Source organism: Erythrolamprus reginae, chromosome 2, assembly GCF_031021105.1.
Source record: "Erythrolamprus reginae isolate rEryReg1 chromosome 2, rEryReg1.hap1, whole genome shotgun sequence".
Classification (NCBI taxonomy): domain Eukaryota; kingdom Metazoa; phylum Chordata; class Lepidosauria; order Squamata; family Dipsadidae; genus Erythrolamprus; species Erythrolamprus reginae.
The window spans coordinates 189,738,631-189,882,809 of NC_091951.1; the positions used below are offsets into that span (position 1 = coordinate 189,738,631).

General features: G+C 42.9%; 1 protein-coding gene across 1 annotated transcript; it reads right to left on the reverse strand.

The window, feature by feature from the left end:
• Positions 1-67,088: 67,088 nt before the first annotated feature.
• LOC139161573 (nuclear receptor subfamily 1 group D member 1-like) lies at positions 67,089-113,945 on the reverse strand. Its single transcript, XM_070740883.1, has 8 exons — positions 113,636-113,945; positions 80,983-81,273; positions 79,760-79,848; positions 78,189-78,333; positions 76,309-76,829; positions 73,970-74,155; positions 72,997-73,207; positions 67,089-70,273 (listed from the first exon to the last, which is right to left on the reverse strand). The coding sequence occupies exons 1-8, from the start codon at positions 113,649-113,651 to the stop codon at positions 70,077-70,079; spliced, it is 1,656 nt and encodes a 551-aa protein (XP_070596984.1). The 5' UTR covers positions 113,652-113,945; the 3' UTR covers positions 67,089-70,076.
• Positions 113,946-144,179: the final 30,234 nt, after the last annotated feature.

Sequence of the window (144,179 nt, forward strand, 5' to 3'; positions counted from 1 at the left end):
GGTTTGTTTGGCTTTGTTTTAGTGTCCAATTCCTTCAATAAGTTAAACAAGTCACAGGGGCCACAATGTCTCAGCGGTTAAATTTCCTGAGCTTGTCAACTGCAAAGCTGACTCCCTGGGTTTAAGATCCAACACTGAGCTCTCATTACTGGGCCAACCTAGCTCCTGCCACCTAGTAGTTCAAAAGCATGCAAATGCAAGTAGGCAGTGATGGACTCCTACGGGTACGGTCAGGTACGCAGAACCAGTAGGAAAAAAATGATTTTTTTTTCTTTTTTTTCCCTTCTGGGCTCTGGGTGTTTTTCCTATTGCAACAAATGAGATTGAATGTGTATAATTTTAGAAGAGCTGCGCATGTGTGTGTGTACATACACATACAGTTTATATAGTAGATAATGTTTATTTTTGTGTGCCTGTGTGTAATATGTATGTACACATATGGCATATATACATAGAATTAAATAATGTATTTTGGATGTTCAGAAAAAGACCATTTTCTGCTATGGCTCGACCTCAAGCCTCCAATCCTTCCCCGCAGGAAGGCGGAACCGATTAGGTGGTTCCGCCCCAGACGCCTGATGGACCCAGAGGGCTTTCAGAGGGCACTTGGGTTTTACCAGATTCGGCAGAGTCCCTCACTGTGGCCTGGAATATGGCTGCAACGGAAGCTCTTGACCGGATTGCGCCGTTGCAACCTCTCTGTGGCACTAGACCCCGGAGAGCTCCTTGGTTTACGGAGGAACTCCGGGGGTTTAAACGCCAGAAGAGATGTCTATGGAAGCGCTGGAAAAAAAGTAAATCTGAGTCTGATTAGATACTTTTAAGAACTCATATTAAGACTTATAAAGTGGCGCTCAAGGGGGCAAGATGCACGTATCATGCCGCTTGATTGCATCAGCGGAATCCTGCCCGGTCACCCTGTTTAGGGTGACCCGCTCCCCTCTTAATCGAGGGGGTTGGGGTATCCTTGCAAGGTAGTGCCAAGGATTTTAATAAGTTTTTCACTGATAAAATCGCTTAGATTTGGACGGACCTTGACTCCAATTGGAATGCAGTGTCAGCTGACAACGAGTCAGTCGTGGTGACAGGGGCCTGTCTTACTCCATCTGTCCTGGAGGAGTTTGACATGGTGACACCTGATGAAGTGGACAAGGCCATTGGAGCTGTGAGTTCCACCACCAGGTTGCTGGACCCATGTCCCTCATGGCTGGTTTCGACCAGCAGGGAGGTGACACGGAGCTGGATCCAGGAGATTGTCAATGCTTCTCTGAGGGGGAGGTCCTTTTCGGCTCCCTACAAGGAGGCATTTGTGTGCCCCCTCCTGAAGAAGCCTTCCCTGGCCCCAGCCGTAATCAATAACTACCATACAGTCTCCAATCTTCCCTTTATGGGGAAGGTTTTTGAGAAGGTGATGTCACTCCAGCTCTTGGTGTCACTCCAGCTCTTGGAAGAAGCTGATTAGCTAGGCCCTCAACAGTCAGGATTCAGGCCCGGCTACAGCATGAAACTGCTTTGGTCACGCTGATGGATGATCTCTGGCGGGCCCAGGATAGGGGTTTATCCTCTATCCTGGTTCTCCTTGACCTCTCAGTGGCTTTCGATACCATTGACCATGGTATCCTTCTGCACCGACTGGAGGGGTTGGGAGTGGAGGCACTGGTCTACGGTGGTTCTCCTCCTACCTCTCCAGTCGGTCACAGCCGGTGTTAGTGGGGGGTCAGAGATCGACCCCTAGGTTCCTCCCTTGTGGAGTTCCTCAGTGGTCGGTCCTCTCCCTCCTGCTATTTAATATCTACATGAAACTGTTGAGTGAGATCATCCAAGGACATGGGGTGAGTTGTCATCAGTACGCTGTTGACACCCAGTTGTACATCTTCTCCCCATGTCCACTTGGCGAAGCAGTGGAAATGATGTGCCGGTGCCTGGAGGCCCTAACAGGTCTGGATGGTTGCCAATAGGCTCAAACTCAACCCTGACAAGATGGAGTGGCTGTGGGTTTTGCCTCCCAAGGACAATTCCATCTGTCCATTCCCCTGGGGGGGGGCAATCACTGACCCCATCAGAGAGGGTCCGCAACTTGGGCATCTTCAATCCACAGCTGACTTTAGAACACCATCTTACAGCTGTGGTGAGGGGGGCATTTGCCCAGGTTCGCCTGGTGCATCAGTTGCGGCCCTATCTGGACAGGGAGTCCCTGCTCACAGTCACTCATGCCCTTATCACCTTGAGGTTTGACTACTGCAATGCTCTGTACATGGGGCTATCTCTGAAGAGTGTTCAGAAATTTCAAATCGTGCACAATGCGGCCGCATGAGTGGCCATGGGTCTCGCTAGATATACCCATATTTCCCCAACACTCTGTGGACTGCATTGGCTGCTGATTGGTTTCCGGACACAATTCAAAGTGTTGGTCATGACCTATAAAGCCCTACATGGCATCGGACCAGATTACTTACGGGACCGCTTTCTGCCGCACAGATCCCACAGAGTTGGCCTTCTCCAGGTCCCGTTGACCAGACAATATCGTCTGGCAGGGCTTAGGGGAAGAGCCTTCTCTGTGGAGGCCCTGGCCCTCTGGAATCAGCTCCCTCCAGAGATTCACACTGCCTCCACCCTTTTTGCCTTTTGCAAGAGTCTTAAGACTCACTTATGTCGCTAGGCATGTGGCAGCTAGATCATGCCCCCCTCCAACTATTAAATGTGATGTGTGGTTGTGACTGAGTTGATTGACTGTTTTTAACATAGTGGGATCTTAGTTTATAGTTTTAATTAATTAGATTTGTATACACATTGTTTTTGTATTGTACCCTGTGAGCCGCCCCGAGTCTTCGGAGAAGAGCGGCATACAAGTCTAATAAATAATAATAACAGGAAATAGATAGGGAAATTGTATGTCTTTGAGGTGAGGAGAGGCCAGGCACCCTTACCCTAACCCAAACCCTTGACATGAGTGATGTCAAGTTGGCCACCTTTAAACCAGTCACATGATCTTTAAGCCACCCCCTGGTCACATGACCATCAAGCCACTCCCACCTGGTCACATGGAAGGCAAGCCACACCCATAAAATAAACCTACCACAGTGTGGTAGTAAAAAGTTTTGCAGCCCTTCACTGCAAGTAGGTACCACTTCAGTGGAAGGCAACAATGTTCTGTGTGCCCCCTAGAGTCAGACACAACCGGACAAGCCACTGTTTTCCTCAGTGTGTGAATGCAATCAGAGACAAAGATGGCTGTAGGTGTGAGTGGATTAGGTGTGTACATAAGAGAGAGAGTGATTGTGTGCCACAGTTTTGTCAGCGTTGGCTCTAGCACTTTTGTCTGCGATGGGAGAAGTTTCTTTCATTTACTTTTGCAACTTAAACAAGATCTAAGTATTGCCCACAAGATCATATGCTGCAACGTCCTGTCTGTCGGCGACTACTTCAGCTTCAACCACAACACAAGAGCACACAACAGATTTAAACTTAATATTAACCGCTCCAAACTTGACTGTAAAAAAGTATGACTTCAGTAACCGAGTTGTCGAAGCGTGGAACTCATTACCGGACTCCATAGTGTCATCCCCAAACCTCCAACACTTTACCCTTAGATTATCTACGGTTGACCTATCCAGATTCCTAAGAGGTCAGTAAGGGGCGAGTAGAAGTGCACTAGAGTACCTTCCGTCCCCTGTCCTATTGCTCTCCTATATCTCCTATACCTTTCTTCTATTCCTATATCTCTTCTTCTATTCTTTCATTGATATGTTCTATTCCTATAACTTCTCTTCTATTCTTTCATAGATATACTTTACTATGATTAGCTCCTCTATAACCTTCATCATGTATTTTACTGTGTATATTGGGATTGGATACTGTAGCCTAAAGGGATTGGATACTGTAGCCTAAAGGATAATTCTCTGCCTTACAAGGCAAAGGTTGCAGGTTCAGGTCCCAGTGGGTATGGCTAGCTGATGAGGCCAAAATAAGGCCGAAATAGATCTATCCTAGTCTCCCTTAATTTTCAAATTCAGCAAAAAAAACATGTGACACATATAGATAGAATTGTCGGCTATCAATAAAATTAACTGCCTTGGAAATGGCCCTGGGTTGGGCTGAGAGGCAAATAAGGAGCTGTGATGTTCCTTCAATACACCAGGGTGATTCGACACAAAAATATGTAACCCTTCCCTGGTGCAGAGCTGAAGGGATTGGATACTGTAGCCTAAAGGATAATTCTCTGCCTTACAAGGCAAAGGTTGCAGGTTCAAGTCCCAGTGGATATGGCTAGCTGATGAGGCCAAAATAAGGCCGAAATAGATCTATCCTAGTCTCCCTTAATTTTCAAATTCAGCAAAAAAACATGTGACATATATATATATATATATATATATATATATATATATATATATATATATACACATACATACATACATACATACATACATACATACATACATACATACCCACTAAAACTCTCATTGTGTATTAGACTAAATAAATAAAAAATAAAAACTTTCTGACAAGCAAAGTCAATGGGGAAACCAGATTCCCCTAACAACGGTGTTACTCACTTAACAGTTGCAGAGATTCACCTAACAAATGTGGCAAGAAAAGTAGAAAATGGAGCAAAAATCACTTAACAAATGTCTCACTCAACAACATAAATTTTGGGTTCAATTATGGGCGTAAATTAAGGACTACCTGTATAGTGTAGCTTGCCAACACACAATATAGAAAGGATTAAAGGCTGCTGACAGCTTACATCACTGAATAAGAAAGAATTGACACAGCTATGACAGGGTGTGTCTCTGTGATGTGTTCTTCACTTCACCCCTTCAGGCTAGCCAACAGCTAAGTCTGCCTAACCCCAATGTTAGTTTTTATTTTATTTTATTTTTTCAATTTGTGAAGACTGTTTTAACATATTCAGAAATGGGATTCTTCCAGCTGCATTCTGTTCCAGGATAGATTGTACTATCCTGTAATATTGGAACGGAATTGTGCGACACTAGCAGACAAAAGTGACCATCTTGAACTGACTACCATTAAAACTGGCCACCATTAAAAGTTGCTGAATGTATCAACGTTGTTAGGCTACAAACCAATAGACCAATTTTTGGATTGCAACATCTCCAGATGTGAAGGCATTTCCTACTAGGCTTTCTCAGAAAAGGAGACAGCTGAGAAGGTTCCTCAAAATATCTAACAGTGAGAGTAGTCATCTTTTTGCCGAATCATTACTACATATGTGCCTATAAATACTTGCATTTCTATAGCTAAGAAATTGAAAAAAGACCGAGGCGGTGGTTTACACTGTGGCAAGCAAATCAACATGTTGTTGTTACTACTGTATTTGGAAACTGAAGCTATTGCACAACAGGTGAAAAAAATTAAAATGACACATGTAGAGGTTTTGGAAAACGTTAGATATACTTTAGGTGTAGTCCCATCATTTCTGACAAGGTCCCATCATTTCTGACCAGCACCCATGTTATGCATCCTCAGGACAGCCATTTCATTCATCTTTTTTGGTGCTAAGGACAATACACCTTGTAGAACCACACTGATAAAGCATATTTTAACTATGGCCACAGAGCATGCAATTTTAATTATTCTGAATCCTTTCTTCCTAACGGAATCCTTTCTTCCTAACAATACTTCCTTCCATGCCAATGGAAGTTAAGATATTACATTTGCTTTTCTTTTTTTTGCCTAAACATCAATTGTGGAGAAGTGTCCAATTTTATAAAAGTAATGTGCTTTGCAGTACATCCTCAAAACTCTTAATTCCCCAGTGGAAAGCCACTTGAAATATCAGTATAATATTTCATTATTGAAAGTCAATTAGGATCTGGCACATTTTAACTATCAAGGTGTTCTGCCGGGCTCTCTGGTAGAAGCCTCCCGAAAATTCACGGGTACAAATTTCAGACACACAGACATTTGAAAATTCAAAACAATGTCCTTTATCACAAAATTCAAAAGAAACAAAGCACCCTTTTTGTATTGCAAAGAGCACTCTTCCCCAAAACAACCTTGTCGGCTGTACAAGTCCCTTAATCAGTCCTTAAGTACTTAGCTAGTAGCTGTGAAGAAACGTCACAGCTCTCCTTCTTCCCATGAAGTGAAACACACACAAACTTTACTCTGCTTTGGAGTCAAAGGCGTGAAAAATCCACAAACAAAGTTCAGAAACAGCGAGGCACGATCCTGAAGAACTGCAATCAGATAATCTTCCACAAGGGCCAAACTAGCACGCTGCTATTTATAGCAGCAGCTCTAATTACTGGAGCCCCACCCAAACACAGGTGGCCTCTCTTATCTCCTGTAATATTTCCTCAATTGGTCTCTTCGATGCATAAGTCTGCGCCTGCATGGGTCTAACACTTCGTCATCCGAATCGACCGAAGATAATGGTGATTGGCTTCCTGGGCTGTGTGCCAAGCCCCCCTCTTCCAAGACACCCCCACCTTTTTTGTCCAAGGAAACTGCACTCCCTGACTCTGACAGCAACAAAACAGGCCTAGGACATGTTGATGTTTTCCCTGCCTCCACCTTCACATTCCCTGGGGCAGGAGCTGGGCCAGAGCCAACCACAACACAAGATAAAAATTATTAATGAAAGAATTAGTTAAAAGTAATCTTTCCTTCTAACAAGGAATCTTTATTTATTACACTGTAAATGATCTCCACTATCTTAATGACAACAGTTATAACTTTTAGTAATCTGAACATTTAATCTACACATCTATTAAATCTAGTCTATAATCTATGTCCAAAATCCTATAATGTATCAATTTCTTTGGGAAAAGGAAACTAATCACTTAGTTTTCTGCTTTTACAAATCATATAAAGGCACTTATTTTTGCTTGGCGGACTTATAATAATCTATGGACACCTCAAGTAATAAAATATCTTCAAATGTCCCATCTGTATACTTCTGACCACTGAAACTGGGCATGCTCTTTATTCTTATATTTAAAATGATATTGATATATTTTCTTGTAAAGCTCTCAAAATAATGGCAAGAGATCTTTCCTTTCTTCTAACAGGAAGATAGCCCGGTTAATATTGCCTCCTGGTGGTTCAGATTTCCTTCCAACTAATTAATCTGAAATTAGATCATGCAAACTACAGGGATACTTGTGATCTTTAGCATTCCAACTGTACTCAGAGGACTCTTTCTTATGTAATATTACCCGCAGCATGAATGAGACCCAAAGACCGTCCAACATCCAGCGCAAAGCTGGGGCCATCTATAAAACCGTCTTTAGCTATCTCAGTTTGTGTTTTATTCTTCCACTGACATAATTCTAGCCATGGGCACTAGTGTAGGAAATTCTGGGAATTGAAATCCACACATCTTAAAAGTAACCAAGATTGAGAAACACCGATCTACAACATAGCTGACATGATCAGGGATTTGATCTTTGGATCACTTGAGGCTACTGTAGGCATACACAGAAACAAACACATACATCCCTGGTTACTGAGAATTGCTCTAAATTACCATTTTATTGTTTCTGCCAAGTAAGTTGGATCCTTGGCTTCCTCAGGGGCATCTGCCTGCATAATGCCTTTTGTAGTGTTTTTTGAATGCTTGCTAGGTTTTATGTGGGATCATTTTAACCAGGGATTTAACTTTTTCAAAGCAGCACTAGATTATGTTAATGGAGTGGAATGGAGTGGGGTGCAGTACTGTCGGGGAAATTTCTCCTTCGTTCTAGGTTGCTTCTCTCCTTGATTAGTTTCCATCTATTGCTTCTTGTGCTGCCTTCAGGTGCTTTGGAAAATATCTCAACTCCCTCTTCTTTTTGGCAGCCCCTGAGAACACTGCTATCATGTCATCCCTAGCCTTTCTTTTCACTAAACTAAATATACCCAATTTTCAAAAGCTGTACAGAACTTTGACATAAACAGGAAACTTAGCTGGGATTTGCCAGGTGTAGATTGCTGGTTCTGTCAACAATTTCAGGGTTGTTTTTTGTCTGCGACAAAAGATTTTTTGTGGCCATAAAATTTTATTTTTTACAACCTGGATTGGATAAGGTCACTTTCCACATCTCTATGGCATTTTGCTATTCTCCAAATTATTTCCAGGACAGAAATGGTATAGAGTCTCCTGCAAGGGAGTTGGATTAAATGACCTACAACGTCCCTTCCAACTCTGTTATTCTAAGTCTAAGAAGTTCTAAGTCTAAGGTTCTGATGCCACAATCACTTGCTGTTACCACTATCATTCCCTTACAGAATTAATTAAACATTCTTTACCTTTCATCCCTTACAATTTATCCTGAAATCTTCCTGTATCCCTGAGTCTAAGCCAAGTTATTTATTTTATTTATTTATTTATTTATTAGATTTGTATGCCGCCCCTCTCCTAAGACTCGAAGCGGCTCACAACAGGAACACAAAATACAGATCCAATGATTAAAAAAGCAGAACAGTTTAAAAAGCCCTTGATTAAAAACATTCAAGGAGATTATAAGACTGTATTTATGTATTAAATGTATAACAATTGTAAAAAGGAAGATTTTCCTTTGTAAGTTAGACGTAAGCTGCACATAAATCACACTACTCTTCGAGTAGTGCCAATTGTAAATAATGATACCAAATATGTTATATATAAAGCAGAATGCTTTATTTCTTTTCTTTTTCTCATCTTCTTTTCCCTTTCTCTTTTTTCTTCTTTTTTTTTCATATTTGTCTTATGTGTACATATCGTCACTATGTTGTCTTTTGTTGTGTAATTTTAATGTAAATATTTAATAAAACTTTTTTCCAAAAAAAAAACCCCATTCATCTTGTTGTGAGCCGCCCCGAGTCTTCGGAGAGGGGCGGCATACAAATCTAAATAATAAATAAAATAAATAATAAATTCATGCAACCTAAATCATACATAAAACGGAGCTGCCAAGGGGAATCAATTTCCCCATGCCTGGCGGCAAAGGTGGGTTTTTAGGAGTTTGCGAAAGGCAAGGAGGGTGGGGGCGGTCCTGATCTCCGAGGGGAGTTGATTCCAGAGGGTCGGGGCCGCCACAGAGAAGGCTCTTCCCCTAGGTCCTGCCAGATGGCATTGTTTTGTCGATGGGACCCGGAGAAGGCCAACTCTGTGGGACCTAATCAGTCACTGGGATTCGTGGGGCAGAAGGCAGTCCCGAAGTTATATGACATAGGTTCAGTACTCTTTCAAAAGATCTCCAGATCCATGTTCAGAAATAGTCCAAATGATAGGTAGCAGAGAGCAAGTCTGAGTCTGTAGCTTATTAACCATATTCGGATTAGCAGGTAGTTAAACCAGCTGTTCTTAAGTACACACCTATATTCCCCCATCTTTGCCCCACCACATAATAAGGTCAGCAATTGGCCGTGGTTTCTCCTGGTAATAGGTGGTGGAAGAAAAATCAAACCAGGAATGCTTGTCATATACCATAAGGGCAGTGAATTTTTTTACTACCACACTGTGGGCATGGCTTATGTAGGACGCCCTGCATTTGCAGAAGAGACGGAGTAACGACTCGGACACCAGAGCTGGATTTAAACTTGGGTCATTTTTATTATAATAAATTTGCATAATTTATTAATTAAATTAGCATGAATTAGCATAAATTTGCATAAATCAACATACTCAACTATGACCCGGAAACAGTGGACCTGCAGGGTCAAACAAACACTTCCGGGGCGGAAATGACGTAAAAGGTCAACATTCCTGGGCAACTAAGGGCGTAGTCGATGCTGGTCCAGGTGAGGGACCTCTCCCTCACCTGAGACCCTGCCATGCACTCGCATGAGGGGGGTCCCGCCGGCTCACCCCTACCCTGGGACTTCAATAGCGGGACCCAAAGACAGGTTCCCCCCAAGTGCGCAGGTAGCACCCACCATGGGCTTGGAGAGAACCTGTCAATCATCCCCAAAGATGCCCAAGGGAGAACGCGCAGTTGCTGAACCACCACCCAGATTTCCGCCCCTAACCTGCCTACCCAATGACCAGAGGTAAGCCAATTAACCTAATTAAATGCAAGCACCCCCTAACCGCACATCCATCTCCCCATTGTGGAATGGGCGAAAAAACAGCCTGGCCTAATGGGCGAGGCTGCAAAAAATTCCCATTCGGCCCCCGAAGGCGACCCACTAGGCACACTGCAAAATAGGGAAGGGCGGGTGGGTGTCTGCTCTTCAGCTAGGTCCGGGGCGAAAAGGCTTTCTTCCCGGCCTGCTGCCCTTAAATAGGGCCAGCAGGCCCCGCCCGGACCCAACGTCATGCCCAGCCACGTGGGCAAAGCATTCTCGGCCGAAATCTCGCCTCGCGAGATTTCGGCCGAAAACAAGATGGCGGCCGCCATCGGAAGGGTCCGAGTCTGCCCGGCCCTTCAGCAAAAGCGCCGTGGGGCCGGTAAGTCAGCCGGCGATATTTCTTTCAACGTCTTTCAGTGCAAATTGGGTGCTCTGGGGTGAATCTCCATTTTCCCTACCCCACTGCGTTCCCCCCCCCCCATCCGGGCAATAGCCCACCCCTGCACAAGGGCAACATCATTGTCTGGCCTTCTGATGACGTATATTGAGGCTTGGCAGTGCAATTTACATGGCATAATTTTACGTCTCCTGAAGACCAAAAGAAACCTCTTCAACACAGCTGTAAAAATGTGAAATTTTTTTGTGTGAATTATATAGACATGGACTGAAAATATCAAACCTCACACAGTTCCGTAGAATCAGCTAGTGTTGTTTACTCTGAATTACTTCTCAAGAATCACATCGCAATCTTTAGGGAGATCTAGTTCAGACATGTGTCACTGTCCTTTGAAATACTGTACTCTGGGCTGGATCCAGTATTATTTATATTCAGATTGCATTCATTGCAACACAGACACACACGCAAGAAACCTCACTTCTACATATGACTATGTCTCTAGAGCCATCCTCTGGTTCCTTCCTTTACTAACAATTAGTAATGGCAAAGGGAGGTAAAGGGGCGTGGGTTCTTACCTGATCCTCGGAAAAATGTCCGATATTTTTAGAACATTGTGTCCTTATGTATAGGCCCTAACACACACCAAAGACCTAACGTTGGAAGCCAAAAAAAACCCCGGCTAATGCAATTGTACGGGTCCAAAGACGGGCTACAAGAATGGTGGAAGGTCTTAAGCATAAAATGTATCAGGAAAGACTTAATGAACTCAATCTGTATAGTCTGGAGGACAGAAGGAAAAGGGGGGACATGATCGAAACATTTAAATATGTTAAAGGGTTAAATAAGGGCCAGGAGGGAAGTGTTTTTAATAGTAAAGTTCACACAAGAACAAGGGGACACAATCTGAGGTTAGTTGGGGGAAAGATCAAAAGCAACGTGAGAAAATATTATTTTACTGAAAGAGTAGTAGATCCTTGGAACAAACTTCCAGCAGACGTGGTAGATAAATCCACAGTAACTGAATTTAAACATGCCTGGGATAAACATAGCTCCATCCTAAGATAAAATACAGAAAATAGTATAAGGGCAGGCTAGATGGACCATGAGGTCTTTTTCTGCCGTCAGTCTTCTATGTTTCTATGTTTCTAACCTAAGCTATCATGGAGTAGACACCAATTCATCAAATGAAAATAGACTTTGTGTAGTCTTGTGTAGTCTTATGTTTTCATATCAACCATCTTCAGGATGCAAGTTGGCTAAGCTAGCAGTTATCCATTTCCATTATCTACTGGGGTTCCCAAAACTTTTGGTTGATGAACATGTTTAGAATTTTGAAAGTTACGTTTTCTGCACAGAAATGGCCATTGCAAATTACAAAATGGCTACAACAAAAGGCAGAAAGTCCTGTTTGATCACAAAGGGACTGCCGGGGGGAATAAATCCAGTCTCCGCTTATCCTATTTTACTTTATTGGATTTCTCTCTCTCTCTCCCTTGGCCAGCTTCCAAGGAAAGCTCTGGGACTGCAGCCACCTTACTACAGTGAGTTTCTAAGAATATGTATAAAACTGATGCTGAAAGCCATTCTTAGAAATAGAAATAAGGGTAAAACGGGAGAAAGGTGTTCATTTTGCTGCGTGTAAATTTTTAATTATTTTTCGCAAAGTGTGTGTTTGTGTATAGGTGCAGGACTGTTTGAGTGTAGGTACAGATCTTTCTGTCTGTCTATCATCTATTTGTCTGTCTGTACATCTGTCTGTCTGTCTAACTGTGTCTGGACAGACATCCAACTATCTATCTATCTATCTATCTTCTCCATCTATCTATCTATCTATCTATCTATCTATCTATCTATCTTCTCCATCTATCTATCTATCTATCTTCTCCATCTATCTATCTATCTATCTATCTATCTTCTCCATCTATCTATCTATCTATCTATCTATCTCCATCTATCTATCTATCTATCTATCTTCTCCATCTATCTATCTATCTATCTATCTATCTATCTATCTTCTCTATCTATCTATCTATCTATCTATCTATCTATCTATCTATCTATCTATCTATCTATCTATCTATCTATCTATCTATCTATCTAGTTAATAGACAGTGCTTTTAATGAACACCAGGCTTTGGTGTCAAGGATATTCCATTGAGGATCTCAGGATTTGATCAAATCTTCTGAACTTCAGCAAATCTTTTGTATCATATGCTGTCAGGAGGCAGGTTTTATGAAACCTTAAACCATATTGGACACGCCGAAGTGTCCCTACGTCTAAACAAATCCTTTGAAATGCTGTGGGTGCTGTTCTATTCTTCCAGCCCAAGCAGGAGACCCCTCTGCTGTATATCTCTGCCTAGATACACAGGCGGCAATACTTCCTCCCATGAGGAGGTTAAAGGGGGCAGCCTGTGTTTGTCTTTGCATGAGGTGTAACCGTGTGCCTGTGACACCAGCAGGATTTATGAGACCCCATTAAAGCCATGAAGACCGTGCTCCCTGACAGAGAAAAACAGTTGGTTAGGAAGCCCTGGGGCTCCTCCTGGGGCATACCTGGTTCCTAGCTTCTGCTTCCAACTTTTCCAGGCCTTTCGGGGCCATTTCTCAAGTTAGTTTTGAACAGGGTGATTAATGCTTCTCTGCTGAGAGCCAAAGGCTGTGTTTCCTTGGCAGGAGTATTCCCCAGCTGAACTGTTTGCAAAGATTGAGCTTCCTTCCTCTCCCTAGGAACGAAGTTGTCTTAGCTCGATCCTCTCCCTTACTGCCCCACTCCTACAAAGGATGCTACAGACTGGGGGAGAACGGAAACGATGCCCCGAGTTAAGATGAAATGAGGTATTGTAAGCTGACATGGCACCTTATAAAACTCCACACGTGACTTGGAATATCTAGGCATCAGAAAATCTCCACATAGCCCCTATGACAATCATTAGAATAGAATAGAATAGAATAGAATAGAATAGAATTTTTATTGGCCAAGTGTGATTGGACAAGATACATTTGTCAAGAATCATGGGGTACAACACTTAATGATTGTCATAGGGGTCAAATAAGCAATGGAGAAGCAATATTAATAAAAATCTTAGGATATAAGTGTTGCACCTCATGATTCTTGACAAATGTATCTTTTCTTTTATGTACACTGAGAGCATATGCACCAAAGACAAATTCTTTGTGTGTCCAATCACACTTGGCCAATAAAGAATTGTATTCTATTCTATTCTATTCCATTCCATTCCATTCTATTCCATTCCATTCCATTCTATTCTACAAACTCTTCTCTAAAGACAAAAAAAAGGAGATGATAATTAAAAATAATTGTTTCCATTTCATCCTAAGTGAGCTGCCTGAGGTAACTACCTCCATCTGCCTAATGATAGAACTGACTCTGCTTTTCTGGCAGGCTTTTTCTAGTTACAAAAATATTCAGAAATTGCTTTGGGTCTAAAACAGGCACACAAGGTTATTATATGAACTTCATTCAGTTCAGGGGGTGGGGGGGAGAGAAGAGTTGTATGTCCACTTGTTAAGTTTGGCACATTTGCAGTCACAGAATGGGCTCATTTTTAGTTTGTGTCGGACAGGCTGCAACTTGAATACTGTGTCCAGTTCGGATCATTGCATTTTAAAAGAATCCTGACAAAATGGAGTGTGAACAGGGAAGGGAAGTTAAGATATAACGGCCTTGGGAGGAAGAGCATATAAGGAAGAGTTGGAGGCGTGGAGAGGACAATGGCGGAAATTGTCTCTAAGTATCTGGAAAGCATCTAATGGAAAATTTGGAGCAGAATAATTCAGAGTTGTTCCAGAGCATAGAACGAAAAGCAATGGGTTTAAGTTAGATTTTACTTGGACATCAGGAAACAATAAGTAATGTCTGTTCGACAGTGGGACACAATTGCTTGGGAGGTGTTCATTGGTATAGTTATTTGTTTGAATCCTGCTTTATTATTTTTACAAATAACTCAAGGTGGTGAACATATCCAACACATCTTCTCCTCCTATTCTCCGCTCAACAAGTGAGTTGGGCTGAGAGAGAGAGTGATATGTTGGGACACCCAGTTACTGGAAGTACTTAAACAGAAGTTGAATGCCAAGGACGCTTTTAGTAGTGAATTTCCTCATTCGGTAGAGGGTTGAACTAGATGGTCTCTAATTTTACTTGCAATTTTCTCATTCTATGAGCATCTGCCGCACGAATCCCAGCGACCGATTAGGTCCCGTCAACTAAACAATGTCGGTTGGCAGGCCCCAGGGGAAGAGCCTTCTCTGTGGCGGCCCCAGCCCTCTGGAACCAACTCCCCCCGGAGATTAGAACTGCCCCTACTCTCCTTGCTTTTCGTAAGCTCCTTAAAACCCACCTTTGTCGTCAGGCATGGGGGAACTGAGACATCTCCCCCGGGCATATACAATTTATGAATGGTATGTTTGTATGTATGTTTGTTTAGTAAATGGGGTTTTTAAATATTTTAAACTATAATTTAGATTTGTTATAAATTGTTTTATTTTGTTATGAGCCGCCCCGAGTCTGCGGAGAGGGGCGGCATACAAATCTAAATAATTAATTAATTAATTGATTGATTGATTGATAGATAGATAGATAGATAGATAGATAGATAAATAAATAAATAAATAAATAAATAAATAAATTTAGATATATAAGTGCTATCCTCCCCAAAGAACTTCTTAAGTTGGCTGCCTTTTCACAATTTGCCAGCCAGTTGCAGCTAGAGAGGTTTCTGCTGTTGTAAAAATAGAACAGCTCAGCCAATAATGCCAACAATAGGTTGCTAAGTACCACCATTATTACAAAATTGCCTAGCGTTCAGATTTTCAGCCCACACTAATGGCAGTCGGCAAATTCTATGGAAATTTATGAGGTCATTCAAAAATAGCACATAAACTGGCTTTTTATTACCAACCATACAGAGGAGTAATTGCATTTGCACAACATGCTTACTCATAGTTTACTTATGTTTACCCGTAGCTAATTCAATCATGGCTTATTCAATTTTCCCAACTTCTTACGCTTGCATCAAACACTGAATCATAACTTATCGTGGGCAAGCTAGCACAAGCTAGCCCTGTAATTTGCTAATAGAGACAAGTGAGATGAGTTAACTAAAGAAGACTGTCCGCTTTGCGGCTTACTCTGTGACATAAATACAATCTCCATTTTTATTTTTAGGGTAAGGCTTATCATACTCATTAATTGGGTCAACCTTACTACAGTATTAGGTTTTATACTGTCTGAGAGCAATTCTCCAGCCGATCTTAGCATTGCTACTTTCCTAATTAGACTAGTTCAGAACTACTCAGTAGTTCTACTTGGGGCTACCCTTGAAGAACATTCGGAGACCACAACTAGTCCAGCATGCAGCCATGAGAGCCGTGTTGGGCGTACCCCGATACTCCTACATTGGTCCAGCATTCCGTGGGCTGCACTGGTTGCCGATTGGTCTCCGAACAAGCAATGCAAGGTGTTGGTTATCACTTATAAAGCCCTACATGGCATTGGACCATATTATTTATGGGACCGTCTTCTGCCTCACACCTCCCAGTGACTGGTTAGGTCGCACAGTCAGCCTCCTCCAATCTGCTCGGTTTTCTATCCGAGCCAAAGTCAGCTAGTGCTGCTATCTATCTAGGTTTCTTTGATACAAATTTGCAGCACAATTCTAACCATACTTGCTTAGAAACAAATATAATGAGTGTTCTGCCGGGCTCTCTGGTAGGAGCCTCCCAAAAATTCAAGGGTACAAATTGCAGACACACACATGTTTGAAAATTCAAAACAATGTTCTTTATCACAAAATTCAAAATAAACTAAGCACTCTTTTTGTATTGCAAAGAGCTCTTGTCCCAGAACAATCGGGTAATCTGTACAATTTCCCTTAAATCAGTGTTTTTCAACCAGTGTGCCGTGGCACACTAGTGTGCCGTGAGACATGGTCAGGTGTGCCGTGGGGAAATTAAACATGGGTCCCCAAACTACGGCCCGCGAGCCAGATACGGCCTGCGGAGGTCATTTACCTGGCCTGCCGCCAGCCACCTTCATCTGAACATCAACATTCCCCTCACAATCCCTCCAGCTATCAGCGACAGAAAGAGTGGAGGCACAGGGAACGCTCACTGACCAATCACCTTCTAAGATTCCTCCCGACCACTAGCGATGAACCAATAGCAGTCCGCCTCTCATCCACACCCAGGAAGGTCCCCACTTGGGCTGCCGCGCACTTGTCATTTTGTGGCTGTGGCGAGTAGTTGAAGCTGCTACTCTTTCCAATGGTGTCGATTTCTAATCCTGGTCAGGATTGGAGGTAAATGTTGCCACCACTAGATGAAGCCTCAGCCTCATTTGGTTTTGTCTATGTATATTATGTATTGTGTTAGAGTGTCGTTTTGTGTCATTTTGGTTGGTGGTGTGCCCCAGGATTTTGTAAATGTAAAAAATGTGCCGCAGCTCAAAAAAGGTTGAAAATCACTGCCTTAAATAGTCATTAAGTACTTAGCTAGCAGCTGTGAAGAAACTTCACACCCCTTCTTCTTCCAACGAAGTGAGAGACACACACACACGTTGCTCTGCTTTGGTTTCAAAGGCGTGAAAAATCAACAAACAAAGTCCAGAAAACAGCAACACGTGATTCCTGAAGAACTGCGATCAGATACTCTTTCACAACAGCCAAACCCACACGCTGCTATTTATAGCAGCAGCCCTAATTACTGGAGCCCCTCCTAACCACAGGTGGCCTCATTTTCTATTGTAATAATCCTTCAGTTGTTGTCTCCTATGCATCACTCTACGCATGTGTGGATGTGTCATTAATTCTTGTTCAGAAACCAAGGATGATACAGATGATTGATCTCCTCCTGGGCTGTCTGCCAAACTCCCCTCTTCCCTGTCACTCATGCTGCCTTGGTCAGAGGAGGCTTCATCGGCAGATTCCATCGGGAGCAAAACAGGCCTGCGGCATGTGGATGTCTCCCCCACACCCACCTGCACATTCCTTGGGGCAGGAGCTGGGCCAGAGCTAACCACAACACTGAGCATGTTTTTAGAAGTGTGGTTTTGTTATGGGGGGGACACACACAGCGATGGGCTATGAGCCGGAATGCTAAATTGCGCTCACTGCCACGGCTCGTAAGTGCTTACGGGGCCAGCATGATTTTGCTTCTGCATCTGTGGAGGTAGCAAAATCACACATGGAGCCGCAGGTGCACCCGTATTTTGGCGAGGGTTTCTTTGCTTCCGTGCATGCCAAAACACAGGCACATCTGTGGTTCCGTGCGTGATTTTTCTACCTCCACAGCAAAATTGCGCTGGCCCCACAAGCACTTACAAGCCATGGCGACGAGCGCAATTTAGCATTCCGGTTCATACCCCACCGCTAGACACACAGCTGATATTAAACAAAAATCAAAAATCCTTTTGTGAGTCTGCTAAAAACCAACTGTTAGTATGGCCTGACCCATTTCTCTGCCTAACGTTGTTTTAGGGGAAGATCTCTAAAATCACCTATATTAACCCTCAAGGGTCAATGGAATATCTATTATTGATGATTGTTGTTCATAGTACCAATAATTAAGGTAGCATTTATTAAATTATTTTCATATAATAAATGTTTGAAAGTAACAAACAATCTGAAATTTCACGAAGGAGTTGATGAACTGCGCCCAGGAAAAAAGAGATTCTTTAAGATGCTATATAGCAGTGATGACGAACTTATGGCACACATGCCACAAGTGGTACATGGAGCCATATCAGTGGGCACACAAGCTCAGGTCCAATGTGCCTGCAGGTGCTGGCCAGCTGTTTTTCTGGCCTTCTGGGTCTACTAGCCGGAGGGGATGGAGAAGGCCCATTTTTTGCTCTCTCCAAGCTCCAGAATCTTTCTAGGAGCCTGGGGAGGGTAAAAACAGGCTTCCCCATGCCCCTGGAGGGCCTCCAGAGTTCCGGAAGTTGGGAAATGGACCATTTCTGGCCTTTGGGGGGGGGTTCTCCTCCTCAGACTCCTAGAAAGGTTCTGAAGCCTGGGGAGAGTGACAAACGGGCATGCCCTGGTGTGCTAGGGGGGTGTTAATGTATGCGTGCATGGGGGTACCGCATGAGAGTCGGCACGCACACATGCAACATCCCTCCGCGCACTTCCCACCTTTTGAGACGCAAACCAAAAAAGATTTGCCGTAACTACTATATAGGTTAGAATTTAAAAATGCCTCTTGCAATAACAAGCGTTTTTCTTTCTAACCATTTCAGCAAATCTTTCATCAATTGGAACATCATAGTGATCTAGTTCACATAAAATCATATAAAGACAGTTTATAATCTTGCCGTGAAACAGAGATTTGGCATAAGCAAGGAGATATTAGTTCTTAAATCTTTGTAATTTTTTCTTGTGGCTGATAGACTTTTCAAACAATCATGCCCTAATCCCATGTTTCCAAACATTTCATTTATTTATTTTTATTTATTTTTGCGATTTCTAAGCCACCCAACTCCTTACGGACTCTGGTTGGCCCAGGAGATATCTTTAAGTGGAAGACATGTTTATTGTTTGCTTCTTTTCACTTCAGTAGGAACATCCTTCACAGCAGTCAGCAGAAGGAAGTTGTAAATTCATTTGTAGCACAAATAGAGGATGGGAGGAAACAGAAAGGAAGGTATTTCTCCATTGTTATGCCTGCCACCTGATAAAATATATGCTTTCTAAAGAATCCAAAAAAGTCTCCTCTAATCTGGAATACAACACGCAGAATCCCAGGACTGCATGCCAAATTACTATGGGAGAGATATATAGTCCTAGCACTGATGATGTTACCTACTTTGGTAATGAAATGTTTGCAAGAAAACCATCAGGCTCAAAGAGCATCAAGGACCCTACAGTTCAATCCTGAGTTATACATATTCTATTTATTTATTTATTTATTTATTTATTTGTTTGTTTGTTTGTTTGTTTGTTTGTTTATTTCAATACAGAATGAGGCTTTTAGTGGGTATACAGTGAACCCTCGATCATCGCGAGGGTTCCGTTCCAGGACCCCACGCGATGATCGATTTTTAGCGAAGTAGCGGTGCGGAAGTAAAAACACCATCTGCGCGTGCGCAGATGGTGTTTTTGCTTCCACTGCCGCCCGCCCTTCGCCCGCCCACCCCGTTGCTCGCGCCCGCCCACCCCGTTGCTCACGCTGTTGCTGGGGCCGCTTCCCAGCTGGGGAGCCGAGCTAGGGAGTCCCCACCGCGCGCGCGTTGCTGGGGAAAGCGCGCGCGCTTGGGGACATCGCAGCTCCGCTCCCCAGCTGGGAAGCGGAGCTAGGGAGTCCCCAAGCGCGCGCGCTTTCCCCAGCAACGCGCGCGCGGTGGGGACTCCCTAGCTCGGCTCCCCAGCTGGGGAGCGGAGCTGCGATGTCCCCAAGCGCGCGCGCTTTCCCCAGCAATGCGCGCGCGGTGGGGACTCCCTAGCTCGGCTCCCCAGCTGGGGAGCGGAGCTGCGATGTCCCCAAGCGCGCGGGCACCGCCCGCCCGCCCACGCTGTTGCTGGGGCCGCTTCCCAGCTGGGGAGCCGAGCTGGGGTGTCCCCGCGCGTGCCGCCCGCCCGCCCACGCCGTTGCTCGCGCCGCCGCTGGGGTCTTACGGGGGCAAGAGGGGGAAGACCCAGGGAAGCCTCTGCCCGGCGGGGAAACTCCACCATCTACGCATGCGTGGAAGGGCACGCATGCGCAGATGGTGGAGTTTACTTCCGGGTTGAAAACTCGCGAAATAGCCCTTTCGCGATCCTTGAGGACGCGAAACTCGAGGGTTCACTGTATATCTATATACACATAGTAAAATACAAGATGAAGGTTATAGAGGAGATACTCATAGTAAAATATATCTAAGAAATAATAGAAAAGAAGATAAAGTAATAGAACATATCAATGAAAGAATAGAAGAAGAGATATAGGAATAGAAGAAAGGTATAGGAGATATAGGAAAGCAATACCAGTACAAGTAGTCCTCAACTTACAACCATTAGCTTAGAAACCTAGAAAGAGTGATCCCAGCACTTGAGAATGTTGTAACTTTCCCGTGATCCTGTGATCAAAATTTGGGCACTTGGCAACCAACAAAAGTATTTACTATTGTTGCAGCATCCTGGGATCAAATTATAGCATTTACGACTTTCCCAGCCAGCTTTGACAAGCCAAAGTCAATTGGAGAAGCTAGGTTTGCTTAATAACCTTGTTTGATGTTACTATCTTATTCTACTGCATCAAAGGAAGTTCAAATCTTTTCTTTCTTCCCCCCACCCCCTTCTTATCTACATTTCCCCTTCCTTTTTTCCTTTCTTACTTTTCCTATTACAGTGGTACCTCTACCTACAAACGCCTCAACTTACGAACTTTTCTAGATAAGAACCAGGTGTTCAAGATTTTTTTTGCCTCTTCTCAAGAACCATTTTCCACTTACAAACCAGAGTCTCCGAAACTGTAACCGGAAAAGGCGGGGAGAAGCCTCTGTGGGGCCTCTCTAGGAATCTCCTGGGAAGAAACAGGGCTGGAAAAGGTGGGGAGAAGCCTCTGTGGGGCCTCTCTGGGAATCTCCAGGGAGGAACCAGGGCTGGAAAAGGTGGGGAGAAGCCTCCATGGGGCCTCTCTAGGAATCTCCTGGGAGGAAATAGGGCCTCCACCCTCCCTGTGGTTTTCCTAATCGCACGCATTATTTGCTTTTACATTGATTCCTTTGTTGCTTCTTCTTACAAACTTTTCTACTTAAGAACCTGGTCACGAAATGAATTAAGTTTCTAAATAGAGGTACTACTGTATTTGTTTTGTATTTTTGTATTTTATATCATAAACCAATTAAAAAAAAAACCTCAATTGAAAAAATAACCTTGTGATTCATTTAACAACTGCAGAGATTTGCTTAACAACCACAGCAAAAAAAGATCTGAACTTAGAAGCAGCTCACTTAACAGTCACCTTATTTAGCACTTAGCTCCTAGTGGAAGTCGGTGGCTTTCGACTCTCCTTGAATGGTCAGTTCCAGCAACTTCATCCAAGAGAGTTCATGGTGAATACTGGGAATTATAGTTTGTCACAGTTGGGAGGATGATATTAATGGGTTCTGTCTCGCAGAAGTAAGTCGCAAGTCTCTACTCATTTATATCTCTTACTTCTATTTTCCTTGGATGTATAAAACATTAACGGGCCATTTCTCTAGAAGCTCCTTGCCTAACATTGAACAAAGTAAGTTTTCATAAGAGACTTCCTCATATCTTCAAATTTTAAAGAGACCAAAATAGAAGGGAGATTCCTATTGAAATGCGTCTTCTATAGAACAATTTGGCAACTCTTGTGCCCTTCAAAGAAGCATGCTACATTCTCTGGAACATGGGTTGCCAACATGGGCTGGACCCCAGGGACCACTAAATTCATACTTTTAAATCCTGCGGACCACTAATATGAGTGTTTAAAAAGATAAATAATATTTAGTGCAATATAAAAATGCAAATATTTTTTCTGCGGACCATCAAAATTTTCTCCCTGACTACCAGTTGGTGACCGCTGCTCTGGAAGATTATCTATTCAAGGCTACTGGGCTTAGAGACTATAGTAAAATCTGTGTATGTTTTATATTACTGATTGATTCTCCTTACTGTCTTTTCCCTGCACTTAATGAAGCTTCTCAATTTAAAAGCAAGCCAGACCTTGAACATGGTATGGTTTCTGATAAAGATTTTGCTGTGATCTGCTACAAACTTCAACAAAAAGGGTGGCAATTAAAAAAAAAACAAGCTGAACTAAATGACTGGGTGACTGACTAGTAGTTAATATCTCTCAAATTAAAAACCTGTCAAGTCTCTCGGGAACTTGGGTTGAATCAGGGGGTAACATGAAAAAAATAACAATAAACCGTTGCAAGCAGGCAGCTGGATGATTTTTCAGTCATTATCTTCAAAGACATGTACATCAAAGTCATATTTTCTTTTTTTGCTTTGACAAAGATGGTCATGGATACACATATCTGCATGCGTAAAAAATGCATTCTGCCATACCATATAAAGAAAACCTACACAAGATGTTTTACCGATGGCATTATGCCCCAGCACGCTTAGCTAAAATCCACCCGCGCATAAGCAATAAATACTGGAAATGCAAAATGACTATAGGAACATACTATCACATTTAGTGGTTATGCCCGGAAGGAAAAAAAATTTGGATCAGAACTCAAAACTGGCTGGAAGAAATATTAAAATATAAACTAGAAACAAAACCAGAAATGTACCTATTAGGAATAATCAGAGGACAACAAAGCAAAGAAGATTATTATTTAATAACTCACATACTCACATCAGCAAGATTGGTGTTCGCACAAACTTGGAAACATGAAAAGATACCAGATGAAGAGATGGTGATTAGGAAAATGTTAGATTGCGCTAAATTAAGTAAATTAACTTATGAATTACAGAATAAACAAAACAAGAACTACTATAGAGTGTGGGGAAAACTGTATAATTGGATAGAGAGAAAAAAGAAGAAAGTGAATTAATATTAAAGGGAAAAAATAAAGTAATAAAAACAGAATTGTAAAGTATTAATCATTAAGTAAACTAATATGTATGTATATAGGTATGTATAAATGTTTTATGTTGGTTGTTGGTTGGTATTATAATCAAAATTAAAAAAAATATTAAAAAACATGCATTCTGCTCAGATGTCCAGTGCTAAAGCAACGCCTTTATTTTCATCTCTATATAGAGTAAGCCTGCTGAAAATGATTCATATGCAAGGAAACAAACATTGACACTTAAGGCCTTTTTTAAAAAAAACCTGCCCTAACTTTCAGCTTTGAATGATTCCACATGATTATGAATAGGCAGTGTGGATAAGCTATAATATTTCTTTAGCTGAATTTTTAAACATCATGTTGAGCCTATTTTACTAGCTTTCCTTTATGTCCCATCTCAAAATAGCACAGAATGGGATCCTGAGATAAACCTCCAAGTGACCTCAACGTCTCTGAAAAACAAGGCTGACCACCACATAACTGCAAGGAATATAAATTATTCCATTCTCCACCATACAGTCAGAACTGAGGAAACTTCTTGGATGGGAAGTGAAATGCCTTCACCTTTGGGACAACCATAATAATAATTAAAAATATTAATTTATTCGATTTGTATGCCGCCCCTCTCCGAAGACTCGGAGCGGCTCACAACAATTATAACAATGTGACAAATCCAATATTTAAAATACATCTAAAACCCATCATTAAATACATGCAACACAATCAAACCGTACATAAACTATATGAGCCCGGGGGTGTCTCAGTTACCCCACGCCCAGCAACAAAGGTGGGTCTTCAATAACAAAAGGAAAGGAAGGTGGGGGCGGTTCTAATCTCCAGGGGGAGTTGATTCCAGAGGGCCGGGACCGCCACAGAGAAGGCTCTTCCCCTGGGGCCCACTAGATGACATTGTTTAGTCGACGGGACCCGGAGTAGGCCAACTCTGTGGGACCTAATCGGTCGCTGGAATTCGTGCAACAGAAGGATCTGGACGACTGAGAATATCCACAGACAGAAAACCAAATTTTGGCAGTCTCGGGTGGGGAGAGGCTATGAGGATGGGGAAGGCTTAAGGACACGTATTGCTGCTCACCCATCCCTGCAATATAATATACGAGTGGGAAATGTATGGATATAAATGAATAAATGATATTGATAAATATTATTTAAGGAAAAAAAACTTCTTAAGAAAAGAGCTGTCCTGATACTATTGCACAGTTTTATAACGGACCATGATTAATTACTGTTGCTAAAATTATTATCCAAACACACTGGGAACGCTTTGTCCTTGTATCCCTGTTGTAAATTTGAAATGCACATTTTAACATGGGGGTGGAATGTGCAAAATACTTCTATGGTTCCAACCATGGAACAAAAAGCAGAAGGGCGAGTTTGTTGCACATCTTTCTCTTGTTTCCTGGAATGTATGAAATCTGGTACAAGGGAGGTGCTCATCTCTCTGACTTCCTTTTTCATTTGGCTATACCATCGGAACATTGTCCCCAGCATCAGCCTACCATGCTTGCCAATTCAGAAGAGAGAGAGAGAGATTGTGATTGGTTGTTTTTATTTTAGCCATTATGATTGGAAACTTTAGCCTACCAGAATACATGAATCTAGCAAAATTCTGAACTTGTCCAACACTAACCTTTAAACAATCCATGGACATGTGAAGCTGGCAAAGAGACTATGTTCTTTCTCAAAGCCCTTTGAAGCCAACTCTGGAATGAGTTCAGGGGGAGAGACTGGTCTGGGGCCAAAATTTTTCTTCCAGTGACTGAAATGTTAAATCCTGAGGATTCTTTGTGGATCATATTAACCTTGCAAAATGATGCCACCACCCTATCATACCAATATACCTTCTGATGAGAGGTGCCCTCCATACATACTGTATTTAACCTATATACTGTAATATTGTAAACATAATCAATCAACAAAGCAGTGGAAGTGATGTGCCTGTGCCTGGAGGCTGTTGGGGCCTGGATGGGTGTCAACAGACTCAAGCTCAACCTGGATAAGATGGAGTGGCTGTGGGTTTTGCCTCCTAAGGACAATTCCATCTGTCCGTCCATCACCCTGGGGGGGGAATTATTGACCCCCTCAGAGAGGGTCCGCAACTTGGGCGTCCTCCTCAATCGATAGCTCACATTAGAGAACCATCTTTCAGCTGTGGCGAGGGGGACATTTGCCCAGGTTCGCCTGTTGCAACAGTTGCGGCCCTATTTCGACCGGGACTCACTGCTCACAGTCACTCATGCCCTCATCACCTCGAGGTTCGACTACTGTAACGCTCTCTACATGATTGTGCAGAATGCAGCTGCGAGAGCAATCATGGGCTTCCCTAGGTATGCCCATGTTACACCAACACTCCGCAGTCTGCATTGGTTGCCGATCAGTTTCCGGTCACAATTCAAAGTGTTGGTTATGACCTATAAAGCCCTTCATGGCATCGGACCAGAATATCTCCGAGACCGCCTTCTGCTGCACGAATCCCAGCAACCGATTAGGTCCCACAGAGTGGGCCTTCTCCGGGTCCCGTCAACTAAACAATGTCGGTTGGCGGGCCCCAGGGGAAGAGCCTTCTCTGTGGCGGCCCCGACTCTCTGGAACCAGCTCCCCCCAGAGATTAGAACTGCCCCTACCCTCCTTGCCTTTCGCAAACTCCTTAAAACCCACCTTTGTCGTCAGGCATGGGGGAACTGAGATATCTCCCCCGGGCCTATATAATTTATGTATGGTATGTTTGTAGGTATGTCTGCTTAAAAATGGGTTTTTTTAACTATTTTAAATTTTAAATTGTATATTATTAGATTTGTCAGGAACTGTTTTTATTGTATTGTGAGCCGCCCCGAGTCTACGGAGAGGGGCGGCATACAAATCTGATAGATAGATAGATAGATAGATAGATAGATAGATAGATAGATAGATAGATAGATAGATAGATAGATAGATAGATGATAGATAGATAGATAGATAGATAGATAGATAGATAGATAGATAGATAGATAGATAGATAGATAATCTGTTTAAGGAAAACAGTTAAGTGTTTCCCATAACTTCCTCCCAAATCAAGTAGTTTTCAGAAAAGGACATCCATAAAACTGTGGAGCGCGATTCTGAATTGTGGGGATTCTGCTTATGGGGATTGCTACTAAGCCAGTAGAGGCTTTATCCCAGCAGCTTTCAAACTGGAATCAAGTATCCTAATAGGAGCTGTCAAGCCCTATGCAACTAGCATGGACAACAAGCTAAGCTGTTGATTCTCCATCAAATCGCGTGCCGTAGGTTTGCCATCATGACCCTACCCCATTTCTGACAAATGTCAATCCAATATGTTCTTGAAAGCCTCCAGTGATGAAGCTCCCACAACGTCTGAAGGCAAGCTGTTCCATTGGTTGATTGTTCTCACTGTCAGAAAATTTCTCCTATTTCTAGGTTGAATTTCACCTTAATCAATTTCTGGTGCTTTGGAAAATAGGTTGACTCCCTCCTCTGATCATCACTGTGTTAACAAACCCTTTTTAAAGATTGTATATTTTTTAAAAAAAAATTACTAAGATGCTTTATGAATCAAAAAATACTGTAGATCAGATTCTTTTTAAAAATCATTCTGCAATTGCTTAAACTATTTCTCATAAATATTTGCACCAGGGGCTTCTTCAGGAGAGGCACAGATAGTGAAAGTTTTCCCTGAAGGTAAAATTTTAAAACATCTGAAGATCACTCAATCCTCCCATCCTAATACAGTAAAAATTACAACGTCTTAAGAAGGCTAAGAGGTTCAAATCTGGTGTAAGGCAGTATTTTTAAACTAGGTGCCCTGCAGCAATTCTGGACTTACAGTATGAAGAATGGGAACTGTAGCACAAACACATCTAGATAGATCAAATGAGAAAAGTTAGCCAAAAGGCATAAAATTGTTCAGAATACTTCAGATAAGATTTGAACTAGAGATTTTCTTCAAGTTGGAGTTGCTCTGTCTAGCATAATACAAATTCAACATGCAATCTCAGTATTTCTGTGCAGTTGTAAATCCCACTAAGTTCAATGCCCTTTCAATATATAGACATTGGCCTGAAAATCTTAATGGGATTAGAACTGAATACTTTTACTTTCAATCAGAAGCGTACACTGAATAAATTTCTTAGTGCTCAAAATAGAATGAGTAACATGTTAATTTAAAAGCCATATTGTCATTAGACAATATGTTATTTCAGTGACTTCAGTAAGAGTGGTCAATGCCTGGAATGCACTACCTGACTCTGTTGTTACATCCCCATAACTTTAACCTTAGACTATCTATGGTTGACCTCACTCCATTCCTAAGAGGTCTATAAGGGGCGTGCATAAACTCACCACTGTGCCTACCGTCCCTGTCCTACGGTCTGCATTTTTTTCGTACCCATTTACTATGTTCATATTTGTTTATACTATACCTGTTGTCTTGTACATGTTTCACAAACTAACTAATTAACTAAATATAAATAAATAGATAGATAATTCAGCTGTAATGTAGTCATCAATCATCACCCAGAGACTTCCAGTCCCCATCAAGGCTTTGATTCTATGCTACTGTATTCTACTTTTCAATTACAGGTCAGAAATTTTCAAATTTTGCCAGTAGCCCAGAATAAATGCTAAGAAGTCCCATGTATGTATGTATGTATGTGTGTGTGTGTGTGTGTGTGTATGTATGTATGTATGTATGTATGTATTCATTCATTCATTCATTCGTTTGATTTATATGCCGCCCCTCTCTGTTGTGTTTGGGCCTGGGCCCCCACAGATGGGGGAGATGCGGCACACAGTGACTGTGAAAGCCTGGCTGACAGCCAGGATGATGCAGCTGACAGTCAGGAAGATGTAGCCAGCAGTCAGGAAGATGGGGCAGAGAGCCAGGACGAATTGGCAGACAGTTCAGGGGAAGGGGCTGGCAATTCGTCAGACAGTCTATCTTCTCTCAGCTCGTCTGCAGGACAATACATCAATTTACGCAGCCGTAGGGCCTTACAAAGAAGGGGTCGCTTTAAGAAGTAGGAGAAACACACCTGGGCTGGGTGTGGTTCCCTTAATGAGGGCTAAACAGCATAAAAAGGGAACGAGGCCAAGGCAAACTGTGGCTGATTATCTGGGTGGTTTGTGGTTTGTTCCTGCTCTGAAGTTCCTGCTCTGAAGTTCCTGCTCTGAAGTTCCTGCTCGTGGATTGTACTTCAGCGTTGGGGGAGTTGAACGCTCTGGGACAAGCTGCTGCTTTTGTGCTGTGAATATTCAGAGACTCTTGGACTATTTCTGCTCTGTGACTTTTGTATGGGTTGGCTTTTGACTGAACTTTGTAGCTGATTGAATTTTGCAACGAATCCTCTTGGTTTCTCCTGAAAGTAAGGACCATTTGCTTTAGTCTTTTTTCTTTACTGTTTAAATACAAGTTTGCTGATTAACTATCCACCTGTGTGTTTGACCTTCTTTTCTGGACCATTAATCATTGCTTGAGGCCGGTCAGGCAGAACACTCTCCGAAGACTCGGGGCGGCTCACAACATATCAAAAACAATATACAGTATACATATCTAAAAATCCAATTAGTATAGCTAAAGTTTCTTTTAAAACCCTAATATTTAAAATCACTCATTCCCATTTGAACAGCAAAACATACCATGCTGTTAGTTATGACCTATAAAGCCCTTCATGGCATCGGACCAGAATATCTCCGGGACCGCCTTCTGCCGCACGAATCCCAGCGACCAATTAGGTCCCACAGAGTTGGCCTTCTCCGGGTCCCGTTGACTAAACAATGTCGTTTGGCGGGCCCCATGGGAAGAGCCTTCTTTGTGGTGGCCCTGGCCCTCTGGAACCAGCTCCCCCCGGAGATGAGAACTGCCCCCACCCTCCTTGCCTTTCGTAAAGTTCTTAAGACCCATCTTTGCCGTCAGGCATGGGGGGACTGAGACATCTCCCCTGGGTCTATACAATTTATACATGGTATGTTTGTGTGTATGCTTGCTTTTAATAATTGGGGTTTTAGTATTTTTTAAATTATTAGATTTGTTCTTACATTGTCTTTGTTATTGTTGTGAGCCGCCCCGAGTCTACGGAGAGGGGCGGCATACAAATCTAATAAATAATAATAATAATACCTACACTCGTCGGCCAGGGGGCTAGAATCTAATAGCCCCAAGCTTGGTGGCATAAATGAATCTTTAGACTCTTAAGGAAGGCGAGGAGGGTGGGGACAGTATGAATCTCTTGGGGGAGCTGATTCCAGAGGGTCAGGGCCCCTACAGAAAATGCTCTTCCCTTAGGCCCCGCCAAGTGATATTGTCTAGTTGACGGGACCTGGAGAAGGCCGACTCTGTGGGACATGACCAGTCACTGGGACTCATGCTTTTTATTCTTTTTATCCTTCACGGCAGGGTCTCCAACCTTGGCCACTTTAAGATTTGCGAACTTCAATTCTGGGAGTTGAAATCCACAAGTCTTAAAGTGGTCAAGGTTGGAGACCCCTGCTTCACAGGATAAAACTCTAAAGTCTGCCAATGTTCCGAAGATGCATCTCTGATCAATTGGCACAGTTGTTCTACCTCCCACAAGGAGGCATCAAACATTGCCTGGAGGGCAGTTCAGGACAGAGAAATTCACAGCATCTGCTTGGCTGTGTTGTCTTTTGCAATGGGCCTTGGAGGGCTCCACAAATACTTGTGATGTTGAAACTTGACCACAGTTTCCCCTTTGGCCAAGTGGGTGTTGCCCAGAGACCACAGAACCTGCCATTAGGGGGAAAAATAACTCCTTCTTTGCTTCACTGGAAAAAAGATGATACCAGAAGCTGGTTACAGTCTGTCTTGAATAGGGTTCTCTTCCTGATCTCAATTCAGACTAGAGCCTTCAGGGGATAGGTCTAGAAATTAAAGGGGAAAAGATGTTCTCTCTTCGCTACTGGAATTTTTTTAAAGCCAGGATGTCATAATATTTCGCATATCTTGGAGGCTGGGCGGAAAAAGTCAAGTCTCCAGCAGAATTTCAATTTGGATGAAAGAATAATCTTGAGTGCAGATCACTTTGGGGTTCCTTGGTTGGTAAAAGAAAAAGTGAGCCAGAATGGTTTACCCTTCTGTTTGTCTCATCATTGCTGCTTAATCGTGCAATAGGAATATCCCAGAAAAAGACAGTGTAGCACATCAATTGGAAACTACCCAAAATTCCCTGCTATGGATCTCAGCCATGAACTCACTAAACTAGGTTGTCTTAAACAAACCATTTTTTAATCATGAACAATGCTCACTGTTATGTCCTAAAGAAGTTGGGAAGTTTTCACTCCAGTCCGACAGGGAAGTAAACTAGGAAAATTCTGATTGGTTCCCTGCCAGATTGACTCCCTATTTAAACCCCCTACCTTTTGTATACTGCTGCTGGAAGTTATTCCTTGTAACCTAATAAAGAGCTGAAGTCACTCCACCAGTCTCCTGTCTCTTCAGTATCAGAACTCAACAGTTACTGAATAATAATGACTGATTGTTATGAATGAACATTATTTCTCAGCCTCAATATGAAAGAAAATGTGTAAATGGTGAACCCATTATTTAAATCTACGGGTGGTTAACCATGACTGCAGCTCAGGTTTAAAGGCCATGCTTTGTATATATGATTCCCAGCATCAATTTTACTTATGTTCAGCCAAAAGAAAACTCACGAAAGGAATAATGTGAAAACCTGCCATGTCCGAAATTCCAGCAAGCTACTGCCATTAGGCACGTAGACCAGTGGTGGGAAATATGGTTCTCCAGATGTTGATAAACTATTGCTCCCAGAAGTCCCATTCAACCTGATCATTGGTGAAAGATGTTTGGGAGCTGAAATATAGCAACATTTGAAATTTTTTTGGCTTTGCATTACTGGCCTTGATCAATAATTAATTTGTCAAGGTGTGGAGTTATTTGGCTATGTTCCTTTAAAAATGGCACATAAAATTGGTGATAGAGATGCAGTTTTAAAACATTGTTGAATTATTCTACTAATTATGTTGCCTACAATCTGCTGTTGGCATTTCAAGTTAAAGGGAGAGGCATGTAATCTGCAACATTGGGATTATAGATTAATCATATACCTGTTTATCTACTCATAGTCTTTCTAAAGATATTGGTTGGATTCACATATTGCCCTAAGCCATGATTGTTTAATCATGGTTTACTGATTAAGACACAATTGGCTGGGTTCATACATGACTGATATCAGAGACAAAAACAGGTGACTGACCCCCTATTGTTCTCTTCTCTGATCTCTGGCCAACCTCATCTGCTGCCATCTAATTTATAAAGGCCTTGGAACAGTGGGGCAGTAATAGTGATCTATTGTAAGTTTTACAATATCATAACACTAGACTGCTCAGCCAGCAGTGCTGTAAGACATAGCACAAAAGATTAATGGGGGGAAATGTTAAATGTTGAGATCAAATCCCATTCCTAATGGGAAAAGGAAAGAAAGGAAAGGAGAAAGGTGGGAGAAAGGAGGGAGAAAGAGAAGGAAAATTACAAAGGAACCTACGGCTAGTGATTCAAGGCTCTTTGGGAGCCATTATTTCCTTTTTATGTTCTATTCAGCTCAATTTACTACATAATATGGCACGGGAGGAACCTTAAGGAGGATGGATAGGGAGATACAAATCCTGTAACTGGTGGATACTTTTCCTGCTATTAAGTGATATAGAAGGGGGGGGGTGGAATAGAGCAGTAAAACTAGGGTAATCAGCCAATCGCTTTGCTAATCTCATATTTACCCATGCAAAATGAGGACAGGGTCACTCAGCAGTGAACCAACAGAAAGGCACATGAGTCCAGGTAGAAACCTTCAATGAGGGCAGCAAACAGCAATACCCAAGCAGCCAGAGCAGCACAACAAAAGCCTCAGCTCTCTTGGCAAGCAACAAAAAGAGGTGATGAGGCTTCCGTCGCATTGGTGGGACCACCCTTTTGCCTGCTTTGACCCCAAGAATGGCCCTGGCAGCAACTTTCTCTCAGCGGCTACCGTTCTGCTCTTACATTCCCAAAAGAGTTGGGAACGGTATGTGTTAGTTCGTTGTGCAATAGCATTAGACAGACTCCTTGGACTTAGTGCTTTTACTCTATATGGCTTTTCTTGGATAAACCTAAGGCTGAAAGGCAGTGGAAGGATGGGGACCACCTCTTGCTCTCTCTTGCCTCCTAAACAGAGCATGGAGGAATCTGGAACTCAACATTTGGGGGTCTACATAAAGAAAGGAAAGGAATGGGAAATGAGCCGGGGTGGCGCAGCAGGTAGAGTGCTGTACTGCAGGCCACTGAAGCTGACTTGTAGATCTGAAGGTCAGCGGTTCAAATCTCATCACCGGCTCAAGGTTGACTCAGCCTTCCATCCTTCTGAGGTGGGTAAAACGAGGACCCGGATTGTAGGGGCAATAGCCTAGCTCTGTTTAAAAAGTGCTATTGCTAACATGTTGTAAGCCACCTGAGTCTAAGGAGAAGGGCGGTATAAAAATCAAATCAAATAAATAAATAAATAAATAAATAAATGGATGGATGGATGGATGGATGAATGAATGAATGAATGAATGAATGAATGAATAAATAAATAAATAAAGTGACAGAAATTCTAAATAAAAGCGACTCTGCTCATGTGATTTAGTAGAAAACATTATTTCACTTGGCTCACGTTGATTTAGGATGAATTGTAATACTTCCCATAACTCGTCCCTAGTTCTTCCATCATCATCATTTACTGGAGTTTAACCTGAGGCAATCACTAACTTATGGGTTCTTATTTACATACACCTTCACACAACTTTGAAGACATCAATTCATACTTTCCAGCAGTTTCGCCCTGTCATAATTATATCTTTACTTCTCTGCGTGTATTGATCAGCTCTGCTCCACCTTCATTCAGATCTATTACATCCTTCCTCTTTCTCTTAGTTTCAGGGATACCTACAGTATGAGTCTACTTTTTAAATTTTCTTTAATTAATTCATGCTCTTTGCCACTTATTCATATTGTGTTTCTAAGTCACAATCCTCCATATGGCATGATCATCACCTTAGAGCAGCGTTTCCCAACCGGTGTGCCGCGGCACACTGGTGTGCCGCGAGACACCGCCAGGTGTGCCGCCTGGGCGGGGCGCTGCGGTGCCTCTGACCTCTCCGCTCCTGCCCGATGCCGCGGTTTCTGGCGCTCTCCTGCTGGGCCCCAAAGAAGGAAGGCAGGAAGGAGAGCTCCATTCTTCGCGCCTTTTTCCCGCCTTCCTTCTTTGGGGCCCAGCAGGAGAGCGCCAGAAACCGCGGCATCGAGCAGGAACCGGGAGGTCGGAGGCACCGGCACGGCAGCGCCCGCCCAGCTGAAGCTTCCCTGTCGTCATCGGTAAGTGTCCTTTGGGGCCCGGCGGGAGGGCACTGGCGGTGGGAGCGGGGGGGCACGGCTGCAGTGGCGCAGGCAGTCGCGGGGAGATGGCGGGGGGAGCGGGGGGGTGGCTAAAGCGGCCCCGGGCACCGTTCCCTGTAGGCTTTTCCAGGGGCGCGCAGGGAGCCGCAGCCACCCGCCCGCCTACCGGATTTCCCTCCGCGCGGCTGGGGAGGTGGATTCGCCGCCCCCGCCAGCCCGATCTCCCTCCAGTGGCTGGTGACGTAGATCTACCGCCCTCGCCAGCCTGATCTCCCTCCGTGGGGGGGGGTGGGGGCGACGAACCGACGACCGGGGGCTGTCCGTCCGTGTTGGGTGGTGCAGGGCAGGCACAGGCAGCCCCAGGGGAGAACAAGGGAGGGAGAGAAAGGAAAGAGAGAGTACGGGAGGGAGAGAAAATTGAATGAAGGAGGGAGAGAAAGAAAGAGTAAGAAGTAGAAAGGATAGAGATAAAGGAAGAGAAAGAGGGGGAGAAAGGAAAGAGGGAGGAAGGTGGGAGAGAAAATTGAATGAAGGAGGGAGAGAAAGAAAGAGTAAGAAGTAGAAAGGATAGAGAAAAAGGAAGAGAAAGGGAGGGAGAGAAAGGAAAGAGGGAGGAAGGGGGGGAGAGGAAATTGAATGAAGGAGGGAGAGAAAGAAAGAGTAAGAAGCAGAAAGGATAGAGAAAAAGGAAGAGAAAGGGAGGGGGAGAAAGGAAAGAGGGAGGAAGGGGGGGAGAGAAAATTGAATGAAGGAGGGAGAGAAAGAAAGAGTAAGAAGTAGAAAGGATAGAGAAAAAGGAAGAGAGGGAGGGAGAGAAAGGAAAGAGAGAGAAAGGGAGGGAGAGAAAATTGAATGAAGGAGGGAGAGAAAGAAAGAGTAAGAAGTAGAAAGGATAGAGAAAAAGGAAGAGAAATGGAGGGAGAGAAAGGAAAGAGAGAGAAAGGGAGAGAAAGGGAGGGAGAGAAAATTGAATGAAGGAGGGAGAGAAAGAAAGAGTAAGAAGTAGAAAGGATAGAGAAAAAGGAAGAGAAAGGGAGGGGGAAAAGGGAAAGAGGGAGGAAGGGGGAGAGAAAGAAGATATGAAGGAGGGAGAAAAAGAAAGAGAGATAGGAAGGAAAGAGGGAGAGAAAGGAATGAGAGAGAAAGGGAGGGAGAGAAAGGGAATGAAAGAGGGAGAAGGGGTGAGAGATAGAAAGGATAGACAGAAAGGGAGAGAAAGGAAAGAGAGAAAGGGAGGGAGAGGAAGGAAAGAGATGAGAGAGGAAGGAGGAGACAGAAAGAGAGGAAGGAAGGGAGAAAGAAAGAGGGATGGAGAGAGAAAGGAAGGAAGAGAGAGAAAGAGGGAGGGAGAGAGAAATAGAGCGAAAGGGAGGAAGAGAGATTTTTTTTGTCCAAACTTTTTTTAGCGCCCCCCCCCCCTCCATGTTCCCCAGGATTTTGAAAATATGAAAAATGTGCCGCGGCTCCAAAAAGGTTGGGGAACACTGCCTTAGAGCAGTGGTCCTCAACCTGGGGGTCGGGATCCCTTTGGGGATCGAATGACCGTTTCACCAGGGTTGCCTAAGACCATGGGAAAAGACAAATTTCCCATGGTGTTAGAAACTACAGCTTCTATTTTTGGCTCCTTGGAATATTTTTACAATCCGACCAATCAAGTATTTATAGAGGGAGTGTCCCTCTCACCTTCCTGCCAATCAACTTAAAGCTCTGTTGGGAGAATTGGTGCTAGGCTTATAGTTGGGGATCACTACACCATGAGGAACCGTATTAAGGGGTCGCGCCATTAGAAAGGTTGAGAACCATTCCCTTAGAGCTAATAGATATTGTATGCTGCAGCCTATCATGGTCAAGCATAATACTTGTTAGTAACATTAAGTAACATTAAGAAGATGTAGTTGAGGTTACTAGCTTTAGTTGTAACTGCCAAACACAGCATTCCGTGCTAATGGTAAGGCCAGTTTTACCCCAGGCACACTCCCTCTGTGCTACACAAGAACATAAGAACACAAGGCCCTGAACAGTCGGGTTTCAGGCCCGGTTACACCAACTGCTTTGGTCGCGTTGATGGATGCTCTCTGGTGGGCCCAGGACAGGGGTTTATCCTCTGTCCTGGTACTTCTTGACCTCTATGCAGCTTTCGATACCATCGACCATGGTATCCTTCTGCGCCAGCTGGAAGGATTGGGAGCGGGAGGCACTGTCCTTCAGTGGTTCTCCTCCTACCTCTCCGGTCGGTCGCAGTCGGTGTTAGTGGGGGGTCAGAGGTCGACCTCTAGGTTTCTCCCTTGTGGGGTGCCTCAGTGGTCGGTCCTCTCCCCCCTGCTATTCAATATCTACATGAAACCACTGGGTGAGATCATCCAAGGGCATGGGGTGAGGTATCATCAGTATGCTGGTGATATCCAGCAGTACATCTCCACCCCATGTCCAATCAACGAAGCAGTGGAAGTGATGTGCCGGTGCCTTGAGGCTGTTAGGGTCTGGATGGGTGTCAACAGACTCAAACTCAACCCAGATAAGATGGACTGGCTGTAGGTTTTGCCTCCCAAGGACAATTCCACCTGTCCGTCCATTACCCTGGGTGGGGGAATTATTGACCCCCTTAGATAGGGTCCACCACTTGGGCATCCTCCTCGACCCACAGCTCACATTAGAGAACCATCTTTCAGCTGTGGCAATGCGGGCGGTTGCCCAGGTTCACCTGGTGCACCAGTTGTGGCCCTATCTCGACCGGGAGTCACTGCTCACAGTCACGCATGCCCTCATCACTCAAGGCTCGACTACTGTAATGCTCTCTACATGGAGCTACCTTTGAAGAGTGTTCGGAAACTTCAGATCATGCAGAATGCAGCTGCGAGAGCAGTCATGGGCTTCCCTAGGTATGCCCATGTAATACCAACACTCCGCAGTCTGCATTGGTTGCCGATCGGTTTCCGGTCACAATTCAAAGTGTTGGTCATCATCTATAAAGCCCTTCATGGCACCGGACCAGGGTATCTACGAGACCGCCTTCTGCCGCACGAATCCCAGCAACCGGTTAGGTCCCACAGAGTGGGCCTTCTCCGGGTCCCGTCAACAAAACAATGTCGTTTGGCGGGGCCCAGGGGAAAAGCCTTCTCTGTAGCGGCCCTGGCCCTCTGGAACCAACTCCCCCCGGAGATTAGAATTGCTCCCACCCTCCTCACCTTTCGTAAGCTCCTTAAAACCCACCTCTGCCATCAGGCATGGGGGAACTGAGATATTCCTCCCCCCTAGGCCTTTACAATTCATGCATGGTATGTTTGTTTGTTTGTATGTATGGATGTTTGGTTTTACAATAAGGGTTTTTTAGTTGTTTTAGTATTGGATTTACATGCTATTATTTTATTACTGTTGTTAGCCGCCCCGAGTCTATGGAGAGGGGCGGCATACAAATCCAATAATTAAATAAATAAATAAAGCGCTGGGGGGCAGTTGTGTAAGCATGAATGGGGGAAAGACATTGAATTAGGGGTGCTGGCGCACGCATGCACGATATCGTGGGCATGCATACCCTTTTGGCACCTGAGTAAAAAAATGGTTCACCATCACTAACCTAAGGGCTAGAAGGCATCCACGGGCTGTAAAATTCCCAGGTCTGTTCTAGAGGTATTCAATTTATCAGCAGAGCATACGACATGTTCTGCTTTTTTTTTTTTTTAAAGCAAGTCCGTTTCTGTGGGGGCAGAGAGAAGTAGAACTCCCCTAGCAGATTATTCCAACTTTTCTCTGCCACGTATTTCCCCACCCCATGGTCGAGTGCACAGTACCGGTAGCAAAATTTTCTTTTTTTTTTCTTTTTTTTCCCCTCTGGGCTCTGGGTATATTCTTTCCTATCGCAGTCAATGAGGTTGAATGTATATAATTTTAGAAGAGCTGTGCGTGCGTGTGTGTACATACACTTTATATAGTAGATAATCGGGTGGGCTACTGCCTGGACAGGGGGGAACGCAGTGTGGTAGTGAAAATGGAGCTCCACCCCAGAGCACCCAATTTGCACTGAGAGATGTTGAAAGAAAATGCATAACCCACGCCCACATTGTGGTAGTAAAAATTTTGGTAGCCCTTCACTGCCACCCCACCCCAAATCTCTGGTTAGACAGAAAAGGGAAGACTGTTGTTGTTTTTTAAAATTGTGACAGCAAATAGAGCTGCCTGATGGGTCCACTGCTCTGTGTGTCTTCCAAACAACAAATGGCTAACAGGGTTACCTGAAGATCCCAAGGGACGCTGGCACATGCGGAAGCTTCGTCTGTTTATATTTGGCAGTCAGGGTCATCAGAGAGCCCTGACATAATCAACAATTGATATATGGAGGGAAGAGCTTCATCTCGTGGACCTGGCCTGAGGCATTGGACTCCCCCTTTGCATCCAAGTGGTATGTGTGTGTGTGTTAGGGACAGAAAAATAGATTAACCCAGCCTGCCCAAAGCGTATAATCTTCCCATTAAGACTAGTGGGGCATTATTGACTTGAGCCATTTGTAGGAGAAAGGTGTCTATGAATTTTTGGGTGAAGAGGAAGATGGCTTGTCAGAGCATATTTCCTCTGGTCATTTGGAAGAGTAGCATTTCATGGGAAAACACAGGAGCTAAGGTGGAAAGGATGCTCAGCAAGTGAAAAAGCCTAAGAAACCAACTAAGTTACATTGCATTACAAGAGGAATAGCGCTTTTTTTTTTAACACCTTAAGATTTTTCCATCCTGGCGTCCTATAAAGGCATTGTTAACTTGTTGAATTTTCAGGCTACATGATTTTCATACTGAAGCACACTTGTACCTGTTTAATTATTATTATTTTTACACTACCTCAAAAGAATTGTTTGGAAATCATTCCTGCAAGATGGTCTCAGCTGCCAACTGAGGGCAGTTTGGACATTTCTGCAGATGTCTTCTTTCCATTTTCAATCAGCCTTTCAACTTTTAATGCAGTTGGAAAATCTGTCTGCTGCCTTTGATCCTGCCATCTTTGGCACACTGAAAACATGCGGACATCACAACGGTTGTCGATCAATTTCCAGTCACAATTCAAAGTGTTGGTTTTGACCTATAAAGCCCTTCATGGCATCGGACCAGAATATCTCCGGGACCGCCTTCTGCCCCACGAATCCCAGCGACCGGTTAGGTCCCACAGAGTTGGCCTTCCCCGGGTCCCGTCGACGAAACAATGTCGTCTGGCAAGACGCAGCGGAAGAGCCTTCTCTGTGGCGGTCCCGACCCTCTGGAATCAACTCCCCCCAGAGATTAGAACTGCCCCTACCCTCCTTGCCTTTCGCAAACTCCTCAAAACCCACCTCTGCCGTCAGGCATGGGGAAACTGAAATAACTTCCCCCGGCCTATGTTGTTTATGTATGGTGTGTTGTGTGAATGTTTTTAAATTATGAGTTTTTAGTTTAAATTATTAGATTTGTATTACATATTGTTTTGTTACAATTGTTGTGAGCCGCCCCGAGTCCACGGAGAGGGACGGCATACAAATTTAATAAATAAATTATTATTATTATTTAACAAAACTTTCCTCAAATCAAATTCAGCTCCTGGTGACTGCACTGAAATATCCACGTTATTTTCTTGATAATGATATTGATTTCTTTCAACAGAAGCTTCTAGAAAACAGATTCAAATTAGTGTCTCATTCAAACTACTATCTGTCCTGGAGAAAGAAAGGGGGAAAAAACCCACCTTCTTTTTCCATTCCACAGGGGGGGAAATGAAATTGCTGGTGACATTTATTCCATTGCCATCTTTGCCAATTCTGTGCAGTTCTCTCCCGTTCTCAGATGTTGCCTGGATAAGTCCCTGTAGTTTTCTTGGCTTTTCAGAAGTAGTTTGCCCTTGTTGTCTTTCTAGGGCTGAGAGAAAATGACTGGCCGAAGGTCACTCATTGACCTAAGGTAGGATTAGAACTGACAACTTCCCCATTTCTAGTCTGATAACGTTAACTCCTAGATCAGGCTGGCTCTCTGTTCCTATCATATTTTGTGTTTGCAAGAGATACCTGAATATTTGCAATGAAGTGAAGCTATGGAAGAAAATCTCCTGTAGAGTAATAAAAATCCCTTTAAAAGTTGTGAAACGTTTGCAAACAGATGCTTTCTGAAATGGTTATATCCAGTAATGGGCTGTTGCCCGGGGGGGGGATGCAGTGGGGGTAGTAAATGTATGCACTATTTATTGAATACTGAATAGTTCTTCCTTCTCTAGTACCTTACTATGATACCTAATTACTTTTAAAATGGGAAATAATTAAATAATATGTTTTTAACCCATAAACTTTTTAATCATTTTAATCATTATCTAAGAACTGAACTTTTATAGCAATTAATGAAAATTGAGCTACTTGTCTAATCTGTTATCATGCTGAACCTTGTGGGTTCAGTACAAAACCTTAAAATGTTACTGTGCTCCTCAACAAATAAGGCTGTCTATCATTTGTCCTTTTTGTGGCTATTCAAATGAAAAAGAAACTAAAGAAGAGTCCAAGCACCTATTTGAAAACTTACCTTGGTCGATAAGCCACTCCCACCCAGTCACATGACCTTTAAGCCCCCATCACATGATTTTCAAGCCATTCCTAACTGATCACATGGCTGGCAAGCCACTCCTACCAAATCACATGACATCAAGCCACGCTTGCAAAATAAGCCACACCCACAGTGTGGCAGTAAAATTTTTGGCAGTTCATCATTGCCTATATCTATAATTTTGGAGTGCTGAACTGGCAGAGAGTGAGTAGTAAGTTCTAAACAATGGGTATGCTATTCAGGCTGCAGGAATTGGAATTTTGCAGGGGCATACAGTATTTACGCAGGTAAGTGAGATTATGCATACTTGATTCAAGGGTGAGTCTATTCTTCAATGGGGCTCAAGTCAGTGGTAGGTTGCCATCAGGGAGAACCAGTAATGGTGGCAGCAGGAGGCTCCACCCACCCACCCGGATGTCTCTGCGCAGAAGCGCCCCGCATGCTCCCAATAGTAAACCGTTAGCAACGGAATTTGAAACTCACTACTGGCTCGAATGGAAGGTCAAGGCCTATGATGTAATTTGTGCAACACTTCAGTCCTCTTGAAGCAGCAGGAGACAAAGTCTGAAACAAAACGCATCACAGAGTAAGGCTTAAAAACACATCATTCACATCATTCTCGCTGCCACATGAGATCTCCCATCATTATAATTTGGTCTATACATCTTATGACTGATGCACATACCCAAAAAGTCATATGGTAAAAGCTGTCAGGTGCTTTGCCACTTGAGTTTCTGTTTGAGTTTCTGTGAATACAATAAACACGGGACTGGTTTTGAATATGACATCCATATTGTGGGAAAAAAACAACTGCAGGGAGAATTATTGGAGGAAAAAGACATTATCTTTTTACAAGGGTACAAGACAAGGATGTCCACTGTCCCCTTTATTATTTATCTTAACCCTTGAAGTACTAATGAGAATTATTAGAGACAAGGAAGATATAAGGGGATTAAATTGTAAGAAAGAAGAAGCTAAGTCTTCTTTAGCGGTCCCCGATTTAAAATAGGATGTCTCCCTTCTCCTGATACTATTCTTGTCACAGACATGAACTAGGATCCTTTACTGATGATGTGGTTGACAAGGCATGATGAGGGGTTGGGATCTGTTAGCCTCCACTGGACACTTTAGGCTGTTCCTGGAAAGTCCAATTCCTGCCCTCTGTTGTCTGTGGACCTTATGGCTGGGGTGCAGGAGAAACCATATGTTGGCCTGGCTGTCCACAGAAGCCTCTGCCCATATAATGGGGCTTCCTGAACTGCCTGTATCAGATCTTACGTAGTTCCACGTATATCCAGACTTGGTAGTGTTTTGACAAAGTGCTAGACTTGTGTTTCAAAATCACTCTCTTCTGTGCTGCACAGATTTATTTAAACTGAGGTCCTCCCTCCCCCCCCCTCTCTCTCTCACACACACACACACACACACCACTGATGGGAGTGTTGTGTTCTCATCAATTAAGGGGATTATAAATTTTTCAAACCATGAGTTGTGCTCAGATCCATATTGTTATAGGGGTGTGGTGCCTCTTACACCATTTTGCTCCCCGCGTGAGTTACTTACACAGCCTCTTGCACTGAGCATACCATTCCCTTGCAGCACCAGGTTAAGAAAAGGATTTGCTTATCAATTGCTTCCTCCTGTTTCATAAGATTGAAAGAGGAGCATGGGGTAAAATTAGTGGGAGAGTGCCTCCTCACAAGCCTTCCTGGGTGCCAGGGCTAATTTTGGACCCTGGTTTAGCACTATACAAAGACCATGGGCCACGTTCTTCTCCTACATTTACGTCAAATTTATATGTAAGTTGCCATTTGTACTTACAAATGGGCTGCGTATTACTAAAAATGGTGGATGGTGTTCTACTTCCTCAAATTGCTGAAGCCATGAAATGTTTTCATGGACCACTAAAAAACAGTTGAATAATAAAAAACACATAGTTTCAGCAGTTCAGGAAAACATTGTGTGGCTTTAGCAGGTTGATGGTTTGAGAAAGGAAAATACCATGCACTATTTTAAGCAAAAGACAGCCCATTTGTAAGTATTAATTTTCCATAAGTCAAATGTTCTCAGTCCAGAGGCTGCCTATTCTTAACATGTAAAGAACAGCTCAAGTGCCCAGGTACAGAAATGGCTAGTCACCTGAGTAACAGGAAAGGTAGTTAACACCTCCATCTCAGGCAACACACTTACACACCCCAGCCTACTTCTCCGGGCATTAAGAAGGGTAAGGGATGGTTAGCTTTTCCAGAGCCCACATTACATTGAGTGCAGGGAAGGCTAAGCCAGAGCAATCCACCCATCAGTGTTCTTGGCTTATTCCACATGAAGCCTATATGAACAACACTTCTTGTTGATCTTTTTGCTGAATTAGAATAGGCTCAGTTGTCAGAGCAGAACAGTGCATGGCTTGTTCTTTTCTGCAGACTCAAGGACTGAAGGGTGTAGCCATCTGGTTGTGCCTCTGGTTTAAGCACAAAAGAATCAGGCTGTTGCTAGGGTAGGTATTTAGGAGAAAACCTTTAGAAAGAACTATTATTGTTGTTGTTGTTGTTGTTGTTGTTCTTGTTCTTGTTCTTGTTCTTGTTGGTGTTGGTGTTTATTAGATTTGTATGCCGCCCTTCTCCACAGACTCAGAGAGGGGTGGTATGAACTTTCCTTCTAGAAACTTGGCTTAAAATAAAAAAGAGAACTACCCAAAAATTCCCAAATGGCTATCGATGATAGAGGCAGTCATTTATCCAAAATCTATTGAATTACAAAAAAATAATAACCTGCAAGCAACTCCTAGATGCTCAAGATAATCTCAAATCTAAACAAGAACTTAAATCTGAGGCAATAGAACTAGATTGGTGGCATTATTTACAAATTCAATCGTGATTCAAGAAAAATATACCATTATTTTCTGGAGTATTAGACACACCGGAGTATAAGACGCACTTCAATTTTTGGGGAGGAAAATAGGGGGTGGGGGGAATTTGCTCACCAGATATTTATATGGCTAGCATTCTTAGTCTGGTCAGCTTCAGCACACTATTTTATCTCCTAGTTAGGGATGAAAAAAACCTTATTCGGAGCAAATAACAATGAAAGAGCTTGCAAGACAGTAAGAGCTGGGACCATTGTTAGCACGCAAAGAGTAACAATGTAAGAGCCTGCAAGGTAAGAGCTGGGAAGATCATTAGCACCTAGATAGGGCTGGAAAAAAAGCTTTGAGAAAAGCTACATTGAGAGTATAAGACACACCCAAATTTTCAGTCACTTAAGGGAGGGAAAAGGTGCGTGTTATATTCTGAAAAATATGGTAATACAATTTTGTTTCCCAAATAATCAATTATTAGACAAAATCTTATTCGGCCCAGAAGACAAAATGATCTCAAAATTATATAATCTCCAATTACAAATTAAAGAATTCTCTATTAAATGCACATTGTACATAAGGTTAACATGATAACCTCTTTCGTTGAGCCAGAGTCACTTGGAGCCAAGCAAAGGAATTGGAAGCAGAAAAGTCATATGCTATTTGAATGATCCAGTTTGTGAAATTGGGTGGAATACAAATTGTGTAAATCAGTAACATGGGAGCAGGGTAATCCTACTATTATTAATTTCAGATTTCATTTACAAGCATCTAAAAAATATGAAATTTCTTTTTCAGAGCCAGGAGGAAACCTTCCTTCGCACGAGATATCTCTCTCATTCTCTCTACATATTCAGGGGCCACTAAACCAATATTTTTTTCTCTGCAGTGAAGATGCTCATATTTGGCTGGCATGGAATAATCTTGCTAAAGAAATAGATGCACAGAGAGAAAGCAAACAGGAAGTGGCCATCTCCAGAACCTGCCCTAGATTGTACCGATAGCCAAACAGCATTTAACTATCACATCGTGCAAATTCAATCCTGTCAAGACATGTCGAGAAATGCTGCATTGGGAAACCAAAGTTCTGGGAACAGGCCAACGTATCAGAGAATTGCAGATCCCCCTGTTCCTTCTGTGGTCCTGTTTTATAAGTAACATTTGGGGATTTTAGCACAGTTTTTTGCTCCGATCTTCCATTGTTTGGAAAGCAATGTTAGTTCAGCCCCCGTTATCAGACAGTTGCTATTGACAGTCGAAGGAACTCTGGGGCAGTCCAATTTTAGATCAAACAGAAAAGCCAATAATAATAATTCTGAAATGAGGCCTGTACCCACGGGCTGAATTTACCTGGCCATCAACCTCCCAGATGTGGCTGGCTGCCAAGAAGTCCATCCTCCTCCTCAAACACATCAAAGCCACCTCCGCAGCCCTAACTGGATTAGATCCTTCCCAGAAGCCAGCCTATTTTGCTCAGTCTCATTCTATAAACAGCTCACTTCAGACTAGCTTCATTCTTACAAATTGAATTTATTTCAGGCACATTTGAAGCCAGTGGACCAGCTCGTGATTTCATTAGCTGGGTCCATGGCCCACAGGGTGGGAAGGCCTGTCGGCCTGATGAAGATCTATAGTCCAATATCGGCCCAACAAGCGATAAAGGCAGGCTCCCAGCAGAGAGATTACATAGGGGACAATCTACTCTTGGCTTCTATGCTCTGTGTGATGGATTAACATATAAATCCTCACACCATCGCATATCACGAACGGAGCTGGGCAGGGGAAGTAAAAATGTGTTATTTGGTTTAAGCCAACTTTTAAAGCCTGGAGCAACCAGTCAAGTCAAAGGAAAAGACTATGGTTTTCCCCGAGATTGACCTTCAAGGGAGGCATCATTATACTTCTTTCTGATCCTGTCTTGTTTTGGGAGGCTGGGAGAGCATTCTCATTTCTTCTCTGTAGAACTGAACAGTCGCTATCAGGTCAACCTCATCCATCTCTAGTTTTCATAAACAGCCCCGAAGCTTCCTTAAGAAAGGAGGGACTCATTTACACGGTACTCTAATCATGGATGCTCAGGCGGTTGGTGTCCATGTGGAGCAGCCTAAAGCATGAAAGTATGATATTCCGTGTGGGATTTCAGTGAGCATTTAAGGTTGGACTGCAAATAAATCAGTATTATTTTCTAATGGTTTTAGAGGATCATGGAAATGACCTTGGAAAAGGAAGTCAGCCACCACTGAGTAAAAATCAGTCTAGCCCAGATAGACAGGAAGAGGAGGGGATTCAAATATGCACCCTCTTGGCTTTTACTATAAGAGATGAGAGGGAGAATCTCCGTGTCATCTTTATGTATTTCTACTAAGTTGTGGACAAGTCCCTGCAGGTTCTTTTGACAATATTTCCCAAAGTTGTTTGTTATTGTTTGCTTCTCAGGGCTGAGAGAAAGTGGCAGGCCCAAGGTCACTCACTTAGTTTTGGGCCTCTGAACTCAAAGCCTCCTGGTTTTTAGCCTGATACCTTCATCACTACATACGCCAAATGGACTCTCATAATGCTTTTAGATAGTGTTATTACACCCTATAATAAAATGGAGTTCCAGTCATTCATGTGGCATCCAAATATCTAAATGGATTTTGGCTGATTAGGATTCAAATAACAAAGTTGTAATTATTTGTTCAAATTTGTTGTATTTCAAAAGAAAGTGATAAATTGTTTAAACTTGCGATGAAGGGAAAGTAATTTCTTTATGTATTTCTTTTCTTTTTCTTTGTTATATATTTTTTTCTTTTTTGTTTTTCCCCTCTTCTTTCTGTGCCTTCTGATTTTAATTTGTTTAAATTTGGGTTAAATTTAATCATTGTTCTAATTGCAATATTTAATAAAAGTATTATTAAAGAAGAAAAAAATAAAAATAACTTTTTGAAATCTAGCCAGATTTTAATTTTTTACCACTTAGAAGCAGCTCAATTGCTTCTTTTTTAAAAAAATATATTTTTATTGGTTTTGCACATAACATAAACATAACATAACATAACAAATTAACATAAACAAACATAAAACGGTGCACAGTGCATGTGCCCATCACCCGACTGACAATTCCACCACCACCACCACCAATTGCGGGGGGTTCAAATATTTACTAGTTTATATTCTTTTATTTCCTGAGCTCTACTTTGCATTTGTTTATTATTGAAAGAGTGAGTGGAGTTTATTTTTCACATTTTCAGCTCACTTGCTTCTGGAAGTTGAGCTGGTGCTATTCTTGCAGCTGTTCTTTCTGTGTATTCAGAAAAGAAGCTTCTTGACTATATAAAGTATCGGGGGACACTCTTTTTAATGTAACCTTCCTATATGTCTATATATTACATATGTTAGTGCAAGTGATTAAATCTAGTTTTACAACAATGACCCTTCCAACTAATGTAAGGCTTGTAGCCTTCTGGCCCCACTGAGGACACAGTAACAATACTTGTTTCCACTAGTTTCTTTTTAAAATAAATTGTCCACAAAGAGGAAGTGGAAGATCAATGCAGCAGACAAACAGCCTGCAGAAAATGCCCTTGTTTTGCCTTTTAGGATAAGCCATGGCTTGTGTTTATACTGTCTTTGACTAAGCCACAATTGACCAGATTTAAAATAGCTAAACAATGAACTGCAATTTTCAAATCACGACATAACGTGCTAAATTGAAATTTAAGAAAAAACTCATTTGTTTAATAATAAGCTATGAATTAGGAATTATGACCTGTAATTGCTAGATCACTATTTACAATGTAAATAGAATAAATTTATTCTATGTACTAAAATTTATTTTAGTAAATTTATTCTATTTATTATTTACTCTGAACCACAAACAAATCAAGAACATTTTAGCTTCTTATGGTACGAAAAATGTTTCTGCTTGTTTCCAACATTTAACTGTTCTTACTTTTCAGAAAATCATTTTCTATGTTCCCACTTTAATATTGAAACAGAAAAGCAGAAACTTTTGAGATACTATTAACCATATATAGAAACATAGAAACATAGAAGACTGACGGCAGAAAAAGACCTCCTGGTCCATCTAGTCTGCCCTTATACTATTTCCTGTATTTTATCTTAGGATGGATATATGTTTATCCCAGGCATGTTTAAATTCAGTTACTGTGGATTTACCAACCACGTCTACTGGAAGTTTGTTCCAAGGATCTACTACTCTTTCAGTAATATAATATTTTCTCATGTTGCCTTTGATCTTTCCCCCAACTAACTTCAGATTGTGTCCCCTTGTTCTTGTGTTCACTTTCCTATTAAAAACACTTCCCTCCTGAACCTTAGTTAACCCTTTAACATATTTAAATGTTTCGATCATGTCCCCCCTTTTCTTTCTGTCCTCCAGACTATAGAGATTGAGTTCATTAAGTCTTTCCTGATATGTTTTATGCTTAAGACCTTCCACCATTCTTCATATATTCTGAAAATGCTTCTGAGCCTAATTAAATTTTTACTCAAAACTGAAAAGCGCTAACACAGTATGATGTGTGGGAAAACATTATCAAATGCACATTCTGTATAAGTTAGACATTCAAATGATAAGCATGCCAAGTGGCTTGTGGAAACAGCTTTAAATACATTTGGCCTGGTGACAGGAACTGCTTTTAATCAAGCTGAAATTGATTTGAAAGTTGTTTTATTTCTGACAACGTGGGCCCATTCATTTCTGTTTGTCTCTTTATTAGCAAACAGATTGGAAAAAAAGTTTTTGAAACAAAACCCTACCAAACCTGGTTTTTAGACTTGAAAATGTAGTCTAAATTATTAGTCTTCCCTCTCATAAGCCCCCTTTTCCACTTCTTACAGACAAGGGCGGGAAAAATTAACCACTAGTCTCTGATCTTGAGACTGAATTAAGAAAACCATGCTTTATCCTCTCCCTACCCAATGTGGTGAAAGTAGCTTGCAGATTACTGACTTAGATTTCACATCCTGATGATGAGTGAAAAATGGCTTCTTATCATACACACCAAGCCAGATATTCTCTCTGCTAGGAAAAAAAGGTCTTTATCTTTTTAAAACAGAGAGTGAAGGCCATGGAAAGAGACTAGATAAGGAATACAGTTTCCATCTCCCAACAGTATCTGATCATAGGGACAAATTGTAGAGGCCCAGCAACCTTGAAACAGAGGATTATTTGCTTCAGTAATATATAGTAGGAACAATTGGAATAGGAATAGGAATAGGAATAGGAATAGGAATAGGAAGAGAAGAGAAGAGAACAGAACAGAACAGAACAGAAGAGAGAGAACAGAAGAGAACAGAAGAGAGAGAAGAGAAGAGAAAAGAAGAGAAGACTGGGTAGGGTAGGGTAGGGTAGGGTAGAGTAGACTGGATTGGACTAGAATACAATAGAATAGAATAGAATAGAATAGAATAGAATAGAATAGACTATAGAATAGACTAGACTAACCTAGACTAGACTAGACTGGAATAGAATAGAATAGAATAGAATAGAATAGAATAGGTCGGCGGCTTCATTCAATATTAGAGAGACTACATCACACTACATCACAACAAAAAGAGCAAAACACAAATAAACAAACCAGGTCTTTCCACACCAGAGACCTAGTGTTTGCAAAGAACTTTGCAGAGTGGCCTCTATGGTTACCTGGGGAAGTTATCGAAATCACAGGTCCAAGGTCCTATGTAGTCCAACTAACTGATGGGCAAAGATGGTGGCGGCTGTGCAGCCGCCAGCAATCAAACTCAGATAACCAAACAAGCCCAAATAATAACTTCCAATCTGATATCCCTACAGGTAACTCAAGCCCAAGGGATGAAGAGCACTTATTTATCTTTATCTTTCTTTATCTTTATCTTTATTTAGATTTGTATGCTGCCCCTCTCCGCAGACTCGGGGCGGCTCACAACAAAGTGGAAACAACAGTTTATAACAAATCTAAATTTCTACTAAAAACATTTTTAAAACCCCATTTTCTAAACACGCATACATACACACATACCATTCATAAATTGTATATGCCCGGGGGAGATGTCTCAGTTCCCCCATGCCTGACGACACAGGTGGGTCTTAAGAAGTTTACGAAAGGTAAGGAGAGTAGGGGCAGTTCTAATCTCCGGGGGGAGCTGGTTCCAGAGAGTCGGGGCCGCCACAGAGAAGGCTCTTCCCCTGGGGCCCGTCAACCGACATTGTTTAGTTGACGGGACCCGGAGAAGGCCCACTCTGTGGGACCTAATCGGTCGATGGGATTCGTGCGGCAGCAAGCGGTCTCGGAGATATTCTGGTCCAGTGCCATGAAGGGCTTTAAAGGTCATAACCAACACTTTGAATTGTGACCGGAAGTTGATCGGCAACCAATGCAGACTGCGGAGTGTTGGTGAAACATGGGCATACCTAGGTAGGCCCATGACTGCTCTCGCAGCTGCATTCTGCACGATCTGAAGTTTCCGAACACTTTTCAAAGGTAGCCCCATGTAGAGAGCATTACAGTAGTCGAACCTCGAGGTGATGAGGGCATGAGTGACTGTGAGCAGTGAGTCCCGATCCAGATAGGGCCGCAATTGGTGCACCAGGCGAACCTGGGCAAACGCCCCCCTCGCCACAGCTGAAAGATGGTTCTCTAATGTGAGCTGTGGATCGAGGAGGACGCCCAAGTTGCGGACCCTCTCTGAGGGGGTCAATAATTCCCCCCCCCAGGGTGATGGACGGACAGATGGGATTGTCCTTGGGAGGCAGAACCCACAGCCACTCCGTCTTATCCGGGTTGAGTTTGAGTCTGTTGACACCCATCCAGGCCCCAACAGCCTCCAGGCACCGGCACATCATTTCCACCGCTAGGCCCTCAACAGTCAGCTAGGCCCTCAACAGTCAGGATTCAGGCCCGGCTACAGCATGAAACTGCTTTGGTCACGCTGATGGATGATCTCTGGCGGGCCCAGGATAGGGGTTTATCCTCTATCCTGGTTCTCCTTGACCTCTCAGCGGCTTTCGATACCATTGACCATGGTATCCTTCTGCACCGACTTGCGGACCCTCTCCGAGGGGGTCAATAATTCCCCCCCCAGGGTAATGGAAGGACAGATGGAATTGTCCTTGGGAGGCAAAACCCACAGCCACTCCGTCTTATCTGGGTTGAGTTTGAGTCTGTTGACACCCATCCAGGCCCCAACAGCCTCCAGACACCGGCACATCACTTCCACTGCTTCGTTGACTGGACATGGGGTGGAGATGTAAAGCTGGGTATCATCAGCGTACTGATGATACCTCACCCCATGCCCTTGGATGATCTCACCCAGCGGTTTCATGTAGATATTGAATAGCAGGGGGGAGAGGACCGACCCCTGAGGCACCCCACAAGGGAGAGACCTCGGAGTCAACCTCTGACCCCCACTAACACCGACTGTGACGGACCGGAGAGGTAGGAGGAGAACCACTGGAGAACAGTGCCTCCCACCCCCAACCCCTCCAGCCGGTGCAGAAGGATACCATGGTCGATGGTATCGAAAGCCGCTGAGAGGTCAAGAAGCACCAGGACAGAGGATAAACCCCTGTCCCGGGCCCGCCAGAGATCATCCATCAACGCGACCAAAGCAGTTTCCGTGCTGTAACCGGGCGTGAAACCTGACTGCTGGGGACCTAGATAATTGGCTTCTTCCAAGGATCGCTGGAGCTGGAGTGCCACCACCTTCTCGACAACCTTCCCCATAAAGGGAAGGTTGGAGACTGGCTGGTAGTTATTAAGTACGGCTGGGTCCAGGAAAGGCTTCTTGAGGAGGGGGTGCACGAGCGCTTCTTTATAGAGTGTTGGAAAAACTCCCCTCCCCAAGGAAGCGTTGGTAATCTCCTGGACCCAGCTCCGTGTCACCTCCCTGCTGGCCGAGACCAGCCAGGAGGGACACGGATCCAGTAAACAGGTGGCGGAACTCACAGCTCCAATGGCCTTGTCCACTTCATCAGGTGTCACCAGATCAAACTCTTCCCAGACAGGTGGACAAGTACGGGCCCCAGTCACCTCAACTGACTCGTTGTCAGCCGACTCTGTTTTCCAATTGGAGTCGAGGTCCGCCCGGATCTGAGCGATTTTATCAGCGAAAAACTTGTTAAAGTCCTCGGCACTACTCTGTAAGGGCTCCCCAACTCCCCTCTGATTAAGAAGGGAGCGGGTCACCCTAAACAGAGCGGCCGGGCGGGATTCCGCTGATGCAATCAAGGCAGCATGATACGCGCATCTTGCCGCCTTGAGCGCCACTTTGTAAGTCTTAATAAAAGCTCTTACAAGTGTTCGATCGGATTCAGACTTACTCTTCCTCCATCGCTTCTCTAGACGTCTCGTCTGGCGTTTCAACTCCTGGAGCTCCTCGTTGAACCATGGAGCTCTACCGGGTCTAGCACCACGGAGAGGTCGCAAATGCGCAATCCGATCAAGAGCCTCCGCTGCAGCCTTGTTCCAGGCTTCCGCAAGAGACTCCGCCGAACTGTGGACGAGTGCATCTGGAATAACCCCAAGCGCCGTCTGAAAGCCCTCTGGGTCCATCAGGCATCTGGGGCGGAACATCTTAATTGGTTCCGCCTCCCTGCGGGAAAGGATTGGAGCCAGGAAGTCAAGCTGTAGTAGAAAATGGTCTGACCATGACAAAGGCAGTGCTTCTAAGCCCCTTAGTCTCAGACCATTACTCAGTTGCTCGGAGAGGAATACCATGTCAGGTGCATGTCCTCCCTCGTGAGTCGGACCCTGAACTACTTGAGTCAGGTCCATGGCTGTCATGGTGGCCATGAACTCCTGTGCCAACCCAGAGGTTTCGCCGAGTGACGGCAGGTTGAAGTCCCCCAAGACAATAAGTCTGGGGAACTCCACCGCCAGCCCGGCTACCTCCTCGAGTAGCACAGGCAGGGCTTTTGACACGCAGCTGGGAGGCAGGTACATGAGAAATAAGCCCACCTGAACCCCTAAGTCCAACTTCATCAAGAGAGACTCGCAACCCGCAATCTCTGGAGCAATGAGTCTACATAGACAAAAACTCTCCCTGGCTACAATAGCCACTCCTCCCCCCCTTCCCTGGGGTCGAGGTTGATGCCATATCTGAAATCCGGCTGGGCAGATTTCAGAGAGAGGAACTCCTCCCTCCGGGCCCAGCCAGGTTTCAGTAATACATGCCAGGTCGGCCTCCTCATCCAGGATCAAATCCCGGATGAGGAGAGCTTTATTTACCACCGACCTGGCATTGAGCAGCAGCAACCTGAGCCCAGGGCCAGAATTACAACCATCACCAGTGTCCAAGGTTGGGCTCACGGAGCCAGAACAAGGGATCGTTATTAAGCAACGGTCCCTCGTTCCCCTGGAACGGCTAACTCCGTGGCCCCTGCCATATCTGCCTCTCCCCATTTGGGGACCCAGAATTCCAGCGACGACATGACCACGAACTGGTCCCAGTGGAAGCCGAGGCCCTGCCAGAAAGCTTCGAGAAGGTTCCACAGATGGAACAAGAGATGGCAGCAGACTCAACCTTTCTAGCAGCTGCCACCACATCTACTGAGCTGCATAGATCCAAAAGTGTTTCTGAACGCCACGCCTATTTATGGGATTACGTATGCTCAAGTAGACAGTTCCATCTAAGAGGGGAAGTGTAATAAATGCTGAAGGGTGTTACATATTGAGAGTACCTGGTTACAACCAGGTCCTCCATTTGAGCGGAAGAATGGGAAGCACTGATTGGGCACGCCATTTGACAGCTCCCTATAAAAAGGCTAGCTGTCAGACTGGCTCTCTGCTGGAGTCTGTACATAGTTGAATAAAGAGCTTGTTGTTTGAAGCCTGTCTCCAATCTCTTCTCTCACCCAATTTAACACTGCCTCAGGTGCTTTGGAGAATAGTTCAACTCCCTCTTCTTTGTGGCAGCTCCTGAGATATTGGAACGCTGCTATCATGTCACTGGTAAAATCCAGAAGCAGTAATTTCTGTTAGGTTTTTGTTTTCATCTTTTCATTCATATTCTAGAATTGGGTCTTTAGCCATAACTTTTTTTCATATTTTAGATTGTACAGATAGTCCTCTACTTATGACCACAATCGAGTCCAAAATTTTAGTTGCTAAGTGAGACATTTGTTACATGAGTTTTGCCCCATTTTACAACCTTTCAAGCCACAGTTGTTAAGCAAATCGCTGCCATTATTATGTTAGTAACATGTTTATTAAGTGGGATCTGGCTTCCACATGGACTTTGCTTTCCCCATTGAAGGTTGCGAAAGTTGTCATATGACCCCAGGGCACTGCAACCATCTGAATTTTGAACGTATGACCATAGAGATGCTGCAATAGTCATGTGAAAAACGGTCATAAGTTACTTTTTTCAGTACTGTTGCAACTTTAAACAGTCACTAACCAAACTCTTGTAAGTTAAGGACTATCTGTATTCTCAAAGCTTTTTTTTTCTTGACCAACTTTCTGTGACCTGTAATTGTTTGAACATTGCCTGTAATATTTAGAGTACAAAATTCTTAATTTATAACAGATTAGCACTGTCTTGTAGTTTTCCAGAGTATCGTACTTACTCTGTCTCCAGTTCTTCCTAATTTACAATTTACATCTACAAAATTATTTCATTTGGGATGATCATGTACAAAAGGATACCCCACATGATTCATGTTACTTTTAGGGTTGTTGCTGTTGCTTTTCTGGAAAATAGTCTGGTTCTTTTAGACTTTCCTCTCAACAGGGTTGGTAACTATGCCTATCCACATATATTCTTATTCATATTCATCCACACAGCCATTCAAGATTAGTTATGCTTTGAATGTGACAGTGTTGCAAAGATTAAAAAAGAGCAGGCAACTTTGTGTTTCCTGCCCCACAAACCTACTTTGCTTGAAATAAAATCTGTTCATTTCCCAGGAAGATATAAATGCTTTATAAATGATTAAATAATATCTATAAAGTGCCTTTCAACAAGCATCACCAAAGCAGTATATAATCAATTAGGTTAAAAGGAACAGTAAAAGCTAACCTTTCGTCATCTTTATACTCCAGTGAATCGTCTTGTTTTCTAAAAATGGGGAGATAAGAATAATTTAAAAGGTAAAGAGATACAGACAAATGCTACAACAATGGTGGCTTCGATCCTTATGCCAAAAGAGGCTTTATTCATTTGTCAGGACTGGGAGAGGTATTCATTTTTCATGGGTCCCCACTGCAATTCCACTACTGCTGAGTTATCCTGCAGCTGCTGTTTACATTTCAAAACCCTGCATGTTAAGGTCATTTGCACATTTGACATGTCTGCTTTGGTTTTTCAGCCAGACAGGTTATAAATTTGTATACTTTTAAATAGTTCAGAATTTTTTTTCTTTCATAAATTACATGACCACAGCATCTCCCTCTGCTATTTATTAAAGGAGTGTAGGAATTTAGCATCAGGCAGGGGTTCCACTTATCGGCCCCTACCGGTACGCTCTCTGGGCTCATCGCGGGTGCACCCGGTGGGCGCGAGATTTGGCTTCTGCACGTGCGCAGCAAGCAAAAACTCATGCGAAAATACTTGTGTGCGTGAGATTTTGACAATTTTTGCATGCGCAGAAGCAAAAAAATGCCAAAAATCAGCAAAATCTCACGCACAAGTGCATCCTCATATGAGATTTCACTTGCTGCGCATGCACAGAAGCCAACCACTACCCTGGTCCTTCCTCTTGACTTGGCTGCCCTGGGTTGACCTACTAATATGGTATTGCAGCCTGTTTTCAGAAAAGGCCCTGTTACTAAAAGGAGGCCTAGGAACAAACAAGGCCTCCATTTCTGGATGGCAAAAAGCCTTGTAAAAGAACAAGACGTGAGGCAGAATTAGCCTCCTCCCTCAAGCCTTAATGACTACAGTTGTCAGAAGGGAAGGCTTGGAGGTTTATCTGAAAGAACTAGACTAGAGATTAAACAATAGATATGTAGCTTGGAATGAGAAGAACCTTACAAACGGAGAAAGCTAAACGTGAAACTGTCTTTTGGGTGGTGGTTGGTTTTCCTGTCAGGGCCTTTCCCCCCTGCCTAGTTCAAGTACTCTCCACCCACCCTCAAGTCAGCAGAAAATTAACTCTGCAAACGATTTTATTGTCCCCATTTTATTGTGCTAATTATTGCCTGTCTCTTCCCAAGCCCATGGACCATAGCATGCCAGGTCCTTTACTGTCTGCCAGTTTATGTTTATTGGGTCAATGAGACTATCTAGCCCAGGGGTAGGTGGGCTCTTCTATGACATGTGGACTGCAACTCCCAGAATCCTTGAGCTAGCACAGTGGGCTCAGGAATTCTGGGAGTTGAAGTCCACAAGTCATAGAAGAGCCAAGTTTGCCTACCCCTGATCTAGCCAATTACCAAGCCCAACTCAGTGCACTCTGGCTTATGGCAGGGATTCAGTGTATATGGATTTTGAACCTAATAAGTGAAGCATCTGGTGCAGGGGTGGGTTCCAAATTTTTTTGCTATCATTCATGAGTGTGGTATAATAATAATAATAATAATAATAATAATAATAATAATAATAATAATTTATTAGATTTGTATGCCACCCCTCTCCGAGAACTTGGGGAAGCTCACAACAATAATAAACATGTACAAATCCAATATTTTAAAACACAATTTAAAAACCCTTATAATAAAATAATCATACAACCCAATCAAACCATACATAAACCAAGTAGTTAGGGGAAGTGTCAATTTCCCCATGCCTGGCGGCAAAGGTGAGTTTTCAACAACTTACGAAAGGCAAGGAGGGCGGAGGCAGTTCTGATGTCCAGGGGGAGTTGGTTCCAGAAGGCCTGGGCCACCAAATAGAAGGCTCTTCCCCTGGGCCCCGCCAGACGACATTGCTTAGTCGACGAGACCTGGAGAAGGCCCACTCTGTGGGACCTAATCGGCCGCTGGGATTCATGCGGCAGAAGATGGTCCCGGAGGTACCGTTTAATTTTGGTTTAATTTTGTAAGTGTGGCTTAACTTTGTGGGCATAGCTCGACAGTCATGTGTTTAGGTAGGAATGGCTTTGTGGTCACGTGACTGGGTGAGAGTAGCTTTGTGGGCATGTGACTGGTGGGTGTGGGCAACTTGAGATCACTGACGCCAAGGGTTAGAGATAGGGTGAATGTGCCTGACCTCTCCTCGCCTCACTCAATAAGATACAATTTCCCTATTTACTACTACTGAACATCTAAAATATACAATTTAATCCTACATATATATGCTATGTGTGTATATAACATATTACACAGGCACACAATAATATACATTATCTACCATATATGACACACACACACACACACACAAACACGTTACTATTTTTTTACTCTCCCTCCCCTGCCCATCGGCTGGCCTCTGCCCTTCTGCTTTACCTTTGCCAGCAGCAGTGAGGCAGCTAGATTCTGCAAGTAGGGGCTGAGTGGGGTGAGCAAGCATTGGGTGGGTGGGGCATGTGAAGTGAAGAAATAACTGAATTAATTAAAAAAAAGAAAACAAAGTGAAAACAAGATGATGTCATATGCGCAGTGCCTGAAACTCAGCTTCTGCACATGCACAGAAAAAGAAAAACACAGAAAAATTCAAAATTGGCACCGACTGACCCAGTTTGATGACATCATCATGACATCACCAGCTGGTCGCTACCAGTGCACACAAACCAATCCAAACTGAAGGAACCTACCCCTGATTTGGTAGATTCCCCCAATATTGCTCTCCCCTCAGCAGGAGGGAAATCCTCATCTAGTCACAGCAGGGCTGTAAGAAAGAGAGAGCAGGGGGGATTTTAAGGCCTAAAAAAGAGTTTGACCTTGCCTAAGGTTACAAAGCTTAATGTCAACCTGAGCAGACAAATCTTCATGGATGCTATCCAGTGAAGGGCTACCAAAATTTTTACTACCACATTGTGGCCGTGGCTTATGCATTTTATTTTATTTATTTTATTTTATTTATTTATTTTGTCCAATACACAATACATATAGAAGAGAATAAACATGAGGTAATATATATAAAGAAAAATATAAAATAGAGAAGATATATGAAAGGAAGAAAATATATATGATATATGAGATAAAGGAAAGACAATTGGACAGGGGACGAAAGGCACACTGGTGCACTTATGTACGCCCCTTACTGGCCTCTTAGGAACCTGGAGAGGTCAATTATGGATAGTCTAAGGGAGAAATGTTGGGGGTTAGGGGTTGACACTATTGAGTCTGGTAATGAGTTCCACGCTTCGACAACTCTATTGTTAAAGTCATATTTTTTACAGTCAAGTTTGTAGCGGTTAATATTAAGTTTGAATCTGTTGTGTGCTCTTGTGTTGTTGCGGTTGAAGCTGAAGTAGTCATTGACAGGTAGGACGTTGCAGCACATGATCTTGTGGGCAAAGTTAAATCATGTTTTGTTTCAACATCTTTCAGTGCAAATTGGGTGCCCATTGCTATCCCTCCAAAGGTTCAAAAGACAAACTGAATACAGGTAGTCCTTGTTTAGAGTCCCAAATTGGGAGTGGCTACTCAGTCACTAATTGAGGCAGCTGAGAAGTAAAATCATGTCTGTGTTTATGATCTCACTTCAGCTTTGCTTTAAAGGCCCACAGACTTAAAATTATTTCTTATGACTACTGTAAAAGCGGTCATTGCATGAGGCAGTCACTAAGTAAGGACTATCTATAGATCTTGTTGGAAGAAATATCCTTTTGGGTTCAGTTCCTAGCGGAGAGAAAGACACTGGAAATATGGTGACTGATTGGAAATATAGTTTAATGATGAACAGGATCACATGAATGTGCACAACACACCCACACCCACACTGCCCTTTTCACACATGCGCACAGGCCTCACTGTTTTTCGTTCTCCCCAGAGTTCAGGAAAGCCTCCTGAAGCTTGGGGAGAGCGAAAGTAGCCTAAAAGAAAGCTGAAAATCAGTTTGCGCGCTGTAGCTTTGCATGCCACCTGTGGCACGCATGCCATAGGTTTGCCATCATTGCTGTAGGCCAGAGGTAGGCAAAGTTGGCTCTTCTACGACATGTGGACTTCAACTCCCAGAATTCCTAAACTAGCATGATTGGTTCAAGAATTCTGGGAGTTGAAGTCCACAAATCATAGAAGAGCCAAGTTTGCCTACCTCTGCTGTACCAGACTGTCCTGAATCCCAGGCTTGGTTAAGCCTTGCTGGGTGATGTAATGAAAGGGCTTTGGTCAATTTCTACTACGACTCTGTCTGAAGGAGGTAGATCTTTGCTATGTAGAATAGACTGGCCCGGGCCTTAATGGGCCATTGACAAAGATAACGGGGGGGGGGGGGTGAGTTTCTGCCTCCATTTTAGGGGAAGTATTCTGCCTTTTTAATATTTCCTAAAATATCTTATTTTCCTAGGAGAGGGGTGGGTGCTAACTTTCTACACTCTCTTTGACTCCGTGGCCATTTGAGCATTGTGGCATCATTCTTGCATAAATAATAGCTGCTTTGTGCAAGCCCAGTTTTGCAGGCTGTTCTCGTTCACCCCTCCTGTGGCCCCAGGTTATGATCAACCACAGTCAATCTGAGGCCATCCTGGTCTTTGGGGCTTTCCAACTGGCTGGGTGGTTGTGAGGCTGGCATTCTTTACATGCTTCCTGCTTCTGTAACATGGCTTAGGATATTCCAGTCATGTTTCTGGGTGCATACAGTATTTGTTATGCCAGGCACCCTGGAAACAATGCTTGTGCCCTTGGGTGTTACTTCCAGCATGGCTCATATAACTAATGATCCAGCTTACTTTGCTGTGTTATAATAGAACTGGAAACTTCAGATCGTGCAGAATGCGGCCGCGAGAGCTATCATGGGTCTCCCTAGGTATGCCTATGTTTCATCAACACTCCGCAGCTTGCACTGGCTGCCGATCAGTTTCCGGTCACAATTCAAAGTGTTGGTAATGACCTATAAAGCCCTACATGGCATCAGACCAGAATATCTCTGGGACCGCCTTCTGCCGCACGAATCCCAGCAGCCGATTAGGTCTCACAGAGTTGGCCTTCTCTGGGTCCCGTTGACTAAACAATGCCGTCTGGCAGGACCCAGGGGAAGAGCCTTCTCTGTGGCGGCCCGGGCCCTCTGGAATCAACTCTCCCCAGAGATTAGGACTGCCCCCACCCTCCCTGTCTTCCGCAAGATGTTAAAGACCCACTTTTGTCGCCAGGCATGGGGGGACTGATTCCCCCCCACCTTTTTGGTGATTATAGCACTTAAGAATGGTATGATTATGTAGTACTGATTGTTTTTTAATATTAAGGGATTTAAACTTCAGTTTTATTAATATTAGATTTCTATCACTGTTTATTGTATTTTATTATTGTTGTGAGCCGCCCCAAGTCCCTAGAGAGGGGTGGCATAGAACTCTAATAAATTATTATTATTATTATTATTATTATTATTATTATTATTATTATTATTATAAAAGATTCAAAAAAGGGCAACTGGTATGATCAAGGAAATGGAGCATCTCCCTTATGAAACCAGGTTGCAATGCCTTGGTCCCTTCAGCCTTGAAAGTCAGCGTTTAAGAGGTGACGATCGAAGTGTATAAAATCATGCATGGGATAGAAAAGGAGGATAGAGAAAAATTCTTTATCACACAATACTAGGATGAGGAGGCACTCCCTAAAGCTCATAGGAAAGAAAGTGAGGACAAATAAAGGGAAATGTTTCTTCACCCAGAGAGTTGTTGGTTTATGGAATTCCCTTCCAGAAGAGGTCGTGACAGCTGTCAGCCTGGATAGCTTCAAGGCAGGATTAGACAGATTCATGGATGCCAAGTGTATCCCTGATAATTGAAACGGATGTCCAAGTGCCACCTCTATGTTGATTGAGGCAGGCAGGATTCCATTGGGTACCATTTGTTGGGGGTCAAGGCAAAGGGAGGGTTTTGTCTTCTCTTTCTGCTCAAGATCCCCATGGACAATTGGTGGGCCACTGTGTGACACAGAATGCTGGACCCGATGGGCTTTGGCCCGATGGCTCTTCTTATGTTCTTATGTGTTGAAGTCTCAGAGAATTCTGGGAGATGACCATGGGATTTTAGTGGGTGCAAACAAAGTTATATTACAAATCATGATCAAAAACTGGTGGTACAGTAGATTTACCAGGCAGGAATAAATCGGTAAGGTGACCTGCAAGTGTATAGCTAGGTTCATTTCCATAATTTATGTTAAGTAGTTACTTGCTTATCCAGCTGTAATAGGAAACAGTGGGAAGAGCCATATGGGAATTTACAAGAGGCAGATGAGCCTCAGGGTCCCTAGTTTCTTGGGCCACCAAGATGAAAGGAAGAAAGGTAAGTTCAGATTTGCAATATTCTATTGCTATAACTTTACAATAAAGTATATTTAGTTCATCTGGGCACAATTCCTGTCTGAACGTACCTGCTGTAAGGCTAACTCTCAATATTTTGCTTAGACCTAATAATTTACCAAGAATGGGAAGTTCTGGGCTTTCAATTCAACCCACAACGACTTCTAATGTAGCTCAGTTCTCCGTGCTCCCCACTGACCAGTTCTGACTTATTCAACAAATCACTTAGCATTTAGCATTTCAACTTATATACCACTTCACAGTGCTTTACAGCCATCTCTAAGCAGTTTATATAGAGTAAGCATATTGCCTCCGACAATCTGGAAGGATGGAAGAATGAGTCAACCTTGAGCCTACTGAGATTCGATCTGCCAAACTGCTGGCAGCCGGTGATCAGCAGAAGTAGCTTGCAGTACTGCACTCTAACCATTGCTCCACCAGGGCTCTAACTAACTGACAATCATAACTGACTGAAATGTGCAAATCCATCCCTTAGGTGGAGTCTACACTTGTCTTAAGCCGCTGGTTGAGTTCAATCTAAGCTTTCCTTATTGGTTTGGCTTTGACTTAGTGTAATCTAGAAACTGTGGTTTGTAAATCAGTTTATGGTTTAGCACAAAGTGGAGAACCCATGCAAATTTGCTAGCAGTAGTTTAAAAAATCCAATCACTTAGCTCACTCTAACCAAAGTGACTATGAGTATAAAGTGAGTATAGGATGCTGCCTTAACATCAGCAGTGGGTTGCTTCCAATTCAGCCTGGTTCTGCGAATCAGTAGCACCGGTGGAGGGAGGCTCCGCCCACCCACCCAAATTGCTTCTGTGCATGTGCAGAAGTAGGCAGAAGTAGTATGCGCACAAACCAGGAGCAATGAGTTTTAGAACCCACTACTGTTTAATATGTATTAGCAGCAGCAGCTCAACACTGAAACTAGTTAACTTTAGTGATGAAATCCACAAAGTGATTCTGCTTATATTCTTATTTTTAATTGCAAAAGACTATTTTGTACTGTGTATGTTTATAGTGATTGATAGACTTTCCAGCTTCATTCAACTTTAGGAATTTGTGCCATATGTTTTGCAGTGAGAAAAAGAAATTAATATACTGCTAGAGTGGAAGTTTCGTGGAAACTGTTGGCTTATTTAACTTTTTTCAAGTGTTCAAGGATTTGGAGTAGTATTAGCACTTTGAGGAGACAGGTATGATGTATGTTTAATGGTGATTTCAAGGGGATCCTATTAAAATGTCAAAAATATCAGTGAAAATATATGGTTAGCATCGGTAATTGCTAATACATCACTATCAGTGGTGGGTTCCTACCCAGTGCGGTAGTGGAGGTAGTAGCCGACAGATTGCGCAATTTGCGCATGGCCACTCTGATGCCATCTTCACCAGTCTGCCATCTTTTTAAAAAACAATTACAGCATTTTTTGCTTCCTGCACATGCGCAGAAGCAAAATCTCGTGAAAGGTGAGAGATTTTGGTTATTTTTTACTTCCACGCATGCTGTAATCCCCTCATGAAATTTCCCCTCATGAAATCCCCTCATGAAATTTCAGTGTGTTTTTGTTTCCTGTGCACGCACAGAAGCAAAATCTCGTGAGGGAAAGCTCACATGTGAGATATTTTGGTTATTTTTTGCTTCCACGCATGCTGTAATCCCCTCATGAAATTTCTCCTCACGAAATCCCCTCATGAAATTTCTCCTCACGAAATCCCCTCATGAAATTTCTCCTCATGAAATCCCCTCATGAAATTTCAGCATGATTTTGTTTCCTGTGTATGAGCAGAACCAAAATCACACGAGGGACGTGCGTGAAGGCATGTGTGCGGGTGCACCTAAATCAGGAGGATGTGCATGCAGTGCACCGGTATGCAGGTAACTGCAACCCACCGCTGATCACTGTGCAGAAAGATACAAATGCGATGTGATGTTTTCCGATAGATTGCATATAAAACTCACAAAAGGAACCTTGTAGATCTGGCTTTTATTCAGAGGTTCCGTTTGGAAGACTCTCAGAAAATAGAATCCTTGTAGTAAGCTTTACCTCAGGCACACGTCTAGTCTGTTCTATCCTTCCCTATAGTGTGCTATGAGGCCTAGAAGAGGGAAGAGAAGGTGAGCTCTGGTAATGGGATCGCAAATCAGAGGAACTTCGCTCTCGCTCTCTTCTCCAACCACCTCCAAATCTCTTAACAGTTCTTGCCTTGTCCAGACCTCTTGGCTAAGTCTCAAGTCAAATAAAGTAGATGGCTGGTTACCGCAAGCTGAGGTGATGCTGGGGGCTGCAGGACCAAGCTAAGCAGCCGAAGAACAAGGGGCCTATTGAGGAAAGAGGCTTTATGTCCTCAGCTGGGCAAACACACAAGCTTCGTGTCTGGCCAGATTGGACTTCTGGGGTTTGATGGGCAACGCGTGTGTGCAGAAATAGGAACCCAGGTCATACCTTAAGAGCGTGTGCTGCAATAACAGAAGGAAGAAAAACTCTTTTCTTTTACGGTAACTGTAAAAGGCATGGGCTCGGTTTCCAGGATGCCAATATTTAGTCCGCTCTTTGCAAGGTTTCGAGACAGCCTCTCCCAACTTGGAAATTCTCTGTAGGTTTTTGTCTGTATGGCAGATCACCTCAGTAATACGTCCAGTGAAGATGGAAGCTGTAAGGCAACACATCTGGAAGAAGAAAAAAGAAACTAGTCCTCAGATAAAAGCAAATTAGGGGTGGATTAGCATCTACCAAACAGAATGTGACTTCTGTGCAACTGCACGGAAAGTCAATTTAAACCAGGAAAGAAAATCAAGTTCTGGGTGTTTCTATAATTCTATCCTCAACCTGAATTACAAGTAGTCCCTGTTGATTTTGCACGCCTATACTTTTGGTGGGGTCCTTGATGCTTTCTGACCTTGGTTGTTTGCTTCCAGACATTTCATGACCAAGCTAACTAATTTCATCAGTGCTGCAAGAAAAACTCAAGAGAGCCCCACGGATCCCACGATTCAACCCTGAACGACAAATCGGCCATATTTATTCCTTGTTATTATTTTAGGGGGTAACACTGTTTTGTCTTTTCCACCAGCATTTTGTGTGCTACCATTTCCGGGTCCTACCAAACACAGTCACTTGTTCCCTTATATCCTTTTAAAATTTTGTAATATGTAGGAGCTGGAATGAAATGGATAAGGGCTTTGTCTGACTCTCCTTGTAGCTCAAGTGGATAAGGACAGAACAGAAGAACAGAGTTGGAAGGAACCTTGGGGAACTTCTAGCCCCATGATGGTGAAACACAGGTGGCACATGGAGCCATACCTGCAGGCACGCGAGCCGTTACCCTAGCTCAGTTCCAGCGCACATGAGCTTGCTGGCCAAATTTTCAGCTGGCCCTGCTTACGCCGTCCCTCCCCTCCCAGGAGTCTTCATGCGGCCTGTTTTGGATGCAAGGTCAGTACAGGGCTCATGTGTAGGCTCTGAGAAGGCATTTATGGTCTCCAGAGAGCCTCCAGGGGGTGGGGGAGATTTTTTATGCCCTTCCCAGGCTCCAAGAAAGCATCTGAAGCCTGGGGAGGGCAGGGCCTCATCGTTTTGTGATTGTCCTTTAGGACTCCAAGATCTCTCTTGCAGTTATTAGTGAGCCAGGTAACACTCACAGCAACAGCAAAGAGCCACGATGGTGCAGTGGTTAGAGTGGAGAACTGCAGGCTACTTCTGAAGATCACCGGCTGCCAACAGCTTGGCAGATTGAATCTCATCACCGGCTCAAGGTTGACTCAGCCTTCCATCCTTCCGAGGTGGACAAAACGAGGACCCAGATTGTTGGGGACAATAGGCTGACTCTGTAAACCAATTAGAGAGGGCTATAAAAGCACTATGAAGCTGTATGTAAGTCTAAATGCTATTGCTATTGCTAAAGAAACACATGGCAAAACAGGATGATGGTTGTTCCTCCTCATACGCCTCTGCTGCCCAGTGACTTACCACTGAGAACCTACACGTATGAAGAACCCACTTTTTTCTGACCAGGCGTGATCATGCATGATTGATTGATTGATTGATGTTTGTTTGTTTGTTTGTTTGTTTGATTGATTTATTTATTTATTTATTTATTTATTTATTTGTATGCCGCCCCTCTCCATAGACTGATGTAGGAGGCAATGTCCAGGGAGGCAGATAATCCAATCTCTCCAGCAGCCCAATCCAGACTGGCCATGGAGAGCAATGTCCAGAAAATGGAGGGGATTCTCTTTGCACTTTGACACCATCAGTAGTTGCCAGGCAGATTCCAGCCTAACCTTATTTTCACTAATGTCAATGAGACATTGTAGATCACGTGTCTGGCAAAACTTGTGCTGGGAGAAGTCTATGGAGTTCCTCAATCATCCAGGTGATGGTTATCTCAAAGGTGCTTTTTCAAGAAGACAACTGGACTTTGTTTCTTTTTTTCTTTCAAGACTCCATAGACTTTTAGCATCCCCAACAACCTGCGCCTGTCTTCAACAGTGAAGGGACACAGGGCAGAAAGCAAGAAGGCAACTAGAAGGCTCCACACATATTTGCACTACTCAGGTGACCCTGAGAAGACAGATAAACCTCATCGACTCTCTAAAAACAAGGCAAATGACCAGCTGTCTGCAAGGAATAGAAACCCTTCCATTGCCCACCACCCAATCAGAGTTGAAGAAGCTTCTTGCATGAGAAGCGAAATGACTTCAAAGAAAAAACAAGGAAGTCCAGTTGTCTCACGAAAAAAGCACCTATGATTGACGGGAGAAGAGGGACTTTAGTGCTTTCAATCTGAAGATCTGAAGACAAATATACGTTGGGCTGGGCTTTAGGCTGGAGATGAGATAAAATGGTCAGACCACAGTAGAAGTGGAGGCACACAGATAAAGCTAGCAGTCAGTTAACAACAGACAAGTGCCTGGGATCCATGGAAGTAATCGGTGAATTTAGAGTACAGTGGAACCCCGACATAAGAGCTGCTCTACTTAAGAGCAACTCGAGATAAGAGCTGGGAGGGGAGAGATATTTTTGTTCCACTTACAAGCCCAAATTCGAGATACAAGCGCCAAGGAGCTGTCTCCTGAAGCCAAACGCTAACTTCCGCGTTCAGCTTCAGGAGACAGCTGCGAAGCGGCGCGCGTGTTTTAAAAGGTTGCAGCCGGCCTGGGGGGCTCGGGGGGGGGGGCTTGCAGCTTTCTTTCTTGCTCTTTTTCTTTCTCTCTTTTACCTTCCCTTCCTCTATTTCTTCTTTTCTTTCTCCTTCCCACCTTCTTCCCTCCCTCCCTCCCTTCACTCATTCCTCTCTTACTCTCCCCTTTCATAAGTTTCCTTGCTTCCTTCCTCTGTTCCTGTCCCTTCCCCCTTTCTTTCTCTTTCTTTCTTTCTTTCTTGCTTGCTTTCTTTCTTGCTCTTTTTCTTTCTCTCTTTTACCTTCCCTTCCTCTATTTCTTCTTTTCTTTCTCCTTCCCACCTTCTTCCCTCCCTCCCTCCCTTCACTCATTCCTCTCTTACTCTCCCCTTTCATAAGTTTCCTTGCTTCCTTCCTCTGTTCCTGTCCCTTCCCTCTTTCCTTCCTTCCTTCCCACCCTCCGTCCATTCATTCACCCATTCCTCTCTTGATCGCTTAAAGCCGGTCCCTGGTGCAAAAAGGGTTGGGGACCTCTGTCCTACAGGATTGGGTGGCAGAGAAGTTGAACATATGTAAATTTAAAAGTTTAAGAAAGTTTACAAGTTAAGTGAAAGAAACTTCATTATTCATTTATATGTACATGTACATTTCTTCATTAAAAACATGTCTTTCTGCATAATTTAGACTAACTTTGTGAGTTTTTTGAGGGCTGGAACCAATTAAAATTATTTACATTAATTCCTATGGGGAAAAGTCGTTCGAGATAAGAGCTGCTCGACTTAAGAGCCCAGGTCCGGAACGAATTAAACTCGTATCTCGAGGTACCACTGTACAGTATTCTATTTGTGTATATATTATTTACAAAAGCCCTTTGAAAGGAAAAGGAATATTATTGTGGCCTTCACTGGCGCCTAGTGGTGAACAGAGGCCATTACAGTTGCAAAAAAACGCTAACTGCAAACCATAAGCCACTTGCCTAAAATAAATGCAATATAAATACCGCTTTGGGGCATTTTTAGAAATGAAAAAAAAGGGATAGAAAGCTAATAAATACAGTGTTTCTATCATCTCAAAACAATAGGGGAAGATCTTCAGAGAAGTAAAACAGAGGAGCATAGATTGAAATAGATCAGCCTAATTCATTGCACTGGTCAACACAAAAAAATCATCAGCAAAGGCAATATGTCTTTTTTATGGCGTTTGTTGTGCTGATTCCAAAAATATGCGTAGTAGAAGCATATGCTTATAGAAGCATTTTTGTATTACCTTAATTCTACATTTTTAATGTATGCGGTCATTATTGTTTTGTTAATGTTACCAGTATGTTTCCTATACCTTATAATAATGAAGCTGCTCCATGGAAACTACACCTGCTATGGAAAAACTATATACATTTTTGAAATCAGAACCAAAAAATGATTCAGGAAAGTACAAGGTCAACTGCAATGATTACAAAAAAAATATTTTTTTTTGTACACCTGTTAATAACAATGTTAATACAAGCAGTTCCTTTTGCTTAGCTCAGGAAAACAGCAGGCATTGCATTTTTAGAATGGCCAGGAATACTTCTAATGCAAATCTTCTCAATACATGTTACAAATAAAACATTCCAGAATGCTGGACAAAGGAACTGCTTTTGAAAGACAAGACAGTCATTACTTTTGCTTCAAGCATCAGAATTTGTTTTGCCCTCTGCTGAAGCGGGAGATTCTTATGCGATTGGCTGTCCAGTCTTTCCTTAAAAACCTCCAGTGATGAAACACCCACAACTTCTGTCCCACTGATTGTCTTCACCGTTAGGACATTTCTCCTTAATTCCAGGCCTCTTCTTTTTCTTTCCTTTTTTTTAATACAACCCTAATCACTGGACGGCAAGGAGGACAGAAAGCTTGTACTGTTAGCAAATATTTATTTTATTTATCTTTTTCATGTATTTATTGCACTTCAATTTTAGACCAAAAATAAATTCTCTCTTTTCTCTGCCTTGCCAGCATCTTTAACGAGTCTTTTGGACTCCCAGCAGTAGCAGTAGCAGCAGCAGCAGCAGCAGCAAATAAACCCCTCCACATTTTTCCCATTGCAGCAAATATACTTCAATTTAGGGAGGGGACTCTTTGTTCCTACATACATCTCTAAGAAAAAGTGCAACGTTTGGTTTCATTTCAAAGCAGTGTTGAACAGCAGCAGCAAGTGTCCCTCCCACCCTGCAAAGAACACCAAATATTCCCCACATCATGCAACAGGAGGGTGATTCAAACATGCTATGAGAACTCCTGTAAATGGGATGGAAAACCTGTCATATATCAATGTAGAGAACCAGGCAGGGCTGACCACAATCAGACAGGGACACTGGGAGATCCTACTGGAGAGAAAGAAAAGGGAGTCCAGGATCCCTTTGTTTGTTTTTTGGTCATCTCCAAGTGTTTTAAAAAATATCTCAACAGGTCGGCTTCTTCTTTTACATTTGTGATTTTGATATGGGGAAAAAAGAGTTTCGAGGTTCTTTAAGGACTAGAGCACTCAAGTCTATTAAATCCGTGTCTCTGCAGTTCCATCTTGTTCTGAGCACAGAATTTGGGGTTACAGAAGTTAGCATCCTGAATATCTCCACTTTCATTCTGTTTCTACTTGTTGTGGGAAAAATATGCTTTTTTCTACTCTTTCAAAGTTGGGCTTCAGCAAAATCCAAAGCCCCAAATACACATCAGAGCCATTTCTCCAAAGGTGTGTCACAATCAGGCAAAAGTAATAATAAAAACCAACCAACCCAGAGAGTGCAATTGAACCTACACACCCATGTGACCCTTTGGTGCTCCACACCATACATATTGCACGAGACACTGATGTGCCATTTGTGATGTACAGTCTCAAAAATCCAAAGAAACCGTAGAATTTTTAGAGCTCAGAGGATGAAACTTCAGTATTCGACATAGCTTCCAGTGCCATCTTCACCTACACTGTCCCATGGCTAGTGGAAGCAGAATAAATTGTGCAAAATAAACAAATATAGCATTTGTTTAAGTTGAATAATTTACTCAGATCATAATTTACACATTCCTTGGCACAGAATCTGGTTGCTTAAAATAAAAGTAATATAAAGTGCAAAGAACACACCACTCCCCAAGGAAGGCAGTCTACTGATGAGTGGGTGAATTAGTCAAAAAACTCTGGGATTATGGGGAATCTGGAAAGAAGACGGTGCTGAATAGAATAAGAAAGGCAGCTTGGAGAGGGCTTGGGACTCTTTGCCCCATCCTTAAAAAAGGAATGGGATTTGGAATTAAAATGAGAGGTCAGGGGTTTCTAGGATAAAATATCTCAAACTTCCAGCACGGCTCGTATAACTAATGACCCAGGAACAGATAGAAAAGCACCAAAGCCCAGAAGTAATCAAAAAAGCTGAGCAGAAAAGTCTTGGGAGTGTGTGCTCTGCTTAGCCCTTTCTTCCTTGTGGATGAACTTTACAGAGATAGAAGGAAGACTGGCTTATCCAAATCGCTCTTCTCCAATAGAGGTAGTCCTCGTCTTACGACCAGGATTGGGCCCCACATTTCTGCTGTTAAGTGAGACATTTTTTTAAAAAGTGAGTTTTGGCCCATTTTATGACCTTTCTTGTTATGGTTATAAATTAGCCGCGTTTGTGAAGGGAATCTGGCTTCCCTATTGACTTTGTCAAAAGGTCACAAAAGGACCAGAGAACACTGCAACCAACATAAATATAAATCAGCTGCCAAGCATCTGAATTTTGATCATGTGACCATGGGGATGTTGCAACGTCATGTCAAAAACGGTCATAAGTCACTTTTTTTTCCAGTGCTGTTCTAACTTCGGTCACTAAAAGTACTATTGTTAAGTCAAGGACTTTACCTGTGGATTTTTCAAATCAACCAACTACAATCAAGTTTCCTATCACTCGCTGAGGAACTAGACTTCCGATCAACTGACAGCATCTCCATAGTTTTCCTCCTCTTGCGTCCTCTCTCTCGTTTGCTGCAGACGCAACAGAGAACGGGGAGCAAATCTCCCACAAATTGGTGGAAGACCTTTTGTATTTTCGTTTTGAGATCTTTATGAAATACGTACTACCTAGGCACTCATACCTGACAAGATGGAAGAGAATTGGGGCTTTTACTTCCTCGGTTGCCAAGGTGAGATGGGGCGGAGGTGGAAAACTTGAGTAGTTCTAGTTCCTATTTGATGAGACTATCTACTTAGCAAAATCTCTTTCGTTTGTGTGTATGTACACACTTTCTGAGAACAGCAGCAAGGGGACAGAGGCTAACAAAGGAAAATGGGGGGGGGGGAGAGTTTTGAGATTGGGGCTACACTAGCATGCAGATTAAGGAAGCCAGGTTTGGGATTAACTGCCTTACCAGGTGGTCCTACGTTTGCCCCACCCTCAAGAGCTACCAAGGATTACTGTTATGTACAATGTAGCTGGTGCTTTTTTATATACAGGGTAGAGCCTCAAAACAATACTGTATGGAAATATATGTGTGAATATATGCATGCGTGTGTATACACACCCGCACCTGTTTGGAAACACACAGATGCGTCCAGTTTGTTTGCCTGATCTCTCTTGGCACGTAAATGATCTTCGGTCTGCATTGTGCTGTGGAGAGTGCTATCTGGGAAATGCGTCCTTCCTCCTTTAACCCATATCTCTCTCCTCACTGGATCTACTCCAACAAGCTGCCAGGGGCATTGGGGCTTCCTGCCTTTGTCATGTCCCTTTCTACACCTCTTGTTTCATCATTACGGTCATTTCCCAAAGAGCAACATTTAATCCGCTGCAGTAAAATTGACTTGATGGTGGATTGGGTTTTTTTTTCTTTTTTCTTCCCAAAGTCTTAGGGAGTCTTTATAAGATCGATGTGCTGGAATTAAGGGTTGATCCAGAAGGCAAGGGGTTTCTCTGAGTGCTGCTTGTTGAGAGTTCTCAAGTCGGGGAGACGGAGAAGCAGCTTGGGGAAGAGCGTGGAGTCGTCCGGATGCTTCTTGGTTACTAGAGTTCTCAAGGCCCGGATTAACGTCTCCTGGAGGCTTTCCACAGCATCCACATCGGAGATCCCAGAACGATCTTGGAAAAGCATAAAACAGATGTGTTAAAAAATAAGACAAGGAAAGAAGATATGGAAAAATTGGGGGGGAGGTATTTAGCCATCTTGGAAAAATAACAACATAGATATACTAAGATAAAATATAGAAAATAGTATAAGGGCAGACTAGATGGATCAGGAGGTCTTTTTCTGCTGTCAGTCTTCTATGTTTCTATATAATCCTTGACTTACGACCACTATTGAGCCCAAAATTGCTAAGCATGACAGTTGCTGCTCCAGATGTTAGTATGAAGTTAGTACCACCATAGTTAAATGAATCTGGCTTCCCCATTGACTTTGCTTGTCAAAAAGTTGCAAAAAGTGATCAGTCATAAATATGAGCCAGTTGCCAAGTGTCCGAATTTTGATCATGTGACCATGAGCAATGGTTGTAAATGTGAAAAAATGGTCATAAGTCACTTTTTTCCAGTGGTGTTGTAACTCTGAACGGTCACTAAATGAACTGTTGTAAGTTGAGGACTATATGTATTAGAAAGAATTAAACAATTTAAAGATAGTCCTCGACTTACGAACAAAATGGAATCTGGCAGTCATCATTGCAGTTTTGTTGAAAACCAGCAAAAGCCATAAATCACAGTCACTTGACCATGGGCCCAACTGCAACCAATTGCAAATTACTTGTGTGTCCAATCACACTTGGCCAATAAAGAATTCTATTCTATTCTATTTGGCCAAGCACCAAAAATCTGATCACTTAAACTGAGGAGGAGGGGAAGATGACAACTGTAGCTTTAAGAACAGATTGTAAATAATTTTTTTGAACTCTGTCACAGCTTTGAATAGTTATTAATTGATCAGTCATAAGTCAAGTACTACTTGTACTATTTCACTAGATTGTCAATATCAAATGCAGTTATTGGAAGCATCTTGCTATTGACAAATTTGTTTATTTATGTTTTGTTTGTCAATATGTTCAATATAACAGGTATGGTATAAACATAAACAAAAGCAAAAGCAAAGTATGTATAGATAAATTTGGACAATAGGACAGTAGGGCACGGACAGTAGGTGTGCTTATGCATACCCCTTATAGATCTCTTAGAAATGGGGGAAGGTTGACAGTAAATAGTCTAAGGTTAAAGTTTTGGGGGTTTGGGGAAGAAACCAGAGTCAGGTAGTGCATTCCAGGCATTGATCACTCTGTTGCTGAAGTTGTATTTTCTACAGTCGAGTTTCAAGTGGCTTACATTGAGTTTGAATCTATTGTGTGCGCGTGTGTTGTTGCGGTTGAAGCTGAAGTATTTATTGACAGGTAGGACATTGTGGTAGATGATTTTATGAAGTACATTTACATCAGATTGAAGGCGGCGTAGCTCTAAGTTATCTAAGCCCAAAATTTCAAGTGTGGTGGAATAAGGTATTCTATTTCGAGCAGAGGAGTGGAGGATTGTGAAATATTTCTAGACTCTCTCAACTGTATTAATGTCCGGTATACAATGCAGGTTTCAGACAGGTGAGCTGTATTTGAGGATTGGTCTGGCAAATGTTTTGTATGCTCTGGTTAGCAGTGGAATATTGCCAGAGAAGAAGCTACGCAAGATTAGGTTAATCTTAGTGCCTTTTTGGCAATGTTTAAAATGTGAAAGTGACAGGTGTTCTACATAAGATGATGTGCAATGCAGGATATATGCATGCATGGAACGTAAGTAGAATCACATAATATATCTATTTATATTATGTTGCATTGTAGTGTTTTTGATCCTTCATAATGTGTTTCTTCTAGGTGCATAAAAAGGACAGAATAGACTCTTCTGATAATACTGGACTTCTGAAATTTAAATAGGAATTTCTCACACACTTTCATGCGCACTGGATAGAGGAATTTTAGTGGAATTCTAAGAAATTCTACCTTGTACCCATTACCATAGCTTTAGCATAATCGCAATTGCATCCACATTTCTAAATGGCGACGCCATTAGAACCTGCCTGTAAGTCCCTACTTTAGGAAAACTTTTCTTTGTACAATTGACTTAAATATCTTCCTTCTCATCAGAAAATGTCAAAAAAGCAGCTCAATTGCCTGTTCCACCGTGAGGCACTGAGAGACTGTTTTTTCCTCCCCAGCTGGATTTATTTCTTAATTCATCCTTCCTTTTGCAAGCTTCTTCCAATATACCAAATTGGGTTCCATCCTGTTTTGCTTATAGAAATGAACTTACTGGCAGACAGACTCCAACTATGAGATTCTCCATAAGTCAGATAGTCCTCGACTTACAACCGCTACTGAGCCCAAAACTTCCATTACTAAGCAAGGACAGTTGTTAAGAAAGAATCGCCCCATTTTATAATCACATTTGCCACAGTTGTGAACTGAATCACTGCAATTGCTAAATTAGTAACACGGTTGTCAAGTGAATCTGGCATCTTCCCCATTGGCTTTGCTTTTGCAGAAGATGATTATATGACCCTGGGATACTATATGCATCCAAAATTTGATCATGTGACCCCGCAACTGTCGTTAAGTGTGACAAATTTTCACAAGTCACTATTTTCAATGCTGTTGCAACTTCGATCATTCAATGAACTGTTGTTAAATCGAGGACTGCCTATAGAGGCTCCATCACAAGATTACAGTAGAGAAGGCAGGCCTTTAGCAAAAGCTACCAGAGCTCTTGCAGAAGGTCTGTCTCACTGCCCAAAGCCTTAGTCTGGCCGTTATCACTACAACAAAGCTCACACCCACCTGCTGAAACCAGGACCACAGCCATGAAGAGGGCCATCTCCTGTGCATCTAAGCCCAAGGAACTGAGCTTCTCGCTGAACTCAAACATAGCATCCAGCAGCGAGCCCATGCCCATGGAGCGCAGACTGCCGAGCGAGTATGTTTCCCCACTCAGAAATGTTACTTTCTTCTCCTTGGGACTGAAGAGGGTGGAGAAGCGAACCATCAGCACCTAGGGAAGGACGGATGGATGGAACAGCGTCACTTTAAGCAGACACATAATTTTGGCAAGCACATTCTCAACTGAGTGGAGAAGAAACAAGGAGCAACTCATAATTTCCCAGAGCAAACCTTGTTATCATCTGCATCTGAAGAACCACAAAAAAAAATGTGTGGGGGGGGGAGAGGGGGAGGAGGAAGGTGCCCAGCCTGTAAAAGTGAGGCGGTATCTAACATGAGTGCTGCTTACATCTTGGGAGAAAGCCAAACGCCTAACCAGTAATTTAGTCCAAGTGTAAAATTGATAAAGATCTGTAGATAGAACTTTCTTGTCCCGACTTGTGTTTTCTACAATTGGGCAATTCCTGGGACACGAGAATGCTATTTGGAAAGAGTCCCAAATTCTGAGAAGAGAGTGTTTTCTTAACGGTAAGACAAATTCCCTGTTCCAATATTAAAAATAACAAGGATGCAGTCTGCAGGGTGGTCCCAGCTTCAGTTCCCGTGAAACCTTGCCAACAAGTTAATTTGACAATTAAAAAGCAATTCCATAACACTTGAGATGGTGGAAAACAAACCCATCCCAAAAAGAGCCACATCTCTGTGCTTCCTCATTCTTTCTCTGTGCCCTCATAGCTTCTATCCAAAATAAAAAAATCATTTTTCACTGTTGCAATGCAGAAAAGAAATTAAGGTTGCGCAGACTTGGGGGGGGGGGCTGTTTTTGCACAGACTTGGCGGGGAGGGGGGCTGTAAGAATGCACCCACCACTGACCTGGAAAGTGCCCGCTTTGAGGAGCATGACTTGATCCTGCTGGCAGAGCGACTGGAAGCCCGGGATGCTCTTGGCAAACTCGACCACCTCCTTGACAGCTGGTGTGAAGCACTGTAAGAACTCTTCCCACACTTGTTGACTGCTCTTGCCACTGCCACAAAAAGGAGTGGCATTCAGAGGACAGGCCTACATGCCACAAAGAGATTGACAGAGAGAGGTTACGTTTGGTCAGTGCAAACAATCCATTTGAATACTGAAATGGTAATTATTTCATACATTTAAAAATGGCTTGTTCTCGCAACAAATACACAAAGGGGGTGGCTTTGTTGCTAGAATACACAGTAAACTAGTTTAATACAAAGGCACATCCAGATGTAATGAAAGGACAGAATTGGTAAAGGAAGGGCAGGAGAGGGGGAGACAAGAATGATAAAAGGGTAATTTGCCTTTGGTAATTTGGAAAAAAAATAGCACAGTACCTCTACTTAAGAACGCCTCTACTTAAGAACTTTTCTAGATAAGAACTGGGTGTTCAAGATTTTTTTGCCTCTTCTTAAGAGACATTTTCTACTTAAGAACAGAAAAATTTCCCAGGAAATTTGAGAATGGCACGAAGGCCCGGCCAGTTTCCTGCCATTCCCCCTTTAATCCCAGCCATCTGGGGTGCCAGAGGAGCCTTTTGGTGACGCTTAAGGAGGCTTTGGCAGTCCAGAGCGAACAAAGTATTTTCCTTTCTCTGGGCACTTGGACAGGGAATAAACCTCTTCCAGCGTCCAGAGAAAAGAAACGCTCCCTTCACTCTGGGCAGCCAAGGAGTCACCACAGCGAATGAAAGGCGCCCGACTACAAAGCAAGCAAGCAAGAAGAGAGGGGAGCCCTTCAGCATGGGAAGGAAGAGGCAGCAGTGTTTTGGAGGCATGTGCTCCTGCTTGCCGCCTCAGAGTCCCTCTTTTTTTTTTAAGCCTTAAAAATTTGGATTTATTTTTTATTCCCCTCACCGTACCTTCTTCCTATAGCAGTGACTGTCCCCCTCCTCTTCTTTCTTCTCCTCCTCCTCCCACCCAAATTCTGAGTTTTTATTTCTTTCCTAATGGGTTTGCACGCATGATTTGCTTTTACATTGATTCCTATGGGAAAAATTGCTTCTACTTAAGAAAGTTTCTACTTAAGAACCTGGTCACAGAACGAATTAAGTGCTTAAGTAGAGGTTCCACTGTACTTGTAACTTTTTTTTCCTTCCAGTCAAGGTTATTTCCAAAACTGACCACTCCCTCCCCCTCGGTGAGATAAAAACATTTTTTAAAAGCATTCTGGATTACTAGAAAGCATTGCTGGAAAGTAATTTGCCATTTTTCACTTGAAAGCCCTTTCCATATGACACCATTTCAAACGGTTATAGCAGTAAACTCAATACCTTGTCAATGTGGATTTGCCATAAACAACTAATTGTCATATTTAAATTGTATTTGAGAAGTGGCCCAAATGCTTTTATTAAAACAATGGATTGGCTCAAAACATAGTTCAAAAAAAGAAAACAGTAGAATTTTTGATGAACTCACATAGATGATTGAAGAGAAAATACTTGTGATTTCATTTTTTACTTTCCTTGGTAAAATAAAGAGCCACAAACAATTGCTTGATTTGCCAACACCAGGAGCTATTTTACATCTGTAGTGGCAACACAGCTCTTTACCATTTAAAGTTGGGCATAGCCATTCCATCTGGAGGGCACCCCTTTTACTATTCCATCCTGTGGTTCACGATTTTAAAAATTAGAACAAGAGCCATTCTTGACTTAAAACAGAGGCAAGGATAGAATTGGCAATGGGAACCATAGATGTCATGCCAGCTTGTTCTGTCAATCCAAAGATACAAGGGGGAGCAAAGCCTGCTTAGTTTGCTTTCTTATTTCCACTGCACTACCAATAATTTACAGCAGAGGGATGTCAAGGATCTGGATGTCAGTTTTCTATTGGCAAAGCTGATCTCTTTTTAATCAGAGAACTAAGGCAGCAGACCCAAATCCTTTGCTCTGCAGGCTTTCCTCAATAACATCTAAGATTTTAAGAAATGCAATGAAACACAATGCGGCTCAAGCGTAACCAGCAGAGACAACATAGTGTCTTACAACTACAGCTACTTTTGGGCTGAGTTCTGGTTGACCAGAAATTCTCTGGGACAAGATGCCATCAGTCATCCTGTACTATTTCCAACAATCGTTTGCAGGAATTAGTCCCAAAGGGCGCGTGCAGAGCAATTATTTAAGAAAGCTGCCTACATGGGGTGGATATTTCCATAACCCCAGCCACCGCTCCCCAGTATAAGTCTGGCCTACTTACAATGCCTCTTCTGGTTGTTCCCCGCCATGGACAGCTCCTCTGGGCATTTCCCTCGGAATAGCCAAAATCAAAGGATGGGTAGCATCCATCATTCTGCAGATAATTGGACTGCTGAGTCTGGAAGATCTCGTTGCCATAGCACGAGGGACTGTTGTCAACGTAACAGGAAGGTTCTTGAGGGTTGTAGCTGGAGAGGCGAAGAGTGGCTGATTCATACTGCCCATAACCCAGGGAATGATTCAGCTGTGGCTGTTCGTTGTAGTTGGTCAAAGGGGCAGCCTCGGCCCCTGGGGAGCTACTACGCCTGCCCAGACGGTCCTGCCCGCTGAGGAAGATGTCGTGGTAAGCCCTGGAGATGGCATTGATTGCCTCCTCTTCCTGGGTGTTCGGGCTGGGTGGAGCATCCGCCTCAGAGCTCAGGCCCACATCCATGGGGACCTCATTCAGGCTGTTCATATAGCTTTGCATCTCATCCAGAAGCCGCTGCTTCTCTCGCTTAGGGATGCGCCCAAAACGGACAGCTGTGGAAGGGAAGAAGGAGCGTGACAATCTGAGGGTCGAGGAGACATTAAGTTGTAACAAGCAGCAGCGAAGTAACTGAAGAGGTAGAACTTTCTTCTGTGCCTTAGCCCAAGGGTAGGCAAAGTTGGCTCTTCTATGACATGTGGACTTCAGCTCCCAGAATTCCTGAGCTAGCATGATTGGCTAAGGAATTCTGGGTGTTGAAGTCCACAAGTCATAGAAGAGCCAACTTTGCCTACCCTTAGAGAAGCTACACCCTAACACGATTGTACCAACGGTGGCATCTCTAGCTGGGGAAATAAGGAAAACTGAATGATTCGCAAACGTCACTTAATACGAACATGATGATGCTCAGGGAAGCCCACACAAACTCTCAGGCACACGCATGTACAATACGGTTGTCTTCTCCAATTTAGGAGGTGGTGGCAAAGAGAGGGAGGACCAGATCCAATCCTCCTCCTCAAGCCAGGAGCGCCGCCATAAAGCCAAAATTATAAGCAGATTCGCAGGCCTCTGGGTGATGTACTTGGGAGAGCCACCGTGCCATTAATCAAAGGACACTGCTTGGCCTCTGCGCACAAGTGGCCCTTCCCCATCCTTCTCTCCAGCTCTGCAAATTCTGACACAAAAGCATTAATCAGCCCAGGGTATCATTTATCAAGCAAGCCTTTGCTGACATTGTACCCTTGTGGGAGAATGACTGCAGAGGCAGCACTACAGGCCAAGAGTTGGAACTAAGCTTTTATCCCTCTAAATGCATTAACACCAAACTGTGCCTTGGTTACCAGCCCAGCCTTTGCTCGTTTCCCTACCGTGGTCTGCCATTTCCCAATCATTTTGAGCAATGGCAACCACCAAGTTACTGTTCCTTCAAAAAGGGGTGAACAGCCTTCCCCAGAGCTGGGGACCGCTGTGGCTTATAACCCTGGGGAAGGGGAGGGGTTAAGTATACGGGAGGCAAAACTTCTCATTTCCATCATTGAAGAGCTTCAAAACAAATCGTTCTGCCAAAATTCAGTAGCTAAATTTGGGCAATGCAATTTGGGGACATGGGAGGAGGGAGCCAAGCTGGTTTTCCATTCCAAGGATGGAAATGGGAGCACGCTGCCTTCCAGAGGTTTTCCTGCTTTGTGTCGTCTGTCTTGGAGCTGTTCAAGAAAAGAGAATCCACTTGAATGGCTCTCACTGTTAGCCAGTGAATTCTAATGTGCTTGAAAAATTGCCCAAAGGCTGATCATGAAGCAAACATTCATGACTATAGACTGTCTTTCAAATGAATTCACCGTCGTTGCCTTCAAGCCTTTAGTTACAGACCCACACGGCCGCAAAAGAGGGACCAACCCTACCCAGATGCTTACCATCTCTTGACATCCCCACCGCCAGACATTTCTTGAAGCGGCAGTGTTGGCAGCGGTTGCGATTCATACGCATGATCATGCAGTTTTCATTCTTCACGCACATCTTGTAGTTGATGTTCTGCTGAATGCTCCGCCGGAAAAAACCCTGAGGGCCCCAGGAAAGAAGAGTGAGGGGAGGGGGACCAACAAACCGACACATGTAACATTAGTCTACTGGTTTTCAGGTTTCTGCTCTGTCTGGTGTAAGTTTTGGAGTATCCCTCGTGCCTTTTTTCTGAATGTTGGCTGACGGTATTTAAGAAGACAAAAGCTGGTTTATCCTCTCTTGGATTCCACAGCTGAACCACTAGCAAGTGAATAGGCTCCAGCTTACTTGGAAGAAATTACATGCATGACTGTAACATGTTGCTTGTATCTTTACAATTTATATTAACATTGATTGTTCCCTGATTGCTTATTTGTACCCTATGACAATCATTATGTGTTGCACCTGATGGTTCTTGACAAATGTATATTTTTTTAATGTACCCTGAGAGCATATGCACCAATGAGAAATTCCTTGTGTGTCCAGTCACACTTGGCCAATAAAGAATTCTATTCTATTCTATTCTATTCTATTCTATGCTATTCTAATTCTATTCTATTCTATTCTATCCTATCCTATCCTATTCTAATTCTATCCTATCCTAATTCTATCCTATCCTATCTTATCCTATTCTAGCCTATCCTATTCTATTCTATTTGGCTGAAACATTCCTTCTTTTGTCAATTGAATTGCTGGAAGACTGGAGGATACTGGACAGTGCCACTGCTTTACCAATGGAAATTCTGATCCCAGTTGTGGCCGTAAATCAATAATTATTGGTACTGCAGTTCTTGTTTTAGAGAAATCAAACAGCCAATGGAGAATCCAACTTGTGGATTAACAAATTAATTTAATTTGCGTATGAATGGAGAATCCATTAATTAAAGTAATTTCTCTTTAGCCCGGGATTGAAACCAAGTCTCAGCTTCAGTTCAAGTTGCACATGCCACCAATAGGCCTGCCAGTGTAGGATTTTTATATTAAGTATCCTAAATATTTTGGCCTTTGAAAAAAAACAGGGATAATTGACTCTTTTGAACCCTGACACTGGAAAAGCTCCTGAGAAGATCAATGGACAGCTGATAAAACAAGCTAGTGGATTGTCAAATAAAAAAACCCAGAGTTTTCAATGGAGACCGAAGTGACCAGATTCAAATTGTCATACTTTGGAAACTTATTTGCTGGGAAAGATAGCAAGAAAGATTAGTAAAGGATGAGCAGCATCAAGGTTGATGGACTCAAATTATAGTGGTAATGGATACATTGGAAGACCAGAAGGGCCACATTAAGGAAAGATCATCCTAGAGAAAATCCATCTATATGGCCACTAAAAATTGACACCACTGCCTTCAGGGTGCATAATCAACCCATCTATCTTGAGCATTTCAAGTTGAACTCTCTATAAACAAAGATGTTGTTAAGTCTTCTACAGTCTTGTCATAATAGAAACAAACAAAAGAGGAAGAAAGCAAGAGAATGGACCTACCTTACATCCTTCACAAGCATGAACCCCGTAGTGGAAGCCTGAAGCAATGTCTCCACAAACTTTGCAAAGCAATACCATCCCACCAGTCTCTGCAAAGGAAGAGAGGGACTGGTTTTAATTCCCTGCCAGGCCCTGGTTTCTGACCCAGTCTCCCTCTACTCTGTCTCTGACCCAGCCCACTGAAGTAACTTTCCCTAACTTATCTGTGGAGATTCTCCATCATCTAGGACAGGGGTCCCCAACCTTGGCAGCTTTAAGACTTGTAGACTTCAATTCCCAGAATTCCTCAGCCAGCTTTGCTGCTGAGGAATTCTGGGAGTTGAGGTTCATAAGTCTTAAAGTTGTCATGGTTGGAGACCCCTGATCTAGGTCACAGTTGCCCCAAAGGTGCTTTTTCCAAAAGGCAGATGAACTTTCTTCTTTTTTCTTTGAAAACATTTTGCATCTCACCCCAGAAGCTTCTTCTTTTCAAAGAAAAAAAACCCCATGAAAGTCCATCTGCCTTTTGAAAAAGGCACCTTTGGGTTTCTCCAATTTGCTGTCCTCCAGAAATAATAAAGGTCAACTCCTATCATTCCAATCAGCATGCCTTTATTACCATAGGATTATGGAAATGGAAATTCAGCATACTTGGAGGGTAACAGGTGAGAAAGGCTGACAGTGCCAGACTAGCTCCAACAGAATGGAAACCATCTGAACTTTTATTTAAAATGGAAATTACACTAGTCACATGCACACCTGTACAGAGAGATTTTGCACGTTGGACTACCACACATTTTAAAATGTTTTACTGACTCACCATTGACTAAATGCACCTCTCATTCAGTAGAACCCAAAATTCAAAAGCCATGATTCACTATTGTAACTATTGTAAGGGACCAAATCACACTACAGCTTAATACTGCATAGGAACCTTGTCGATTTACTTGCAAAAACTACTGTAAATAAAACAATAAGGAGGATTTCGAAATATATGCCTTCTCTAATGGTTCACTTTTTTGCTTGAAGCAAAAAGATTTTGAACATTGGGTGATTTTCAACATTTTATTAAGTCAGAAAATGAGTGCACCCAAAAAAGCAGTAACAGGAATTACCTTCAAGGAGAATTAACAATTGTTGGTCTTTCTATCTGGATCCAGATCCATACAGACAATGGAATGATTATTACGTCACTCCACCTATACTAAACAGGGAAGAGGAGGTGTATGTGGAAAGTCACTTACTTGTGAAAGTGCTGGTAGCTCCATTCTGCTTGACGGCAGGCACCTTATTTGGTGTTGGGGGGAGCTGGCCCTTGCTGGGGTAGCAGATCCCTTCAGGAAACTGGAAGGCTACCTTGGGTGAAGAGGGGGAGCTGGCCTGCTGCGGCTTGATGGCTCCAATCTCGGTGAGGGTCAGCTCTTCTAACGAGGATGGCAGCGAGTGTTGGGGTGAAGACACCAGATATCCACTGGGAGGGCTGCCTGGAGTGGGACTGGAGCCAGCTGTTGAACCCACATAGAGGATCACGCCACCTGGTGTAAGAGAAGAGAGAGGGAAATTGAACCCAGTGCAGACTAAGAAAGATGACTTTGGTGGAGATATGCAGGAAATATTTACCTAGGCAACAGGGACTGAAACGTGTTTAAAGCCTAGAACAATGAAATAACATTTGGAAGCAGGTCAGGCAGAAAGATTGATTGATTTGATTTAATTTATTGGATTTGTATGCCGCCCCTCTCCGGAGACTCGGGGCGGCTAACAACAATAATAGAACAATATACACAATAATCCAATAGTACAGACAATTAAAAACCCATTAAAGTAAAAAACCAAACATACATTCAGAAAGCTCCCTAATTTACTGAAGTACAGTGGTATCTATACTTATGAACTTAATTCATTCCGTGACCAGGGTTCTTAAGTAGAAAAGTTTGTAAGAAGAAGCAATTTTTCCCATAGGAATCAATGTAAAAGCAAATAATGTGTGCGATTGGGGAAACCACAGGGAGGGTGGAGGCCCTGTTTCCTCCCAGGAGATTCCTAGAGGCGCCACAGAGGCTTCTCCCAGCCTTTTCCAGCCCTGTTTCCTCCCAGGAGATTCCTAGAGTGGCCCCACAGAGGCTTCTCCCCATCTTTTCCATCCCTGTTTCCTCCCAGGAGATTCCTAGAGAGGCGCCACAGAGGTTTCTCCCAGCCTTTTCTGGCCTTGTTTCCTCCCAGGAGATTCCTAGAGAGGCCCCACAGAGGCTTCTCCCCATCTTTTCCATCCCTGTTTCCTCCCAGGAGATTCCTAGAGAGGCCCCACGGAGGCTTCTCCCTGCCTTTTCCGGTTACAGTTTCGGAGGCTTGGGTTTGTAAGTGGAAAATGGTTCTTGAGAAGAGGCAAAAAAATCTTGAACACCCAATTCTTATCTAGAAACGTTCATAAGTAAAGGCATTCTTAGGTAGAGGTACAACTGTATAAGGAAGAGGAGGTACAGCACAAATCAGATGCAAAATTCTAGTTATTATAGCCAATCTCAGTAAAAGTAGTTTTATCCTTCCTGAAGAGTTGATTCCTGGTCTGGTCTAGCTGACAACCAGGAACTATGGATAGCACTGCAGAGGGAGTAAGAATCTGCAAAAAAAAAAAAAAAAACCCAACGACAAAATGGCCGCCTTCCAAGTCAGTGTTCTAGCTGAAAGTCTCTGCAAGAACACACATTTTGGAAAGATGAAGAGGCACTAAAACCATATCCTGTTCAAGCATGATACTACCCATACCCCACTGGTTTAATGCACAATTCCAATTATGGTTTGCCTCAAGCATGTCACGTTCTTTGAACAAAATAAAGATAACCTCTTTATAGAAGGAGACGCCGCTACCATCAATCCAATCATCCCACTGGGTCATGGCCTGTACAATTTACGAATACCTGTGAGGCACATACTATAGCTGGCCTGCCAAAGGCCTCTCTCCTTCACTGCAATTCCGGGCAAGCAGGCAGGCATGTTGTTTCTGAAACAAGGCTAGTAGGTTGCATTTGGCTGCATGGGTCAAGCTATCTAAGCTTCCAGTAGTCTGTTGTAAGAAATAAGACCTACATTTCGAGGTCACTCATTCAACAAATACAAGATCCTACATGTGAAAGAGCCAAGGATATTTCCAAGCAGCAACAAAACTACACCGTGTTTTCCTAGCTTTGCATACTGCATTTTCTTCTTCTTAATGGCCGCAGAAAAGGCAGAATCCAGGCAATTAGAAGCTCTCATTGTCTGTCAGTGAGCAGAGACAGAGGATGGAAGCAGTTTCTACAAATGCAGGCATTGCTGGATTTTGTGTTTCCACAGGCCTTAACTGCCTGCCTACACAAATGACATTCTTGGTTGGAACACACAGAGGTCAAGAATCTGCATTCACATTATCGGAGAGTGTTTCCGGACAAGGCCTTGAGTATGCAATTCCTGTGAGTTGTTCACAGCTCTTTGGGATGAGGCGGAGGATGGGGATGTAAGCAGCCAGGCCACAGAATCTCCTCACTTTCAACCTTCTTGCATTTCCTAGTTTAGTTTCCTAGGACAGCCACAAAGCAAACAGATCCTTCTTATTCCTCAGCTGCCATTTAGAAATGGCAGACAAACAACAAGCTACCCTCACCCCAAGCCTGGCACTGCTACAGAAACACAGAAGCAAACAATGGCTCCATTTCTCCTACAAAGACGGTAGGCCACCAACAGAGCCCAGCCTTTATGCTGCCGACCTGCCACTCAGTCCTAGCAGGAGCAAAAATAAGAGACTGCTCTGTACCCAGATGGCAATCTTTTCTGCCCAAGGGGAACCCCTGCCATACACTACAAGCTGTAGTACAGGAGATACACACGGCTTCGGCACTCTTGATTTATTAAGCCCACCCTTCTTATTCTTGACCCTGGTAAGGCAGCAGTAAACAAGTGTCTCATTTTTCCAATCTTCTTTCTGCCAACAGGTTGACCTGCCAAAATATATATGAGATGTCAGAGAGGAGGAAGTTGGGAAACTGGATTTGAACTAGGTCACTGGCACCCAAAATCATCATCCCCCCCCCTTTTTTTTTTTACCCTGGAAAAAATCTCTTTGTGCATGGCTCTGATCTGTTCTGTGGTTGTTGCCAAGTACGTCTCAAGGTACAAAGCCAATGACCAGCTGAATTCATGCAGGCTCCCTGTGATTGCTGGACAAGTCCAGAAAAACAGCAGGAAGTGTGGCCCAAGAGGCCCAGTCTGTAGAAAACTAGGGCAAACAAATGGCACATACGGGCGAACAACCAAACCCCAGGACTCTGCCGAAATTCATTCCAGAAAGCAACCCCTAAGCCAGCCTTGCTTTTGGTTCGGGGCAGAGCTCTTCACCCTGGCTCCCAGGGAGCTTTTTAAAACCACAGGATTATCACTCCATATTTTTAGATAGCAATCTAAGACTATTGGATAACAAAGCAACAGCTTGTCATGAAGTTGTAGACAGAGGAATGTCAGAATGGAGCTCCAGCTTGCACAAACCTCCAGCCAAAACAAGGAATTAACTAGGGAAGGTCAACTCACGACCAAAATAGGCCAAGCCAGGTGATATATCTGATAAACGCTATTAGGTCAGATTGGCAGGCTGACCTGTGCTCCTAAAGCCTCTTCCTCAGTGCCATGTAATTGTAGCCTAACCTAACAAACCCCACTAACCACTTTTTTGGGGGGGGGGGGCATAGGGATATATGTTCAGGTGATTAATAATAATTAATAATAATAATTTATTAGATTTGTATGCCGCCCCTCTCCGAGGACTCGGAGCAGCTCACAACAAACAATACATAGTATACAAATCCAATATTAAAAACAATTTTTAAAACCCTTATAAAAACAATCATACAGCCCAAACAAACCATACATATGCCGGAACAGCTAGGAGTACTGTATATCAATTTCCCCATGCCTGGCGACATAGTTGGTTTTTCAGGAGTTTGCGAAAGGCAAGGAGGGTGGGGGCAGTCCTAATCTCCGGGGGGAGTTGATTCCACACGGCTGGGGCTGCCACAGAGAAGGCTCTTCCCCATTGTTTTGTCGAGGGGACCCGGAGAAGGCTGACTCTGTGGGACCTAATCAGTCGAAGGTATTCTGGTCCAATGCCATGTAGGGCTTTTATAGGTCATAACCAACACTTTGAATTGTGACTGGAAACTGATCAGCAGCCAGTGCTTTTGTTTCACCTCCAGTTCATTGGGGGAAGTACCCCAGTCACTCTTAACTGCTCCAATTTTAAAGTAGCATTTTCTCTCTTCCCCCAACACCATATTTAAGTTCATTGTTGATGCTGTGGTTGCTATCAAAGCTAGGATCTGCCCAGCTTCAGGCCTTCACCCCTTTAGGCTGCTGCAGGCCTCACTTTTCCCTCTTAATCACTGGATCTGACTTTTACTGCAGGCAAAGCCGAACACCTGCCTGGGTAATGCTTAACTGGTATTTTTTAGAGCACTTGTCAAATCTTCTCCTTAAAAATACAGGGCTTAGTTCTTTTCTGGGAGCATGTTGGATTCATATTTTTTAAAATCTTGAGGCCTAGCCCTCTAATGCGCAGTTCAATTGAAACCAGGAAACAGACTTCATTTTTCCTGTGTTCTATCGACATTGGGTGTGTGTTACAGGTTTTCCACTATTTTTGCCAAAAAGTAGGCTCTGCATGGCCATATTTTTAATTGTTTTCCCTCTGTTGGTTATTTCTGAGACTTTCACATCAGCACAAAAACAGTTGCATTTAAGTTGCCCTAATTGGGCAGGACTCCATTTTGCCTACTCCATTCTGGCTCGGCAGCACTCAGTGCCATGGTGATAACTTCTATTTCGTGGAGCCTTTCACAATTACATGTTCTACCGGTTCTTTCCAGACACTGCCAGCCCAGTCATTCACTGCCCTCTTGCCAGCCAATCAGCCAGTGCTACCATTCCTTGGCAGAACAAGTCAAGGAGTTAGCTCACTTGTTGACTGCTCCCTCCCTCCCACACCACCTGTAACATGCCTGAGATCTATCACATGGATTATTTTTAAACACGGATTTCACTCTCTTGGAGGTATGCGTGAGGTAGTGCACCAAGAAACAGAAGAGCATCCACCTTGCCTCAGCCTGCACCTGCCACCCAATATTTGGGCATTATGACAGGTGGTATAAGCCTGTTATTTCCAGGATCTGGCTAGGTTGTCCTACCTTCCTACTCAAAGGAGTGGTTAACAGCACGTTAAAACAAGTCTTCTGAAAAGCCCTCAGATTTCAATCTGGCTGAACAGGAACAGATCTAACCATTTCTCCATCCAGCCCAATATTGCGTGCTCTAGGCATTTCTTCAAGGTGATAAGATCTTCCATACTAACTGCAACATAATCCTCCCTAGATGCCAGGGAAACAAAACATATGCCCTTTCCACCAAAGTTTGATCCTCCCCACAGACAACTCTTTCTTTTGTTTCTTGGGACCCCACTCCCTTCTATTACATATAAGTTGCCATATTATTTTGTTATTTTTCTGCATACAAATTTTCTTATCCCATATATGAAGTGGGCCATAGAGGTTTAGCAGAAGCCAATCTTCCCTTTATATCTGTGCCCAAGCTCAACACATCCACAAGGACTGGAAATGTACTTTCCATGTAAACCTCTGCACACTCATCTTCCCATTGACCCAGGGGGTTTCATTTGTTTCCATGACCAATTGTTGCCAGACAACTCTGTCCTGCAAAACCTCTGACTTGAAAAACATGTGCCCAAAATAAACAGCCTTCCTTTTCTATTTTCACAGGAATGGTGAGGCTTAAAAGGGCAGCATCCTTTCACTCATGCCTCAGTGAGTGCTGCCAACTTTAAAACCATTCTGGCCTTGTATCCAATGAGAACATGCTCTGAGGGCAGCTGTGAGGCATCAGGAATATTTCGGTTTTGGCCTCAAGCTTAGATGAACTCAGCCTCCCTAGATTGGAAAGATGGCCCAACCATCTTCAAACACACAACAATAAACTCAAAGATGAAAAAGCTCAGTAATAACAAAGCTGAGATATGGCTCTTGGCCCCAGCTTTAATGAGATAGCCCTTGATTTTATTGTCAGGTTTGCAATAATCAAGGAAGCAAGTTGTTCCTTATCCCAAGAAGGCCTAAGGATCAGTTTGGAAGCTCTGGAGATGCTAAAACAAGAAAAGAGACATAATATTTTCAGTAATCTTGAAGCTATGTGAGCGAAAATAATTGGGGTATTTTTCTCACCTGGGGAATAAAAACACGGAAGCTTTAAAATGTTTTAATTTTTACCACAAATGAAACTATAAACTGCTGGATCCTAAGAAACCTCAGCTTTCTTAATTTGGTCAGTTTGCCAAGCCATAAAACAACAACAATGAAGGCCGAAATAAACCATCCACATGATCATAACACAAAATTGCGTCCTCTGAGGCCTAATGGAGAACAGATCCAACAAGCTCCAAAAATAAATTATTATCAGCAGACAATTCCATGAGCAACCTTGGAGCTGAATCCTTGGAAGGGGGACGAGACTGAAATCAGATCACACTTCAGCCTGAGCGCTGAATTGTCCTGCTTGTCCTCTATTTACAGAAAATTTAGCACTCTGGAATTTGAGATAAAACGTATGACAAATTAACAGAAAACATATGGAAGGAATAAAGGATAACCATCCAGAAGCACTTTTGTGATACTGCCTCCACTATTCCAAATAATTTTCATTGGTGGCTTTTTATTCTTGCCATTATTGTATTTTGTTTTGTTTTTTAACTTTTCCTGATTTATTTATTTTTTAAAGATCTTGGGGGGGGGGATTCCTTTTCTCAATTTTGTTCCCGTTTTCTTCTACCATTTGCATTTCTACACAAGAGAATAAATCTATTATCTTAGTCCTTGGAATGAGTCCAAGGTATTTTTTCCTCCCACACATTTATTACTTGATTTGGTGAAGCACACACTAGAATTGCCCAGAAATTACCTCAAACTCTTTACTAAAGTAATGTTTGAGAGGCCGTGGGCAAACCGTAGGCACCAACTGCTTAGGATTCTACCATTGCAGAAAGGCCGGTAGCCCTTGACTCACAGCTCCAATTGGGGCCAATATTTGCATTGCTAAGTGAGGTGGTTATGTTAAGTAAATCATGCCCAATTTTATAGCCATTTTTGCTACATCTGTTAAGCAAATAACTGCAGTTGAGTAAATCATGTGGTTGTTAAGCAAATCCAGTTCCCCCCCACCCCCCAATTGATTTTCAGAAACCAGCTGGAAAGATTGCAAGTGGAGATCGTATGACCCTAGGACACTGCAACTATCATAAATACATGCTGGTTGCCAAGCACCTGAATTATTTTGATACACATGACTGTGCAGGATTGGTTGCAAGTCCCCCTTTTCAAGATCTACCTATATTTATTTATTTATTCTATTTTTATGCCACCCTTCTTCTTAGACTCAGGGTGGCTTACAACATGCTAGCAATAGCACTTTTGAACAGAGCCAGCATATTGCCCCCACAATCCGGGTCTTCATTTTACCCATTTCCGAAGGATGGAAGGCTGAGTCAACCTTGAGCCGGTGATGAGATTTGAACCGCTGACCTACAGATCTACAGTCAGCTTCAGCGGCCTGCAGTACAGCACTCCACCTGCTGCGCCACCCCGGCTCTAAAGCATCTGCTTACTTTAATAAAAGGGATACTCTATATGCCATGGGTGTCACTTTGCCATGTGATGTATCATGTTTTTTCTCCTTCGTGGAGCTGGAGTGGGCGTGGCCTGCGCATGACCCATCCAGCCCACAGGCTGCCAGTTTGACACCCATGCTCTGCCTTTCTGCAATGGAATGCAACATTCTAAGTAGTCGATGGCTATGTGGTCCCATCGACTTTCAAAGATCACTGTGATCCCTCGTAAGCCAGTGATGGTGAACCTTTTTTCCCTCCGGTGCCAAAAGAGCATGGGCACGCGATATCACACATGCGCGAGGGCCCACACCCATAATTCCATGCCTGGGGAGGGCAAAAACAGCTTCCCTTGCCTCCCGGAGGCCCTCTGGAGATCAGAACCGGCCTGTTTCCCAACTTCTAGTGGGCCCAGTAGGCTCGTGTTTTGCCTTCCCCAGATTCCAAAGGCTTCCCTGGAGCCGGGAGAGGGTAAAAATGCCCTCCCCCATCATCCCAGAGGCTCTCTGGAAGCCAAAAACACCCTCCCAGAGCCTCTGTGCAAGCCAAAAATCAGCTGGCCCGCACACACATGCATGTTGAAACTGAGCTAGGCAACAGCTCGCGTGCCAGCAGAAATGGCACCGCATGCCACCTGCGGCACCCATGCCATAGGTTCACCATCACTGCCCTAAGCAAATCAGAATAGGCTAGACCAGTTTATAAAATATCGGAAACCTTTTGTGGACTTTTTGATGAAAAAAGGATACAACTGAGTAAAAGACTTTTGAATTTGCCAATTGAAAAGGGATCCATACAATATAATTTCAAGGTTGTGGGAGGAGAGGGGCTTGAGTAATCTTATTTTTGTAAATGCTGTAAATATAAATTACATATTTAAATATATTTTTATTTCCCTATTACTTTTTGCACATTCTTTTTTCTTTATATTCCTTCTATTTCTTCTGAACCCAGTTTTTATTATCTTTTATTGTTTAAAAAAATTACTTTTTAAAAAATTAGCAATTTTTTTTTTAAACCTAGCCATAAAATTTAGTGAAGGTTGAGCCCTTATGAAATTCCCTTCATTCTAGTATGGAAATGAAGCATGTACAAGACTAAATTAAGTCCTTAGTATGGAATTAATGAAACTTAACCTTTGTCCTGCTTTTCTTCAGAGGAAATAATACTGCATGAAAAAAGCATTTTAAATCACTAGAAACTACATAAAATACAAAAAACGGCATGGGAAAAGGGGGCAGGTTTACACTGAGCTCAGAGAAGTGTGTGTGTGTGAGTGAGAGAAAGGGAGGGAGGGAGAGAGAGAGAGAGAGAGATTGCTTCACTCAGCTCTTCTCCTGCTCATATGTATCTACGTAGGGGATATTTTAGCTGTGTGACCAAGTGATTTGACCCTATCTTCTTTTGATTTTTTTTTTCCAATTTCCCACTCTACATCTCTAGCTCTTTCCCATCCAAGGACTAACCCAGGTTGAATCTTCCTTTGTGATAGTAGCTAAGGTTAATTAAGTGCTGCCATCTGCTGAGATGATGTCTACACCTTCAAAATAAAATGCAGTTCTTAAAAAAATCCTATATGGTACATAAAAAGAAAAAAAGAAACAATCAGACATACAAAATATATACGTGTATATATGCATAAATATTTGTATCGAAAAAATTCAACATAAATGTCAACCATCCTGTTGAGCTTTATCCTCCACAGCCTATTGTTTACAAAAAATCCTATGTATGTATAATATTTTTGTTTACATTATTATACATATCTTATTTAGTTCTATTGAAGAATTATTTGTAAACATTTCAGACAATTTTCATTCTATCCTTTATATCAATTCAACAACAGGTAAGTTACTTTACATCAACTTATTAGTTGATGTATAAAATTACATATTTCCAGTCGATTTCTTCCAGTCCGTGTGGGAGGGTAGGAGGTTAATTGTTATTTATGTTATGTTAAATCACATTTCGTTGTTTTTACAGTCTTAGATAGGTATTTTGATTAAGCCAGTTATACCATCTGTCCCAAGTTTTATAGAATCTGGTTTCATCATTATCTTGGAGTTCCAGAGACATTTTGGTCAATTCCCCGCATTCTAGTACTTTATTGACGAAATTTAAAATAGATGGAGTTGAATCCAATTTCCAATTTTGGGCATATATATTCTAGCCACTGTTAGGAGATGTAGGATTATATTTTCCCCCCATTCAGTTAAGTTTATTGAGCTTTGGGCTCATGCAATCATTGAGCCTTGCAGTGGTTCTCAACCTTCCTAATACCGCGACCCCTTAATACAGTTCACGTTGTGGTGTCCCCCAACCATGTCTAACTCCAATTCTCCCAACAGAGCTTTAAGCTGATTGGCAGGAAGGTCAGAGGGACACCCCCCACTGTAAACGCCTGATTAGTTGGATTGTAAAAATATGTTCCAAGGTGCCAGAATAGAAGCTTTAGTTCCTAACACCAAGGGAAATTTGTTTTTTCCCATTCTTAGGCGACCCCTGTGAAACAGTCATTCGACCCCAAGGGGTCCCCGACCCCCAGGCTGAGAACCACTGAGATTCTATCGTATCATATTGAAGGAGAAAGCTGTGTAATTTAGATATCTATTTTTCATCCATACCCAGGAAGAGCAAATGCAGTTTTATTTGCATGCATGGTGTACATTTATTTATATTTAATTTCTCATTTTCAACCAGCCTCATGTGGGTCAAGCAGGGACAACCAAAGGAGAAGATATGGCCCACGTCTGCCCTATAGTGACCAGGAGGTGAGCTTGGCTCTATGGCATCTTCTTGAAAACGAACCTTCATCCACTGTCCTTTGGAGATATTTACGCTGTCCAGGCATTCTAGGAGACACTGCCTTCAAACATGTCTTATGGTATCCAAGTAGGGAAAGCTATCATAATGGCTTGTGGGCTGTTTTTAGAATGGACTGGACTGGACTAGACTAGAATTCTTTATTGGCCAGTGTGATTTGGGCACACAAGGAATTTGTCCTGGTGCATATGCTCTCAGTGTACATAAAAGAAAATATAGATTTGTCAAGAATCATGTGGTACAACACTTAATGGGATCAAATAAGCAATGAAGAAACAATCAATATTAATAAAAATCTTAGGATATTTTGTATTTGGGACACGATTTATTTGCAGCAAACAGCTGCTTCAAACATGTCTGGATAAAGGAAATTTCTCCAATTTCTGTTCCTAACAGCAACTGCCCAAGGCTCCTCTCAAATGGGGGAGGAAAAGCAAACGCGATTCATTTTTTCTATCTTCAAAACAACCCATATGGAGTTCCCCCCTCTCTTCTTTTTAGAGGAGTAAAAAGCTCAGCAGCATCAAAGGCTGCGATGACCTAGTTGGGAGATTTTAGCAGTTTTAACTTGCACGTCCTCAATTCCAGTTAACCCCTAGCCTGGGGATCCTCCGCATTTTTAAAAAAATCTTGTAAACAAATCTCCATTCCAGCCCCCGCCCCTCCCCCCCCCTTCCTCAGCACTTGCTGGTCTCATTTTCACCCCTCAACCAATTCTGACCTATTAAAACCACCTTTTCCTCGCCCCCACCCCACCCCTCCAAAGCGACCACAGTACTGACCCACTCCTATGCCAACAGGGCCGGGGTTAATCAAGGCTAACGGCACCACTTAAAACCGTCCCAGTGTTTGCGGTGAGTCAGTCAGTGCCAAGGGAGAAGCTTTAAGTGCTGGTTATTTTTAGCCTCTGCCAATAGCTGAGGGAAAAAGTTTGGACTGCGGGTGAGGGAGCTGGTTGCAAAAAAAAAAAATTAAAAAATGAAAGGAAGAAAAGAAAGAAAAAAGAGCCCCGATTCCCAGCTCTTCTCTGCCTCCCGATTCGGGTCAGCGCCTCACGTGTCCTCCTCCTCCCGCTCTCGTTGAACGAGTGTCAGGAACAGGCAACGTGCTGGAGTTGAGCCAAAGCGGGGCGAGGAGACACCTGACTCGCGATTCACGTGGCTCGGGCGGCGCAGGCCATTCCGATGTTATGCGGGGGGGCTTTTTCGCCTGAATCGCTCGGGATGCAAAATAAGGAGGGCCCAGGCGCGCCTCGGAGACCGACTTACATGTTTAATGATGGTTAGGAAGGAACCCCAAAATGTCACGGAAAGTGGAATTCCGAAATGAAGTGTGTGTGTGTGTGTGTGTGTGTGTGTGTGTGTGTGTGTGTGTGTAGTGTAATTCAGCAAGAGAGAAGGCGCTTTTGCATTCACTAAGGGCTTCGTGATACCTTATGTAATCAATTAACTTGGTTAAAAAAGGGGTTGCCTCGTTTTTGTTTTTGCGCGTGTTGTGCAAGCAGGGCTGAAGTATGGCGCGGCAGCTGCAGAGAACTGCACGATCCTCAAGAAAAAGAAACAGATGCTTCCCCACGTTGTAGGCAGATAGCACGATGTACGCATACACACGCTATGAATCGCCGTTTCTATTGGCACCTTTATTATTTCCTTAAAGCAGCAGTATCTTCCCTCCGAGGAGAATTCGGCTTATTCTAAGGAATACCGGAGAGGACCTGGGTGGTCCTGCCATGTCCAAAGCAAAATTAATAGCTCCAGCTGCTTCCAGATGTTACAGAGGTGGGACTTTTTAATTTCAGCTGTCACCTCCCATTGTCCCCACCGTTTTGCAATCTGGCTAAACTACCGGTAAGAATCCAAAAATAGGATGAATTCCTATCACACCAGGCATGTGTTTGAAGTCTGAATGTAGTCATCTAAGTCTATAAGCCATGATTTAACATATAAATGAGATAATTTGTTACTTGTAAAAATTACCGTATGTTGCAATAAATGGTTCTTTCTGGTCAAGCTTGCCTGATTCTTACTAAAACTTCAATGAGATCAGTCCTGCTTATATTTGGATGGGATACCACTAGGAAATTCCTCACATACTGGGAATTTGAGGAAAAATATCTCAAAATGTTTTGAAACATGTTTGGAAGAACCATTTCGGATGTCACATCTCTGAGTTTGTTAATCACTGAATCAGTCCATCTTCAGGCCTGAAAAAAATGCAGCTGCATCTGAAACTTTTAAAGTAACTTTTGGATTACACAGAATCCTGAAAAAAAGGTGAGCCACTTTAATAAGTAACAGAGTACTGACTGTGTTGACACAAGGGCTGAAGCACTTCCAAATCATCTCCAAAGCTTATGTGGCTTTATATTGGTGCCAAGAAAATTATTCATGTAATGATCTGGAGTCAAAACAAACTTGAGATATCCTTAACATTTTACTAATTTTTATCCCATTATTTAATTATTAAAAATGAGGAGAGGGCATGGGCAATGTCGCAACACGACGTCTGTCTCCCGCACCGTGCGGGAAACCCTGAATCCCACTAGAATCCAATCCGGAGATCAGGAGCCGGATTGTAACCAGGTCAGATATGTCCTGAAGGGGCATTGAAGAAGAGAGGCACCAGTCAGTGGTCTGGGAGGGCTTGCAAACCCCTCAGAGCTGGCACCAGCCTCTTGGCCAGCAGCTGTGGAAGATGACTCTGTTGCCATTAGCTGGGATGGCCAAGATCGGAATGATTGAAATGGAGAGATCGTGGATTGCCTGGCTGACAAGATCTAAGCATTTGTGCTGGAGAGAGGTGAAGAAGTGCTAAAGCTGGGTGGGTGTTTGGCCGATGTAAGGATAAATAGAAGACATTTAAAAGGAGACAAAAGAGACTGTAAAATGGAGTAAGTGGCTATCTAGCAATTAGAAATACCATAGAGAGAATTAAAGGAACAAGTTTAAAAGCCCAAATTTGAGGATGCTTTTGTAATCGGACATAGACGTTAAAAGAGATTGAAAAAGAGTAAATAATGTGAAGAAAATATCTTATAAGTGCTAAGTAGATTTAAAATACTTTTGTAAAACAGTTTGGTTTGTTTTGTTATACTGTACTGGGAAACCGGCAAGGCCATCTGCTGGCTAAAAGAAAATATGGCAACAGACTGTGAAAAGCTCGAATTTGCTGCAGCTGGAGACTGGTCTTACTCATAAGATAACTAGGAGCTTAAAAGGATTTCAAAGCAGTGTGCCTGGTGCTATTGTGTTTGATGGTGCACTGTTTTGGTGACAGAAGATAAAAGGATTTTGAATTGGAAAAAAAAATCTATGAACTTTGTGAATTGTGAATATGGAGGTGTGTATCAATGAAGAACTGATTGAGACATTGAAAACATCTATGAAGATATAAAAAACGTAGCTTTTGGAATTCAGAGGTGAAAAGAAAATAGAAATGAACCTGGATCAAAAAGAACACTTAGAATTTACACTGGTGGAAAGGGAAAATGAAGAAGAAGATTACACAGATGAAAAAGGGACTGAAAATAAAAAACAGATTGATGATTACACTGGGATTTACAGTGATAAGAAAAGAGTCAGAGGGGAGCATTGGTATCAGAAGAAGCAATTATAAAACAAGAGGGGAATAGGGAGAAGAAACTAGGAGGATTTGAGAGCAGACTTACACATAATAAAAGGAAGAAAGGGAATTTTGAAAAAAATGTTATTGGCATATAAATAAAAGAAAGAAAAAGAAAAAGTTAAGAGAAGGGGTTGGAAGGGGAAAACCTACAGGTGGAATTTTTGAGAGACCAAAAGAGAATGGATGAAATGGGGAAGGTTAATTGAAAGGAAGAAGAGTTAGATAATTGTGTATAATAAGATTGATGGTGGAATGTAAAAGAAAAAAAATAGAATTGTTATTTTACATTCAATAATGTTAACACTATTACCAAGTGTATAATTAATCAGCATAACTTTTGTTAAAAGTTTTTTTATGTTAATAATTCTATACTAGATTGGTACATGATGGTTTGAATTAGATTTGGATAATGAAAGGGAAAAAGGAATAAGGAAAAGAAGGGAAATAAATTATAGTAGGTCAATTGTTGGAAAGTTATAAAATTTGAGTGATCATTACTTTTCTTTATAAGATTTGTACATTTGAGTGTACTAATTTCATACAGATCTAGTTTAATCAGGAAGACTATTTTTACTTAACAGCCCTGGTGGTGCAGTGATTAGAAGGCAGTATTGCAGGCAACTTCGCCATAGCCTGGAGTTTGATCCTGGTGGGTAAAATGAGGACCCAGATTGTGGGGGCAATATGCTGGCTCTGTAAAAAAGTGCTATTGCTAACATGTTGTAAACCACCCTGAGTCTAAGGAGAAAGGCGGCATAAAAATCAAATAAATAAATAAAATATCAGATAGAAATATCCTTTTCTTCTAATAAATATATGTTTACAAAAAGCAGCACTTGCTTTTGCTCTATGTTGAAGTACAAGTACAGGTGTCTAATGATGATTTGTTTAATGGCCAAAGTTACAATAATGCTGGAAAAAAGTGACTTATAACCAGTGCACGTATGATTGCCACAATATCTCTGAAGCCAGATGACAAAAATTTGGAGCTTTGGCAACTGGTATATATTTATGGCGGTTGCAGAATTCCAGGATATGAACCACCATTTACAAACTTCCAAGAGGGCTTCAGACAAGCAGTCAAATGGGGGAAGTCTTGTTCACTTATAATTGCATGATTCACTTTAACAACGGTGCTTAAAACAGGTCATAAAATCAAGCAAAACTACTTAATGACATCGCTTAGCAATGGAAAGTTGCAATCCCAACTGTGGTCATAAGTTGAGGACTACCTGTAATGGGACACACTAATGATACCCCTGGCTGGTGGCATTGTCATAGAAGGATTTGGACACAAAGCTCTCTTTTGAAGCTGAATGAGCAAGACCATTTTGTCCAGAGTCTTAAAATATAGAAATCCATGACTGTTTGCAACTGGTCAAAGAGAATTGCTGGACATAAGGTCAGTATGTCTGGTCAGTGTATCTTCACAGCTGTTGGCTATTCTTATTTCTACTCTGACTCTTGCAAGGTTTTAAAACCTGCCTTTTAAATAGTATATATATACTGCAGCTTTTTATAGCAAATGGCCCTCTCTGCAGAAGCAATCCCCTTGCTGCATTGCCCTTCTCTCAGTTGCATGATTTTTCAACTGTGTTGCATCTGCCTCATCCATCACCCGCCATTATAGGATCTGTGCTGCTGATACGGCACTTTGTTTGTATGTAGCAGTGTGGGAGAAGGCAGCAGCGGCAGCCAACGTGGACGATTTTCGAACCTCCAGTAAGCAAAGAATAGGTATGGCACCTTATGTGTTTCAGCAAGAAAAAGAATTGCTGTTGCAGGATACCCACAGAGATCAATCCTTGGCAACCTCCAGAAGTGCCATGGCCAAAGATAGCTGCTGTGCTGCTTGTTTCTGGTGACCTGAATTTACCTGATAAAGGCAAATTGAGCTGTGCTCTGAATTGCCTTTAAAGCTAACAACAGCTGGGGGGAGTCCTGCCTTATGTCAGAATGTAGGCCAAGAAGCGGCTGCTTTTTCCCTCCACCCACCTCTTTTTTTTCTTTTTGGAAAAACAGCAAATCTGATTTCTCTCCTTTCTCTCTGCTGCAGATATGAGCAATGGCCCTATTTTGAGCTCATATTGGAATCACTTTGAAGCTGACCTTTGCATATGTTATTTCCTTGGCTCTAAAGACTGCAGTCCAACAGGAAAGAAAAATTACTCAAATTTTGCTTACTTAGCTGAATAAGGGAAAACAGCAAGCCCAGTCAATTTTTAATAGGGAAATTCCTGGTCCAAATTCAGAAACTATCTTCCACCCAAAATAACAACAGCAAAATATTTCATTGACGGAATGGGACAGGTGACATTTTTCGAGCCTCCATATTCCCCTAGCATAACAACTTCACCACAGGATTGTCTGGTGACAAATAAAATTAAAGAATATCAAAAGGACCTGATAATAGGATGAGATTAAAAGCTTACTAAAAAGCGAGGAAAATCCCCCTTGTAATCTATCAAAACCCCTTTTCCAACTCTTCGGGCTAGTTAAAAAAGAACTGACAGCGTTGTTGCCCAAGTACCAAAGGCGAATGAATTCTTTTTTACTTTACTTTACTTGGAGCTAGGATCACACACAAACACACACACACACTCCCTTGAAGAGAATTATTTTATTTTTTCCTCCTAGCATAGTCCTTATTTCTTCCTTCGCAGCAAAGAGCCTTTGATGCAAAATAATACCTTTATTCTTCTCCATCCATCTCCTCTCATATGTTAAACCCAGTGCCACAAGCTTTCTCCCTACAGAAGAAATGGCTTGCTTTCCAAACCTTTACATAGAAACATAGAAGACTGATGGCAGAAAAAGATCGCATGGTCCATCTAGTCTGCCCTTATACTATTTTCTGTATTTTATCTTAGGATGGATGGGTGTTTATCCATCCTAAGGCATGTTTAAATTCAGTTACTGTGGATTTATCAACCATGTCTGCTGGAAGTTTGTTCCAAGGATCTACTACTCTTTCAGTAAAATAATATTTCCTCATGTTGCTTTTGATCTTTATAAATCCTGCTTCTTTATTAACTCAGTCCCATGTAAAGCAATAAATCAAAAATAATGACTCTTCTGCACATTTTAAGAAAGTACAGAGGAGTTTGGGCCTTATGAGAGAAAACTCCCCCAAGCGTGCAGCCAGGGCGTTGACATACAGAAGGCAAAAACATCAGCGCAGAAATCAGCACATCAAGATTTGTCATCTGTCAGTTATAACCAATCACCTGGAACTAAGTCAGCCAAGAAAAATTGGTATTTAGCTGGTGCTGAGTCTTCCCCTTGCTCATTCCATTCCTTCTGTCTCTAGTCTAATATAGAAAAATGTGACAATTAGGGAGAAGGTGACAATGTTCTCCTTGTAAGATGGGACCAAGACTACATGAGCCAAGAAGACTCTCAGCTGAAGTGTGTCAAGAGACATCACCTCATTCAGATGTTTAATATGTCTATACCCTCCATCAGTGGAACAGAGATGGGTAGCATAAGAGAGAGCAGCAACTCAGATTTTGTGGCTTTAAACAAGTTAAACAAAGCAGAGAACATCCATGAGCTTGCCAGAATTGTAGCCGCACTCCTAGAGTGCCTAGGACAGTGATGGCAAACCTTTTTTTCCTCCGGTGCCAAAAGAGAATGGGCGTGCGTGCATCTGCGAGTGCCCACACCTATAATTCAATGCCTGGGGAGGGTGAAAACAGCTTCCTCTGCCCTCTGGGAGTCTCTGGAGGTCAGAAAAGGCCTCTTTCCCCACTTCTAGTATGCACAGTAGGCTCATGTTTCACTCTCCCCAGACTCCAAAGGCTTCCCTGGAGCTAGTGAAGGGTAAAAAAGCCCTCTGGCATCTCCCAGGAGGCTCTGTGGAAGCCAAAAACACCTTCCCAGAACTTCTGTGAGACCTAAAAGTCAGCAGGTTGGCACACACCTGCACATTGGAGCTGAGCTGGGGCAACAGTTTGCGTGCCAGCAGATATGGCTCTGCGTGCCATCTGTGGCACCCGTGCCATAGCTTCGCCATCACTGGCCTAGGAAATAAATATGATATTAAAGATACTTGTTTTCCTAATAGGGCCAGATTTAGCAATAACACCTAGACTTACCTACCACTTCATACTGCTTTTAGTCCTCTATAAGCTGTTTACAGAGTCAGCATATATTGCCCCCAACGATCTGGGTCCTCATTTTGCCCACCTCGGAAAGATGGAAGGCTGAGTCAACCTTGAGCCTGGTGAGAATTTGAACTGCCAAACTACAGCTAGCAGTCAGCTGAAGTAGCCTGCAGTACTGCACTCCAACCATTGTGCTAATTCTGCTCTATTCCTTCAATAACATAGTTTAAAGGAATCTAGGTTTCCAAAGATCCAGTGTTTGCAGTATTGTTTATGTATTTTACTCTAAAGGTCAGATTAACGTTCCAAACAAGAACTATACTTGTATCCAACCATATTCTAAAAAGTGCTGAGAAATTGGAATACTTTAGAAAGAAGAGTTTTGTGAGAATTTATTCCATACTACCGTGTTTTCCCAAAAATAAAACCTGTCTTATATATATATATATATTTTTAACCCTGAAATAAGCACTTGGCCTTATTGCCATGCACTCAAAAGTCTGATTGGGCTTATTATCAGGGGATGTCTTGTTTTGGGGGAAACAGGGTATGTTTGAACATCTAGCCTACTTTATACTGGCAGCCCTGACTAGTCGTGGATCTCCAGAATTCCAAGTATAAGGCTTTCCCAGGCCTACCTACAAAAATCCCGACGGTCTTATGGCATGTGTAATATGTATAGACTGCTGCTCCTATAGCACATCGTGGGAAAATCCATTCTCTAGCTTAGACATATTTGAGCTGCTTTGAAATCTGAAGACGGCAGAATCCAGCTTGCTCCCAAAGCAGGCAGAGAGGTTGTTCAAGTTCACTGGTCAAAATCAACCAGGGAAAATGATGTAGGCAACAGTTGACTGCAAGTATCTTTGAATCATTTGTATTTGTTTAATTACCTCATAGAATGCAAATAATCAAGTTGACTTTTGGTGGTTGGCTTCCAAAGACATTCAAGGTAAGAACTGAGGCCAGAGAGAGACTGTGGCCAAGAACTCATACTTGGGCAAGTTTCCCAGCAGATTCTAATAGTGAACACTTTATTACCTATTATTATGCATAAATTGCTGCTAAAAAAAAACCTGTCAGATTACTGTAATTCAAGAAGTAGGTTTTGTTGAGCTACAAACCCCAAACACTCTTAGTCAAACTTGCTCTTAGAGAAAGATAGAAAGAATCAGTCAACAACATCTGAAAAAGCGTACAGGTTGCCCTCCACTTATGACAATTGAGCCTGAAATTTCCGCTGCTAAGCAGGGGAGTTGTTAAGCGAGTTTTGCCTACAATTGTTTGGTCGCCGCAGTCATTAAGCAAATCACTGCAATTGTTAAGTGAATCGTGAGGCTATGAAGTGGATCTAGCTTCCCACCATTGATTTTGCTTGTTGGAAGCCGGCTGGGAAAGTTACAAATGTGAGCATGGCACTCCAGAACAGTGCAATTGTCATAAATATATGCCAGTTGCTCAAAGTTTGATCATGTGACTACAGGGACACTGCAATGGTCATAAGTGTTTTAAAAAAACCAGCCATAAATCTGTTCTTCCTTTTTTTTCATTTCCCAGCTTCAAAAGGTCACTAAACCAATAAGTCGGGAACAACCTGCACATTCCTCATTGCTGTTTTAAGTGAAATAGTCTTGCTCCTGTAAATTAAATGTACCCTTGCATTTCTGGCCCTTGTTGCTGCACAGACCTCGCTGCTTTTAAATTAAGCTCTGAGGATATCGCCTTTTCATACAACACAGCATTGTACATCTGTCACGTGCTGTTTACTCGTGAGTCCCAAAACCAGAAAAGAACAAAAAAGGACGAATGGGCTCATCCTCTCCTTTCTTCCCTCCAGCTGCTTTAACGCTCCACCAAAGCTTTTTCTGATGCTCAAATGCTAGCAGAGCCCAAAACATTTCCCGCAAAGGTAAGCCACAAGCTGCTTTGCTGAATTAAAGAATCTCCACACAGGTGGCAGGATCTCTGCTCAGTCGGGGCTGGGTTGCCATATCTTGCCTGCTGCAATGCATTCTAGCTTTGATCTCAGTCTCTCTGGCACCTGTGTAAGTGTTGTTGATGCCTGCAGTCAGCAAAGTAGGTCAAAGTCACCCACAATGGGAGAAAGGGCAGGATGAGGGGCAGGACTCTAAGATGGGAAGGAAGGAGTATTTTTGATACGGAAAAACCAGCTCTCTGTAAGAATCCAGTGGGAATAAGAAACTAAAGCAACCTTACACACTGTTTTTCATTTGAGGCAGCGGTTCTCAGCCTGTGGGTTGTGACCCCTTTGGGGGGTCGAACGACCCTTTCACAGGGGTCGCTTGAGACCAGTGGAAAACACATATTTCCGAACCAAGACACGGCTCCTCTACTCATCTCCAGGCGGGTCCACCCACATGCAAATAGACTACTGCAAAATGTGTGTGTGAGTGAGTGTGTGTGTGTGTATCACATGTTTTTGCTGAATTTTTAAAATTAAGGGAGACTAGGATAGTACTATTTCAGCTTTGTTCTGGCCTCATCAGCTAGCCATACCCTTACTGGGATTTGATCCCAGGGTGATCCAACAGAAAATAACATATGTATGTATGTATGTGTGTGTGTGTGTGTGTATATATATATATATATGTGTGTGTGTGTGTGTGTGTGTGTGTGTGTGTGTGTGTGTGTATATATATATATATATATATATATATATATATATATATATATGTAGATTGTTCTGAGTTCGGGTTTTGCCCTCAAAACAATCTACATACATATACCTGTGAAAATTTACGAAAACAAATATATATATAATATAAGGCCGAAATAGTGCTATCCTAGTCTCCCTTAATTTTAAAAATTCAGCAAAAACATGTGATATATATATCTCATATACATATATATCTCAAAATACACACACACACATATACGTATACATACATACATGTATACACACACACACACACCATAGGAACTTCTGAGCATATGCATAAGCTGAATTTCCAGCACTACGCATGTGTTACCATCTTGTTTTCGGAAATTTTTTTGGGGGGGGCAATTTTCTTTTTAAAAAAATTTGCACGCATAGGCAAAGCACACGCAGACACACCAGGCATGGCCACACAGCATAGGAGGAAGCGAATCGGCAGCAAGGTAAGTTAGAACGCGCCCCTGAGTTTCCTAATAATTTTATGATTTTATGGTTGGGGTAGTCACCCCAACATGAGGAACTCTATTAAAGGGTCATGGCATTAGGGAGATTGAGAACCGCTGACTTGAGAGGAGTAAGCATCAAGCTCATTTGACAAGGCTGTAGATCAAAGAGTATTGTCTAATAAACCACTAGCAACTCTCTTCCAATTTATAAAATTTATTTATTTATTTGCTCTTCTATTTCATTTCATTTCATTTTATTGGATTTGTATGCCGCCCCTTCTATGCTTGTAGTCCTCCAGTTATGACCACAGTTGAGCCCAAAATTTATGTTGCTAAGTGAGACATTTATTGAATTTAACTCCATTTTATGACTTTTCTTGCCAAAGTTATTAAGCGAATCCCTGCACTTATTAAATTAGTAACACAGTTGCTAAGTCAATCTGGCTTCCCTATTGACTTTGCTTATCAAAAGGTGATCACATCAACCCAAGACAATGCAACCGTCATAAATAGTAGTCAGCTGCCAAGCAGCTGAATTTTGATCATGTGACCACCATGGGGAAGCTGTAACCATTGTGTGAAAAGCTGCCATAAGTCACTTTTTCAGTGATGTTGAAACTTTGGTCACTAAACAAACTGTTGTAAGTCAAGGACTTCCTGTATAACTAATTACAAGCCTGGCTTGGATTCATATTTATAGCTAAGGCAGAGCTTTCTTTCTTTCCCTCAAAGATTCTCTCCCTTTTCATGATGATGTCATGTCTCAGAAAATGCACAAAAACTCTGTGTAGGTGCAATTTGTCAATTTACTTATAAATCTGAACTCTGCATGTTGCCCAAGTGATGCTATTGATCACAGGCAACTTGTATTTGGGGTTGCCATTTTTGTGTAAGCATTGACACCCATCTTATATTTGGGGCAAATGTCAGGACTACCCTTTAAAAAATATATATAATAATCTGCTGATAGTGCCCATAGTGCCTTAAAATCCCTCTCATTTTAATCCAGTGAAGCTCTCAGAGCAGGATTCTGGGCTAGAAGACCAGAGACCAACCTAACAGAATGACCCAAAGGATCTTCAAGTCCAGTTGTGTCGATTTCTTTCCTATAAAAATGGCACAAATATACATTGCTATCTAAAGCGACATGGCAACGAGACAGCTGGGTGATCAATACAACAGCAAACAGAACTGCAAAGCAAGCTGTTGTAACATTAACATCACTTAACAAGTGCCAGAAAAAATATACATAAAACAAATAAATTAAGACGTGAGCTCCAACTTTTTTCAGTAGAGAAGAATATGAAATATGGCAATCTCTAAGTTTTGAAGTTGCCATATTGTTTTAAGTATATTTTTTCTGGCACTTTTTAATACAGTGGTACCTCTACTTACAAACTTAATTCATTCTGTGACCAGGTTCTTAAGTAGAAAATTTTGTAAGAAGAAGCAATTTTTTCCACAGGAATCAATGTAAATGCAAATAATGCGTGCGATTGGGGAAACCACAGGGAGAGTAGAGACTGTTTCCTCCCAGGAGATTCCTAGAGAGGCCCCATGGCGGCTTCTCCCCACCCCTTTCCAGCCCTGTTTCCTCACAGGAGATTCCTAGAGAGGCCCCACAGAGGCTTCTCCTCGCCTTTTCTGGCCCTGCTTCCTCCTAGGAGATTCCTAGAGGCCCCACCTAGGCTTCTCCCTACCTTTTCCAGCCCTGTTTCATCACAGGAGATTCCTAGAGAGGCCCCATGGAGGCTTCTCCCTACCTGAACACCCGGTTCTTTAGAAAAGTTCGTAAGTAGAGGCATTCTTAGGTAGAGATACCATGTATTTCCCTTTTGCCCCCTTTCCTTTCTTCCATTTATGTTAGTATGTATTTTATTGCTTTGCTGATTTTTAATAAAGCTCTGTGAAAAAAAACCTTAAGCCTAGATGTACATGCAAACAGAAGAGCGGGGGGGGGGATTTGATATTTGTGGATGTATGTACTGTGATGTGATTTGTAGAACCATAAACTGAACGCACAGTGTATTTACTTCATTGTACTGAGACTATAGAGCTCCGAGAGAATGTGTTATTTTGAGCATGCAGAGAGGTCAAGGATCTGTGGGGAAAGGACAAAGTACTAGTTAATTTTCTCCTTAAAAAGAAAGCTGTTCATGAAAGCCATGATTGTTAGAAACAAAAAGGATTCTGGAGAAACAGGAGATTCCTGGTTTGTATACCCAAAATAAAACAGCCTATGGAAGAAAACATCAAAGAATATCAAAAGCAGAAAACAATGTTTTGAATACACCTAGGTTCCACGGATAGTTCCTACCGAAAACACAGAGAACTCTCTGAAATGAATGGGATATATGTATTGGTCCAAAAGGGTATATTCCCGTGGTGGGTTTCTACCAGTTCGCCCCAGATTGGACGAACCGGTAGCTATGGCGACAGGAGGCTCTGCCCACCTGCCCAGACATCATCAAAAACATTATGTACATGCGCAGGTGGTTCTGTTCATGTGCAGAAGCATTGTGCGCACATTGCACACTCACGCACTCTGGTTCCAAAACCGGTAGCAAAAGTAAGTGAAACCCACCACTGGTATATTCTGTGTCAAAGTTTTGGTGCAAAAGATACTGGGGCTAGAAAGCTAGAAATATTTCTTGGGCACCTAGAAACAGTAACACCAGTATATGAATAATATAGTTTATATAACATTATGGTTCTAATTGATTTCCCTTTTAAACAAAACTTCCTTATTAAAAGGAGAAGACTCTTAAGGCTATAGTAACAGTGGGTGGAAAGAATGGTTTAATGAAACACAGGATTCCTTTAATAATTGCTATGGCTTCTGGCTAGCACAAGGCACATTTCACCATTCTATAGCTGAAAATATGTGCAGCTACTATATTCTCCAGACTTGTAGCCTGGAACCAAAATAATATTTTGAAGCATAACTCAGATTCCATTTCTCTCCAAATATTTACAGCCCAAGAGACATCCATTGAGATGTAATATACATGAAAGGATTGACATTGTTTTATTTATATTTACAGAGCACATCTTATTCAGCTACTCCTCGACTTACCACCATTCATTTAGCACTGAAAAAAGTGATTTATGATCATTTTTCATATTTACAATCATGCAGCATCCCCGATCAAAATACAGATGCTGGGCAGCTAGTTCAAATTTATGAAGGTTGCAATGTCCTGGGAGCATTGTGACCTTCTGACAAGCAAAGTCAATGGGGAAACCCGATTCACTTAACAATTGTGTTACTAACTTAACAACTGCAGTGATTCACTTTAAAAATTGTGGCAAGAAAGGTTGTAAAATGGGGGGAAATCCACTTAACATCTGTCTCACTTAGCAACAGAAATTTTGAACTCAATTGTGGTCGTAAATCAAGGACTACCTGTATAAGGCACTGTTCTGTATCTTAAATATCTGAGATTATAACCGTGTAGAGCCAGCATGAAGAACAAAACAAAAAATGCTTTTAATTCTGGAATTTACAGAATGGTATAAACTCGGGCTAAGCAAATGCCAACCCAGAGGAACAGATCCAGCCATTATTATGTGTTCAGCCCAAACACACACCTAGGATGGCTTAAGAGAGAGGCAAAAATTCTAGAACACAGAGGCGTATTCATTTCCATATTCTGTTCCCATTGTGTACCCTTCCAAGGCAAGGGAAATTAAGCCTTGAAACATTCATCTTCAAACTAAAGCTAAAGGGAATGGAAAGGTTTGATTCTTTTCCTTTGAAATCCAATCTAAATCTGTTTGCAAACCAGTCTATTTTCCAAACACTGTCATTGCAGTGTTTCTGTGTCTCTCCTGAATCTGTTGTCCCTCTTAAGCGGGCATTAATTTTGAGTGCTTTTTCACAGGATAGGCCATTTTCAAGCAGTACTAATATACAGGACACTACACTAAGCACAGCATCCTTTTGACACTTTGGGCAGCTTTAAAAGCCCACAACTTCTATCCACTCCTGGGGGAGAAAAGACGGCAACAACAGTTCATTTTACAGTCGTTGTAAGTTTTTCTTTTTCACTTAATATTTCAGGCTGTTCTCTAGGGTTGCTGTACACTGTAGGTGCAGAAAGCAGAGGCAAACAAAACATCATTTACATAACATTTCCAAAGACAACCCAGAGCACAGTCCTAAGATTCCTGCAGTTTAGATGGGAGCGCTGAGCCAAACAAGAGTCGAAGCAGCAAAAGATGAGACCTGAAGTCAAACAACCTGCTAGTCCCACATGAAAGCCGCTTCTAAAGCACTGGGAACAGCCCGCCTTCTCTACTTTTTGTCTTCACCAGCACCTTTCTTCTTATTTATTATTTATATCCCACCTTCATTATTTTAATATAAACAACTCAAGGCACTGCATATATCTAATCCTCCTTGCTTCTCCTATTTTCCCCAACAACCACCATGATAAATGAGTTGGGCTGAGAAAGAGTGACAGGCTCAAGGTCACCCCTGCTGGCTTTCATGGCTATGGTAAGACTAGAACTCCCAGTTTCTAGCCCGATACCTTAATCACTAGAGCAAACTGGCTCTCTTCTGAAGCTCAGACCCATAGCTAATAAGGGTGAAGCCCAAAAACTGGGGCAGGGAGCATGGAAGGCCATCTGTTTCTCCCAACAAGAAAGCAAAGCAGAGGAGAAACCTGCCAGTATCTATCTATCTATCTATCTATCTATCCATCCATCCATCCATCCATCCATCCATCCATCCATCCATCCTTCCTTCCTTCCCTTCCTTCCTTCCTTCCCTCCTTCCCTTTCTTCCTTCCTTCCTTCCCTTCCTTCCTTCCATCCTTCCTTCCTTCCTTCCTTCCCTCCCTCCTTCCCTTCCTTCCTTTCTTCCTTCCCTTCCTTCCTTCTTTCTTTCTTTCTTTCTTTCTTTCTTTGACTTTTATGCCGCCCCTCTCCGAGGACGCCACATTCCACCAGATGAGGAAGCACACGAGAGATTGACAAGAATTATTTCCCCAAAATGCAGACAACCAAAGTTTTTTCCCCCATCCAAAATTATCAACAACTGCTTTGAAGCCAGCACTTGATAACAAAGATGGGAAAAAACTCTGTACTGAAGACATACAGTTTTGTCCTTTGGGCACTCTGTGTGATTGTTCCTGTATTACCTGAACAAGTACTGGTAATCCTTGACTTATCACCATAATGAACCCAAAATTTCCATTGCTAAGCAACACAGTTGTTCAGTGAGTTATGTCCCATTTTACGATCTTTGTTTGCCACAGCGAATCACTGCAGTTGTTAAGTGAATCTTGCTTCTTCCCCTGTGGCCTTTGCTTGCCAGAAGCCAGCTGGGAAGGTTACAAAGGGGGATCACATGACCCCAGGACAGTGCAACTGTTGTAAATACATGCCAATGGTCAAGCGCCCGAATTTGGATGATGTGAACATGAGGGTGCTACAACGATCATAAATTTGAAAATCAGTCATAAGTCACATTATTCAGCACTGTTGTAACTTCAAACAGCCATTAAGTGAATGATTATAAATCGAGGACTACCTGTAAGGTGTACAGGCCCATGTCATGCTTCCATTCATGCAGAAATCAACAGGCAATGGCCATCTTCCAAAGTGCATGAGTTTTGCTTGCTGTTTCCTATCCCTAATGTAGTTTTTTAGAGAATTTCACTATCAAGAATACAGATGGATGCCTTATGCTAATCTTATGTCTATCAAGATGCAAATTTTCAATGTTACCCAATCCAAAATTTGAAATTCTGTTCAATTCTTGACCTACAATATCTAACACTGCCATCCTTGACATGCTTGACATGTTTACCCACACGTTAACATCATATTACCATATCATACTCAATTACTGTATAAAATATCCACCTAGTGGCTGCATTATTTAAAAGGCCAGCAGACAGTTGAGTAGCTTGAATTCAGCGTGCTCTGCCAACGCAGTCATCATAAATGCCACAGGAACTGGTATGTAGAAAATAAATTCCACTGCCTAAGCTTCCTGAGAAGGTTGGATTCATCAAAGGATCACCTGCTCCCAGCTGGAATCTCCATTGCAGATTCTTCTCTGGCAACAGAGTGGCTTTCCAGATCCAGTGGACTGCTCCATCCATCCCATTAGCCAGGATGACTAATGTTTTCAATTCCAACACAAGGTATTTGACTAAGGAATACTGCCATAGAGGTCAGGGTCCTTTATTTTACAGTATACAGAATTAGTTATCATACCCCAAATCTTTGCTTATCTGGGCCAAAGATGTCTAACTCAGAGAAACAGTCTCCTGACTAATCTATAGAAAACTGCAACCCTTCCCCAAGGTATGAAAAGCATATGAGGAATGGTTGCAGGAAATAGGTATGGAAGGACTAGGGGTGACATGATAGTGATATTCCAAGATCTGAGAGGCTGCCATGAAGAAGAGGGGGTCAACCTATTTTCCAGTGCAAAACAAGAAATAATGGATGAAAACTAATCAAAGAAAGAAGCAACCTGGAATTAAAGGGAAACTTCCTAACATTGAGAACAATTAACCAGTGGAACTTCCAGTTTTGCCTTCAGACATTGTGGGTGCTCCAGTAGTGAAGGCTTTCAAGAAGAGACTGGACAGCCACTTGTCTCAAATGATGTAGAGCAGGGCTGTCAAACTCAAGGCCCAGGGGCCAGATCCAGCCCATGGGCTGCTTAGTTCTGGACTGCAACGTTACCCTGGGAAAAAACCAAAGGACTGGTTCATGGTGCAAAGGGCCCTCCCGAGCTCCATTTTCTTTAGCAGTGGATTGCAGGAAGCCATCGCTCGGGAGACCGGTAGAGGTGGATTCCTACCCCTGCGCCCCAGTGCAGTAGTCCAGTAATGGCCTGCCGACTACCCAATTTGCGTGCAACAGCTCCGATGCTAAATTTACCACCCCATGTACAGCACTTTTATTTTTAGTAATTTCCAGTTATTTTTTCCTTCTGCACATGCACAGAAGCAAAATCTTGTGACAGGATTCACGCGCACAATTGTCTGATTCTGAGCATGCGCAGAAACAAAATCTCGCGAGAGCACGTGCTCGTACAAACAGTAAAACATTGTAGCGCATTGGTATGGACAGAAGAGGAACCCGCCACTGGCCGGGAGAGTGCTTGGGCCACTACAGGTGCCCCAGACATGAGTGACATCGAATTGGCTATACTCACCACCACCACCACCCAGCCCCTGTAAGGTCAAACACAACCCCGATGTGGGTCTCAATGAAATTGAGTTTGACACCCCTGGTATAGTGTCTCCTGCTTGAGAAAGGCGTTGGACTAAAAGACCTTCCAGTTCTATTCTGATTGAAGCCTTGCACTGAATTGTGGTCCTTCCCCAGGACTGTCTGGAATGGTGGCAAAATGGGAGTTCTGTTGACTGTACCAGGGAACAACTTAATCCTTCCAAGTCCTATCGGACCATAAATATCTCCTACAGCTTTCTTTTTTGGCTCAGCAGGAGGTCGTCTCGTACCTAAGCCAGCCAGGGAGGAAAGGAATCTGAGGAGTAAACTCTGTGCTGCCCCTGAGCTGCAGATGGATGTATCTGCCTTGAATAACCTTAGTCCTTATAAATAGAATCCACCAGAGACTATTTTGGTAAGTAAAACATTCCTGACCTGTTCTGCCAGCCTTCAAAAGATTGCTCCTGGCCCGAGGGCAGATGTAACTATGTTTGGCCTCCTCTGTTCCCAGTGAATCACTTTGTGATTAACTGGAGGAATTCTCAGGCACGTGCAGGTGCCAGTCTTGTGTTGCTAGAGGACGGTATTCAGGATTAGTTGGTATAGAAACATATTTTCAGTCCCCACCTATGCCCGATATGACTTTCAAGTACAAACGCTGACCCAGAAAAGGGATATCTCGTGCCCATTCCATTTCTAGTGATGGCTGCCACTCTTGCAAAATTCCTATATGAGAGCAGGGTCATCCCCAAAAGAATCGATATTGAATGACCACCCTCCCAACAAAAAAACACACTAACAAATGTGATCTGCCTGAGATGCCAAACCAATGGTACCTTGGTACTCATCCTGAATTGGTTCTGGGAGGTGCGATAAACATTCTAAAAGGATGTGTGTCAAATTTTCCTCATTAAGGAATAGTGTAATGAGTCACAAGGCAGCCGACACCAACAAGTTCTTGCTTGAGTACCAAACAATGAGTACCAAGCAAAATGTTCATGTCAAAATGTGTTGAGCACCAAATTTATGAGTTTCAAAACAGTTGTTTACCCAGGTATCACTGCACCTGGCAAGGGATTTGAGTCTCAGGTGGATGTAAAACCAGAAATTATTATAAATACCCCCCCCCCCCCCCCAATGTCAAAGAGCTTAAAGAGGCTACATATAGTAGCAGGGCATAACAAAGAACTGGAAAAATTAAAAAATTCTGGATCTTAGGAATAAAGAATTGTCTCCCATTATTCGTCTGGGTTCATACATCATGCCAAACCATGGCTTCCTTAATTGTGCTACTTAATCACCAAGTGTCTGAGAAGTTCCCACACTTAAGTCAAAACCAAATAAACCAAAGTATGGCTTAGCGCAGCGTACAAACTGGGTCACTCAGTGAAATCTCTTGCTCAATATTGTCAGCTCAGCACGCAATTACTGTTGCAGGGAACTCCAAAACTTCTGAGAACAATTTTTTTCCCAACCCTCCCTGGAGGTGGAAGAAATTGGCTGCTAAAGCTTCCTCCAGTAAAAATTGTGTTCTACCAGCAAGCCATGAACACAGCCCCAAACAATTGTCCTTTGTAGTGGATGAACTAAAATACAAGACAGAACACTGCAGATATCAAATATCCTCTGAGAAGCAGTCTGAGTCTTCACACTTGTCCCTATCTCCTGTTTTGGGGCACCAGATTGGCAATTCCTATTGCCAACATCTCTCTCTATAGGGACACCTTGCATTTGAGAGAGACAAGGTAAAGTACTCCCAAACTGTACTTAAACTAAGATATAGAATCAACGTCGGGGAGATAGAAGATGGAATATTAATAAGTCACTGCATTCTAATGCCTTAAAAATTTTCCCATATGGAACTGCAAAAGCAGCTGTAAGATATATGAAGCAGCTCCAATTCAACTCCCAGAATTCCCCAGCAAAAGCATGCTGGAGGGAGAATTCTGGGAAATGAAGTCCACATATATTAAAGTTGCCAAGGCTGGGAAACACTGGTCCAAAGGATCATTTACAATGGGGGAGAAATACAGATTCACATTGTACTGTGAAAAGAGAGCACAGCTGAGAACATCTACCCCAGTTCTCCTGCACGTTTCAAAATTTCACAGCCGGTTTAATAAACCCAGCAAGGAAGACATCCTTACATGACAGTTAATGCAATCTAGGTTTGCATTTAAACAAACAGGTACACATACGAGGAACGAAATTAAGTGAAAACAGAATAATACCGTATTTTGTTCTTTGGAATAATATGCCAAATCTCCAGCGGCAAAAGATAAATGTCCCCTGCATGAAATATTTAATATGTGCCTCCCAACATTTGTATCGATAGTGTTCTGCTTCTGAAAAGTTAGCACCCCAAGTCGCTTTGCAGATCAATGAAGCTACGGCTCCTTTAAAATTTTGCTTAAATCACCCTCCTGCTGCAGAAGTGTAATCAAGATCTTTCTTCAGTGCAGTAAGGACCAGAAGCCTGCTTTTTTAAAAAATCAGCGTAATATCTAATTCTGCCCAGGTATTCCTTTCTCCCTTTTTATTTTCTCCATGCTGGCTGGGGATTTTCAAGATGCACGGTTGAGAAAGACTGTCCTGGATGGTTTTGGACTATAATTCTCATGATGTCTGAACTCAGTTTATGGGAGTTGAAATCAACACCTGCTGCAGGGCATCAGATCATTTACCTCTGATATATTTTTTAAAAAGGGGTGGACTAGCCCAGCAACCTATTTTATCTGAAAACAGTGGCTTTCTTCGCCTCAATGCTTTCCCAGTTTTGTTTTTTTCACTATCAGGCTGCAAACTCTTCTCCTGCATTCCACAACAGTCAAATCGCGCTGACCCCACCTAACCTCTCCCGCATCCATACACAAAAGGCGGCTGCAGGAGGGGAGCTTTTCTCGCCCCCTTCCACCCCTTCCCATTCTTTTAAGCCGAGGATAACACACAAAAACAAGAAGCCGCTTTCCAGAACCATCCATCCAACCTCGCTTGGGTTTTGTTTACCGAGCAGCACACAAATTGCAGCGGCAGCCATGTGACACCCCCCCCCCTTTTTTCATCGTACCCAAATTCAAAGCGATTTGGACAGCAATTCCACCCGCCCCAAAGCCCCCGTCCCTCTCCCAGTCCCAGCAGTGAAAGATCCGCAGTCTCCAAGAATTTGCATTACACCCATAAGTCCCCTCTTTCTTTCCTGTCTTTCTTTGTATTGCCTACATCTTCAATCGGCTGTTTGTAGCTCTCCTTTTCCATTTCCTCTTCCACAACCGTTTCAGTATGAACAAAAACTGTTCCCCACCCCACCTGGACTCCCTTCTCCCTTCTTCTCCCTGTAGGTCCCCAACCCAACTCCTCTTTTTTTATGAACCCCTTTCCATAGATGTTGCAACCCAAGAATGGCTAAGCCTTATGATTCTTGACAAATGCATATTTTATGTATACTGAGAACATATGCACCAAAGACAAATTCCTTGTGTCCAATCACACTTGGCCAATAAAGAATTCTATTCTATTCTATTCTATTCCATTCCATTCATTTCCTTTCCAAAGCCTTATGATTCTTGACAAACGTATCTTTTATGTATACTGAGAGCATATGCACCAAAGACAAATTCCTTGTGTGTCCCATCACACTTGGCCAATAAAGAATTCTATTCTATTCTATTCCATTCCATTCATTTCCTTTCCACAGCCTTATGATTCTTGACAAATGTATCTTTTATGTATACTGAGAGCATATGCACCAAAGACAAATTCCTTGTGTGTCCCATCACACTTGGCCAATAAAGAATTCTATTCTATTCTATTCCATTCCATTCATTTCCTTTCCAAAGCCTTATGATTCTTGACAAATGTATCTTTTATGTATACTGAGAGCATATGCACCAAAGACAAATTCCTTGTGTGTCCCATCACACTTGGCCAATAAAGAATTCTATTCTATTCTATCTAAAGCAGAATGCCAAAGAAGGCATTTCCCGGTGGCTGCTGCTGTGGTTGTTTTGTTTTGTTTTAAGGAAAAATGAATTAAAACCCCATACTTAGGCGCTCCTTCCGGTGTAGTGAAGCTACAATATAGCGAGCATGCTTAAGGAGTGGAAAACGTTAAAAAAAAACCCCAAACAACCCGCCCGTGATGGCATGAAAATACAAAAAAAAACCCATTCAAAGCGAGCTTCTCGCCTACTTCATTTCCTCTCTCGATTCGCACCCATCATCCAGCCCGTTTGGGAATCCGGAGGGGAAGGTGGAAGGGGGTGGAAGGGGCAGAAAGGAGAATTTAAAGAAAATTGCAGCGGGGGGGGGGAAATACCACGAGAGGCTTACCGGAATTGTTATCCATGCTGGAGGGTCTTTTCTCTCTCTCTCTCCCGCCGTCCTCCCGTCGAGTCGTGCAAAACCCGGTCCTCGGGGTCACCCGAATGAAAATAAAATGAAAAAAAGGAGGGGAGGTCGGGAATCGCCTCAGGAAAGCGACCAAGAGTTGCGCGCCGGGTTCGCTCAGCTCGCTCTTTTCCTAGGAAGCGCCGGGTTCTCCCAAACGGAGCCAAAAAAAATAAATAATAACTAGAATGAGGGCGAATGGGTAACAAGCCGGCTGTGCGCGAAGAGGGAATCCTCCCCACCGTCGCCCCCCCCTCTCTTCCCTGTCTCTGTGTGTGTTGGTGCGAGTGTGTGTATGTGAGGGAGAAGAGCGCGCGCGCGCGTGCTGGACGACTCCGGAGCCACCGCACTCTGCAAAATGGTTTGTGCTTCTTCCAGGAGGCGGCGGCGGTCGTGTTCTCGGCTGCCGCTTCCACGTGCTTTTTTTTTTTTTTTTTTTTTTTGAAGCGAGAGGCTGAAGCCCGAGCCGTTCGGGCCTCCCCGCTCCCTCCCCACAACCCAGTTCCCTCAATTCGAGGCTTATGTGGGTGAGCGGTTCCCGCTGGGCTTGGGTTGTTATGTATTTTCTTTGCTTATTCGACTCCCGCTCTGGTGGTGGTGTTTTGTTTTTCCCCCCCTCAGCCGAGGCAAAGAGCGAAGGGCAGCCGAGTTAGGATCTGGCGCAGCGCTCGAGCGCCTGGCTCATGTGTAGCCCGCATGTGACAGGATCAAAGGCTTGCCCCACTGACACACATTCGGGCGGCCCGAGCGATGACATCATCAGCGCCGCGGCTTTGCACATGGGCAGGAGGCGGGGCGGGAGGAGGAGGGACGCGGCGGAGACTTAAGATGGGGGGCGGGGGGGGGAGACGTTCGCACACAGAGGCACCGGCCTGACGACGCCGTCCCTGCTCGGACATGGTCGAACAGCGAGGTTTGGGCTTTTTTTTTTTTTTTGGGGTCGGCGTAGAAAATGGAACCGGGTGAAGCAGGGGAGGAGAAAACGGGGTTTAGGCGCCCCGCTTTGCTACTTCTTCTGTTAAGGGGCGTGCATAAGGGCACTAGTGTGCCGTCCGTCCTCTGTCCAATTGTCTCTCCTATATATTTTATATCTTTTCTTCCATTCATATATCTTCTCCTCTTTTCTTGATTGACGTATTTTATTTTCATATCTTCTCTTCTATCCTTTCCTTGATATACTGTATATTACTACATGTTCATTCTCTCCAACCTTCATTTTGTATTTGAATAAATAAATAAATAAATAAGTGGTTTAGAAAGTCCTTCCTGCCAACGACTACTTTAGCTTCAACCACAACAACACACGAGCACATAACAGACACAAACGTAATGTAAACCGCTCCAAACTCGACTGCAGGAAATACGGTTTTAGTAACCGAGTAGTTGATGCATGGAACTCACTTCCAGACTCTGTAGTATCATCTCTTAACCCCCAAAACTTTACCCTTAGACTGTCCAGTGTTGACCTCTTCTGATTCCTAAGAGGTCAGTAAGGGGCGTGCATAAGTGCACCAGTGTGCCTTCCGTCCCCTGTCCTAATGTTTATTTTATTTTTTACTAGTATCATGTATATGAATATTATTATATCTAATGTTTCTTATTTTTTCCTTGTTACTAGTATCATGCATATGAATATTATTACTGTATATCTTTACATACCTCCAATATGTACTCAACAATAAAAATAAATAAAATGGGTTGGAAGGGGAAGCAGAGATGTGCCTCTTTTATTACAATCAAGAAACTACCAAAGAGCCATAAGAACATAAGATGAGCCATGCTGAATCAGGTCAAAGCCCATCGAGTCCAGCATTCTGTGTCAATTGTCCATGGGGATCTTGAGCAGAAAGAGAAGGCAAAACCCTCCCAAAGCCATCAGTAAACAGTCCAACCAAAGAATAGCTATAGCACTTAAGACTTATATACTGCTTCAAAGTGCTTTACAGCCCTCTCTAATGTGCCCCCCCCCCAACAATCTGGGTCCTCATTTTACCCACCTTGGAAGGATGGAAGGCTGAGTCAACCTTGAGCCTGGTGAGATTTGAACAGGTGAGATTTGAACAGCCAGCAGTCAACAGCTTGCAGTACTGCACTCTAACCACTGCGCCACCAAAACTCATCACTAAGACCGTCCACCCACCCACCCACCCTCACACAGACAGGCAAGATACCAGAATATAAACAGAGTAAGCCACTCCTTACTAGCACTGATGTGGATACCTATTTAGGGTAATGAAATGTCAAAGAAAACAAGCGCAGGGCACTAGCAATAGCGCTTAGTAAGTTGGTTTTCAACCTGGTGATCGGGACCCCTTTGGGGTTGAACGACCATTTCACATGCCTAAGACCATAGGAAATTTCCCATGGTGTTAGGGACTAAAGCTTCTATTCTGGCGCCTTACAAAGGTAGAGAACCACTGGGCTTTATATTTATATACTGCTTTGCAGTGCTTTACAGCCCTCTCTCAGTAGTTTACAGAGTCAGCATATTCCCACCACCACCACCCAACTGAGTCCTCGTTTTACCCACCTCGGAAGGATGGAAGGCTGAGTCAACCTTGAGCCTGGTGGGGTTTGAACTGCCAAATTGCAGGCATCCGGCAGGCAGCAGAAGTAGCCTGCAATACTGCACTCTAACCACTGCGCCACCACTGCTCTCATTGCGCACTAAGGATCCCTAAACTATTCTCCTTTTATTGGTCTTTAATTGCCTCAAGAGGTTTTGGGTTTTCCCCCTTCCTCAGCCCCTTTGGGTGGGGGAAGACTTAGCCTTCTACAGCACTTTGTTGTAAACCACCCCAAATCTTAGGAGAGTTGGCTGGCATACAAGTTTAATAAATTATTACTTTATTGTGGTTGGTTGCACAGTCGGCCAGATGTTAAGATGTAATTTGGCATTTTTATCAACCAATCGAATCCTTCCCAAGGATCTGGGCTATGCAGATGCTTTATTAATTTGGAAGAAAGATACACATGTTGAATTTGTTATGGTACAGCTGTTTGGTGTGCTTTTCTGCGTATGTTAGGAAAACAGAGATAACATTCTTCTACAATCTGCAAATTTTGCTCTATGGACGTGACTCATCTTAGTTATGGAAAAAGAGTTGCACTGCCTCTGCTAAGCATGATTTGTGGTTATTTTCCAGAGGGATTTAATTAGGCTAAAAACTGCACAAACTTACCTGAATGCATGCTTCACTGCACCTAATTAGACTCATTTTTTAGAAGATACATAAAGAATTTAATGGGAATTCCAGGCTTAAGAGAATTCCTTAGTTCTCTTAATTTCCCTGGGACTAAGAATGGATACCATCAGTTAAACTATCATAGGAACATCCATTTAGGATGAACTGATGCACAAGAAAAATTAAAATCACTCCTACGCTTCCTCATTGTAACCTTAACTTACACTTATATGCATATTATTATTATTATTATTATTATTATTATTATTATTATTATTACTGTTATTGCAATTATTACTATTGTTGTTGTTATTATTATTATTATTATTTATTAGATTTGTATGCCGCCCCTTTCCGAAGACTCGGAGGGGCTCACAACAGCAATACAAAATACAAATCCAATGATTATAAAGCAAAATTTCAATGACACCCTATAGTACGGTATATACTGTACATTATGGTAATTCAAGCAGGAGATGAGAAGTGTGAATTACTGTGACTTAGAGCATCCTGATCCAGAAATGGACACAACTGGTGCACAACACGAACCTGGGCAAAGGCTCTCCTAGCTATAGCTGCCAATTTGCTGTAAAATGTAAATCCAAGGCACAGCAGATCCTTCAACCACTGACTGCTGCAGCATATTAAAAGGTAAGGCCACCAATTTCACTGCAAAACAGGGCATCTACAATAAAACCAACAATTCATTCTGTACACACTGCACCTCAGATATGAAGATGTTACCACTCTAATGGCAGAAAGTGAAGAGGAACTAAAGAGCCTTTTGATGCAGGTGAAGGAGGAGACTGCAAAAACTGGCTTGAAATTCAACAGTAAGAAAACTAAGATCATGGCACCTGGCCCTCACTATTCCTGGCAGATAAATGGGGAAGAAATGGAGGTAGCGACAGATTTTATTTGCCTGGGCTCCAAGATCACTGGAGATGGGGACTAGAGCCAAGATGCTTACGCCTGGAAAGGAAAGCTATGGCAAACCTAGACAGCACACTAAAAAGCAGGGACATCACCCTGCCAACAAAAGTGGGTCTGGTCAAGGCTATGGTTTTCCCAGTTGCAGTGGATGGCTGTGAAATTTGGACCACAAGGAAGGCTGAGAAGAATTGAGGCCTTTGAACTAGGGTGGTGGAGAAGAATCCTGCAAGTCCCTTGGACTGCAAGACGATCAAACCGGTCATTGCTAGAGGAGATCAACCTTGGCCAGATCTTGAAGATGAAACTCAAATACTTTGACTGCCAAATGAGAAAGAAGGACTCACTGGAGAAGAGCCTAATGTTAAGAACGGTATAGGGCAAAAGAAGAAGGGGACGACAGAGGAACGTAGTCCACGGGGCCACTATGAGTCAGACATGACTTTGCAACTAACAAGATGTGATGCAACCCCAGGATACACCACCCAATTTAATCCAAGGGCTGCAGGAAGAGCCAGATGTAAGCACTCTCTTAGTCATGGTCAGAATGGGGTCAGATCAATCTCAACAGGGAAATTGTTCCAGAGAGCGAGCCTGCCACAGATAAGACCTACTTCTTAGATCTCAATAAGGGACACTGTTTAATGCAGTGTTTCCCAACCTTGGCAACTTGAAGATATCTGGACTTCAACTCCCAGAATTCCCCAGCCAGCATTCACTGGCTGGGGAATTCTGGGAGTTGAAGTCCAAATACCTTCAAGTTGCCAAGGTTGGGAAACACTGGTTTAATGGATGGAACTTGGAGCACGCTCACTCAACTTGAGCAGAAAGGTGGCTTTTAACAGCCCGATACCGTTATGGTCTTTTTTGGGTTATAATTGATACCTTAAATTACTCAAAAGGGGGAATATTGTAGCCTACTAGTAATCAGCTCAACTCGTAAAGCAAATACGTTACATGAGCATCAAATGGCATACCTGTAATCAATAGTCCCAACCTTTATGGCTTGGCCTTGGTGGTCTGGCAGGGGGAGAGAGACAGGAACCAGCCCACTCTCAGGCAAGTCGAGCTGTGCGTGCACGTGTGTGTGTGTTTGTGTGTGTCAGTTTGTGGCTCACATAAGTTAAAATATGCATATGTGTGCATGTGCTGGCCAGCCACTTGCATAGTTCGGGGTGGGTCACTTTTCGGGGATTGGCGACCCCTATCTATAATTGTCTGTGCCAGCGCAATCTGGATCAACCGTAGCTTCTAAGTGGTTTTCAATTGCAGCCCCGTGTAGAACACATTTATGTTTATTTATTTATCATATTTAAGAACCATGAATCTCCCACTCAAGAGGATTCTGGGCAGTGTAAAATATTGCAGTAGTCCAGGAATGAGGTGGTCAAAACATAAGCAACTGTCTGAAGGGGTTCAGGAAAGAACTGCAGAAAATATGATTTCAGCAAGAGTGGTCACTGCCTGGAACTTATTACCTGACTCTGCTGTTGCTTCCCCCAACCCCAAAATCTTCAACCTTACATTATCTACAATTGACCTCTCCCCTTTTCTAAGAGGTCTGTAAGGGGCGTGCATAAGTGCACTTTTGTGCCTAATGTCCCTGTCCTACTGTCTTATTATCCTTTCTATTACTACTACTTTCTACTTATGTTATGTTAATACATACTATAATACTATACTTGTTTGACAAATAAATAAACAATTGGCACACAAGATGGGTTTGTGCAAAGACCCTTTTAGCTTCAACTGCTACTTTACCGCAAAAGCAGTAAATCCAAAAAAACCTTCACACCGTGTACTTATCCTGAAGAGGAAAGTGCAAACTCATTCATGACTAATATGGAAAATCACCAGCCCTGTTAAAAACCCACAACCACTTAATATTGTTAAGGTTGAACCCGAGTCTGTTTTTTCCCCCATGCAGGCTTCCACAGCCTCTGGATACTGAAGAAGATCATGACATCGCTTAGTCAGTTTTGTATCCTCATCATAACTGACCACAAATTGATAGATGACCTCATTCGGTGGCTTCACATAGAAGCTAAACAGAGTGCAGAGCCCTGCAACATCCCACAAATTAGGGGCCTCAGATAATGCTTGAGCAATGGGAAAAAATGTGGACGAAAGGATTAAAATTTATATAAAATTATAAGATGATATTGGTATTTAACACTGGATAAATTGTCAAGAATGTATAAAGATACCTCAAATGAATGTTGGAAATGTAAATGCAAAAAAGAAACTTATTATCCTTTATGGTGGATATGTGACAAAGCAAAGAAATATTAGAGTAGGATTCACATCTTAATACTGTATATTGGATTCTTAAAGCGAATATAAAGATAAAAACAGAAACTTTTATTTTAGGCTTAATGGTTAAAAAACTAAAAGAAATTGGAACCTTGAATCTTCTATGCACAAAAATGGAAGGATACTTTGATTCCCACAAAAGATGAGTGGGATGGAGATAGTAGAGATGGCTAAATTGACTGTTTTGATTAGAGAAAAGAATACAATTAATTTTGTTTCTACCTGGAAACTGCTTTTGGACTTTGTGCTCGACGTAGAAAAAAATAAGGAAACTTTGATTTTGGGTTTTGCCAATTAGATAAAATCAGGATAGCAATAGCAATAGAATTTAGACATTTACTACTGCACAGTGCTTTACAGCCCACTCTAAGCGGTTTACAGAGTCAGCCTACCGCCCCCAACAATTTGGGTCCTCATTTTACCAACCTCGGAAGGATGGAGGGTAGAGTCAACCTTGAGCCTGGTGAGATTTAAACTGCCAAATTGCAGATAGCAGAAGTAACCTGGAGTACTGAACTCTAACCACTGTGCCACTGTGGCTCATCGTTGGTGGATACTTGCACTACTTCTTCCAGGGTCTGCTAGAGATCATTAATAAACTCAACCAATGTTCTGTCAATACCATGTCTTGGTTAAAAACCTGACTGAAAAGATTCTAGGCAATCAGTATCCTCCAACACCTATTTCTGCAGTCCAGCAGCTTTCTCAGCCATTTTTCATAAAATAGGAAGGTTGAAGACTTGAAAATAGTCCAATATAGAGGCTTCTGGAAGATGGATGTGGCACTACCTCCTTCCCTGACAAAGACAATGGGAAAGAACCCTCTCTCTCAACAAAGCAGGCATTATCCTGTTACATATCGTCTCCCAGGCAACCTTCACCAACAAGACTATCCACGGTTGACCTCTCCAGATTCCTAAGAGGTCAGTAAAGGGCATGCATAAGTGCACTAGTGTGCCTTCCGTCCCTTGTCCAATTGTCTTTCCTATATATTTTATATTCTTTTCTTCCATCCATATACTGTATCTTTTCTTCATTGACGTATTTTATTTTCATATCTTCTCTTCTATCCCTTCCTTGATATATATTACTACATTTATCCATTTTGCATTGGCCAAAATAAAGAAAGAAAAAAAGAAAGAAAGAAAGAAAGAAAGAAAGAAAGAAAGGGCATAGATCTAAGAAACAGGTGACTGACCTGAGGATTTTTATTTTATTTTTATTTTATTTAGTTTGTCAAGCATGTATGAGAGAACAATTATAAATATGAACACAGTATATAAACATGTAAATATTAAACAGGTAAAGTATATGCGGCACCCAGGGGAAGAGCCTTCTCTGTGGTGGCCCCGGCCCTCTGGAATCAACTCCCCCCAGAGATTAGAGCTGCCCCCACCCTCCTTGCCTTTCGAAAGCTCCTGAAGACCCACCTATGTCGCCAGGCATGGGGAAACTGATATACCCCTAGCTACTATGGTTTTATATATGGTCTGTTAAGTTGTATGGTTGTTTTTATAATAAGTGTTTTAAATTGTTCTTTTAACATTAGATTTGTACACTGTTTTATTGTTGTTGTGAGCTGCTCCGAGTCTTCGGAGAGGGGCGATATACAAATCTAATTAATTATTATTAATTATTATATGCATCAGAAATTAGTACAAATAATGGGAACAGTAGGACAGAGATGATAGGCACGTTGGTACACTTATACACACATCCTTACAGACCTCTTAGGAATGGGGTGAGGTCAGTAGTGGGTTCTAAAGCCCATTACTACCGGTGCACTTGTGCGCGCAACACTTCTGCGCATGCACATACTGGGCAAGTGGGCGGAACCTACCGCTGTCACCGTTGCCACTGATTCGTCGAACCGGGAGCAACTCACTCACTGCTGGATGAGGTCCATGGTGGAAAGTTTTAGGTTAAAATTTGGGGGGGGAGGAGGTTTGAGGTTGTAAACAATAGAGTCAGGTAGTGTATTCCAGGCATTGACCCCTCTGTTGCTAAAGTTGTATTTTCTGCAAATTGAGTTTGGAGCGCTTTACCTTGAGTTTGTATCTATAGTTTGCCCACATATTATTGCTGTTGAAGCTGAAGCGGTCATTAACAGGTAGGACGTTGTAGATTGTAAATGGGATCCTGTCCACCTTCTCGGGAGGGAGTTACTGCCCCAATTATCTCCAGGCTGTTCCTTTTGAATTCCCCAAGGGATTCCCTTATATTCAAGAGACAAGCATTGAGTATCACTGGGTTCTTTCTGAGGCCTCCAGAATCACTTTTGAGTAATTTTCAAGCAAGGTTAACAATATTTTTTTGTGTGTGTGTGAATTTTGCCAGGAATTCCACTCTTATTAAACAAGACCATTATGCAGAGAAAGAAAAATAGCTCCCTGATATATTTTGACAGGTACGGTACTTTTTTTAATAGTCATGGGGACCTCTTTGTTCTCTCCCGGCCACTATTAATATTCTAGCACACCTACAGGACCAGTTAGCTTTTCAAAGGGTGAAACGGTGTGAGCCAGAAGTAATATATATCTAGGGCACAGAGAAAGACCCTGCTGAATATGAAACTAGGACAACAACAGCTATTAATAGGACTCCTTTTCTACTTCGAAAAACTGGGACAGTGCAGCGCACTATTGACACATTGCCAGAACAGAAGATTACAGAGTAAGGCAATGTGCATATCCAATTTTAGTGACTTGGAAGGTGACTGCTTGTCCTCAGCTAGGTGGACAGACCTAGCTGACCTTAGCTGATCTTGAAAAAGCAAAATAGAGGCAGACCTGGTTAGTGTTTGGATGGGAAATTACCAGGGTAAGATGTAGATTAGGTTAGAAAGATTTTGCTTTTTAAATCATGGAAGAAAGCAGTGAAAATCTGCTTTCTTGATGTTATAAGTGGGGGGAAACAACATAGACATGTCCAAGATTCAGGCCCAAATTAGGAGTAGATTTACTAATTCTTCATAGAAACATAGAAACATAGAAGATTGATGGCAGAAAAAGACTTCATGGTCCATCTAGTCTGCCCTTATACTATTTCTTGTATTTTATCTTAAGATGGATATATGTTCATCCCAGGCATGTTTAAATTCAGTTTCTGTGGATTTACCAACCACGTCTGCTGGAAGTTTGTTCCAAGCATCTACTACTCTTTCAGTAAAATAATATTTTCTCACGTTGCTTCTAATCTTTCCCCCAACTAACCTCAGATTTTGCCCCCTTGTTCTTGTGTTCATTTTCCTATTAAAAACACTTATCTCCTGAACCTTATTCAACCCTTTGACATATTTCTATGCTGTTTGTTTTGCACTGGGAATCTTTGGATTCAAAGCTGCACCACAGAAGCACCAATCAGTTGCATAGCTGTTGGAAATGTGTGTACTTTCCTTCAAAAGACACTACGCCGCCTGTCATAACAGCCACAGGAACAGCAACATAAGGCAAGATGTCTCAGCAAAAGTTTTTCTCGGAGTACTCTTCAGATCCCTGGAAGTTTTTCTACACAAGTTGTATTGAAATGAGTAAAAGCTACACCGCAAAGAAACTCCTGTTCATTTCAAACATTGGGGGTCCAAAAAAGGAGCTTGTTTTGTGGCTCTTAAAAGGAGGTTTGGCAAAGCAACGAAGGATAGGTCTTTCTCTGCCAACTTGCCATGCAAACCAAATGCCAAACTTCTAAAGAAATATGCATCCTTAAAGGAAACAGCCGTCACCTTCCTTCCCTACATGCAGATTTCCTCCTGTGGCATAAGCCTACTCTCAGGGAAGACAAGTTGCTGGACAACTTGGACCTTTTCATCTCCTTTTATGTCCTAGCCCGGTGTTTCCCAACCTTGGCAACTTGAAGTTATCTGGACTTCAACTCCCAGAATTCCCCAGCCAGCGAATGCTGGCTGGGGAATTCTGGGAGTTGAAGTCCAGATACCTTCAAGTTGCCAAGGTTGGGAAATACTGTCCTAGCCTGTCTTTTACTGGATCTGATAGAAGTGTTCAATTGCTTCTAATACATTAATAGAAACATAGAAGACTGACGGCAGAAAAATACCTCATGGTCCATTTTGTCTGCCCTTATACTATTTCCTGTATTATTATCTTAGGATGGATATATGTTTATTCCAGGCATGTTTAAATTCAGTTACTGTGGATTTACCAACCGAAGTTTGTTCCAAGGATCTACTACTCTTTCAGTAAAAATAATATTTTCTCATGTTGCTTTTGATCTTTCCCCCAACTTACTTCAGATTGTGTCCCCTTGTTCTTGTGTTCACTTTCCTATTAAAAACACTTCCCTCCTGGACCCTATTCAACCCTTTAACATATTTAAATGTTTCGATCATGTCCCCCCTTTTCCTTCTGTCCTCCAGACCAGTGTTTTTCAACCAGTGTGCCGCGACACATGGTCAGGTGTGCCGCGAAGCTCAGAGAGAGAAAAAAAAACAAGAGAAAGAGAAAGAAAGAGCAAGAGAGAGAGAGAGAAAGAAAACAAGAGAGAAAGAAAGAAAGCAAGAGAGAGAGAAAGAGAACAAGAGAGAAAGAAAGCAAGAGAGAGAAAGAGAGAGAAAGAAAGAAGGCAAGAGAGAGAGAGAGAAAGACATAGAGGGAAGTAGGGCGGGAGAGGGAAAGAGAAAAAAGGAAAGAAGGAAGAAAGAAAGAGGAATGGAGAGAGAGAGAAAAAAGAGGGAGAGAAATAGAGCGAAAGGGAGGAAGAGAGAGAGAGAGAATTTTTTTTGTGCAAACTTTTTTTAGCCCCCCCCCCCCCCCAATGTGCCCCATGGTTTTGTAAATGTAAAAAATGTGCCGTGGCTCAAAAAAGGTTGAAAATCACTGCTCCAGACTATACAGATTGAGTTCATTGAGTCTTTCCTGATACATTTTATGCTTAAAACCTTCCACCCTTCTTGTGGCCCGTCTTTGGACCCGTTCAATTTTGTCAATATCTTTTTGTAGATGAGGTCTCCAGAACTGAACACAGTATTCCAAATGCGGTCTCACCAGCGCTCTATATAGCGGGATCACAATCTCCCTCTTCCTACTTGTTATACCTCTAGCTATGCAGCCAAGCATCCTACTTGCTTTTCCTACCGCCCGACCACACTGCTCACCCATTTTGAGACTGTCAGAAATCACTACCCCTAAATCCTTCTCTTCTGAAGATTTTGCTAACACAGAACTGCCAATACAATACTCAGATTGAGGATTCCTTTTCCCCAAGTGCATTAGTATTTTACATTTGGAAACATTAAACTGCAGTTTCCATTGCTTTGACCATTTATCTAGTAAAGCTAAATCATTTACCATATTACAGACGCCTCCAGGAATATCAACCCTATTGCACGCTTACTATTACTTACTAGACTATTACTTATGCCTCTGCATAAGTCTCTTCTCTGGGCATACCTTTTTCCCATCAAGACATGGTTGTATCAAAGAGAAAACAAGCTTTATCAGACAAACCTGTTCAGGTCTTCTACCATTGGCACCGACTAACTCTCTATGAGCTCAAGGTAGTCAGTTCTAGAACAATGACTCAGAAACATGAAGTCGGATTGCAAGAACTCATCAGGTTCTGGTAAACACCTGCCACAAAGAAGAGGGAGTCAAACTATTCTCCAAAGCACCTGAGAGTAGTACAAGAACTACTGGGTGGGAACTAAACAAGGAGAGAAGCAACTTAGAACTAAGGAGAAATTTCCTGAAATAATGAGTGGAACAACTTGCCTCCAGAAGTTATGAATGTTCCAACACTGGAGGTTTTTAGGATGTTGGATAACCATTTGTCTGAAGTGATATAGGATTTCCTGCCTAAGCAGGGGGTTCAAGACCTCCAAGGACCCCTCCATCTCTTGTTGTTATTCTGATTTTAATTCAGGCTTGGAAAACATTATTTACACCAACAGTTTCCAGACTTTCTCTTATGTCATGGATGCTAAACTCAATTTAATTGGGGGCTGCATTAGGATTGTGTTTGACCTCGGGTGGGGGAACTGGGATGGGCGTGGCCAACTTGACATTGTTTATGTCGGGGGTGCCTGTGGGGGCCCAGCAAAAAATGGGCTCCCAAGCTGTGTTTTTGGCTGCAACAGCCTCCTGCGACAGCTTCATGCAACCCACTGCCTGGGAAAACGGAGCTTGGGAAGGCCGCTGCGAGCTTCCATTTTCCCTGGCAGAGGCACTGTAAGTTGGTCCTTTGCTGTTTCCAAGGCAACCCCATGGGCCAGATCTAAGCATCCGGCAGGCCAGATCCAGCCCACAGGCCTTGAGTTTGACACCGCTGTCTTATGTGAACTACATTATAATTATAATTAAAGCTTGAAAGACCCTCTCATAAACTTGACCCAAGCAGGGGGGCATTTCTAGTATATAGAACACATCCACATAATATCTGTAGGACATAGAAGAGAATTATTATGGTGTTTTTTTTCAGAATTACAGGTAGTCCTCGACTTAGGGCCACAATTATGTTCCAATTTTCTGTTGTTAAGCAAGACAGTTGTTATTTAATTGACTTTTGTCCCACTCTACGACTTTTCTTGCCCCAACTGCTATGTGAATCACTGCAGTTATTAAGACTTCTGTTGTTTCTTTGGCTTCTTGCATGGTATTGTCACCACCTCCTCATATATTTTCCAAATATTCCCTACTGCAGCTAATTTGGCTTTCTGGAAAGACTACTGCAAAAGACCTCAGAGAAAGAAAGAGAAAGAGGAGGGTTTGAAATACGGATAATGGCAATCCCTAAGCGAGCTCAGCCTCTCTTGGTTGTTTGTGGCGGTTTGCAGAAATTGCACTCTGCAACAACACGGACCAGAAATCTTGCCTTCCTACCCTCTTCAGGTGACCCAGATTCCAGCAGTAAAACTCTTCGGTTTGTCCTAAATAAAAAGAAGGCAGAGTTTTTCAGATACAAACAAAAGAGACAGTTGGGCAGCGAGAAGGGACTCTTCCTTGATGTTTCTTTCAAGCGAACCTGTCATCGGGACAAAAGGCCCGCTTGTCTCCAGAGATGCCAAGAACATAATGACATGGGGAAAGATCATTCAGGCCTTATTCCTCTCACATAGAGAGGGCAGTTTGCTTCCTCAGCCTTTCTAGTGGGAACGCTCTGCTCCAATTCTTCCTTTCCTCACTCCCTTCTCTCATTTCCCCCCCTTTTGTATTCTATCCAATTCTAAGCCTAGACGTGCACTTTGTTTTAGGATTACTTAGAAGTGCACAGTATACATCTAAGTATACATCCTAAGACAGTGATGACGAACTTTTTTTTGGTCAGGTGCCGAAAGAGCGTGATCGTGCGCTATTGCACATGTGCAAGTGCTCACACCCATAATTCGATGCCTGGGGAGGGCGAAAACAGCTTCCCTCAGCCCCTGGAGGCCGGAAACGGCCTCTTTCCCAACTTCTGGTGGGCCCAGTAGGCTCATGTTTTTCCCTCCCCAGGCTCCAAAGGCTCCTCTGGAACCGGGGATCGGTAAAATCTCCCTCCCCATCCCCTCCAGAGGCTCTCTGGAAGCAAAAACACCCTCCCAGAGCTTCTGTGTGAGCCAAAAATCATCTGGTCGGCACACACATGCACGTTGGAGTTGAGCTAGGGTAACGGCTCGCTTGCCAGCAGATATGGCTCCGTGTGCTACCTGAGCCACCCCTGCCATAGGTTCACCATCACTGGCCTAAGACAACAGAGAAAATGCCCCCTTCTCTCATTTTTTTCCACAACAACTCCGTGAGGGAGGTTTATCTAAAAGCATAAACAGCTGAAAGACACTGAGGGAATTTCCACTGGCTATTTCCAGGTGCTGACATCTCTATATAGGCCGTCTTCAACTTACAACATTTAGTGACCATTTGAAGTCACAACAGCACTGAAGGTGACTTATGGCTATTTTTCACGTTTACGACTGTTGCAGCATCCCCATGGTCACATGATCAAAATTCAGTTGCTTGGCAACTGATTCTTATTTATGATGGTTGCAATGTCCCGGGGGCCCGTGATAACTTTTTGAGACCACCTGACCAGCAATATCAACAGGAAAAGTCAGATTCAGTTAACAATGGTTATTACTGACTTAAGAATTGCAGAGGTTCACTTAACAATTGCGGCAAGAATGGCCAAAAATTGGGGCAAAATTCACTTAACAAATGTCTTGCTTAGCAACATTTTGTGCTCAATTGTGGTCATACAATAAGACAAGGGCTATCTCTTCAGCACTAGTCAAGGCGTGAGCTCACTAGATATTCATTGCTCCCCTATGTTTTACCTCACATTATTTCTCCATGCCTGCAGTCCATCAGCTAAACTCTTTGTGGACAGAGATTTAGCACTCTTTTAACAGATTAAGAGAGTTGGAAGGGACCTTGTAGGTCATCTAGTCCAGGGGTAGTTAAAGATGGCTCTTCTATGACTTGTGGACTTCAACTCCCAGAATTCCTGAGCCAACCATGCTAGCTCAGGGATTCTGGGAGTTGAAGTCCACATGTCATAGAAGAGTCAACTTTGCCTACCCCTGATCTAGCCCAACCCCCCCAAGTAGGAGACCCTGCACCATTTCTGACAGATGGCAGTCCAGTCTCTTCAGGAAAGGTTCCAGTGATGAAATAACCGAATAACAGAGTTGGAAGGGGCCTTGTAGGGTCATCTAGTTCAGGGGTAGTCAAAGATGGCTCTTCTATGACTTGTGGACTTCAACTCCCAGAATTCCTGAGCCAACCATGGTAGCTCAGAAATTCTGGGAGTTGAAGTCCACGTGTCATAGAAGAGCCAACTTTGCCTACCCCTGATCTAGTCCAACCCCTTCCCACCAAAGTAGGAAGCCCTACACAATTTCTGAGAGATGGCAGTCCTCTTCCTGAAAGCCCCTAGTGATGAATCTCCCATGAATTGTAAAGGCTAGACTCTTTTAGAAGAGCATTAGATCCATGTACAGAATCAGCCTGACCAGAGAAGTCACAGATGCTGCACATGTCCGTATCCTCAACATTGGTTGGGCAAGTGGTTTAAATATGCTGCTCCAAGCGTCTACCCACACTTGCCCAACCCTTCCCCACCTCACATTAGGGAAACTGATTGCTGGTGGTTTTCTTGCCACCAGGCAAATTTCGTGGGAGGGAGAACAAATGTGAGAGAGTCCACCAATCATTTTGCCTCACTTGGCCCTGCGTTAAAACAGAAAAACAACACCAGGCGCCAGTCTCATTACTGTGGATAAATAGGGTACAGCAATCAGGACAGCAAAATGTTTTCCCTGGGTATTTTTCTTGCAAGTCAAGGACTGGAGATAGTATTACAATGCAGCTAATTGGTTATAATCTCAGTCTGCAAACTCCACCTCCGAATCTAGAATACCCGGCCTAATTTCTGGTAGTCCCCAACTTACAATGAAAATTGAGCCCAAAATTTATGTTGCTAAAGTGAGATATTCATTAAGTGAGTCTATTTTACATTTCTTGTCACGTTTGTTAAGTGAATCCCTACAATTGTTAAATTAGTTAAGTGAAGCTGGCTTCCCCATTGACTTTGCTTGTCAGGAGGTCACAAAAGGGGATTACACTGCAGCCGTCATAAATATGAATCAGTTGTTGAGCATCTGAATATAAATCACTTGACTACGGGAATACTGCAATGGTCATAAGTGTGAAAAATGGCCATATGTCGCTTTTTTCAGTGCCATTGTAACTTCAAACTGTCACTAAGCGAATTGTTTTAAGTCAAGGACCACCTGTATTTCAATAGGCCCTTATACAGATTTTGCTCAGTGGTCCGTTGTGTATTTTCCTTTCACTGGTGGTGTTTTTTAACAAAAGTATACGTTAGATACGTTCAAAACGCTAAATAGTAATTGTCATGCTATAATACAAGACTAGGCACATTTGAGAGTAAATGCCACTCTCAAATACAGTGGGACGTGTTTCAAAGTTTGAGCATCACTGTATAGTTTCCACTTGAGGATAAAGTTAGTAAACATTTAGTAATGCAAAGAGCTGGCTGCAAAAGCATTATAATTGTCCCAATAGAGATGCATGGCACGCAGAAAAGCAATGCATTGTAAAGTATGTGGTCTGTTTCCTAACTCATATTAAGTAAATTCATATGAGTGGTGAAAGAGAAACTGCCTCTGGGATCATCTAAAATGCAGTAGGGCGGATCCTTAACAACAGCGCTGTTCTATAGGTATTCTTGGAGGTAGTTTGACCTCATGTAGTAACTGTGCCCAGCACCGGGGATCTAACAGAATAACATACACCCACCCACCCCACCCTTTTAATAAATTGCATATTTCCATCTTCAATCCATCTCTCCTTTGGAACAAAGACTAGATTTATTTTAGTTAGATCCAGATCTTGCCAGCAAGGCTCCATCATAAGATTCATTTTCAAGGACAGGCTGAATTAATAGAATCTAGTTCTCTGCCATCTACACTGTAGACTTTCCATCCAGACAGTGTTTTCCAAATGACAACAGTAGTGCTGTGTTTTGCAGGGATTTGCATTTGTGGGTGTTTGTGGCTCAGCTTTTGAACACAGGAAAGACTATAATAAGTAGTATATATTTACCAGGATCTGTTATCAAGTCTGTGCATGTTGATTGCTTTAGTAAACAAGCCATCCATGGCATCTAGTCAAGGGGAAAGAATTTTCTAAACAACCAGGTGCAGAGGGTCACCTGTATGTCTCTACTTCCTTATCAGCTTTCCTCATTCCTCAAAGCAGGTTAGGACTCCGCTATTGATCTGCCAAGGGATGTGCCAGTTAGCACATAACCAAAACTACTTCTGAGTAAGCGGTGAGCAAATTCCCCTAATCACAGGAGTCAAAACTATGCATCAAACTAATCCATGTTCTGCACAGACATGTCATGATCAATACATCCACAGGAATAACAAAGTTATATTAAGAGGCATACATTTATTTCATTAATAACCGCCTGGGGGGGGGGAACCCCCCTCTGGACAGCTTACAAAACCTAACAGAGGTTGAAACAATTAAAAACAGAATAGGAGTGTAGTGTAAGTGTCGTATAAATAAAAGTGTAGTGTAGTGTAAATAAAAGGGATGCGTGGTTTCTGAGCAAAACTGGGCTTGTGTCATTAAGTTTTTAAAGTTCCTACAGTATATAGGAACTCGCAACCGAATACCCTATGAAACTAGACTTACAATCCTTGGTTTAGAAAGCTTAGAATTACATCACCTTAAACACGATCTAAGCATAGCCCATGAAATCATATTCTACAACGTTCTTCCTATCAACAACTACGGTACCTCAGCTTCAACCACAACAACACACAAGCACACAACAGATACAAACTTAATGTAAACCGCTCCAAACTCGACTGCAGAAAATACGAGTTCACTAACCAAGTAGTTGATGCATGGAACTCACTACCAGACTCTGTAGTATCATCTCCTAACCCCCAAAAGTTTACCCTTAGACTATCCACTCTTGACCTCTCCCAATTCCTAAGAAGTCAGTAAGGGGCGTGCATCAGTGCACCAGAGTGCCTTCTGTCCCCTGTCCTTACTATTTCTTTATTTTACTTGTTGCATGTTTGAATACTAGAGGAAATATATTTTTTGATGTATTTAATGAATATTTGGACTTTTAAAACCCACCCCTTTGCATTAAATAGTCATTCTATAATGTTTCTCAGCTGGAACTACCTGTGATATCCTACCAGTTTCTTTAATAGAGTACAGTAGTATTGTAGAAGAATTGTATGAATTTTTAATGGATTTAAAATTTTCAATGGATTTAATGGACTTACGCCCCCTTTGAAAACCAGTGAAGTCGCGAATCCGTGAAAGATGAACCGTGAAATAACAAGGGATTACTGTATTATTATTCCTAATGCGTTTTTCAAGTTTTAGACTTGTACTAGTATCACGTATTTAAATATTATTGACAAAACAAGTAAAAAGTACATGGAGCAAAGGCAAGATTAGCATTTTCCAGAAGCCGGGGAGGGGAGGTGGGGTGTCTAGTATTCAGATCTGAAGCCCAGCATTAATAAATTAATAAATAAATAAATTTGTCTTCCTTCCTCCTCCTTTTTCCTCCGTTTCCCATAAACCTCCCAAGGGCAGAGCTGAAGCTAAAGATAAACACACAGAATTTTGGCTCTTTGCAACTTCAGTTCCACATTCTCAAGGAAGGGAGCGATTAATAGAGGAGATTTAATTATTCTCAGGAGGATCTTGCTTCCCCCCCCCCCCGCCCTTCTCCGTTTGATCCTGTATGTTAAGTGACCAAACGGCTGCGGGGCGGGGACGCAAAGGCCCCTTTTCTTGAAAGCCTGGGTCTGTTTTCTCCCCACCGGATTCAGGAAGGACGGACCGGTTAGGCGGGCGCAACTAACTGTTTGCAAGCTGTTCCGGCTTTTTGGATCCAGCAACCTCAGGCAAAGCGCGGCGATTATGTTAATTCCGCCAGAAGCTGTTAGCCCGGATCCACCGGGGCGTCGCGGGATTAAAGGAGGCGAAGCCACATGCCGGAAAAGGAGGCTGCAGCGTGACTCCTTTGGCCGCACGTGGCTTGAGGACGGGGAAGCCCGCGAGGGGCACCCGGGGTTGGAATAGGATAAGCGTTAAAGCAGTGTTTCCCAGCCTTGGCCACTTGAAGATATCTGGACTTCAACTCCCAGAATTCCCCAGCCAGCATTTGCTGGCTGGGGAATTCTAGGAGTTGAAGTCCAAATATCTTCAAGTGGCCAAGGTTGGGAAACATCACGTTAAAGCGTGGTGGGCTGAGAAGGGATAGTGCCAGCCAGCGTGACCTAAAAGTGCTCCTCCCCTTAGTGCAGTATGCAAACTCTCCTAAAAGGCTGCTTTGTTATGACCCACTTTCAGGCATAGAAATATTCATATTTTCTGTCCCTTTCCTTAATAGAATAACAAGAGTTGGAAGGGACCTTAGCGGTCTTCTAGTCCAACCCCCCTCTGTCCCCTGTCCTATAGTCTCTCCTATATCTCATTTATTATTACTATTATTATTATTATTATTATTATTTAGATTTGTATGCCGCCCCTCTCCGAAGACTAGGGGCGGCTCACAACAGTAATAAAAAACAGTATAATAATGGCACAAATCTAATAATAAAAGTTACATAAAAAACCCCAATAATTAAAAGCCATACAACACATACATACCAAACATAAAATATAAGAAAGCCTGGGGGAGATGTCTTAGTTCCCCCATGCCTGGCGATATAGGTGGGTCTTGAGTAACTTGCGAAAGACAAGGAGGGTGGGGGCTGTTCTAATTTCCGGGGGGAGTTGATTCCAGAGGGCCGGGGCCACCATAGAGAAGGCTCTTCCCCTGGGCCCCGCCAAACGACATTGTTTGGTCGACAGGACTCGGAGAAGGCCAACTCTGTGGGACCTTATCGGCCGCTGGGATTCGTGTGGTAGGAGGCGGTTCCGGAGGTATTCTGGTCCAATGTCATGAAGGATTTTAAAGGTCATTACCAACACTTTGAATTGTGACCGGAAACCGATCGCAGCTAATAATAATAATAATTATTATTATTATTATTATTATTATTATTATTTTATTAGATTTGTATGCCGCCCCTCTCGGCAGACTTGGGGCAGTTCACAACAACAATAATAACAATATACAATGTAACAAATCTAACATTAAAATAAAGTATTTAAAAAATCACATATATCTTCTCTATTATATCCTCTATAACCTTCATTGTGTATTATTGTGTATTGGACTAAATAAATAAATAAATAAATAAATAAATAAATAAATAAATAAATAAATAAATAAATAAATAAATAAATAAATAAATAAATAAAAAACCTATAGCAGTGATGGCGAACCTATGGCACAGGCGGCACACGGAGCCATATCTGCTGGCACATAAGCCGTTGCCCTAGCTCAGCTCCAATGTGTATGTGTTTGCCAGCCAGCAAGGTGATTTTTGGTTCACACAGAGGCTCTGGGAGGGCGTTTTTGGCTTCCGGAGAGCCTCCTGAGGGGATGTGGGAGGGTAAAAATGCCCTCCCACATCCCCTCAGGAGGCTCTCCGGGCTCAACCCCTCCCCGGCTCCAGGAAAACCTTTGGAGCCTGGGGAGGGCGAAACAAAAGCCTACTGGACCCACCAGAAGTTGGGAATCAGGCCATATCCAGTCTGCAGAGGGCTTCTGGGGGACAGGGGAAGCTGTTTTTACCCTCCCCGGGTATTGAATTATGGCTGTGGGCACTTGCACACCCATGATAGCATGTGCCCACGTGCTTTCGGCACCCGAGGAAAAAAAGGTTTGCCACCACTGTCCTATTGCACAGGGTTTCCTAACCTTGGCAACTTGAAGAGATCAGGACTTCAACTCCCAGAATTCCCCAGCTACCATTTGCTGGCTGGGGAATTCTGGGAGTTGAAGTCCAGATCTCTTCAAGTTGCCAAGGCTGGGAAACACTGCTATAGCATTTCAGACAAATGAGTCCCTGAGTCCCAAGGGCTTGGGCGGCATAGAAGTCGAATTAAGTAAATAAAATAAATGGTTGTCTAATCTCTTAAAAACCTCTAGTGTTGGAGCATCCACAACTTCTGGAGGTAAGTTTTTCCATTGATTAATTGTTCTAACTATCAATTCTAGGTTGGGTCTCTCCTTGATTAGTTTCCATCCATTGCTTCTTGTCCCACCTGCAGGTGCTTTGGAGAACAGGTTGATCCCCCCTCTTTCTGTGGCAACCCCTGAGATATTAGAACGCTGCTATCCTGTCGCTTTTAGTTCTTCATCATTTAGGCACAACAGCTCAAATGATGATGATGATATGCCAGTCAGAATAATAATAATAATAATAATAATAATAATAATAATAATAATAATAATAATAGATTTGTATGCCGCCCCTCTCAGAAGACTCGGGGTGGCTCACAACACAACAGCAATACAATACAAATCTAATGTTTAAAAAAATTAAAAACTAATTTAAAATACATTGTTATAAAAAAAAACTTATCTACTACACAATCATACACACTCAGGCCGACTGAACATAAACATAATAGAAAAAGGAGAGGGGGGGATTTATCACCCCACGCCTGGCGGCAAAGGTGAGTCTTCAACATTTTACGGAAGGCAAGAAGGGTGGGGGCAGCCCTAATCTCTGGGGGGAGTTGATTCCAGAGGGCTGGGGCCGCCACAAAGAAGGCTCTTCCCCTGGGTCCCGCCAGACTGCATTGTTTTGTCGACAGGACCCGGAGAAGGCCAACTCTGTGGGACCTAATCGGCCGCTGGGATTCGTGCGGCAGAAGGTGGTCTCGTAGGTACTTTGGTCCGATGCCATGTAGTATCAACTCCTAGCCACCGCATAGTCTCCAGGTGGATCTGTCCCCAGCCTGATCCTTCAGATCTTTCAACTGCTGTGACTGAATCACCCACCTGGCTGCTGGCCCACGTGGATTTGATTCAAATCACGTTGATTTCAATCAAGTTGATTCAAATCATAATTTTTAAAGAGCAACTGTCATCTCTGTCCTGCAGCAACTCCTTTGACCTGCTGTTGACTCACCGACAGTCCCATTGACTTTAATGGCATGGCTGGTGATGCGGCAGTGACATAAGAGGAGGGAGTGGCAGGCAGCAGCTGAGTGGATGCCTGCTAACAGGAGCTGCCGTGATGGATCTGAAATGACAGGTGCTCTTTAATATTATATTTATAAGCTCCTTCGAAGATTTCACTTTCATTTTTAACTCCTCACACTTAAGAGCCTGGTGGTATAGATGCATTTCTCTTCAAACAATCATACAGTTTATAGTGTACATAGATTTGCAAAACAGTGGGATAAAGGAATATTCCTGAGCATTGTTTTATGTTTTATCTCATGGTTACTTAAAATTGTGGGAATGCCTCAATTCAGTGCATGTTATCTCAGCTTTCAGAGCTGGGATTCATTGAATGACTTTACCAAAAATGTAAATATTGCAGAATATACCACCTCATACACCACAACTAAGCTCTATTTCGTACTGAATAAACTAAATTATTAATGTGTTTTAAATAGAAAACTATTTTCAGATAGATATTTTTTTACTCCAAAAGCATTTTATTAAAATAGATTTGATTAAAAAAAATTAAAAATCCTATTTAAATTTTAAAAATTTGATTTTAAAAAAATATTTTTTAAAAAACATTGATTTTTATCCATCTGCTGCTGGCCATCTGTTCTTTAGTGCAGAGTCTCCCAACGTTTCCAGCTTTGTGGACTGGTGGGAGAGGAGGTAGGGAATAGTTCTGTGCTGTTATGCCGGGCTTCACGTTACGAGCCCCAATTAAGTCAGGAATGTAAATTCAAACACACACGCTGTTGCAGAGTAAACAGAAAAGCAGTTTATCCAAAATAATGCTGTGCACACGCACTTTAAACTAAGCAAATTAGCTCACACACAGATAACAGTCCTTGAAAGCTGTGAGAGACAAAAACAAACAAAGGAGATAAGAGCAGCTGTGAGAGCGTCAAAGCCAAACCTCTTCAAGTGAGTCCACAAGATTAACTTAGCTGTGAAATATTCCAAAAAATCTGTGAAAGTCTAGGAACAATGTAAACACGATGTATAATTCTTCAAACGGATAAACTCCCACATGCGCTCTCTGTAACACTGGTGATTTATCAGCAACCCCATTAGCCTAATTGCCTCAGCCACAGGTGTTCTCCCTTATCTCCGACGATACCTGTGCAGTTGGTCCCTTCTAGCCATGAGCCTGCACATTCTGGCATCTATCTACCAATCTGAGTCTGAGTCCGATAACCCATTAGTGGGTCATTAACTAATGGGCTGGCTGCATCCATCTCTCTATCTGATTCTTCTTCTCTCCCAGCGTCTGACCTTGGCAATGAATCCTCACTGTCAGAAGCTGATGGCAGTAAGACATCTCTGGGAACCTGAGGATTCTCCTAAACCAACATCCAAATTCCCCGTTGCAGGAGCTGGCCCAGAGCCAACCACAGCATGCACATGTGATGGGTAAGCTCATGCGGGCAGCTCCATACACATTCTTGCTGCTCGCACCAATGGAGCGTGTGAACATGTATTTGACCACTGCTCGTGTAAGTGGGGATGCACAAGCATGCATAGGTGCTCACTCGCTGCTTTGGACAGCCCAGTTGTAAACAGGTCATGGCCCGATGGGCCGGGGGTTGGAGACTTCTGCTTTAATGCATGGACATAATACCGTATTTTTCGCTCTATAAGACGCACCTGCTGATAAGACGCACCTAGTTTTTAGAGGAGGAAAATAGAAGAAAAAAATATTTTGAGCCAAAAAGTAGGCTAAAATATTTATTACAATAACACTGCCCTAGGGGAATTGGGAAAATATACAAACAAGCCCCCCTCTCTCTTTCTTTCTATCTCTCCCTCTTTCTCTCTACCTTTCTTTCTCTTTCTCTCTCTCCCTTTCTCTGTCCCTCTCTTTCTTTCTCTCTGTCCCTCTTTCTTTCTCTCTGTCCCTCTCTTTCTCTCTGTCCCTCTCTTTCTTTCTCTCTGTCCCTCTTTCTTTCTCTCTGTCCCTCTCTTTCTTTCTCTCTGTCCCTCTTTCTTTCTCTCTGTCCCTCTTTCTTTCTCTCTGTCCCTCTCTTTCTTTCTCTCTGTCCCTCTCTTTCTTTCTCTCTGTCCCTCTCTTTCTTTCTCTCTGTCCCTCTCTTTCTTTCTCTCTGTCCCTCTTTCTTTCTCTCTGTCCCTCTCTTTCTTTCTCTCTGTCCCTCTCTTTCTTTCTCTCTGTCCCTCTTTCTTTCTCTCTCTTATCTCTCCTTCTCTCACTCACTCTCTTTGTATCTCTCTTTTTCTCTCCTTCTCTATCTCTCCCTCTTTCTCTCTCCCCCTTTCTATCTCTCCTCTTCCTTTCTCTCTCTTTCTTTCTCCCTTATTTTTTCTGTTTTTCTGCTGTGGGCGGTTTAGGGCCCCTCAAACCCCGACGACCTCGCCCCCGGATCCTGGCCGGGACAGGGCAGCTTCCTCTGACAGGCGCCGCGCGGGGCCGAGGGGGCTCAGCAGGAGGCGCAGCGGCGGGCGGAGAGAGGGAAGGGGGGCAGCGGCGTCCCTCCTGGCCTTGGCCGGCCGCCCGACCCTCCCCACCTCCTGAAAACGCGGCGGGCGGCGAGCGAAGAGCCGGCTCCGGCGGGCGCGGGGCTTGGCTGGCTGGCGGGGGAAGCGCTGCTGGTGGTGCGAAGGGAGACCCTCCTCGGGGAGGGAGGGGGCCAGGCAGCAGCTAGCCAGCCGACTTCGCAGCCAAACTTTGCACAGGCGGCGGCCGGCTGCGAGCGACTGGCTGAGACCTCCACGCCTCCTGAAGCGATTCCCATAGCCTTCCCAAAGGCTCGGGAATCGCACAGGCGGCGGCCGGCTGCGAGCGACTGGCTGAGACCTCCACGCCTCCTGAAGCGATTCCCATAGCCTTCCCAAAGGCTCGGAACCGCCAACGCTCCTCCGGTGCCGCTCCGCCTCCTAAACCTGCGGGGTGGAGGCGTCCCCCAGCCCAGCACTTCCGGAGGCTGAAAAGCGCGGCTCTCTTCGGGGTTGGGAAGAGGAGAGGCGGCAACAGAGGCGGCGGTCTCCAGATGAGTATATCGCCGCCCCCCCCCTCTGCTCCAGCGCCTTCCCCCCCCCTCCCTGCCTGCATCTTCGCTCCATAAGACGTGGCTGATTTTTCATCCTACTTTGGGAGGAAAAAAACTGCGTCTTATGGAGCGAAAAATACGGTATATCTAGAGGCCCTCTACAAAATCTTTTCCCCCAGGCCAGGGGCAGGCACAGTCGGCTCTTCTATGATTTGTGGACTTCAACTCCCAGAATTCCTGAGCCAATCATGCTAGCTGAGGAATTCTGGGAGTTGAAGTCCACATGTCATAGAAGAGCCAACTTTGCTTATCCCTGCCCCAGGCCACTGGCTAAATTAATCAGCTGTTTGTCTGAGTTCACACCTCACACTAAGCCACATTTGTTTAACCATGGCTTGCTGGATAAACCACATTTGTTTAACCATGGCTTGCTGGATAAACCACATTTCAGTATGGACATGAAAACTTGGTTTTATAAACCACAGGGCTGTGTTCATATCACCACATGCTATTTCAGCTCCAAACGAGTAAAGGTACGATGTAAAAAGTGAGGAAAACTGCGCAATGGGTTGTAGGCCTAGTGAAGATTCATCTGTTCTCAAGTGGGTGAGTGGGGGGTATAGCCCACCTTCCCTCTTGGCATTCTAGGTAACAAGTGCCACATTTTGCCTTGTGCTTAATTCCTGGTCTTGTGGCTTCACTCTTCTATTGCCTGCCAGATCCCAGAGAGGGATCATGAAAGCCTGAAGAGAAAGAATTGGTTTCAGCTCACAGGCTACATAAGATGTTGGATTGCTGCTGCTTTTGTACAGGGAAAAAATAATAATGATTAGTTTGTAGCCACCAACCTGAATTGGCTACTTAGGACTCCTGGTTGCTGGGTTTACATATCATGCTAAGCGACAATGAGGTTTATTTGATTTTGGATTAGCATGTGATCTAAATCCAGCCATTGTCATGAATCTCATTAATCAAAGCCATTGTAAAGTATGACGCATGAAAATAAGCTCTTATTAACTTATATAATCAGTTGTATTGAATGTTGTTTAATAGAGGTTTTCTCCTAGGAGGTGTATGTAGCATTCCCTCCTCCATTTTTTCCCGCACAGCAGGATAGAGATTGTAATTGATCAAAAGTTACCCTGTGGACTTCCACTAGCGCCACTCTCCAAATCTTTGTACAGCAGAATAACATGGATGAGCTTCTTATCATTCACATATGTAGACTCCGGCTCTCACCATGCCTCAGAAATAATCTAGAACCCCACTCGATTGAGGCAGGGCATTGCATTTAATAAAGGTAGAAAGCTAGCTGGCTAGCTATGATGAGAATAAGAGCCCCTCTGAAGGACAGTAGAATGAGGAGAAGCTATAGCAAAAAGAATACTTCCACAATAACTACGCTTGTCAAGTTTCAAGTGCTCCAAATATTTCATAAATCATTCAGAGCAATTGATAATAATTAAAATGGCTTTTATTTCCCATGCAAGACTAACAGAAATACAGCTTGCCACCGGGCACTGAAAAACAACATATTATTATTGTTGTTGTTGTTGTTGTTGTTGTTGTTGTTATTATTATTATTATTATTATTATTATTATTATTATTATACAACATAGCAAACGAGATCACTATACTGGATTTCGTATTTCATCGCCAGTCGGGAGCTTTCCAAGCACCTAGGACTGCGTGATGTAGCGGTGAATTATGTTTGCCGATCCCAGTAAAGCGGCCTTTTGCAATTGACAGATGGAGATTTTGCAATTCCGATGGTTTTCAAATGTCCGCTGAGATCCTTTGGCACTGCGCCCAGCGTGCCAAGTACCACTGGGACCACTTTCAATGGCTTATGCCAGAGTCGTTGCAGCTCGATTTTTAGATCTTCGTATTTCACTAATTTCTCTAGCTGCTTCTCTTCAATTTTGCTGTCCCCTGGGATTGCGATGTTGATGATCCATACTTTCTTTTTCTCCACAGTCAGGATGTCTGGTGTGTTATGCTTCAGAATTCGGTCAGTCTGAAGTCGGGAGTCCCACAGTAGTTTTGCTTGCTCATTTTCGACCACTTTTTCGGGTTGATGATCCCACCAGTTCTTTGCCACTGGGAAATGGTAGTTCCGGCACAAGTTCCAGTGGATCATCTGTGCCACAGCATCATGTCTATGCTTGTAGTCAGTCTGTGTGATCTTTTTGCAGCAGCTGAGTATGTGATCGATTGTTTCATCTGTTTCTTTACAGAGTCTGCACTTTGGATCGTCTGTTGATTTTTCAATTCTGGCTTTGACAGCATTTGTTCTAATGGCCTGTTCTTGTGCCGCCAGTATCAGTCCTTCTGTCTCCTTTTTGAGTGTTCCACTTGTAATCCATGACCAGGTCTTTTCTTTATCCACTTTGCCTTCAATCTTCTCCAAGAATAATAATAATAATTATTATTATTATTATTATTTATTTATTTATTTATTGGATTTGTATGCCGCCCCTCTCCGTGGATTATTATTATTATTATTATTATTATTATTATTATTATTATTATTATTTATTAGATTTGTATGCTGCCCCTCTCCATTTGAAAGAAAGGATTTCCTGACATATTTATTTAAAAAATATGCACATAGAGTACTAAATATTATACAATACAAATGTGTGCGGTCAATAATATGTATACAGCGATCCCTCATTTTTCGCTGGGGATGCGTTCCAAGACCACCCGTGAAAAACGGATTTCCATGAAGTAGAGGAAATATATTTTTTTATGTATTTAACAAGTATTTGGATTTTTAAACCCACCTCCCTCTACATTAAACAGACATTCTATAATGTTTCTCAGCTGGAAATACATGTGATATCCTACCAGTTTCTTTAATTGAGTACAGTAGTACTGTAGAAGAATTTTATAAATTTTAATGGATTTAAATTTTTTAATGGATTTAATGGATTTAAGCCCCCTTTGAAAACCCGTGAAATAGTGAATCCGTCCATGAAAGATGAACTGTGAAGTAGCGAGGGGTTACTGTATTATATCTCTACCTACCTCTCTCATTTTTAAAAAAATTAGAAAGCTGCTATGTGATAAAGTACAGCACCACCCTCTAGCATCCTGTTTATTTGTAGCAAATGCTTTTGGCTCCAAATGGACCTGAGAAAATAAAATACAGCCCAGTGTGGAAATATGCCAATCTTCCCAGAAAGAGAACAGAGATAACCTGGCATTGTAGGAAATGCCTTACCAGAGATCAAGGCTACAGTGAAGAACAAGAAGCATGCCATAAAAAAAAGGTTTTTGTGAATGGCCCCGATGACCACCACATTATGAACAAACAAGCTCCTTTCCCTCAGAAAGCCAAAAACAGCATTTTCAATATTTAAAATGTACTCGGCGGCTCCCCAAAGTTTTAAGGATCCCTGCTGTCCACAGAGCTTATTCTGCGGAAGCTTCCCCATCCACGCCTGTGTAGTTGTCTGCCTCCCTACTGATAAAAATTGCCTAAGCCACAATTTTGTTGCCCCCAATTCTGTTCTTCAGCTGCCTCCAACTCAGTGCTCTTTCTTCTTCCAAAACAAATTATGAACTTGTGTGTGGGAGTCTCTGCTGGACTCCGTGGTTGGAAAGCTCACAGCCCTGTGCTCCAGATCTGTCAGTTAACAAGTCCTCACACTGAGATGCAAAGGATTTGACAAATGGTGTTCTTTCTTTCTCATTGTCTGGGAATTAACTGGGGAGTGGGGTGTGAATATTTGTTTTGTTTGATTATATGGAGGCCAGCAATGCTGGTTCTGCTCCTTGTCTCAGGGTCATTTTTCTTCATAAAAAACAAACAAACTTTCCTCATCTGGTCTTCCATGGCTGTCCTTCCTGTTCAAAACCCTGGAAAGTTAAAAGGAGTCCTCCTCGGAGGGGAAAAAATGGGGTTTATTCGGGGATCTTCCAAAGCAGAACGATGTTGAAGTTGACCTGTGACAAAGGCTATGAAGGTCTAATGTTGAAGACCCAGAAGGAGTGGATGGGAGTGCGATTTGCTAGGTTATTTCTCACAGACTATATTCCAGATTCTCCACTGTGATCTATATATATATTGGAGAGCTATTGGGTAGATAGATAGATAGATAGATAGATAGATAGATAGATAGATAGATAGATAGATAGATAGATAGATAGATAGAGATAGAGATAGATATCCAATAGCTCTCCTATATCTCCTATACTTTATTTATTTATTTTATTTATTTATTTTGTCCAATACAAATTGAAAGTTAAGGAGAATACAAACGTGTAGTAGTAAATATCAGGGAAGGGATAAAAGAAGAGATATGAGAATAGAATACATCAATGAAGAGTAGAGGAAGGATATATGGATGGGAGAAAAGATATATAAAATATAGGAGAGACGATTGGACAGGGGACGGAAGGCACACTAGTGCATTTATGCTCGCCCCTTACTGACCTCTAAGGAATCTGGAGAAGTCAACCGTGGAAAGTCTAAGGAAAAAATGTTGGGGGTTGGGGGTTGACCCCATGGAGTCTGGTAATGAGTTCTACGCTTCAACAACTCGATTGCTCTCTTCTATTCCTATATCTCTTCCTCTATTCTTTCATTGAAATGTTTTATTCCTATATCTTCTCTTCTATTCTGTCTTAGTTATATTTTACTATGAATATATCCTCTATAACTTTCATTATGTATTTTACTATGTGTATACCCACTAAAACCCTCATTGTGTATTGGACAAAATCAACCAACCAATCAATAAGTATCTCCAGTAGGTCGCTACCCAGGAGTATCTCCAGGCCCATAGAGATGATAGGGGAGTATATTTTTTGCTAGGATTATTTCAAGGGAGATCAGGTGGTCTTTCACCAGACCTTTCCACCACCTCCAAGACTATCCTTAGGCAATGGGGCGCCAACCAACACTGAATCCTCTAGAGTTGCTTCCTATTACTGTAGGGAGATTGTGTAAGTAAGCTGCCCTCCGAGTCAATACGTGGCACCGCCTCTCCCCCCCCCCCAAAAAATATGGGTGGTACCTTCCATGACACTAAGCTTGGGTGGGGGCAATGGTGGGAGGTGGAGCCCAACAGTTGGATGGGTTGAGAAGGTCACTACACAGGGACGAAGGGTACTTACTGGAGCCTGCGGCGTGTGGTAGATGAGCGGCTTCTGTCATCTGTGGGGTTTGTTCCACGTCAGAGGGAGAGGGACATCAAGGGCAGCTGGGCAGCTCACCTGGCGCTGAAGCGGGTCCCTGACCTCCGACAAGCCGGGCACGCAGGGGCGTAAGAGCGAGAGGGCTGGCAGCAGCCTGCACAGGCTGGAGGAGGGCAACAGGCAGGGCAAGGATAGCAGCAAGAGACCGGCGGGCAGTAGGTTTTGGGGCAATAATTGGAGTGGCAACAGGGAGGCGGGCAGTAGCAGCAGCAAGGAAGGCAGCAGCAGGCAGAGTTGCAGGGACGAAGGGAACAGGTAGGGCAGGGGCTCCAGAAGCAGCTCGG

What these genes read in the sequence shown, in the direction of transcription:
- LOC139161573 (XM_070740883.1), bottom strand. An exon ending in ATGCTTGTGAAGGATGTAAG is followed by an intron (nt 78,334 to 79,759) that starts GTAGGTCCATTC and finishes TGGGGCCCTCAG; the next exon opens with GGTTTTTTCCGGCGGAGCAT. An exon ending in TGTGGTCCTGGTTTCAGCAG is followed by an intron (nt 70,274 to 72,996) that starts GTGGGTGTGAGC and finishes TGCTTTTCCAAG; the next exon opens with ATCGTTCTGGGATCTCCGAT.